The sequence below is a fragment of the Eublepharis macularius genome, chromosome 9 (assembly GCF_028583425.1).
Source record: "Eublepharis macularius isolate TG4126 chromosome 9, MPM_Emac_v1.0, whole genome shotgun sequence".
In the NCBI taxonomy this organism is placed as follows: domain Eukaryota; kingdom Metazoa; phylum Chordata; class Lepidosauria; order Squamata; family Eublepharidae; genus Eublepharis; species Eublepharis macularius.
In genome coordinates, this window is record NC_072798.1 from 104,023,403 (window position 1) to 104,166,791 (window position 143,389).

Sequence of the window (143,389 nt, forward strand, 5' to 3'; positions counted from 1 at the left end):
TGGTGTGCACAAGCTGTGGAGTAAGCCCTTTGTGCTCGACAGGACTTGCTTCCAATAAAGATGCCCACAAATCAGTCTTTGAAGGCATTCAACGCAGTGCAGTTATTGTGCCTTCAAAATGTGTCAAGTTATGCCAGTGTGCATCTGACCACATGGCAGCCTGGGCTCTAACTTACCAGAAAACTCTGCGCCCTGACTAAAGTGTATGTTCCAGAGCTGGCTTGGCAAAGGAGCGGCAGAATTTGAGACCTCTCAGCCATGACCAAAGCAACATATAAACCGAGACGGCTGCATTGCTTCCGGCTTCCCTGACTTCCTGCCTCGACAAAGAATGCAACCAAAAGAGACAATATCACAATAACAAGCATCAAAGCAACAAAAGAACTCATGAAATCTTACTAAGCGCAATCTTCAACAGCAGGAGTAAATCCAATCTATACAACAATGGCAGAAAATGTAATGGGAGTATCACAAACAATATTCTTAGGTGTTAATTCATATACAATTCCACAATCCTCTAAGTAAATTTCTAAGAATTAGTGCTTCATCTCCATGGACAATGGACAAACTAGCACTTTAATGAATGGATTTGTGCAATATGTTGCAAATAAGCCGTACGTATTGGATTTGGCCCGCATTAGCACTTTATCTATATATATATATAAGGACAAGTGTCCTGACTGACTCATCAATGCCCAGCCCAAACCCCTGGACCTAGAAACATGAAGTTTGGGGAGAACGTTCCTTTTGTGATGTAGAGGCTCACTAAGAAAGGATTTTAAGAAATTCGCCCCCTAAGGGGGTAAAAAGGGGTCAAATGTGTTTTCCCAAAGGGATACAGCTTTGTTGTGTGACTGGCAGGATGCTCCTCCCCCGCCCAGCCAACTGCCACTCTTCCCTGATTGGTCTAAGGGAGTCATTGAATGTGTCCCGAGGTAAAAAGCACCTTACAGTCTTCCCCTAAAAGTTCGCTAGGGTTGCCAATCTCCCTGTGGTGCAGAGTTGCCAACCTCCAGGTGGTGGAAATCAAATAAATGTAATTTATACATACAAGTAATAAATATGAACATTCATTAGTCCGTATTATTCATAAGCGAGCAAATAGATGGGAGCTGCAATAATGCTCCTGCTGGAAATAAGTGTTATTAAATACAACAGATAATAAAGGAAAATTCTTGAACAATAAATACCCAATGCACAATATGTACAATTTACATATTGCGCATTGGGTATTGTTCAAGAATTTTCCTTTATTATCTGTTGTATTTAATAACACTGCACATTTCATATCTGGAGAACTCTTTTGAGATATAAACTGCATTGTGATATTTTGATATACGTTGTGCATTATATATAGCCCCGGCCTCTTGCCACGTGCTGGCTGTTTTTTTGAGCCTCCAGGTGGTGGCTGGAGATCTCCCAGAATTACAACTGATCTCCAGGTGACAGAGATCAGTTCCCCTGGAGAAAATGGCTGCTTTGGATAGTGGGCTTTATGGTATTATACCATTCTGAGGCCCCTCCCCCCCAAACCCCACTCTATCCAGGCTCCACCCCCAAAATCTCTAGGAATTTCCCAACTTGGACCTGGCAATCCTACTGTGATGCCTGCCTTCTTGCACCCCCCCTCTCTCTGATGGTTCAGTTGTGGAACTCTGGGTTCTGAGGTAAAAATCGGGTCAAGAAACTGCAGACAGTTGAAGAAAGACAGTACAAGACTCCTGAATAGGGATTTTATATAAAAGTCAGTATGGCAACTGAGTTTTTAAATGTTCATGGGGAGATGGTGCACGACCATTTCAATGCGAACCTCTCACACGAACCTGTCCAAGTGCCCCCCACACCACCCCTCCCTCAGTCCAACTCCACCTCACACCTCTTGCAACCGTCACCTTTTGCAGCCCCCAAGAAGCCTCCTGGCAGACATCGTGCAGGATACGCCAATGCTAAAAGGGGGGGGGTGTTTTGAGGCACTGAGCATAACCCTCAAACATGTCAGGGGCTACAAGAGAGTGATGGGGGGGGGAGTCACCGGGCTGCTGGTTGGAGACTTCTGGCAGACTCTGCCAGTAGTCCCAAGGGGAACTCGAGCTGATGGGGTTATTGTGTGTGTTAAGGCATCTTATCTGTGGCTCCTCATCAGGAAACAATCACTAAGAAAGAACATGAGAGTCCACTTGAGAGACGAGGTGTCTGCTAGGGAATTCTCTGAACTCCTACTAAAAATAGGGAACAGAATATCCTGAGTTCAAGGGCAAGGTGACCATCCCTGCAGATTTGGGCACAGTAGTGACGACCCTAGCAGACCCAACAGCCACAGTATACCATGATATCATCACTATGACGGAGAAGTCCATGGACTGGCTGTGCCAGCATGCCATTCTGACCCCCAAGAATAACAAGGCTGCCATCATTAATGCAACACAACTCCCTTAAAGGGGCAGAAATGGAGTACAGATCAGGGGACTCAGTGGGGCAAATGGATGACATGGTCCACTACCCCGTGGAATTCCTCAACACACTCAACCCTCCTGGCTTCCCAGACCACAAGCTTCTCCTCAAAGTGGGGGCTCCAGTGATGCTGCTCTGGAACCTCAACCAACCCAAACTCTGCAATGGTACCAGATTGGATCCCCCGCCCTCACCCCCCACACCCTGTCCCCACTTACCTGGCCAACGGGGGGGTCGCACCCTCTGTGCACTCTCCCCTGCGGAGCTGTGCACACCCGTGGATCGGGCCCAATCCACAGCAAAATGGCCGCGGATCGAGCCTGTTTTGGCCCAGAGTGGGCCCATTTTGGCAGCACCCCCAAAACAGGCCCAATCCAGATCAAAACGGACATGGATTGGGCCCGTTTTGGCGCAGATCGGGTTCGTTTCGGGACGCTGTGGCGCGGAGGAGCGCTCCTGCGTGCCACAGCACCCCAAAACAGGCCCAATCTGCAGGCGCGTTTTGGGCCAATGTGGAGTGCAGGAGCATTCCTGCACTCCACAGTAGCCCCCAATGCGAGCCCCTGCGGAGCGTGGGCATGCTGGAGGGGGTGCGTGCTGCGGGATGACGTCACTTCCCGGAAGTGACGTCATCACACTTTGCGGGAGCGTGCACGCGCACCCCCCATTGCAACTGAAGTAAGTGCCAGCCCCCAATCCCCCGCTGGGAGATTGAGGGGGCCTGGCAACCCTACATACCACTCATACCACTGGAGAAAAAAATTGAATTCAAGAGACTGCAGTTCTCCCTAAGGCCTGCTTTGCTATGACAATCAACAAGTCCCAGGGGCAGAAACTGAAGGTGGCAGGAATTGACTTGAGGGAGGACTGCTTCTCACATGGGCAGTTCTACGTGGCCTGCTCCAGAGTGAGCTCACCCAGCAGCCTGGTGATCCTAACACCTGAGGGGAGAACCACCAATGTTGTCTACAAAGAGGTCCTTCAGTAGAAAAAAAACGGTTGTACATATTTTTCACTTTATTTATTGCACTACAATCTTTTCCTTTTAAAAATCTCTAAAATGACTGTTACATTTTGAATTTCACTTCATCAGTTTTCGGCATCAGCACACTTCTCTTTATTCAAATACTTTTGTGAAGCTCGGGTACTATGCTATTATACTACAAAACCAACTCAACCCTGCCCCCCCCAACCAAAAAATGATACATACCCATAAGTATTATAATTGGACTTAAAGTAGTTAAATACCACAGCAAAGCACAGGCATCAAGCTAGTTTATATATGTATAAAGACAACTGACTGACTCATCAATGCCCAGCCTGGATCAAGAAATGTGAAATTTGGGGAGAACGTTTCTTTTGTGATGTAGAGGCTCACTAAGCAGAAATTTTAAGAAATTTGCCCCCTAAGGGGGTAAAAAGGAGTCAAATGTGTTTTCCCATAGGGATACAACTTCCCTGTGTGGCTGGGAGGCTGCTCATCCCCCTCCCTCCCCCCTCAACCAACTGCCAACTCAGCCACTCTGCCCTGAAGTCATTTGCATATGCGGCCTTGATTGGTCATCATCCCAACATTCTAAACAGTACTCAGGACACATTCAACGACTCCAAGTCATTGAACATGTCCTGAGGTAAAAATACACCTCCTCTCCAGGGTCAGTATGGCAGCTGAGTTTTTAAATGTTCATGGGGAGATGGTGCACAACCTTTCTAGGGGTCATTTCAAAGCGAACCTCTCACATGAGCCTGCTGAAGGGCCCACCATACCACCCCTCCCTCAGTCCAACTCCACCTCACACTTCTTGCAGCCATCACCTCTTACTGCCCTGGCAGACATTGTGCAAGATATACTGATGCTAAAAGGAGGAAGCAACTTAGAGATATGGCAAAAAAAAAAATATGCACATCGTACTCCTGCCGTGCACTGAGCAGCAGTGGCCAAGTACCAGCAAGTCCCGAGGCATGGGAAAGGTGACCATCCATGCAGGCCTGGGTACAGTAGTGATGACCCTAGCAGACCTAACAGCCACGATATACCCTGATATTGTCACTATCATGAAGAAATCCATGGATGGGCTGTGCAAGTTCTTTTAGTACCCTTGGGTGCAATTCATCTGACCCTGAGGACTTAGTCCCATTTAAAGAAACTAGGTGTTTGCGTACTACTTCTGTGCTGATCCTAGGCTGTAATTTCCTTTCCCTATCATGTGTTCTGTTATTGCCATGTTGAGCTCCATGTCCCTCGCAGGAAAAGACTGGGGAAAAGTAGGAATTGAGCAGTTCTGCCCTCTCTTCATCACCTGTTACAATTTAACTTCCCTTTCCCTGCAATGGGCCTACCATGTCCTTGCTCTTTTTCTTACATTGAACATAAGCGAAGAACCCTTTTTTTGTTGTTTTTAGCATCTTTTGTTAGCCTAAGCTCATACTGAGCTTTAGCTTTTCTAACACTCTCTCTACAAGCATAAGTTATCTGTCTATATTTATCCTTGGTTATAAGGCCCTCCTTCCATTTAGGGTTGCCAGGCCCCCTCAATCTCCCAGCGGGGGATTGGGGGTTGGTGCCTACTTCAGTTGCAATGGGGGGTGCACACGCGCTCCCGCAAAGCATGATGACATCACTTCCGGGAAGTGATGTCATCCCGCAGCGCACCCCCCCCCCAGCATGCCCACGCTCTGCAGGGGCTCGCATTGGGGGCTGCTGTGGAGTGCAGGAACGCTCCTGCACTCCACATTGGCCCAAAACGCACCTGCGGATTGGGCCCATTTTGAGGCGCTGCGGAGCACAAGAGCGTTCCTGTGCTCCGCAGCGCCTCAAAACGGCCCGTTTTGGCTTGGAGTGGGCCCATTTTGGCTCGGAGTGAGCCCATTTTGGGATGCTGGGCCCGTTTTGGGGTGCCTGTGCTCCACAGCGCCTCAAAAGAGGCCCGATCCGGGGCGCATTTTGGGCCGCTGTCCCCAGCAGCCCCCAACGCAAGCCCCCGTAGAGCGTGGACACACGGGGGGGGGAGTGCGCGCTGCAGGATGACATCACTTCCCAGAAGTGACATCATCGCGCTTTGCGGGAGCGCTCTGCAGCACCTCAAAATGGGCTCAATCCACAGGCACACACAGCTCCGCAGGGGAGCGCGCACAGAGGGTGCGCGCCCCCCCTGCTGGCCAAGTAAGTGGGGGCGGGGTGTGGGGAGCGAGGGCAGGGGATCCTCCGCCCCCACCGGGGGTCTGGCACCCCTACTTCCATTTCCTAAATGAGTCTTTTTTATTTCTCAGTTCATTAGAAAGCTGTTCATGAAGCCACTTTGCTTCTTTAAGCTCCTCCCATTTTTCCTTTTCATAGGAATAGTTTGTGATTGTGCTTTCAATACTTTGCTTTTAAGAAACTCCCACCCCTCTTGAACTCCATTCTCCCTAAGTATTTCTGACCATGGGATTCTACCCAGCATAGCTTTCAGTTTGTTAAAGTTTGCTTTCCTGAAGTCCAACTTATATGTCTGACTATGTACAGCTTTTCCCTTCCCCAAGACTGTAAATTTCAAAGTTACCTGGTCACCACCACTACCCAGGGGGCCCGCCCACTACTTTCACTTTGTCAACTAGTTCTTCCCTGTTGGTGAGAATCAAGTCCAAGATAGGAGAACCCCTCGTTCCCCTCTCTACTTTCTGAAAAACGAAGTTGTCAGCAAAACAAGGCCAAATCCACATTGGGTTCATTCCGCTACCATGCTGTGCATCATCACATTCACCCTCCCAGTGCGTCTTCGTGGCGCAATCAGTTCTCCACACGCCACTGAGTAAAGCGTTATAGTGGGTGGTTCCCTCCTCTGTTGTCAGCATTGACGGTGCACGTCACTCCCCCCCCCTTTTTTAAAAAGTTAATTTTGCGCTATACCGATATTCCGACTTTTAAGAAATGGCAAGTTCCCCTCCCCTTCAACTTTGATTGGCCCATTTTTTGCTCGTCACAGACCACTTTCTAACAATTGGCTGGTTATTATGGCGGGCAAATTTGAAAATAATTTGTCATGTTAAAACATTCTCCAGAAACTCTGTTGCTCACAAAGTAGGTTTTCCGGTATACCGACCTTTCTTTATTGTACAAATGTGCCTAAAAAAAGGGGGGGGGGACAGATTTCCGCCATTATCACGTGGTACGGAAAGGAGGCGCAATTGTGGTGCGGTGATCGTGGGGAACACGCGGAATGGGAAAGCGTGTGAGTATCTGCTTGAACAGCACTGTGGTTGCGAAAAAGGTGCGGAAACGAAAAGGAAGTGTGGATTCGGCCCAAGTCAGGAACTTATTTGACCTTTTATTTTTAGCAGAGTTAGACTTCCCACAGATATCCGGATATTTGAAATCTCCCATCACCATTATGTCCTGTCTCTTTGTGAACTTGGTAATTTGTTCTAGGAGTTTCTCATCCAAGTCCTCTGCTTAGCTTGGTGTTCTATACCATAGTATCACTATGATTTCTTACTTCTTTTATTTTTATCCAGAGACTCTCAACTGAATTTCCATGCTCAGTTACATGTATTTCCTCACAAGTATATACATCCTTTACATATAATGCTACTCCTCCCTCCTCTTCCTCCTCCTCTCTGCTAATCCTGCCCAGATTTGCAGCTTCCCCAAAGTGTTGGGCTCTCTGCAGTTTGAAACAGATGATTGGACCTTTGGTAGGCAGGCAGACATTTGATCTGACCCAGCAGGGCATTTCTGAAATAATATTTACAAGCCAAATCCTCGCGCACCCTTGAAGGTAAATATTACATAGGAACTGGCTACTTATAAAAACAGGTGAGACTTAATGACTACAAGTTTGCTTATGGGAACAGACTAGCCCTTGGACTGACCAGGAAAGGTCCTGTAGGGCCACTGTCCTGGAGGGCCACCGAGCAACTGGAGTCAAGCAGCCCCTGTGGTGCTTGCTGGCCACACCACAGGGTCCATTCAGTTCATACCTGGGACGCCCAATGATGTCAACAGGCACAGGCAAGCCCACATCTGTTGTTGTGGTCACCACCCGGGTCTGAGCTGAACAGACTCTGTGGCACAGCCAGAACCACAAAGGCCACCTGGCCCAGCTTGTTCCTCTGCTGTTTCAACTTCCAAGTATGCTCTGGCATGCATACATTAAAATTGGACATTATATGCAGGAAATGGATCATAAGTTACAAAATATATGCATTTGTGTTTGTGGGGGGGAGTGGATTTCACAGTGATAATTAATAACCATTTAACCAGAGAAATAAGGTTTTTAGGAACCAAGTAGAGCTGCTCCCTAGGAAATTGAATGAGAATTGCCTAAGGGTGCGGTGTTATTTAAGCATAAAATGCTCAGTGCTGTGTGATTGTTTGAACAGCCTAAAACTTAAGGAGCTTCTAGTAGGTACCTCAAAACATTTTTGAAAAAGTGAAAACTTCTTGAAAGCCAAGTACTTATCTTAAAATCAAGTTACTTTGGACCTGGAATTCTGTTCCGAAGGATCACTGTAATGGTTTCCCGTCCTTCACGTCTCAAGCATCATTCCTCTTGCATACGGAGAACACTATTCAGTCAAGTGGTACTTTTGAGGGCTGAGGGGGGCAACTCCTTCGTATCATACTGATCTACTTCATAACGCCATTGAACAAAGAAAGGTGCAGTCGTCTAACGGGAAGGTTCGAGGCACTCAACAAAAACCAATCGGATGATTCAGTGCTGGGTGGGGGTGATTTTCCTCTGTGTTTGACCAATATCTATGAGTCTCTCTCAAGGTTAAATAGCAATCGAGGAGCTATTCTGCTGCTTGATCTCTCTGCCCTTCAGATGTTTAAGCAGTGATTAATCTCTTTTTGCTCATTTATGCCTTTTCTCTCTGACCTTTTCTAGTTGTTTGGAACTCTTTATTTCTCATATCCACCCTGCTGCTATACTTTCATTGCTTAAGAAACTTCTTTGCATCTTCAACCTTCCCCTTCTTAGAGCAGTCTCTGCATAGGCTGATCTGTAAGCTGTGATGTGATACTTTAAGAAAAGTATTTCATTATTTCTTTTGTTTCCCATTCGTAGCCTTGCAGTCTTGCTGTAGGCAGGAACTTGCTATTTTTTTATATACATATACAAAACCTAGCATAGGAACAAGAGAGATTCCCCAATCCATGACAAAACCAGAGAGAAATTGCCAGAGGGGCTATAGAACAGGTGGGCAACCCATGAGAGTTGCAATAGGCCATATAGCTTGTTGCTGAGAACTCTTGCAATGAATTCTGGAGTAGACATGGGCATGAACTGCATTACGAACCAAAAAAACCCACAAACCGCCTGATCATCTGTTCATGATCTAGCAGTTCGTGAGGGTCCATGGCCAACGAACCAGCATTCATTGGAAGCCCGGTTTGTTGCGTTCGCCCACGGTTCGTGAAGCCAGACAGTCAGGCACCATCAATCAATTCCCTTGGAAACGGAGCTGGGGGAATGCCTGAACTCTGTCTGCACTCCTTCTGTCGCCCTGAAAACCTGAATCGAAGCCCAGCTTACCTTGATCGGCAGGTTTTCCTTCCAACCATGGAGCTGCAAATTGGTTACAATTGGTTACATAGGAGAAGACACCCGGGGGGGAGGGGGAAGGGGGGTGTTCTGTAGCCACGGGCACTCCAATCTCATCCCTGCAAACCCTGATAGGCAGTTCTGATGGCCAACCCCTTGTACACTGGGCCAACATCAACTGGTGGCTTGAATTGTATCAAGTGGGAGTTTCCTGGGGGCCTCAGATTGGAGAGGGTATAACTCCAAGATCCCTATTGCAATCTTGACCAAACTTGGGTGCTGGCTGGAGAAGAGCCTGCGAAACATATGAGCTCTCTAAGTGCAACGGGGGCCGTTCCAACACCCACAAACCACGAACCGCGAACCAGTTCAGTAACGAGAAATGTTCATTACGGTTCATTTGTTTGGGTTCATTGGCAGCACCGAACCACGAACCACAGGTCCGTTAATTTTTTTTGGTTCGTGCTCATGTCTATTCTGGTGTACAAGGATGTTTGCCCTCGTTCTGCAAGATCGCTTAATACATAATAGTTACCTTGTACATTTAAAACACATTGGTAGATGGCAAAGATTCTAGTTTTTTAAAGTAATCCCATGCATGTGCAGATGCCACCCCCACTGTGGAATGCTAATACTGTTGTTGTTTTTTAAATGTCTGGGCCTGTTTTGAGATCAATACTCTTAAGGATATTTCCTTTTCTCAATTATTGCTGGAAATACTGAGAGGGTATGTCTTTACTTTTTGTCCTACTAAAACTGAGCAACACTACCTGTGCTGCTGTGCAATCCTAAACAGTTACACCCTTTTGAGCTCACTGACTTCAGTGAACTTAGAAGGATACGACTCATTTAAGGATTCAGGATTGCAGTAGCAGAACTGGCAGTATTGTCGAAGGCTTTCACGGCCGGAGAACGATGGTTGTTGTGGGTTTTCCGGGCTGTATTGCCGTGGTCTTGGCATTGTAGTTCCTGACGTTTCGCCAGCAGCTGTGGCTGGCATCTTCAGAGGTGTAGCACCAAAAGACAGAGATCTCTCAGTGTCGAACTGGCAGTCTTAATGAAAATAACAGTACCTCCCGGCCCCTGTGTTGTTATTGTTGGCATTTAAAGGGATCACAAACCAGGAAACAAAAGAACAAGATTCAAGTCCAATAGCAACTTAAAGACCAATAAGATTTCCAGGGTATAAGATTTCCAAGAGTCAACTTCCCTTCCTCCTATACAAAACAAATAGAATAGGAAACAAAAAGTAATTGTTGCTCCTTCTGCTTTTCAAGGCATTATCTCAAAGGGGCCTGGGGCTTGACAGGTAAACAAATGAATAAAGAGCTTTCATCTCCAGGCGGTGCTTTCACTCTGGCCAAAAAGGAAAAGAATGGCTGAGAAGCAGATCTATTATTCTTCTATTGTAGGTATATGGTCAGTCAGTCTTTCCTGACAGTGTCCGCCAATTAATTTCTGCCACGTTACCAGCAGCATGAGACAAGGCGATGAATAGGACCATGTGAAGCAACGCAGTGATAAATAAGGTTTTAATGCTCTCTTCTTCAAAACTCAAATATAAGGCACGACAGTAAAACAAGATCAACCAGAAAGTTGTAAGGATTTCCAAACTCCCGGCAGGAGGTGGCAACGGGTTTGCCAGCGTGAAAATTAAATCCCGTTTTGCACAATGTGCTTCCTCACAAGCCACGTGTAAATCTAGAATAAATATAAATGCATCATTTGAAATAGCCGATGTGCCAAACAGTAATATATAATTGCAAAATGTTGTCCCACCAAAACAAAAAATTCCCATCGGCAGGTCTTCCTTCCAACCGTGGAGCTGCAAATTAGTTACAATTGGTTACATGGGAGAAGACACCCGGGGGGAGGGAGGGGGAAGGGGGGTGTTCTGTAGCCACGGGCACTCCAATCTCATCCCTGCAAACCCTGATAGGCAGTTCTGATGGCCAACCCCTTGTACACTGGGCCAACGTCAACTGGTGGTTGAGAAGCAGATCTATTATTCTTCTATCGTAGGTATATGGTCAGTCAGTCTTTACTGACAGTGTTCACTAATTAATTTCTGCCACGTTACCAGCAGCAGCAGCAAGATCCCCAGTAAAATACTGTGGGACATGAATGACAGCTGACACACAGGCCATTTTCACACTGCTTACCAGCCACGGAACATTGCGCTGAGCCCCCGGAACGACAGCGACTATCCTGGCGCTGGTAACTGGCGAAATTGCGACATGAAGACGCTGTCGTTGCGGGAGCTCGACACGATGTTACATGGCGGTAAGAAGTGTGAAAATGGCCACTGACTGGTAAATGCAAGCATACTGTTGCTGAAGATGCCAAATGGTCTTTGTTATCTGACGTTTTGAATGGAAATTTTGACTGTGTACTCTTTGAGAAAGAATGGAATTTGAAACAGGATTAAATATGATCTAGACAACCCGTCAAAGGACAAATATCAACATTTCTGGAATGTGTCACAGCCACCTGGAGTTGTGTCTGCTGGAGTAAATATTTTCTGGACTCCTCCCCTTTTGGATATATAGTGCTTATGAACTTTATATATTTTGTATTCGTGTTGTGCTACGTTTGTATTTGCACTTTATAAGGGACGTTCAATAATATATTTAATAGGCACTTTAGCGCTAGCACTTTATATTTCAGGGTCTGCAGTATTGTAGCACTTGTATTAATTATTACTCTAACTGTGGGTCTGAGTTCTTATAAGGCTATTGTTGTGTATTGAGAAGCTCTACTGTGGATTTAAGTCGTTGTGAATTGTGATTAAATACCTTATGCTTGTACCTTGATTGACATAATAAGTCTTATTAGTAAGTTTACACGGGATTTTCTTTGCTCCTGAAAGTTTTTTACCATGTTACTCTCTGTGTGTGACTATGCTCAGTGGAAAGCAAAAAACCTCCAAGATCCCCAGCCAATCTGGCCTGGAGGAAAATTCTTTCCTGCCCCCAAATTGGTGATCAGTATTACCCTGAGCAGGGCTTTTTTTTCAGCGGGAACCCGGTGGAACGGAGTTCCGGAACCTCTTGGAAATGGTCACATGGCTGGTGGCCCCGCCCCCTGATCGCCAGACAGAGGGGAGTTGAGATTGCCCTCCATGCCGGCGAGCAGCGCGGAGGGCAATCTCAACTCCCCTCTGTCTGGAGATCAGGGGGCGGGGCCACCAGTCATGTGACCATTTTCTCCGAGGGCAACCCACTGAGTTCCGCCACCTCTTTCCCCAGAAAAAATGCCCTGACCCTGAGCATATAAGAAAGGGCCACGAGAGCCAAGCACTAGCAAATCCCTTCATGCCCTCCCTCTCCCAATATATGTACATTTGTACTGAGTCATAGAATTATCATTGCTGTCAAGTGGCCATTTAGCCTGTTCTTAAATACTTCCTGTAAGGAATATGCTCCATTAAGCCCCAGTACTCCTGTTAAAAGCCACTGAACTTTGGTTCAGGCTGTAAGTTGTTGCAGGGCTGGCTCCGGCCTCGCTAACAAAATGTGCTGGCTTGTTAATTTAGAACACCCGCAGGCCAGTGCGGTTCCCAAGCGATTCGGCCTTGAGAGATTGCCTCTCACAGTTCCTATCTTCACCCCACAATTTCACACAGCTAGCAATGCCAATTAAGCAAGTGAGACCTGATTGGTTGTTGGGTGATAGGGTGATGTTGGCCGGCCTGAAAAGATGGCTGTCTGGCTCATGCTTTTCTCCTTCTTCATCACGCCTTTACCATCAGGTGTGAGAGAAGATTGGTTCCATGCCTCTTGCCATCAATATGCCTCAAGTCCAGGGCTTTTTTTTAGCTGGAACGCAGTGGAATGGCGTTCCGGCACCTCTTGAAAATGGTCACATGGCTGGTGGCCCCGCCCCCTGATCTCCAGACAGAGGGGAGTTGAGATTGCCCTCCATGCTGCTGAGCGGCGCGGAGGGCAATCTAAACTCCCCTCTGTCTGGAGATCAGGGAGCGGGACCACCAGCCATGTGACCATTTTCACCGAGGGCAATTTAAACTTTTAAAAACTCCCCCCCCCCCGTTCCAGCTGACCCAAGGTGACGTCATTGGCTCTGGGAATGTGTGTGCACTTTGCACGCACACATGTGGTACCAGGGGCAGCACTTCCCGCCAAGAGTTGTCCCCTGTGCTGGCAACCCACTGAGTTCCACCACCTCTTTTCCCAGAAATAAAGCCCTGCTCAAGTCACATGTGTCAGATACGCCTCCAGCATATCTGTCATGTGTTATGGATTCGTTGCTCCAGTGTGTAGTGTACCTCTGAGAACATGCAGAGGGAAGCTGTTTTGATAACCGGTTGCTAGCTGCTTATCTTGCAGGTGTTTTGGTTATAATTTCCTGGCAGGCCTGAGAATGTGGCCTTATTTATTTATTTATTATTTATTTTATTCGATTTATACCCCGCCCTCCTCACAAATGGGCTCAGGGCGGCCTTGAAGTTCCAGCAGAGACTGCACCAACCTCCTAAGAGACTGAGCAGAGCTCATCCTTTCCCTCCTCCCCTCTCTCTCCCGGCTCCCTGGCTCAAAGCGCCAAAATCCTAACGGACTTTCTTTCCCACTGGGGGTCGTGGACTTTGTCCTATAATTAGCCTTGCTTTGCTACCTTGCGTCACTTCAGCCAATGATCCTGTCTGATACTGGTATTTCTCTTCAATAAAGTAACTTTGACTCATACACCCGAGTGATGCAGTGAAGTGCTTGTGGGGAAATACCTGGCAAGACCTGACAGCTTGGCTGGGAAATGGACTTGTCTGCTAAACCTAATGGTGAGAACCTGTCAGCTAAGAAGCCGTATCAGAGAATTGTAGGTAGCAAGCGTTGTTTTTAGACAGATAGCTGTTAGCTGGCAATAGAACGCTTTGTTTTCTTGTCTATTGCCTGAATTAAGAGTGCTTTATACTCAGCAGCGCTCTTTGTAATTTGTATCTGATAAAACTAAAATATATTTTACTCAAGCATGTGTCTGGACTGTCACTGGTTGCACGAGGGAACAACCTCAGGGAACACGGAGACTGGTAAGTCTCAATCAAACCAACAGGTACCTTCCCACTGCCTAAAGGGTCTGGCGTGGCTGTGGTTGAGCACCCAGAATAGGAGCTTGGAAATGCCTGTTGATATACTTCCAAGGAAGGAGCACCTGCCACCTCCCGAGGAAGTCTGTTCCACTGAGGAACCACACGGTCAGGAAGTTCTTCCTCATGTTTAGCCAGAAACTCTTTTGCTTTCATTTTAACCAGTTGTCTGACCCTCTGGAGCAACAGAAAACAACCCCACTGGGTAGTTTTAAGCAGCAGGGATAGCAGGGCAAAGGCTCTGGAAGGAGAGACAATCCGGCACGCCGGAGGTGGCCGAAGGCTGTGACAGAGTCCATCCCCTCCAGAGCAATCTTCGCTGGCTCTGCCTTGTCAAACTATGCTTCCCAGATAACATTGCATCTCCTGGCACTTGACGAAGATGTGCCCAGGCATCTCCTGTAGAGCCTCTCAAGACTCATCCACACATGCATGTACATTGCCTGTATCTCTACGCTTGACTTTACACCTGACGGCTCACAGCTGAGGTGATCAGGAACTTGGTAACTTAACTGTGACGGTCCATTCATACTTGCATCTGTGTAATTTGGGAGGTGGCATTCCTTAAAACATCCAGTTCATTCCCATGGGGGACTACGACTGGATCATTGAAGACCACCTAATTTGAGAATCGAATTATGTCTGGCATTTATAATACATACATCCAGGGCTTTTTTCTGGGAAAGGAGGTGGTGGAACTCAGTGGGTTGCCCTCGGAGAAAATGGTCACATGGCTGGTGGCCCCGCCCCCTGATCTCCAGACAGAGGGGAGTTGAGATTGCCCTACACGCCACTGAGCGGCGCGGAGGGCAATCTAAACTCCCCCCTGTCTGGAGATCAGGGGGCGGGGCCACCAGCCATGTGACCATTTTCAAGAGGTTCCAGAACTCCGTTCCACTGTGTTCCTGCTGAAAAAAGCCCTGTATACAACCAGAGCCAGATCCAGGCGCGTGGATGCCCGGGGCAAACCTTGCCTGGGCGCTCCACGTGCACACCCGGCACTGCGTGATGTGATGTCATCACACAAGGCGGGAGCCATGCGTGGCAAGCCGGCCTCTCCAGCACCCGGTGAGCCATGGAACTGGCAGCGGCGCAGGCGTGCGCTGGGGCGGCTGGCTGGTTTGCCGTGTGTGCAGGACCTCCCAGCCCTGCGCTCAGCCACCCCGCGCGGCAAGCCAGCTGCCCCAGCGCACGCCCTCGCTGCCGGCAGCTCCGCGGCTCACCAGGTGCTGGGGTGGCCGGCTTGCCACGTGGTCAGCTGAGCGCAGGGCTAGGAGGCCCTCTGTGCAGTTAGCGTGCCCCGCTGCCCTGTGCCGCCTGCGCAGCAAGCCGGCCGCCCCAGCACATGGTGAGCCGCGGAGCTGGCGGCAGCGAGGGCATGTGCTGTGGCAGCTGGCTTGCTGCACTGGTGGCTGAGCGCAGGGCTGGGAGGTCCTGCACGTGTGGCAAGCCAGCCAGCTGCCCCATCAGCGGGGCTGGCGAGGGTCTCCCAACCCTGCACTCAGCCTCCTGGGCGGCTGGCAGCCGCGCCCGGCACTCCCTCTTTGGCAGCGCCAGGGGCAAGCTACCCCCCCTGTCCCCCCCTCAGTCCAGCCCTGCATACATCTAACCACTCCTGTTGCGCATTCAGTGGCTTCTAAGTGAGAAGAGACAAGTGAGCAGAGGGACATCTAACAGTTCAGGCTGAAGAGTAACGCTCTGCTTTCCTCCTGACCCTCTGAGCTAAACGGGTGCTGCTCCCAGAAGTTTCCCCCTCCTGGCTTAGACCTGCAGTGTCCCCCTCCAAAGAGCTAGACCTGGCGCAGCGAAGAGCTAGAACCAGGCTCCCACGTGCAGTGTGGTGGTTCTACACTGGCTTTCACAAGTGGAGAGAAAGATTGATTGTGAGGAATATACCCAACCTTTTGCTAATGGTGGTTGGAAATATGAGGCTGATGCAAAACTGGTCATCGCCAAAGACTGGCATAAGCTGTCCACTGGTGTTTGTTTTGTGGCACCTGCAACAGGCCAAGGACACAGCCAGGATACAATGGTTGATGGACCACTGGTCTGTTCCGTAAGACTGTTAATGGGCGCATGAGGCTGTTTTATATGGAGTAGTCTACTGGCCCATCCAGTTTCATAGGTCTACTCTAACTTGAAGCCCCTGTTCAAAATGGAGAGCTTTCTCAACTCTTGCTATTGGAGATCTTTTTAACTGGAAATGCCAGGCAGTGGACCCAGACTATCTGCATGAAAGGTGCAGATTCTACCCTTTCCTCTGTTTTATGCCATCCATGAAGCATGAATAGCTGAATGGTGCAGGGAATCCATACACATCTTCTCTTGAAAAGAGTCCAAGGATCTTTTGGCAATGAATCTTCACGAACATCAAGGCCATTATTTATAAAGCGATCATTTCTTCAGAAGAGTCAATGGTACTCCTGGCACTGATTCTCTGTGAACATGGGGCTATAATTTGTAAAAGTGCTTTGTATCTGCATGTAAAACAGGTTTATATTTTATTTATTCTGAGGTTCACCATGTAGATATTTCCATACTCATCTGGCAGCATGTGATGTGGCTCAACAATAGCGCAAGAGGTGAAAGATGAAAGGCAAGGCTTGGCAATGGCAGAATGAATGGTGAAGCTCCTGCAGCTGAGAGCTTGCTTGCAGCTTCCATAAAAGAGGACAGGCCTTTATCTTGCTACCCAGTCATGCTCTCCGTGCTTCTTATTTTGCGTTGCCCAGAGACCCCTGCAGGCATTGTGAGGCACCACCTCTATGGCAGCCTGGCAGCAGAACTGTTTTGTTGTGGCAGCAGAACTGTTTTGTTGTGGTAGTTTCCATGCTCACCACACTGGGGAAACTGTTGCCCCCATTCCATTATTTTTGCAAAAATAGGTCACCTCTCTATTCATTGCTTTGAGCAATGAGAACACAGAAAACCACTGAATGTCTCAAGGCAGGAAAGGCAACTGGGAGGGCCGGATCCAGTGCATAAAGTCCGTCCCTGTGGCCCCAATGTTGCCCCCGATTCTAAGCCCCTCCCTAAAAGAAACCTCCCTCCTAAAAGGAGACACTAGGAACGGGCTCTATAATTCTTTCTGCTGCAATAAGATAAAACATTTCTAGAAATTTTGAGGCCATGGGAAAAAACGTTTTCCTGATTTTTTAAAGGAATTGTTGGGAAAAATTGAAACATACAATACCTCTTTGTCATATCTAAGCATTTTACTACTTTAAGGGCAGAAAATACATTCTGTATAACAGTGAATACATACAGTTGTTTATTTACTACAACTGCTTGGTATATTGATGAATTTTTTAAAGCATCAGTTCCAGAGTCATATTTAAGCAATAATTACAGATACAGCTGCTGTTAGAGATGAAACCGCAAGACGCATCCTAAAGTACTTAAGACTGCAGTCCTGGACACGTCTTCTCAGAATCCTACCTAGGTCTATTCTATGGGGCTTACTCCCAGGAAATTATTCTTGAGGTTGCACTGTAAATATTTCTTCCTTTGTGCCAGTTGGAGACATTGCAAAAAATAGCAGTTTAAAACAGAAAACATCAACAATGTCATACGGAAAGATTTTTTAAAAAAAAACCCTGGATTTAAACATAGTCTCTTCTCCCTTACAGCCAGCATTATTCAGAAATAATACAAAGCCCTACAATAGTTGTCTACCAAAGGTGTCAGTGGGGGTCTGTGTACATACCACAAGTATGCACAACTGCCTCCAACTCTATGCCTCCAGCCCCACAGATCATAATACGAAGGGATGAATGGCATCCAGACTAAACTGGCGGCTTCCTCCAGTTTCCCCTTCCTGCTGCAGATCCCCCTCATGTCATCTCTCCTGTTCCCCAGGAGCAGCATATAGTGGAGATCAGTGGGCTGCAGTGGAAGTGAGGAGGCAGGAAAGCCCTTCTGCTATTGGATCTACCCTGATGTCAGTCTGGATACTGATCAATAACACAAATCTGTTCCACAATGTGTCATTACACACAGCAAGGGGCGCCATAACTATGAACAAAATTAGCCACGTGAAATCCATATCGCCTATCACTTAAGCAATAAAAAAGTAGCTGTCAAATGCTACCATCTCAAGCTGCTTTCTCTATTGGAATCAATTATTGAATTATTAATAGCTTCTGATTCTGAACTTTGATTCCCCCCCTCCTGTAAACTTCAGAGTCCTGAAGACTTGCAGAGGTTCAAAAAAGCTTCTGTCCTTTCACATGCTGCAGAATAAGGCAGAATCTGAAGCACGAAAGAATATCTGACAGTGGGTAATGTCTATTATGTATAATTGTAGTTGCCCAATACTATAGATGATCTTACACAATTATTACATAATTATTAGTAAGCGTAGTGTTGAGGGTATAAAGAGCAGCTAAAACAAGACTGCCATAAAAAGCATTTCATTCCTCATACTAAGGAGATAACAGCTCATAAGAAGTTGTTTTCAATTTTTCCCAAAATTTACAATTTCTTTTCTACTAAAAAAAATGGAAAAAGTCCTCAGAAAAATCTGTCCCCATACCAGGCTGGAATTTTGGGGGTGTTTCCACGGACTATAAATTTATTCTTTCTCAGTTTCAGCAGCAAAAAGGGATTTAGCCAAGCCCTTCCCTTGTTCTGCTGCTCTTTCCAGGGCACAAGCTGAGTCACGGGGCATTGGAAGTGAGCAAAGGAGGGGCTTCCACTTCTGTCCCTCATAGAGAGACAAGTGGCTCCAAGATCTTTTTCTCTGGGTCTTGATCCAAAGAAGACAGGGGTCACTAACTGGAGGCAATGCTGTTGGCTCTTTAGTCCTTGTCAGTTGAAAATAGGATCCATTTTCAAATGCGTTTGTCCATGTGACTGTACCCAGGAAATGTATTTGCACGTGTTCTGGGCTGCCATTCCTTCTACCATGCCAGTGTCAGCAGAGTTGGGGGTGGAATTACTGATGTAGGCAGTGTTCACTTTATCCATTCACCCTATGTAATTCGAGCCTTGCTGTCCACAAACAATGCAAAACCAAATTATTTTTAAAAGGCTTTTTACTCAAATGGGAGGGCTGTATTGTAGGGATGGGGTCTCAGATGCTTCACTGATGAGTTAGGGACCATAGACCTCATCACTATATTGCCTTACATATTACCTGCTGCTTTAAAGGTACTCTTATGTACCACCTGTGCTTCATGTTGTCTAATGTCAGTCCTAGAATTGCTTATGCTCTGTTTCAGAATTTCTTCTACTCTGTATTGGATTCTTGCCAATGCTATGTCTTTTAAACTTGTATCTATTTACCCTATGGCATTGTTAATGGAAATGTCCTTGATACTGTATTGAAATGTACTTGATACTGACTGTACTAATCTCATACTGTGTAATCTGCCTTGAGTCTCAGTGAGAAAGGCAGACTATCTATAAATGACATAAATAAAATAATCAGAGCGGAAAGGCACTGAGCTACGGGAAAGGGGCAATCACTCCACCAGGCACGTAACTATGCAAGGTTCTGAAGAACTAAGTAGAATCCCACTCCTTCTCAGTCCTTCAGGTCTTCCTTGGCATTCATTCTTCAGAAACCATCTTTCTTTTTCTCTTTTGGGGAACAGGAAGGCAATGCTTAAACTGATAGTTTCAGAAAACCCATTTAATGTCTTAGAAGTCACAAAGAACATAAAAGTTTCTGATAATTTTTCACTACAAAAGAAAAAAGCAGGCAACAATAAAAATCAATAAGCATAAACTTTAACTTTATGGACTTCTTTGTCTGCACATTCTCTTTCCTTGTCATAATAATAGAAAGTATTGTCCCTTCGCTGAAGCTTCTTCACAAATCCTGTTTCCGGCCACCTTTCCACCTGCACTCAGAATGGCAAGAGAAAAGGCACTCAGATATTTCAAACAGCTGGCATGAATCTATCCGCAAAAAGGGATCACATCTATGTACAAATAAACCTCGATCTAACTAGATGATATACGCACATGTATCCATGGCTGGATTGGGGAGTTGTGCATACAAATGGGATTGTGCGTGATTCCCCAAATTTGAACCTACAGCAAGTGTGGTATGCATGGAACCATTTTTAAAAAGCCAGACACCCACCAATCACTTGTTTAAGGGGGAAATCCCCCCTTTCTCTGTCATGGCCAAACAGCTGATAAGCAACATTTCCAACTTCTCGATTAATGCCCCCTTTTTTTACTATCTGTTCCATCTTTTGCACACTTACATCTTCCCCAGATGAAACATTGCTACTCCTTTGCCCCTTCCGGTCTAAGAGATCCAGGGCATCACTGATTTTTCTTAAAATGTAAAGAGATACTGAGAAACCATTTAGTGAACTAAGCCTAATCTTCCACTGCACAATATTTTAGTGTTTCAGTCAGTCTTATGACTATCATCCAAAGGACTTGTGCGGGCTATTTATATCAAGTGGTAGATGACACTTTCTGTTTTTTTCAGGAGTTAAATTAGGGCATTCAGCAACTCAGATGAAAGACTAACAGTGCAATCCTAAGAAGTTATTCCAGTCTAAGCCTAGTGAAATCAATGCGTTTAGAGGGGAGTAACTCTGCTGAGGATAGCGCTACGGCTCTTGTATGATCTGCTGTGGACAGAATGCCCGTATAGACAAGACAGGCTGAGAGGACGTGTCCTTGAAATGGAAGGAAGGATGAAGCATTAGGAGATGTGCATAGACAAGTAGCCCAGACATGTAAGAACAGAGTAAGGAGAGCAAAAGCGAAGCGAAGGGGAGCTCACCACCTCCCTTAGGCAGCTGATTCCACCTTTGAACTACTCTGACCATGAAATTTTTTCCCCTAATATCCAGCTGGTACCTCAAAACAATCAAGAGACATGTTTGAAGGAAGAGGAAAGAAAGGGCAGACCTGGTGCTCATAGAAAATGGTGAAATTGCAAAAGGTCACAAAGGGAAGGTGCATCTGCCTAACTCCGTTTGTGCCTCTGTCTTCTGAAGGTGTAACCACTCAAAAGTAGCATGAATGCTGAAACTCAAGGCTGATAAAGAGTTGCATAGGGAATACCTATCTTCCTTACAAAGGAAAATGGAAGGTTTGGGAAACTACAAATCAGTCACCTATAAGACTAACAAAATTAGTGGTAGGGTATGAGATTTTATGAGCCACAGGTCACTTCTTTCATATACCTGAAGCATCTGAACAAGTGAGCTGTGGCTCACGTAAGCTCCTACCCTACCACTAATTTAGTCTTATTGGTGCTACTGGAGTCTTGCTCTTTTCCACTGCTACAGACAGACTAACATGGCTACCCATCTTGTACAAATCAGTCAGTCTGACTTTGATGCCAGGAAAAATGCCAAATTATAAAGCAGTTACTCTATAAGCATCTTAAAAACTTGAAAATGCAGTGGTTCGTAGAAGCTAGCATGGATTTGTCAGGGACTATTTCTGCCAGACTAATATTGTTTTTAACAGACTGTGGGAATGTTGTGGATGAAATATACCTTAATGTCAACAAGCCATTTGTCAACATCCTCCAGGGTATTTTGGTTAAATGAAGGCTAGATGGATTCGCAGCTGGCTGGAGAACCATATTTAGAAGAGTTCCTGAAGGGGGATCTCTAGAGGAGTGCTATAGGCTGGTATCCTTCAACATTATCGGGGACTTGGATGAAGCAGTGAAAGGAATCCTTATCAGATTTGCAGATGACACAAAACAGCGAGGAACTGAAAACACCATAGAGAACTAGAATAAAATTTAAAATGACCTGGATAGTTTAGAAAACTGGACTGAAAGCAAGAAAATGAAATCCAGTAGGGATAAATGCAATGTTCTGCACTTAGGCAAAATTAATCAAATGTATTGATATAACATAGAGAACACAAGGCTTGAAAGCAGAACACATGAAAAGGATCTCCAAATTTCAGTCACAAGCAGAACATGAATGAGTAGTGTAACGCTAATGTACGTTTAGGCTGCATGAAAAAAAGCATCGTGTCCAAGCCACAAGTAGTTCCACTCCACTCTGAACTAAACAGACCTTATCTGGAGCGCTGAATACAGCGCTGAGCTTTAAGAAAGTTTAAGATGAATTTGAACAGTTTCTGAGGAGGGCAATGAAGATGGTCGGGGAGCCCTACTAGGAAAGGTAAAAGAAACTGGATAAGTTTATCTTGGAGAAGCAAAGGTGGAGAGGAGACACGATCACACTCTTCAAATACTTGGAGGGCTGCCAGTCACATTAAAAGGAGGGCAAGACTACACCTAATGAACTTAAATTATGGGAGGGCAGATTTTGGTTGAACATTAGAAGACATTTCTAACCATACCAGCAGTTTGACAAGGGCATCAGTTATCTGAGTTAGGGCCACTAGGGTTAATACTTTGGTTTAAAAAACCCTCAAATTCTTGTAGCAGATGCTAAACGAATTTTCTCCCTATTGCATTTGAGATTTATTCCCTCAAGACCTTTTGTTAGTAATAATGTTGGAAATGTAAAAAGCATGAAGGTTCTTTTTATCATATGTGGTGGACGTGTGAGAAGGCTAAACTCTTTTGGTCTAGGATTTATGCAGAAATGTTATTAATTATGAAAAGTAAATTGTTGAAGAGCCCTGAACTGCTACTGTTAGGTCAATGTAAAGGACAGGAAACTGCTATTTTATATGACAGTGGCAGCAGGACTATTATATGCACAATACTGGAAGCAAGAAGAGATACCAGAAATAGAAGATTGGATTCAAAAACTGTTGTATATGGCGGAGATGGATAAAATGACAAGAAAGTTGAAAGAGCAAAATCCAAGTGAATTTTTAAATGACTGGGGAAAGTTTAAGGACTATTTGAAAAATAACTGGGATGTGAGAGGACAATTGTGCTCTTTGGACAACTACTAAAATGTATACAGATATCTATGAACTTTACCTTTAATATTAGGGACAAATGCTAGAATAGAGATAATTATAAGAAATAAAGAGGTAACAGTGCTGTTGGGGGTCTAAAAAGAAAAGGGGGAGGGGGAAGGGGTGGGGACATATATATACACAAAGGGGTAATTACAGTTATATTATGTAATAAGGAAATGTATGTTAACCTACTCAATAAAAATCTTTATTACAAAAGACCTTTTGTTAGTAATAAGTATTTGCACTCTCTTTCAGTGCCCTCATACTGTCATTTTATTTCTCCGGCCTGTTTTAATACACTACCAATTGTTGACCTTTACAGTCAGTTTTCCAACGATCCATGAGGTCTGAGGCGCCTGAAGCCCTAACACATTTTTTTCTTTTCATGTAAGTTTTATGATAGGTTAAGAACCCCTCTGATAAACCAGCCTGATAGCCAGAGGGGCACAGGAGTTAGATGGTTAGACTAGGCTCTGGGTCTCCCAGGTTTGGATCCTTGCTTTACCATGGATACTCAGAGGGTCACTTTGAGCCTGTTACGCACTCTCAGCCTAGCCTACCTCCCAGGGCTGTTGTGAGGAAAAAATGGAGGAAAGAAGCATGACGTAAACAGCTTTGGCTCCCCTTTGGGGAGAAAGGAGGAATATAAATGAAAATAAATAAATAAATTCCCCAACCATTCTCATTATTACTAATTACTCAACCTTTTGTCTGGAAATGAAAATCATATTTCTTTGGCTGCTGCCAAATCTATTTCAGCTGCTCTAAAAATCTGAGCAAATGCTATCAATTCAATGTTATGATAACTATGAAGTAAGTCTGTTGTTAATTTTGAATTATGACCTATGCTATTTTAAATATATCTATTTCTCCTAAATTTTGGCCTTAAAAAACTTATAACAATGACCCAGCAAACGCCCAGAATGACCCCCCAGCAAACTGACTGCAGTTTTTATTAGATCTTGTTTTAACCTGCTTCTCTTTGAAATATCTTCCTCAACTCTTCCTGTTGTGAATATAAGAGCATCTGACTCACAAAAGCTTATGGTGGAATAAATATTTCTAGTCTTTAAGATGCCACTGGACTCCTGTTTTATTACAAGGTCCAGTTGCCATCCAAGAATTTTTTTTTTTAATATGTGCATTTCCTGACAATCAGTCAAGGGTAGCAAAACCTCAGTTCGCTTGTGAACACACAACTATCAGCCATTCAATTTCCTAAGAGGCACAGAGAATCTGTTTGTCATGGATTAAGAATATAAAGAGCTGCTTCTGCACTTTGCTAATCATGGAGGCTTGGATTCAAACAGCTACTCTGGGTGTGCCCAGAGAGATTCCTGACTTGCTTCAAACAGTTGACTTCATTATGCAGTATCAAGACCTGTTTCAGCAGACTCAGAAATGGCTCCCAGTGCGGGGATAGGAAGAAACACAGATTCAAAGGCCCTCTGAGCACACGGAACTAATTGTACCGTTCTTTGACTTCTGACCCATGAATTTATGTATCAGGCATTTCTTCAGGATATGGAAAGATTTGCTCACCTAAGCAAAGTTTTAAATTATGAACAGTCAACTGGGGGCCTTTGGTATCTGGTTCTTGGTGGCCCTACCAAATTTTAATCCAAGTATGCTAGATCACTTTCCTGCAAAACAGAACAATGTGAGAGGGAGAGTTCACACATTTATTTATACCCTGCCCATATTGTTGCATGCCTCTTTGTGTTCCGTACGTCTGAGAAAGAGTAACTAGCACAAGGTTATGTAGTGAGTTTCAAACCAGAGTCTGGATCTGAACTAGGGCCTCTCTTGTCCTAGTCTAACTTCATCACTACATTTACCAATAAATGAGTTGAATTCTAGTTCCCCGCTTTCTTGTCAAATCTCCACTAGGTGCTGGGAGGACCATTTTCAAGCTTTATTTGCTACATCATCTGTTCATACAAGTATAGTCTAATTGATGTTCTCCCAAGAAATAGAGAAATGGCCTCCAGTTGCTGTTTCAGAAGTTAAATCTTTAATTTTCTAAATGAAATCCGGTAAAGCCCCAGATCGGACCTGGTGCTTCTGGAGTTATTTAAAGTAAATTCAACTGGTGGGCCAATATATTGGCTCCTATTTTTATGCAGATTATTGGGACAGGCATTATGCCTTCCTCTTGGCGACATGCAATAATTGTTCTATTTATAAAAAAGGTAATCCACAGCTCCAGGTAACTATCGCCTTCGAAGTCTGTTGCCAGTGGTGGGTAAACAGGGTTGCACTTATCTGTAACTGTTGTTCATCTTGTGGTCTTCTGTGCAGGCAAACACTGGGACTGCGCATGCACAGGGCAGCCACAGAAAAGACTTCCAGAGCTTCTAGAAGACGAGCGCCCCTCCTCCCTTTGGCGCTTTCCTTCCAAAATCATCACATGACCAGGAGGAGGGGTGCCATTTCCTCAGTTCTCTCCATGCCACTGCCAGAGACCCCCAGAAACTAAGGTTCCAGAGAGTTCACAGCAGGGCAGGAGGGAGGATGGGTTCCTGTACAGAAGACCACACAATGAACAACAGTTACAGGTAAGCGCAACCCTATTTTTATCATCGTGGCTTCTGTGCAATCCCACAGTGGGAGAGCAGCAAGCCCACTTACTGAAGGAGGTGGGTGTGAAGCTCTCACAGGAGGAGACTATGGAGGAGGACCACCTTCCCAGCAAATGCTCAGCATTTCATTGACATTAAGGTGCTTCTAAAAAAGTTAGGGGCTCTCTAAAAGTGTCCCACCCAAAATACAAGAAGGAATGCAGCAAAGGAAAAAAGTGCTGTGGTGGGGAGAGCCGTGCTAGTAAAGGGCATTGAGCAGTCATGGACTCAAGGGAGAGCGTGACAGCTTCCACCAACCCACAAAGGAAGGGTTGTGTGAGGATACTGCCGGGTCTCTCTCGGAGCCTGGATGACCAATACAACTGATAGTGTTGTGAGACACGAGGGCTGAAAGCCAATCCCTGGTACGGAATCCCAGCCAGGGCACTGGACACATTATCACTGGGAAACTCTAAGAATGGCAGGGGGGGGGACATAGGTTAATTTGTATATTAATGATAAAAGATCCTGTATTTCCAGAGAGTAATTCCATTTGCCTTATCTCGCTCATGTTAAATTGCCCTGCCTTCTGTGCACGGATGACACAGCCCTCCTTTCAAGATCTGTGGTAGGCTTGCATAAACTTATACGTTCGTTCTCGGAGTATTGCTCTAAAGAGGGCCTAACTATGAATGTTTTTAAGTCAAAGAAACATTCTTTTTTTTTAGCAAAAAGCAATGGATGAGGAAGTCTAAGTGGACAGTGGAAGGGCAGTCTAAGGAGCAAGTAGAGCAATTTAAGTACCTGGGAGTTATACTTCAAGCGAATCTTTCTTGGAAGGTACATTTGTATTCTGTTGTAAGATCAGCCACGTGTACTGGGAAGGCTATTTTGAGATTCTATTACTCCTCAGGAGGACAATATGTTCCTGCAGCAGTTAAAGCATTCATCTCTAATGCTTCTGGACAACTGCTGTAGGGGTATGGATCAGTGTGATTACAGATAATATTGATGGACCATTATTAAGGTTCCTTGACTATATCTTGGGAACTCCGAGATGTGTGTCAGGAATAGCTTTGAAAGCTGAGATTGGGGAGGTGTCTTATGAAACAAAAGCGTGGTGGAGAGCATTTAACTTAAAAAATAGGATTTTTAAATTAAACTTAGAACCAGGTCTTCTTGGATTAGTTATGCTGGATCATCACAGGAGTTATTCAGATAAATATTTGGAATACAAATTATCGTGTTTGACATCACCCATGAAATACAGAAAATGAGAGTCACAGTAAACTGAGTAAGTTAATCAAAAGACATGAGAGGGATCTTGATGATAACAGCAGGTTGGCTACACCTTGCAGAGTATGTTCTTCTCTCTCAGTTGGCATCCCTCTTCTGATAAAGAGGCCAAACTGCTTGTTTGCGTTGACTCTCCCAAAGTACAGAAGGGCATTTGTGCTTGTGTGTTTGAATGCCTTGCCATCGGTGGTGTTGTTGGGAAGGTTTTGTGGCATTCCATACTCTAATTGACTCTTGTGGATATGGTACTAACCAAATTGATACTATAGATCATATTCTTTTGGATTTCCAAATAAAAAGAAAAGCGGGCTAAAACATAAACAGCACAAAGGCTAAAGGTATTGCTTTACTGGCTGATTAGCAACAGAGAACAGCTCAGCATTGCCCAGAGATGGATATCACTATCATCTATGGGCACAGCAAAAGAGCCAGTAGTAGTTTTATTTATTTATTTATTTGCGGCATTTATGTCCCAGCTTACTCCTCAACAGAAAGTCCTCAAGGCACATGATGAGTCTTAGAATGGACTCTGTCAATAAATCTCATAGCCTTTAAGGAGGTACAAGAGTTGAGCTGATATTTTGGTAACGTGGTCCAAGTTGTTAGGTGAATCTATCTACTGCCCAAAAGAGTGACAGGAGAAAGAAAGGGAAGATTTGAATTGTATAAAGAGCAATGAGTGGCCTAAACAGGAAGGAAACAATGATAGTCAAGATGACAGGTAAATAGACTAAGAAGGTTCTTACCAAACCAGCAAACCATTCAACAAATATGAATGTATACAGAGTAGCTGTGCTGGTTGGGGCTGTATTCTAATATTAATTCTTTACCAGGACTCTAGAACCGTTTGGCATGGCATCCTTGGTCTCTTTCTTTAGCATAAAGTATGTTGGCTGCTAGGCATGCAAATGGCTTGAGAAGAATAAAACAGGGCTCCAGTAGCACCTTAGAGAGGAATCGAATTTATTCCAGCATAAGCTTACATGAGTCAGAGCTCACTCTGTCAGATGCTTGAAGTGCATATCCATAAGGAATTTATTTATCGGCTTTATGCATTTGATGACTCATGAAAGATTATGCCGGAATACATTTTATTAAATCTCTAAAGAGCCACTGGACTCCTGGCTTTATTTTGCTGCTACAGACTAACACAGTTCCCTTTCTGGAATTAATAGGACTGAGAAGAGAATGGGATTTGTGTAATGGCTGCTAGCTCCCGTCACAAAGGCAAAGAAGCTTCATAAAACATGTTTCCTGAGAGAGTTCCAGAAGAAGCAAGCATTTGGAAGTGCTTTCCCAAACACAATCTTATCACCTTCCTCTTCTCAGCACTCTGTTGTGTCTTACCTACCCACGTTGGCAAAACAGTTCCGCGGAAGAAGACGGGTTAACTCATATTTGTGCTGCAGCATTACAAGCAACTTTTAAAAACCTCTCGAGACTCTGCCACAGCTAGGTCACACTGGCAGAATTACCAAGACTTACTGCAGCAACGTGCTTCACTTGTTTGTACTCAATTTCATCCCTATAGCCAGCTTGCTGAAATCTGTACAGATTCTCAACTTCATCTGACCATGTTTTGGCACGACGTATGGATTTTGGCTTCATGTCCGCACTGGCTCCAGAGATGTCACTAGATAATTTACTACAGATAAATTGAAAAGCCATCAGTTATATCAACACAGGAATATTAAGTGGATCTTGATCTAAAAAATACTGGAACTAAATGTACAAACATGATCAACAGGTCAGGAGAGCCCCCCCCCCTCTCCTAGCTTTCCACAAATGATGCAAAACTGAATTATTCAAAAAGGCTTTGGTATTGTTGGGAGGGGATCTCAGATGCGTGGCTAATGAGTTTAGGACCATAGACTTCACCACTATGTTGCCTTATGTACTACCTGTTGTCTTAAATATGTGCTCCTATGAGCTACTTGTGCTTCATGTGGTCTAATGTCAGCCCTAGAATTGCTTATGTTCTGTTTCAACATTTCTTCAACTCTGTATGGATTCTTACTAACGTCTTTGTAAATTATGTTTATTTACCCTATGGCATTATTTATGGAAATGTCCTTGAAATTGACTGTACTAATCTCACACTGTATAATCCGCCTTAAGTCTCAGTGAGAAAGGCGGACTATAAATGACATTAAAAAATTCTGGTTGGTAAAACCACAAAAGTGTACACATTTAGAAAATAATACATCATGACTGCATCAACTACAAGAAACTTTTTGTAGCCAACATATCACAAATATGATGAAGTGGGACTAGTTTGACATAGCTCACAATTCTTTCTTTAGCAAGGAAGAACTGAGCCTCTATTGCCAAACAAATCATGGGAGGGAGAAAGACCGCGGAACACAGACTCAGAGCTCAGTTTCCTCTTCTTTATTGATTCTTCGGGCAGTGAAGAGGAGGAGGAGTCCCATAGTACAATTTCTTCAACCCTTGGGATTCTTTCAGTAGCAAAGTGGCAGTCCCTGTTCGTGGCTGAAAGAACTGCAGGGCAGAGAATTGGCTATGAGAGGGTGAGTTCTGAAGGTGTCATTTCCCTTCCCTTGGGACAGGGTTCATGCTTGAATGGGCTGTCAGATGCGCCCTGCTTATCTGCCATGTGTGCCTATGATTCCCTATACTGTATTTGGGGCCTCTGAGAATGTGTAAAGAACTATCTGTGTAGCTGCCTAACTGTGTAGCTGTGAATTGCTTATCTTGCAAGTGGCTGCTTTTGCTTTCTTGACTGGCATGGGGAAGTGTCCTTGAAGTGCCGGCAGGAGCCGTATCTCCCTGAGACATGGAATGAGCTCATCCTTGTCTTCCCCTCCCCCTACCCCATCCAACTGCCTAGGTCCTGCACGTCTAAATTCTAACGGTCTTTATCCCAAGGCAGGAATCTTGCCCTATACATTGCTTTTCCCCTTTATGTCACTTCTGCCAATGCTGCTGTCTGAGTGCACTGATACTGATGGATCTCTAATAAAGAAACTTTAACTGGACTCTGGAAGTGTCTTCAGTGAAGTAACTGGGGATCTTAACTGGCAGTGCCTGACATGGGCAAGGGCTGACACGTGCATCCTGCCCCCATTTGCTGCTCGCAGATCATTCTCCTCCATCGCTACATTTCTACAGACCCTCTCCTACTCTGCCCTCTCCCCTCCTTGCTTTCCACCATTACACAGACTATGACATTGAAAATACCCCTACTGCAAGAAATACATTTTTAAAATGCTATTGCCTACCCAAGTCCTTGGGATATGATGGATTACTATTTATATATATAGTGTATATCAACAAATAGGTGAGCAAAATTCTCATTGAAAAGGGAAATGGAAGTTCAACAACACTTTAATCTGAAGATCCTGAATGATGGCCACTTACTTGTCTTCAAGGCAAACTGTTTCTCTGCTGAAGGACATACCAGGCTCATCTGTCAGATGTGCTTCTTCAGAGGAGAAAGATGCACAAGGTACAGACTTAGTATCCATGAACCCAAATGGATTTTCCATAGGAACTCCTGCAAAGAGACATCATGAAATTAAAATTGCAGATATATTGCTAAGACATATTGCTAGAGCAATTTCACACATACCACTGAAGGTGCCTTTGAATATTTCTTGCTTTGTACATCTAAATGACTTTAATTCATCTCTGGAAATGCAAGAATCCAGTTTTAAATCAGAGAGTAAATGAAAAATGTTGTCCCTCCAGAATCTTCCTGGATCTTTTATTAATTGCAGCTACACTCTACGTTTGCTCCAGAGGCTGCAATGCTAGTAAAAGGCTGGCAAAAGGAAAAATGACAGAAAACGAAGAGATGAGTCCTCTTTGCCAAGAACAGAGCTCTCCAGCTGTTGTCAGGTCCTGAAAGGGATCCCAAAGTACTTCGCTGCATCACTCATGGTGTAGAAGTTAAAGTTACTTTATTGATGAGCATACCATTATCAAGTTAGCTGTACAGAGTTATTGGCTGGAATGAGGCTAGTAACTAAAGCTAAGGGAAGTATAGATCAAAACCCTACCCCCAATAGTGTAGGAAAGTCTGTTAGAATTTGAGCATGCAAAGTGTGAGAACACAGGGAGGAAAGCATAAACATTCCACAGTCTTTAAGTCTTTCAGACACTTGGTGCAGTCTCGGCTAGACTTCAAGGTCACTCTTCCCGGCCGGCTGGGGGCTGTTATTAAAACATTTGCAATGCAAGCAATTAAGTGTTCTCTCCCAGCTCAGGGAGATAACCTTTGTATACTCTCAGAGGATCAGAACATTATGCAGAAAGACAATCATGGCAGATACGCTGGGGTGTATCTGACAGCTGTTAGTTATGCTAATTGCTCTGGCCAAAGTAGAAGCAAAAAGATTTAACACCTCTCACACCTTGCTAAAATGCCATACCTAAAAGGACAGTCACAGGAACTGCCAAATGACTAGAAAGTCATTTCTTCCTCTTGAGGCAGGAAAACCAGAACGACCCCAAAGGGAGATGGGATCTCAAACCGGAGATTCTAAACCCAGAGATTTGAATTATTTAGCCTATCCTAATAAAACATCGTTTAGAATAAGTATGGAATATGGAATGAGAGGATTGTGGGCTTTCACCTTTTCTTTTATCCTTGCTCAACCTGATGCTTGAACAGACCACGTGTCCTCTTTTTATTTTTGTTTATTAAATGATCATATATTTTTAATGCTGGAAGCCTGATCTCAATAAACACACGACGCCTATTTGGTTTTGCTATCTAAAGAGCAGCCAAGGGGAGAGGCAGTGAACTCACCATCCCTTGAGTACAATAGCTCAATTATGATCGTTTGTAATTGGGATGTGAGATAGTTCATCCCTGTGTGGGAGTGAAGCAGGAGATGCAGCAACTAGGCAGATCCTTTGAAGGGCAAGGCAGATAAATAGTTCTAGATATGCAAATCCATTTAGCAGGACATTCTGTCATATTTGCTAGCGGCAGCGGTTACTTCCCAGTGATAAGTCTGGTACCTCCTGGGAGCAAAGGAAAGGGAGTGTGTTGCTCAGTGGAGATGCTGACCTCCTGGGACCCAAGTGGGGCGCTGCACGTCTCTCTGTATGTATGTGTAAGTCTAGCAGGCTGCTACTCTCTTGTTTAAGGTAGGAACGCCTCCAGACTCCTCCTTCTTGTCTCTATACCTCTTGGGAGATCTCTCTCTCTCTCTCTCTCTCTCTCTCTCTCTCCCTCTCTCCTCCTGGTCTTGAAGGAGGAGAATGTAACCCTCCATGCTCTGCCACGAAGGCCCTATCCACAGACTCACATCTCAGCCTCGCCACCTATCTCAGGCTGTGCTTTAGCTTTAGGGAATGCAACTCTTCAGATTAGGATCTTTCCATATAGGCATTGCCAGGGCTTTTTTTCAGGGGGAACGCGGGGGGACAGAGTTCCGGAACCTCTTGAAAATGGTCACATGGCTGGTGGCCCCGCCCCCTGATCTCCAGACAGAGGGGAGTTGAGATGGCCCTCTGCGCCGCTCCAGTGGTGCAGAGGGCCATCTCAACTCCCCTCTGTCAGGAGATCAGGGGATGGGGCCACCAGCCATGTGACCATTTTCTCCAAGGGCAACCCACTGAGTTCCACCACCTCTTTCCCCTGAAAAAAAAGCCCTGGGCATTGCTAACTATATATGAATTAACCAAATATTCCCAATAATCTCATTATGCAGCAACTGGAGAAAGAAACAGGAATAGGATGAGTTAAACAATACACGAGACAAACTACGGTGAGAGGGGAAGAAGCCCTGTTAGTCCGCTGCAGCAAAAATGACATAAAAAGAATCTTACAGTTTCTTAAAGATTCTTAAACAATATGTTTGCCGTTAGCATGTCACAAGACTCCTTTTTTCAAGCGTGTTCAGGCTCAAAATGACACATTTCATCTTAAATTTGCACTCAAGTCTTAACTTGCAAACGAAAAACAGGTCACAAATGTCATTAAAAACCTAACCAAATGGGAGCCTGTGCTTAAAAAAAAGGTTGATATCTGAGTTAATTTGATTTGCGCCTCAGCTTTCATGAGAAAACCACAGCCCTGTTAATCTGCAGGTACCTCAAGCAACATTTCATTTCAACTTAAGTAACCCTTTTGAATTTCATAGCTGGTGAGCCTCCAGACTCTTTTCTTTCATTTTCCTTTGAATTTGGAAGCCCTTTGCAGGTTGGTCCTACAACTGAGGGGCGTGTCCATGCCGGCACACATGCGCACATTGCTTAGGGAACTAAACCAGCAAAATACACGCGACGAATGAAGGATGCGAGTCCAGCAGCCCCTTCCCAGCGTCCGAGCTTTCTTCTTCAGAGAAAACTAAGACCCTGGAAAATCCTGCCGGTGGCTCAGGTGCCACTGAACTCGTCACATCTGGGTTTAAGAGCAAGATTTCAGCCCAGTGCACTTTAAAGACCAACAAGCTTTCCAGGGGATAAGCTTTGGAGGGTCAAGTTCCTTTGGTATCTGAAGAAGGGCGCTTTGACTCTCGAAAGCTGACACCTTGGAAAGCTTTCCATAGATCCAGAGGAGTTAGCTTATGATCGCAAAATAGTAAAGAGTCCAGTAGCACCTTTAAGACTAACCCACTTTATTGTAGCATTAGCTTTCGAGAGCCACAGCTTGATGCATCTGAGGAAGAGAGCGGTGGGTCTTGAAAGCTTACGCTACAAAAAAGTGGGTTAGTCTTAAAGGTGCTACTGGACTCTTTATTATCCTGGAAAGGCTGTTGGTCTTGAAAGGTGCCCCCGAGCTCGAATCCTGCTGCTCTACTGCAGACCCACACAGTCACCCGCCCGAAGCAAAACACGCGTCAAGCCGGCCAATAAACCTCTTTGCAAAACAGCCCCGCCAGCTCCACGTGTCAAGTCGGGCGAAGGGGCGGGGCCAAGGAGGCAACCAATCAAGGACGCTCGTATATTTTACCCTCCACGGCGCCCATGCAGGGCCGTGGATCCTGGGCGGATCTGCTCACCGCCGCTGTTCTCTGGGTAGCGGCCGCGCCTGCAGATCGCCCTCCGCCTGGATTGCTCAGCCCCGAGGAAGCGCCGCTCACCCTCACCGAGGCTCCTCCGCCCGCATCTCCCTCCTTCAAACTGCGGCTGGCGGCGGTTACGCGGCCGCCTAGCAACCCGCCTAGCAACCGCCCAGCGTCCTCCCTGCTGTCTCATGCCCTCTCACGGGAACCGCGGAGGGGAGGGGCCCCGCGTTAACGAGCCAATCAGCAGACGCCTCTGACAGGGCGAGGCCCGAAGTGGCCAAGCGCGAAGAAGCAATTTGCGTCCCCCGCCCCCCACCCGCGCGCCTGACTAAGATTGTTTACCTGGCGCGGGCCGGGTGGCTGTGAGGGGAAGGCCCGGGGCCACGTTTGGAGGTGGTGTTTATTATTTAGAAGTACGGTTTTATTTGTTTATTATTTAAAGGTAATTTTTATTCTCTATATCAGTAGTATTGATATGAAGTCTTCTTCTTTATATCAATATGATATATAATAACTATCATCCTTTACATCAACGCTGATTATCACGCATAAAGGCTCATCGATCCCTAGCGGGCCTTTCGGGCCCGGCCCGCCCCTCGTGACGTCATGCGCGGGGGCTCGAGCGCGCTTCGGGGATTGGGCCGGGCTCAGCCAATGAGAGGGGGGCGGGAAGAGCCGGGCGGAAGTGAGCGGCGCGCGGCCGCTGGGAGCGGCCCGGCGGCGCCATGAGCAGCTTCGGGGGCCGGATGCGGGAGTACCCGTCGCTCTCCATAGACCGCTTCGACCGAGACAACCTGCGCGCCCGCGCCTACTTCCTGTCGCACTGCCACAAGGGTGAGAGCCTCCCCTGCCCTTGCGCCACGTGGCCTTTGCTCCCCCCCCCCCGGGAAACGGCGGGGCAGGAGTCGGTGCTTGCCCCCCCCCCTCCCGGTGCATTTCTTCTGCATGCCACCAGCTGCCTGTGATGGTTGGCGGGTCCGCCAATACGTGAAGCTGCTTTATGGTGGCGGAGAATGCCTTCCAGTGATAGCTAACTATAATCTTTCCTTCTTTCTTGAATTAACCTTAAGAGAGTGTATTCATTCAACTATGCCTGGGGCTTGTATGTTATTCAGGAAGGATCGTTATTCTAGAGTATGTCTATACACAGGTGGAGGTGGTGGAGACTGCCCTCAAGTCATAGCTGACTAACGGCGACCCCTAGTGGGGTTTTCATGGCAAGAGAGTATTCGAGGAGGTTTGCCATTGCCTGCCTCTGCTAACCTGGTCTTCGTTAGAGGTGTCCCATCCAGTTACTAACCACGGAGGACCCTGCTTAGCTTCTGAGGTCTGATGAGATCAGGCTTACCTGGGCTTATCCAGATCAGGGCAAATAAAATAAATCCTGCCCTCAAGTGATAGCTGACTGATGGTGACCCCTGATGGGGTTTTCATCTCAAGAGACTAACAGCGGTGGTTTGCACTTGCCTGCCTCTGCAACCCTGGTCTTCATTGGAGGTCTCCCATCCAATTTCTAAATAAGGCCGACCCTACTTAGCTCCCAAGAGCTGATGAGATCAGGCACACCTGGGCTACCTAAGAGTGAGGCTGCTTTATACTGAGCCACTAATCTCAATAAGCTCAAGATTGTCTGCTTTGGTTGACCAGAGCCTGGGTGTCTTTCACACAAGCTTGGTTCTAGGTTCGGGGGGGGGGGTTTGGGCAGAGGCTGCTCTGCCCATGCCCACTACTAAGCTGTCCTTCTTGCCATCCTACTGAATTGCCACCAGCTGCCTGTGTGCCTTTTCTTGGCCCACTCACAAGCTTCCCACCATCTGTTGTCACAGCTGCCACATTGCCTGCACACCTGATGTTTCTGGCTAGGAGTGCCACTACCAGGGCCACCAGGAATGCTGATGCACCCCCACAGACAGAATGACCCCAGCTAGATTTGAGTCCTGTAGTACCTTAGAGACCAATAAGATGTTCAAGGTATAAACTTGAGAGACTCAAGACTTCCTTCTTCAGAAGGAAAGGGTGTCTGAAGAAGAGAGCTTTGACTTTCAAAAGCTTATTCCCTGAAAATATTGTTGGTCTCTAAGGTGCTACTGGATTCAAATCCTGCTGTTTTACTACAGACCACAGCTACCTACCTGGAACTAAGCAGCATATGCAGCTGGAAGCGGAGGTGACAATGCACTCACAAATAGGCAGAGGAGGAGTATGAATGCAGGCATCAGAGGAGATGCGTGAGGAGGGAGTCAGTGGCAGTGGGGCCCGCCACGAGCCCTGGCAGCTACCCCACCTTGCCATGTGCCAATGCCGGCTCTGCTTTCACATCATCCTGTTGGAGATGCTTGGAATTGAACCTGGGGCCTTCTACATGCTAAGAAGATACTTCACCACTGAGCCAGATCCCCTCCCAGTATGTTTTTTGGGATTTACAGCACTTTATGGTGTAGACATTGTCTTTATATGGGGAAAGTTGCTTTGTGGACAGGCAGATCTTGCCAGTGATTTTATGTAAATTAAAATGTTGTGCTCCACCCTGAGCCCGCTCGGCAGGGAGGGCGGACTAAAAATCAAATATAATAAATAAATAATAATTGGATCTGATAAACCTTTTACTTTTTTCAATTTAAAGGCTGATTTTTCTGCGTATCTAAATATATGCTCTGATTTGGGTCTCGGTCTACAGCTGATACTATGGAGGTGGTTAATGTATGCTGGAAAGGAGTTTCCCAGATCTCCTGTCCGTCAATCCTTTTATAATGGAAGGAGCTGTCGGTTGATAGATTCAGTCCTATAGATCCAGATCTCCACTCTGCCATGGAAACTTGCTGGATGGCCTGGCACCAGTTACGCCCACTCTGCCTAACCTAACTCACAGGGTTGTTGTGAGGATGAAATGGAGGAGATGTAAGCTGCTTTGAGTCCTTATTGGGGATAAACTTGGAGTTAAATGAAGCGACTGAATGCAAAACTGGTGCTTTACCACTAAGCAGCAGGCTCTCCCTAGAGAAACCATTTTATGCTGAATCAGGGCCTTGTGTCTCAGAATCAGTTCTGTCTTCTTTATCTGTCAGCAGCATTTGTTAGAAATGTTTCGCATCACCCCCTACTCAATATTTTTAACTGGAGGTGTTGGGAATTGAACCTGGGACCTTCTGCATGCAATATGGAATACTCCGCTGCTGAGCCTCAGCCCATCCCCTAAGGCAGCAGCCAGCAGGTGGCCCACTTTGCTCTTGCTGTGTCTTCATGCCCGGGGATGAAAATAGGCCTGCTGTCCATGGTAATCCTTTGCACAGAGTCACCAGTGTCCATTTTAACAGTGAAGGGGCGGCGGCTGCCTTGCCCTTTGTTGGAATCGCCTAGCCCAAGTGTCGCCTTGTTGATTTTTCGGAGGCAACCTAAAACTGGATTATTTTGGTATGGGTGTTGGTGGTCTATGTAAGTGGCTGAGCCCTTGTAGCAAATTCTGAGCCTGGTCTGATGTTGGTAGTTGAGTGATGTTGTTTTTATATAACACTGTAGCCCATCTTGAGTCTGTTAGGGTTTGTTACAATGTCATAATGCATTTAAGAACCCCTTTCCTAATTTGCAGCCTCAGCAAGGGACTTTTGTGCTATAGTGAGGGAAAGGGGTGAGAGTGCGTCTCCGAGGCTGCCTTAAACTGTGACTGGAAACAGCAGGATGAGTTCAGTTTACATCAGGGAGGGCTTCTTTTGGCTTTCGCACCACTGAGGCAAAATTGTTTAGAAGGTTCCTTCTGTTTGGGTATCTGTTAGTGTGGTCCTATGTAGTTTCTCCAGTTTAAGACCACTAATATCAAGTGCTGATTGTAATTATTTTGTATTTAGGATATAGTTTATTTGACATTGTAACTTGCCTTGAGTCTTGAAGAGAAAGGCAGGTTGTAATATAGTAAAGAAATATTGCTCAGTTCAAGCCTCGAAAACAATGCATAGCCTTCCTAATTTCAGGATGAAACTGCTCGGCATCGCCTTGATGATCATAATGTTGACTAGGAGTTCTGGGTAACTTAAAAACCTGCTTGTTCTACTAAGCATTGGTCCTTATGGGTTACTAAGTTCTCCAGTTAGCAAAGCAATAACTAGCTACACAAAGCCGCTCATGTATGTGTGCTGGTGTCTGCTTTTACTAAGTTCTTGTTGAGCCGCAAGATTTTAGGATGTTCAGAATATGATAGTTTTCTAATGAAGATTTTTTTCATTAAATGTTTTAGATCACATGAAAGGGCTCAGAGCTCCTGCACTGAAAAGAAGACTAGCATGCAGGTAATGACGGACTTCTGCCAACTGTTAGCAGACAGGAGTTACTAGCAGCTAATATAGTATGCATTAGAAACTACATTTTTTTCCTCCGTAAAGGTTATTTTTTTAAAAAAAACAGCCATTGTTATTGCTTTACTCTCCCCTCGCTCTTGAGGTTTTCCAACATTTGTTTAGTCATTAAAAATTGCCTTTTGGAGCAGATCCTTCTCCAAAATTGATAGTGCAACAACTTATTTAGCAGCCTATAACTTTGGTCAATATAAACTGAAATTTCTGCAGGCGTGACCTTTTGCCAGCAAAGGAGGGGACCTGCATCAGATTTGTTTGGAAGGAATTGCAGTGCAGAGTATATTCTTATAACGCTATGCATGTGATAGATTAACCCTATAACAATAAGATTAATAATAACATTTGATTTATTTACTGCCCTTCAGGACAACTTAATGCCCAATCAGAGTGGTTTACAAAGTATGTATTTATGATTATCCCCACGACAATCACCCTGTGAGGTGGGTGGGGCTGAGAGAGCTCTGAGAGAGCTGTGCCTGGCCCAAGGTCACCCAGCTGGCTTCAAGCGGAGGAGTGGGGAATCAAACCCAGCTCTTCAGATTAGAGTCCCGCGCTCTTAATCACTACACCAAACTGGCTCTCCCACACCAAACTGCATATTCATTTGTTCCTGGTTTTGCAATTGTGATGTTCACATAGAATAAAGATTTTTTTCATTAGGAACTCGGAGATATTTCTGGTTGTATGCATTGATTGGGAAGTAAGATGGTCATTACAGGTTCTGGTATGCTTAGTTGTTATGGGCTTTAGGGACCTGTCTAGGACATTATGAGACCGCATGTGTTGAGGAGGATGGGCAGATCCTGTGCTGAGTGAAGGAGCAAGAAGACCTGCCTAGACTTCCTTTTCTGCAGCATTCGGCGCTGTGTTACAGAATTATCCTGCTTGTTTGTTTTTACAAGAAGGCCCACCTTATATTCTGCGTGTGATACGGGAGCCAGCACCTTATGTAATGATCACAGCAGGTTCTCTGACCTGCCGTGCATTGCTTTGTGGTCTCGTAACCCGAATAGGTCTTAGTGGGCAAAAAATCCCCTTCAGTTATTCCTCCCAACTTGAAATTTCCTTTTAGATCTGCGGATTTTGCAGACAACAGACATTTACAAGGCATATTTCTCAGTGCAGTTCTATAGACAGCTTAAAAATTGGGAACTATAATAGTTTCTGCCTCCCTCTAAAGATAGCTCAGTTACCAGTGTGGTATGATGGTCAACGTACTGGACTAGGACTGGGGAGACTAGTGTTCAAATCCCCAGCCTGCCATAGAAGCTTTCTGGGTGACCCTGAGCCTGTTGCTCTCTCTCGGTCTAAACCGCCTTGCAGGATTATTGTGAGGATAAAATGGGGGAGGGGAGAATGTTGTGCTGTGCCCTGAACTCCTTGGGAGAAGGGCAGGAGGATAACACTGGGCTACTGATTATCGCAAGGCTAGCGCTAGAATCTGGAATCCAAATCATGAAAGATAGTTTTCCAGACCTAAATGGACTTTGGTGTGTCCAAAGGTAGGGGTTGGCATCTCCCCCTTGCAAATGGCTGTCCGTGTTTTCGGTTTTCAGGCTGTTCTCATTTCTTTTACTGTCTCCACAGCTTGAAAGTTTGCTTGTACTGTTCACCTGTGACGAGGGAATTGCTACTGACTAATCCAAAGTATAAGTTCTGGGAGAACCACATTGTAAGTTTACCTCTTCCTTTGATAATTCTAGCTGGTTTATTGGCTGCAGCGAACACTACCCGGTTCTCTTGAGGTGATGAAGAGTCACCTAATTGCTCAACTAGAAACTGAAGTTGTACTTCATGTCACCCATCAACTATGTTTTCAGAAAGTAAAATGAGCTGCAGAGAGAGTGCGTGTGATTCTGTTTTGGCTTTACTCTTGATTTTTCAAATTTTCTGCTACCATCCCCTATTGTATCTCTTTCACTGAATGTCCTAACTGTTCATTATTGAACTTTGCTCAGTGAATGTTGATTATACTGAATCTTTTCTTGTATTTAGTCTACTGTGTAATCCTCCTTGGATCTCGGTGAGAAAGGCAGACTATAAATAAATAATAATTTTTCAGGGACTGCCTTGTTTTGAACTCTTCAGCCTCCTGGTTATTCGCTCTTCCTGGATGCCAAAAGACACTGAATGGCCCTTAATGCAGAGGAACACGCCCAACCCTGCCCATCCCTGGCTTGTCTGTGTTTCATCTGCTGGTTGCTTGACATGAGCTCCAATAGTTTCTGTAGCGCTTTCTGGTGCAGCCTTGAGAACTGCAAGGAAAAGGGTTGTGATTGGAAGAGGAGACACCATGACACAAATTTGTCTTTCTGAATGAGACTGTGAGATCTGGTCCTGTGATCCTAGATTCATTCACTTTGTTATTTTCACTAAATCATTGGCTTCTCTTAGTTGCATGTTGATGTAGTTAAGCCCTAGTTCTTGCATGTCGGGTCATAAAATGAATTATCCCGTTGACTGTAAGTATGGGTTGTGTCTTTTTAATAACACACTTCAATTTTGTGTATTTCTTTCTGAGGCAGGTTTCCCTGGAGATTGAAACTCCCACTCAGATTTCTCTAGTTGAGGAAGCCTCTGGTGAGGTATCTATTATTTTGTTACTAATTTACTTCATTTATACCATACCTTTCCCCCCAGTGGGGACTCAAAGTGGCTTAAAACATTTTCCATTTCTCCATTTTATCCTCACAAGACAACCCTATGAGGTAGGATATGCCGAGAGTGTGTGAGTGGCCCAGGGTCCCCAGCATTCCTTCATGGCAGGGGGGGGATTCCAACCTGAGTCTCCTCAGTCTTAGTCTGATTCTCTAACTCTACGTCGCACTGGTTCTTAATAGCCTATTCTATTTGGCTTTTAATGTAGTGTCAAAATATTCCCCTTAATAGGTAGAAGTAATGAGAGCTTGTACTATAAAAACACCACTGCCGCCTCCGATATGGAAGCTCGCTGGCCAGTATTGCTTCTGTGTTTGGATGCTGCCTTCCCCTTCCCTTGTTTTAGCTCCACTTTGGGATCTTCAGTTTTCTCTTTTGCATTTTTGTGGCTAAGGAAAGGAATGAAAGAAAACTTCCTAGATGAGACAAAGAAGGAATATCTGCTTTCCTGTCTCTGCTTTGCAACGATTGCTAAATCCAAACTGACGATAGCGACTTTTGATCTAGCCACCTCTATCCCAGCGTTCCCGGGAGGAATTCAAGGCAGCGTACATTCCCCATTGTATCTTCACAGCCACTCTGTTAGGTAGGTTAGGCTGAGAGCGAGTGACTGATCTGAGATCAGCCAATAAGCTTCGTGGCCGAGTGGGAATTTAAACTTATCTCTCCCAAGTCCTAGTCCATAACTCTAACCACTATGGAATATGGCTGTCTGTGTGTCTTTGATATAATAAATGTGTTGGTGTTGTATGTTTTCTTTTGTCACCATCCAGAAAGAAGAAATAGTTGTGACGCTTCTGCCTGCTGGCCACTGCCCAGGATCAGTCATGTATGCTTCTTCCTTTTTTCCAAATAGTTAATAGCGAGTGCCATCAGTTGCAGTGTATATGACAAGTGTACGCTTAATGTAATGGTACGAGAACAGAGCCTGTTGCCAGCCCTTGCCCCAGCTGTGGCATCAGCGATTGCTGCTTGGGTGCACTGGATTTGCACACGGGTCCTGCTTCTTTAGCTGAGGCTGGGCTGCCTGCTTTTTTCCTCCTTTTTTTTCTTGGCCTTCATTTGCATTTTTACTGTGGTTTTGAGAACCATCATTATCTGGCTTGTATGCTTTGCAGCCCATCCTTCACAGGAGCTCACTGGGACGCGTCCTCAGCATTCGCATCCTCCTAGACCGCTTCAGTAAACCCGCAAGGTCATTTTGGCATCTAGGCCTGGCTCTGTGATTCCTCATCTGCCATGTTGAGCTTCAGAAGGGTAGATGGGAGTTGTAGTGTCCTTGAGGAAGCCAGAGGAAAAAGCTGAAATGCATCATTTGGGGTGTGGAGCCAGTGATTGAGTATTTCTCCCCCTCAATGCATTTTGGGTTAGCAACTTTATCCTTGCGTCCCCTAGCACGCAATTTAGCTGATTGCATTTGTGAGAGAATGAATTCCAACATTCTCCATCCCGATTTCCCTCAGTGGGGCATTCTCCCCACTCCAGATCCTTGGATCAACAGGGCTGAGGGCAGTTAGGAGGAATGGTCTGCTCCTCCTCCTCCTCCTGAGGGCTTGCCTAGTTGGGGCAGTGCAAGCGGATATTCTTGGTATGGGGCAGGGGAACAGGGCCTCGCTGCTGACTTTGCAGGGCCAGGCCTTGATGGCCGGGAGGACTTTGTGAAGGAGGGGGGAGTGCCCTCTTCCCGTCGAGAGTTCTCCCAGTTAGTCTGTCCGGATGCTGGTGGCTCTCTCTTGGATTGAGAATGCCCTGGACAAGTTTCTGAAACATTCAAGTCTGTGTTTCCATTGGCAGGTTTCTGTTTCAGGGTGGAAATGGAACCGTGCTGTACACGGGGGACTTCAGGCTTGCAAAAGGAGAAGCTGCCAGAATGGAACTTCTGCATTCGGGGAACAGGTAAGGGCCATAGACCTTTGTGGCGTGGCTTCATCATGCTATGAAATTCCATACGGACTTGATGGTAAGAGCTACTAACAGCCAGATCCTCAGAGCTCTGCACAGCTGTGGTCTTTGCACAGTAAGTTTCTGCCCACCAAGCCTTCTGAGGATGCCCTGTGAAGCTGCTTTATGCCACGTCAGTCTAGTACAGTGCTGCTGTCTGTGGCAGCACTGCCTCTCCCCACCCGGCTGATTAAAATCCTTTTTGCTGGAGATACCAGGGATGGAACTTAGTATGGTTTCTTCCCAAAAGTATGAAGACAGGCACGTTCCTGTACTCCCCTTATATTCTTACCTCTATTACTTCTTGCAGTCAGACTGTACACAGAATCTCACTAAATAAAAGCAATGCTTGCTTGAGTGATGACTTACCAGTAAATAGCTTCTGACGGAGGCGTTAGGGCTCGAGAAAGATCGCAGCACAGTACTGTATGGTTATGCAGTATAGGACGTTGCATGGGGGTCTAGAAGGCTTGTGGATAAGTCAGCCTTTGCTTTGACATTCGTGGAGTTGTTGGCTCCCAGCAGGTGTGGCAGGGTTGCTTGGCCTGCTTGCCAGTTCCCTGTTACTGCTGGGAAGCCCTGAACATAGGAGGCAACATCTGCTTGACGGCTAGCCACCCCATACCCTGTCCCGTGGCTCAGTAGTCTTCAGCCATTCCAGATTCAGGGCCTACTTAGCCGCAGGGATGTTGACATTGGTCATGTCACAGGAAGAAGGAGAGCCAGAGTTACAGTCTCACTGAGGCAGGACTGTGGGCAGCAGACTGAATGAGTAAGACAAGCCGAGCCCCAGGATGGACACTGTAGGGGAGAACCAGGCAATGGGGGCCAGATCCTCTCTGCCGCTGAGTGACCTCTTTGCAGTGCACAGATAAAAAGGAGCTGGAGCTGGAGCCCCCTTCCTTTCTGGTTGAGCACATTTGCAGCAAGTCCTTCCACAAGGTAGCACAAACAGGCAGCCCTAGAGCATCCCAGCTCCTGTTTCAAAGACCACAGTCGTAGTGCATCATGCAGATCCAGTGGCCCCTCTTGAGGGGCAGAATGCTTGGTTTTCAGGATGTTTTGCTGCACTTGCCACCTCCTGGCTGAAGGATAACAATCCAAACTGGGGAGCATGACCCAAACATGCTTGACAGTCTTGGCCAGGAGTCCCCACATTTTTCAGACTGTGGCCACCTTTGGAATTCTGACAGAGTGGTGGATGCGAGCCCAGAAAGGCTGCGACAGAAAGTGGAGCCAAACACACAGAAGAAGCCCAGGTGCAGGGGAGAAGAGGGGCAATTGAAAAAATATGCTGGGAAAGAGAATAAAACACACACTGCATGGCAGCTGCTGCCAAAACAATGTTATTTTAATCTCCATAGCCATTTGGATCTTCAGGGGCCAGTCAGAAGCCCTGCTGGGCCGGAACACACACACACCCCGCCCCCCGCCTGCCTTCTAAAAACACTAACAAAGATCCTAATCCCTGTAATTAACACAATACACAACTAACTTCCTTCCAATAATTTATTAATAGTTCTACTAAAGTGCAAACTTCTAAAAACACTTAGCAGGCCCCAGGAAGGTGTCGGTGAATGCCAGGGGACCCACGAGCACCACATTGGGTACCCCTGGTCTTGGCCGAAGAACTTGTCTGCGAATAGGCCTGGTGTGTCAGCAGCTGTGTTGCCTGACTACGGCAATTGCTCGGTGCTTGGCTTCCCTCCCCTGTCCTCCTCCCCTTCCTCAACTGTCCGTGATCTCCAGACCTTATTTGGTGGCTTGGATGAGTTCATCAACCAAATGGTGTCATCCAAAACATCTCTGGTTATTTCCAGTCCAGCTGAAACTGGGGAGGATGCATGGCTTGCCTCAGTCCCAGGGGATAGAAGTTGCCTACAGTGCACCCCCCCCCCCCACACACACACACACACCTGGGTTGGACACATGGAGTCTGTGACTCAGAACTGTGCAAATTCCAAAGCATTTATTTTTCTTGGAACCATAAAAGCAATTGGGGATGGGTGGGTTGGGGTGGGATGAAAGTGGACAAGAACCATTGCCTGGCATGCATGTTTCTTCTTATGGGATCGTGGCCACGACTCAGTATGAAGACTTTGAGCTTGCTCCTCTGTGAAAACAAAACCCATTTTGATACCTGTCAAAATCTTGACTTGCCTGCAGTTGATAGGGTATCAAACCAGTATCAAAATTCTCTCTTTCAGAGTGAAAGACATCCAGAGCGTGTATTTAGATACCACTTTCTGCGATCCCAAATTTTATCAGATACCAAGCAGGGTAAGTGGAAAAAGAGCAAAAATTCCCTGTCTCTAGCCTGTGAGAGTTTTGGCTGACATTTCTGACATCCATATTTTCAGGTTTTTGAAGGATTACAGAATTACGATGTCTTGGACTCTCAGACACTCTGCTTGCCTGCGGGACCAAAGGGGGGGGGGTATCCATGTTAGTCTGTTGCAGCGAAATAAGCAGAAGTCCAGTGTGGCCCTTTAAAGATCAACAAAATTTATTCCCGCTTAAGCTTTTGTGCATCAGAGCTCACTTTCCCTCTGATGCATGAAAGCTTATGCTGGAATTAGTTACATTGGCCTTTAAGGTTTCACTGGACTCCTGTTCAGTTTGCCCATACTGTAGTCTGACAGGTCAGGCTCGTTTTTTGGACTTGCTTGTAGGTTACTGTATATATAAAAAGTGTTCCTGGATAATAATATTGTAGTTCAGAACTGAGCGGTAGAACATGTATTTAGAAGGTCCCAGAATCATTCCCTAACATCTCCAGCTAAAAAGAGTCTCTTGAGAGATCAGGCTTCTGCCTGAAACCCTGGAGAACCAAAGTGGTGTAACGGTTAGAGTGCTGGACGAGCCTTTGGGAGACCCTGTGCCATGGAAGCTTGCTGGTGACCTTGGGCCCATCACACATCCTGCCGCCCGTGTTGGTTGATAGAATAAAATGGAGGAGGGGAGCCTGTTGTAAGCTGCTTCGGGTCCCCCAGTAGGAAGAAAAGCGGGGCATAAATGAGGCAAATAATACTCAGATAGGAGGGCTGTATTGTGGGGAGGGGATCTCCGAGGATTCCCTAATGAGTGAGCAACCATAGACCTCACCACTATGCTGTATTGGATTCTTACTAATGCCATGTCTTTGTGAACTTGTATCTATTTACCCTACGGCATTGTTTGTGGAAATGTTCCTGATGTTGACTGTACTAATCTCACACTGTATAATCTGCCTTGAGTCTCGGTGAGAAAGGCGGACTCTAAATGACATAAATAAAATGTCTGCAGCTCAGAGGCCATACGGAGCTAGAGAGACACGTGTGCTGATGCCAACGTTAGGAAGCTCCGTGTGCTTCTGATGCTTTATAAAGATTAGTTTGCTGATATTTTTGAAGCGGTTGCAGCTTAGAGAAAGGTGCAGATGCTGCAGAATTTGTGGCTGTATAAAAGAAAGCTCTGAAATTTGAATCAAAACAGGTGAACCAGCAGGGCCAGTTCTCTAGCGTCTTCAAGGGGGCAAACATGACTTGGATGCCCCTTATGCAGATTGGTAGATGACATCGTAGGTCCGCTGCAGGCAGGCTTACCCAGTTTGTACTGATAGTGGGGGATACCCTGCTGCTAGCAAGTCCTTCCTGCCTCCACTTGGCTGGCTGGTGGGGAAAAAACGGGGGGGAGCAGTGGGTAACATCCTGATGTGCTGACATCATTCCTCATGCACCCAGGGGTGACCTCATTTGTGGGTGCGCAGAGAGGGGTGTCAGTGTGTCACTGGTGATGTCATTATATCACTGGAGTGTCGTCGTCCTCCCCCCACCCCCTTGACACACTGGTAAGTCTCCCACTGCTTTCCGGCCTAGTCCTGACAACCCTAGCTGTGGGTTAAATTGATTCTACTGTGATCCAAGGTGCCTCTTGTTGCTTGATACTTGCCCGTGTTATTTTCACTCTTTTTCTCACCTCTGTCCCTCCCTGCCTCTCTTTCTAATAGGAAGAATGTATGAAGGGCATCTTAGAGCTGGTGCGAAGCTGGATCACTCAGAGTCCCTACCATGTGGTCTGGCTGAATTGCAAAGCAGCTTACGGATATGAATATTTATTCACAAACCTAAGTGAGGAGCTCGGTATCAGGGTAAGACCGCCTTTCAGCCACTTGTCCTTCTGAATGGGGCAGATCTGGCCGCATAAACCAGGGAAGACATGTCTGGTGGATTTGGAATAATAGCGTAAGAAGAGACGGGAAGAAGGGCAGCCTCTCACACACCGGAGGCGCAACTACATATTCACACACCTCCTCCAGATTCCTTCTTCCACAAGGTTTACACCTTCTTATTATATGTAGGAGCTTGGTAAGAGAGCTTCCTTTCTGCAAGTTAAGAGTTTTGGTTTTTTTCCATTGATATGCATCGTTTCACGGTTTCTGAAAAGATGTGCAATATAATTAAAACAGTAAGTTTAAAAAATCTAATGCTGCAATGACAGCAGATTGTATCATTGTGCTATATACAAGGAAGAGCTGCCGGAGAGCCAGTGTGGGGTCGTGGTTAGGGTGTCGCCCCCGGATCGTCCGCTCCACCCAGCCATGAAGTTCACGGGGTGACGTTGGTTCAGTTACTCTTTCTCAGCCTCAGCCTGACCAGCCTCAAAGGGTAGTTATGAGGATAAAATAGAGGCGAGTGATGTAAATCACTTTGGGTTCCCATTGGGAAGAGAGGCAGCATATAAATGGAGTTAAAATCAAACCGGGAAGGAACACGTGTGGAAAAGTGGCAAGTCATACTCGAGACTCCTAAAGTAACCCCAAAAATGTCATTACAAACAAGGCTGCTAACATTTAGCTATGTATGTATGTTATGTACTGTTAAGTTGCCTCCGACCTATGGTGACTCCATGAATGAAACGTCCTATTTTTAATAGACTTGCTCAGATCTTGCAAACTGGTGGACGTGGCTTCCTTTATTGAGTCCAGCCATCTTGTTTTAGGCCTTCCTCTTTTCCTACTGCCTTCCACTTTTCCTAGCATTATTGTCTTTTCCAGTGAGCTATTTATACCCTATATTTTTTCAGTTTTCACAAGTAGAACTGGTAGTTGTTCGGTACAAGCCTAACATCTTCTCCTGTGTTTTAATTTTTGGCTACTGGGTGCTCAATATTTGTCCAAATATTTTCCTGTCAATTCAGTGTCCTCTGGGGGGAAATTCCTTTAAATTAAACAGTCTAAAATAGCATTTATGACCGGCAATCTTTAAATTCCTAGGTACATGTAAACAGATTGGACATGTTTAAAAACATGCCTGAAATCTTGTACCACGTCACCTCAGATCGGCACACTCAGATCCACGCCTGTCGCCATCCACGGGTGCGTATGTGTTTGCTATCTGGAGCTTGCCTTGGGGGCTCCACCTCAAAATGCTTTCAACCAGAGTGCGGCTTCAGGGAAACAGGCTGCAGTTTGGTTTAAATGAATAATCTCTGGCTCTTAGACACAGCTCGCGGTTAGCAAAGTGGAAGCAGGTAGCTTTTAAAAGTCATTTCATATTTTTATTGTTGCTCCTGGTTGTTAGTTGCTTATCTAGAAATGATTCATAACAGATCTCATGAAAATAAAACCTTATCTCTGGTTAAATGAACTAAAACATGCTTAAAAAATGACATAGACAAAATAGCAAAAATCAAAACAAACCCATCATGAAAAGCCACCATCATGTGTTTTCATGGCAAGAGAGAGGCAAGGAGAAGCACATTTAAAATAAAAATGGGAAAGCCCTGGGCTGTTTGCTGTGGAGGAAGGAGAGACTTGGAGCAAAGAAGCCTCTGATGATCTCGAGGCGCAGAGAGAGACGATTCCTGAGACATGCAGGACTGGTGCTCTGGGAGGCTTTAGAGGTGCTGCCAACCAGCCTCGTGAATCAAGCCTGGAAGGAGAGGGGGTGCAGCCTGTGAACAATAGTGAGCACTCCGGGCCATGTTTGTTTCTAGCTTGGCAGAGGTATCACTAGTATTGGCATTTGACCACATTTAGGAGCTGTGAGGCTCCCTGAGTGAGGGCAGACCTATCACACACTCAGCCTAACCCTAACCCTTTCTGGGTTGTTTGTGAAAAGGGAGGGAGGGCGGGAAGGCGTGGGGGAAAACATAAGGGATAAGCAGACTGTGTTTGTAGGCACCCACTTGGCTGGAGGGAGAGGCGGAGACTTGAATCCACCCACAAGGGGAAGAGGGGGACGTTTTCTGCCCTCACTTGTTCGTTCCTGTCTCTCTCCTGCCCTCGCCTCTCTTCCAGGCAGTTACAGTTGGGATGTGCTGGTCTCCCAAGTCCACTTAAGAGATTGCAGCCTCTGCCTCGGGAGGTCTGTGATTAGGTCTGAGGGGCGGAAGAGCTGGTGGGGGCCAAATCCCGTGTATGGAAGGAGGGCAGACCTGCTTCCTGTCCTGTTCAGCAGGAACCAGGATCAGGGGTTTTTTAGGAGCTCTTAAATTTTCGCAATCTTGAATATTAGTGTGCTTTTGGAACAGTTTTTACTATTAATTTTGCTGTTGGATGGCACTCTTTCCCCCTTCGCCTGAGATCTCCCCCCTCCCCAGTAATTAACTAGCCAACAGTTGGTTAGATGGTCTTTAAGGAGCTACTGAACCCAGATCTTGCTCTTCTGACCAGCCAACGTTTCATCGTAAGTGTTTTTCAACAGAGTGAACATCAGTGTGCCGTGCCTTGCCACGCCTTGCAAGCAGAGACCAAAAATCCCCCTTTAACTGTCAGGAATAAAAAAAAGGCATCCTTTGGGGGCTCCCAAACATAACGTGCATCTGAGCCCACAGTTGCATCTCAGCGGAGCAGAGAAACTTGAGCACAGCTGAATGTTCACATAGGTATTCAAGCTACATTAAGTACAAGAGACAGTCGGGGCGGGGAGAGGGGCTGGTTCATTTTTGGCCCCAAGAGAGGAGGGCGGACGAAAACCTGCTCTTGTGTTGACAAGCCTGCAGGATCGGCAAACAGTTTTCCCGAGTCTGGCAAAGGACCTGCTTGTGCTTGAGCTGCCTCGGTGTTTCTCTGCCCCACAGGATGACGAATTGTTTCGAGGGAACAGGCTGCCCTGTGGGATGACTTCCAGAGATGGGAGATGGCTGCACATCATTAGTATCAAGCCATCGACAATGTGGTTTGGAGAAAGGACACGGAAAACCAACGTAATAGTCAGGTGAATTAACGCATGCTTGCTTTTGTTTCTATATTTTGTGTGTGTGTATAATATACTGTATTACAGTAATTCTGTGCAGCTGCATTAACATTACTTTGCCGATCCTCTGTATTGCTTGCTTAATCATCTTCACAACTGGTTACAGATAAACCAGTCTCGCAGAAAAATAACCACTTTCATGGATCAGGTTAAGGGCCCTTTTAGTCTCCCAAGAGTTTGCCAGACACATCTGGAAGGTCACAATGAAGCATGATAGGTGGGAGCGGGAAAGGGAGTTCTGACTCCTGGAGGCTCATGCCCTGAAAACCTTGTTGGTCTCTTAAGGGGCCAGCTACCCCTCGTTGTAGTCGTTCTTTAATCCAGCACTCAATTATTCTAGGTATGCTGCTTCTGAACATGGAGGTTCCATTTAGCAATTAATTGCTAATAGCCATCAAGAAATCTCTCCGCTGTGAATTTCCTCCTTCTTTCAAAGCCATTTAATGTGTTGCCTTTTTTGAGTGAATTCTAGGGTTCGTGTGGGAGGGTTCGTACTCCCAAAAAGTACTGAATATTTTCTAATTGTTTTAAAATGTATGATTTGCCATTTCTACTGATGTATTGGTAAGCAGCAGGAAAAAAATGGTGGTTTTTTCTGTTTAGGACTGGGGCGAGTTCATACAGAGCATGTTTTTCGTTTCACTCGTCTTACAGCGAGGTATGTTGTGTATCACTCAAAACAGCAAAGACAGTGATAGAGGGACACCCACAGGCAAAGGAGGAACGGGGCGGGGGGCTTCCTGGATATGTTGAAAACTACCAGCTTGTTGATTTAAACGTACCCAGAATAGCCTGAGGGCTGAACCCGTCCGCTGCCCTTCCCCAAGCTGGAATGTGGAGGTTAGTTGAATGTCTCTTCCTATCAAAGCATAGTTTTTACTATATATCTTTCCAGGGCTTTTTTTCTAGGAAAGGAGGTGGTGGAACTCAGTGGGTTGCCCTTGGAGAAAATGGTCACATGGCTGGTGGCCCTGCCCCCTGATCTCCAGACAGAGAAGAGTTTAGATTGCCCTCTGCGCCGCTGAGCGGCGCCGAGGGCAATCTCAGCTCCCCCCTGTTTGGAGACCAGGGGGTGGGGCCACCAGCCACGTGACCATTTTCAAGAGGTTCCAGAACTCCGTTCCACCGCGTTCCTGCTGAAAAAAAGCCCTGTATCTTTCAAGGAGCTCTATTTGTAGTAAACCCTCCTTTGTAAGTGAACAGTAGCAGCTTTTTAAAGGAGTGGGGGCGGTGTCTTAAGTATATCGCTCTGAACTGAACTTGGGAGTTCTGTTGCCAGCCAGGATTTTTCTCCTGACATGAGCCTGCGAAAGCAGGGAGGGCGGAATATAAATATAATAAATTAAATTAAATTAAATTAATGAGTTTGGCCTCCTCGGGGGCATCAGAGCTCCGTTTGCAGAGGTCCGTGCGCATGTTAGGTGATGGTGCTGTGGCTGAGAAGGGTGGGGAGTCATCAAAGATACGGCTGGGAGTTGCATCGCTGACCTCAGAGTCATGAAGTCACGGATTGTCCTCTTGGAACATCGTTCTCTGTGCTCCGTAAAGGGAAAAGCATCGCTTGACTCATGCGGCTTGTTGTGAACGCTGATTACATTAACTATCATTATAGCTAATAGTTAAATTATTGTGATGAACAATTAGCAACCCCTGCCCCTTTGTTTCTAGATCCAGGACTTTCTGAACTACATTCAGCCAATGAATGTTTATCCCAATGTAATTCCAGTAGGGGCAACAGAGGACAAGGTTTTAGAAATGTAAGTGTCTTTGTTTTTCCTTCTCTGGGCCCTGTTGATGCTTTTAATTGTAACGATGTATCTTGAAAAGTAACTCTGCATAAACAGTGTTCTCAGTTATGTACCCCAGTGCTGGCCACCAGCCATCAAATCAAGCCTACTTTTTTGAGGCATTGGTAGGGTCCAAGGATTCCTCTCTGCTGATTGGAATGAAGTCTCCAGTCCCAGCCCATTTTTGCTTTTAAGAAGTGGAAGCAGGTGCTGAAATGTGGCTCTGAGCAGCAAAGCAAAATGTTGTTGTTGTTACTCTTCTTAAAGTGCTGAATGTCAGACTATGGCGTTCCAGACACGAGAGTCTGCCTCACTCCCTTCTGCAGGAAGACAAGGTCCCTTGATTTCAGAAGGTTTTATTTTGAAAGACAGCATTCAGGCCCAGACGTCCATATTCCAGGATTTGAGACCCTGGCTGAACAAGGCATTGTTAGGAATGAGATACAGAACAGCAGTTGTTACATTTCACACTCTCAGAGCCCAGCCTCCCCCCAGAGTTCACACAGCAGGAGAGTTCTCTGTGGGAACACTAGCCAAGGTCGACTCGGCTCGAAGAAAAGATAAGACAGTGTCTTCTCCCATGGAAACGGCTCCTCGCAGGTGGGGCCTAGAGAGAAAAGAAGATTAAACAACTAAAGAATTAAACATGGCGTTACTCAGGTTGCTTCCTTTCAGGCAACATGCAGACAGACCCTGACATTGAAAAGGCTGCTTCCTCGTGGGAATGCCCATGTTTCTGTTGCCGCCTGGCGCCAGAAGACCGTGCTGTGATTTTTCAGTTTCTCTTGGGCAAAATACTTTCCTGCCTTCCGCTTTAAGAGCAGCAAAATAATTCTGGTTATTTGAGGAGGGCATTGTCTCCTTTCCATTGCACAACTTTGAACTTCCATAAGGTTGGCGTAAACAGAACAGGAGAAGGCAGAGCTGATTTTTGCTGAAAAGTCAGAATATAACCGCCAGGACCTCCTGCTTTATGAACCTGAAGAGCTATAAAACTCTGTGTTGCTTGCTCTTCTCAGCTTGAAGCCCTCCTGCAGATCACACTGCAAAAACCATGAGCTGAGCTACAAGCCACTCGGAGCGCTGAAGAGGTCCAGAGCACCGGACTTGGCAGACATGGGTAAGGAAACTCAGGGCTAGTGTGCACACCAGAGACTCGTGCTTCTGTTATGGCCACATTCTCTGTTTAACGTGCATGTGGGTGGTGTACAAGCAGTTTCTGCTCCTTTTCACAGTGGAAGCAGTTTCTGAAAAGGCCATCAGGGGAATGACTGCAAGAACAGTCTCAAGGTGGCCTTAAAGACAGCTAGCTAGGAGTCATGTGAAACAGAACCTCAACTCAAGTTTGTCTAGAACTGTCTTCAGTCGAGTTAAGGGTGGGAGACGGAAGCCTAGTTTGTAGGCGATGGTGCCATGCCATGTCTCTTCCACTCTGAGGAAACGAGCACATCTTGAGAGTTTTTTCACAGTTCTTTCTTAACCATGGGCAAGAATATTATAGGCAGTCCCCTCACCTGAAGCCCACAATGGGTGCAGTGCAGGGAGGGATTCGTTTGCACAGTTCTGGCACATGTATAGATTGGCGTGCACACTGATTAGCACAGCAACACAAACTTGGAATGCTACTCTAGCTCAGGACAGAATGCTAGTTCAGCACCACTTCTGTGGAGTGAGGCCACCCAAGTAGATATTTATAACAAGTCACTCATAGTGGGGGCTTTAATAAATAAATCCTACTATGTAAAAGGCTAACTGTGTTCCAGACAACTCACTTCCTACCCTGGTGTGCCCCCAGAGGGCGCTGCCGTGGAGGGAAACCCAGAAGAGGCAGCCCATCCCTTCGAGAGGGCACCACGGCAGGAAGCCGAGGCCGGTATGAGGCATGGAGCAGGTGGCAATGCCTGACCTTTGATTTCACCCAGCTGGTATCAGGGGTGAAGCAGGTGGCAATGCCCACGCTCCCATCTTGACCCAGCTAGGACCAGGCGTGGAGCAGGTGGCAATGGCCACTCCCTGCCATCACCCAGCTGGGATAATGCATGGAGCAGGTGGCAATGTCTGTCCCTTTTACTCAAATGGAATCAGGTGGAGAGTAGGAGGCAATGCCTGCCCCCCTTTCACCCAGCCAGGATCAGGAGCAGAGCAAATGGCAATGCCCTCCCCCTGCCTTCACTCAGCTGGGATCGGGCACGGAGCCAGAGGTAATATCCAACTTCTCTTCAGCCAGCTGGGATCAGCAGTGGAGCAGGTGGAAATGCCGCCCCCCCCCCCTTCATCCAGCCAGGATCAGATGCAGAGCAGGCAGCAATGCCCCCCCACTTGGCGCAATCAGGCACAGATCAGAGGCGATGCCCACCCACCCCCTCACTTGGACGGTATCAGGCAGCAATACCTGCCCCCCCCCCCTTCATGCAGACGGGATCAGGAGTGGAGCAGGAGGCAATGACCGCCCTGCACCTTCACCTGGCCGGGCTCAGTCACGAAGGAGGCGGCAATGCCCTCCTGCCCGCCCTCCCCTTTCTAGAGCCTGTTGTATTTTTTCCTACAACAGGCTGTTACTGGCATTTCATACTTTTACTACTTGGCCTAAACCAGCAACATTTGTATTTATGAGCCAACATTTTTTCATCTCTGAGTATTCACAAATTAGACTACTGAAGAAGGCCCCGTAGGCCGAGACACGTTTGGTCTCAGTGCATGTATGATCAGTGATGTGATTTGGTTCTTTTTTCTGTGTGACTCTGGAACTGGGTCTCTGGTTTTTAACTTAGTTGCAAGGGTTTTTTCACTTTTACACTGTGTAATAAATAATTATATTTCTTCTTTACTTTTTCTTGGCCACTCAACCTTTCTGGTTCCAACTTGTTCATCAGATTGGATCCCCCTCTTGTTTCTGTCCTACATGTATAGATTGGTACAAAGTTTCCTTGCCACCTTCTCTTAAATTCCTGGTGGGTTTTTTTTTGTGTTAGCAGATGAAGATGGTGCTGCTGCTGCTGAACTGTTTGATACAGAACCGATTCCTGTGAGACACAAGATTCCCAAACGGGAGCCAGCGATCATGCCATTGCTGAATCAGCCTTCTGAAAACTCTCAAAGAAACACTAACGAAACAAGAAGTTACAAGGCAACTTCTATGCCTACATCTTTCCAGGTGGATTTTGTAGAGTGTGAGGAATCCAATGGTGAAGAGGAGGAGGAGGAGGAGGAGGAGGAGGAACCTGGGAAAGAGAGAGCTCTACCTGAAGTTATTCTCCATGCTGCGGCTTCCATCACTGCACTGAAGGATCCGGGAGGCCATTTAGAGCCTGTTTGCGACCAAAGAGAGGCCCCGCCGCAGTCTAACAAGGAGCTACCAAAGTGGGATGCCTTCTTTAAGCGGACTACAGAGAATCTAGATGCCACTGAACATGAAGACTGCTGTCTGCCTACCACAGAGTCAGGCGAGCCCCAGTCCCCGTATCTGTTCAGTGAGGAGGAAGAATTTAGCGACTCGACTCACATCTCTTCCCAAACCTCTTCTCAGTCAACCCACATATCTGAACAAGGTAGTCAGGGTTGGGACAGCCAGCTGGACACCATTCTCGTCTCCTCCCAAGAGCAAAAGAAGCTTGATTTTAGCCCTCTGAAGAGAGCAGAACACAGAGCAATGTTCTATGCATCCTGTCTCCCTCCTGAGGAGAATAAAAGAGACACACAGAGTTGTAAGCCTTTGGACCATGGCACAACTTACGGAAAGCACTTTAATGTTGAATCCAAAACCAGAGCCCAGGAGGGGACTGCCGCAGGGCCCACCTTGAGAGACTTTGTGCAGCTTCAGTCAAGTCAGTGAGAGGAGCAGCTTGCCAGAGAAGCCAGCAGCACTCGATCCGGAGCCCCACACGGGCTCTCCGGAACCCCTTCTAGCCCTGATGCAAATGTCCCCAAACTGGACAAAATGCGTAACCTGTACAAGAAGCTGGCAAGAGGGGAAATGCTGCGCTGATTGGGGGGGGGGGGGCGGAGGAGAGGGCTGACCATTAACTCTAGTTTCTGACAGTAATGGACAAGTTTTTCTGAATTTCAGGATGGAGCCACCACAATAGCGAACCATGCTGAGTTTAAATTGGTACCTAGAAACATCTTGCTTGAACAGTCCAGATTTCTCTGCTGTGTATTTAAAGTTGCTCTGTAGATTTAGCATTCTGCCTTAATGTTGTTGCTTGTAGTTTCTCTTTCTGGGCTTCCACAGGCCAAAGCCAGAAGGCCAGGGCTATTAATTAACCCCCCAACATTGGTAAATAACTTCACAAATTTGCTGTCCCAGATTTATACTCTGCTATTGTGACTGAAGTCCCCCAAGCAATTTGCAACATGGTGAGAGGGCCGTTATAATCTAAGGATCTGGCAGAGCAGTAATTACTAGTTGTGGGGCAGCAGGGGGGTAGTAGGTTGAGAACAAGAGAAAAATAGGGCTGCTGCAGGTGGGGAGGTTAGTCCAGCTGATTGATGCAGGGCAGCTACAGAATGGCAGCTTTGGCTAGTCGACCTCCCTTTCCACCATCATCCCACATGACTGTATGTTAGGAAGAATCCTATTTTAACGGTTTGGAAGATAATTAGCCAGTGAGAGCTGGCTTTGAAGTAAGACTTCAAATTATGATTGTATGAAAAAATCTAGGCCAAGGACTGCCAGATCTCTGCCTTCTGAATCTCAAATCAATGGTAATTCATGCAGCTACTTATTGCTTCTCAAATCCAGATGCCACTGAGAAGCCTTGGCTGCATATTTAATCCCTTGTAGCAGCACAGAAGCCTAATGAAGTTATGAATATCTCTAATTTCTCCTAAAAAGGCTTTTGGCACAAATAGCATGGCGGGGCTGTGCTGGAGCTTGCAGGATTCCTAAGAAATGGATCACGGGGAACTGAAATGTTATAACTGCAGAAGAGACCCTTGACCAGCGCAGAGGAATGAATAAGCTCAGTGTGAAGGGCCTGGAGTAGCCCCCAACTGTAGCTAGGCCAGAGGAAGAGACTGCTGGCGGGGAGGGGAGGGGGCAGCAGAACGCAGCCCCAGAGTCAGCACCCCTGTGGGTTCTGTAGTGTCGTAGTGGTGTCAGAGAAACCTTTAAGGACTATCTAGGGGGGAAACATGCCCTCGGTTTAAGATGCTGGGGATGGTTTTCACCCGCGATGAGGTAAGCTGGACAACTTTGCTAGAGGCAACATGGGAGCTCAGTCATAATATTAAATAAACACCCAAACATTTTATTAATATTCACATACACAAGTGGTAACGGTGCACATTGTTAATGAAAGTAAAACCATCTGGATAATACCGAAAGTAGAAAAACTCTGATTCAGGATTCCCTGCCCTGTTTTTTATAAACTCTATGAAGTTTGTTTTGGTTCAAAGTAGAAATTTGAGCGGTGGGCTTCTATAGCCATGTGGCGCGCTCTCGGTCTTCCCACTTTCTACACACATGCCTGCAGACTTTCTTGTCAATGTTTTTTTTTAGTATTGTAAATACCATCTTTCAATTAAAACGCTTTCAGAATACTTGTGGGCAACAAAGAAAGCTTTTCAAAATATCCAAGTAAGGTTATGTTGCAACTTCCACTGTAACAGCTTCACATTTTCCAGTATCTTGATCGGTGCAGGTGACATGTAAGGAGCCATCCCTAAGTAAGAGAGAGGTTTTTATAATGGAAACAATCCAAAGCCTATGAAACCCCAATGACATCTTAGTGCATGAATAAGAGAGGTGATTAGAAACCCAGGCCCAAGCTATGGGCAAGGGCGCACCATGAGAAAGACTGAACGGGGGGTAGGGGCGGGGATGGGGGACGAGACTAAGACTTGAAAAATTAAGTTATGTCGAATACGTCCACCATTCTACCACTAACAAAGTACAGCACACCCACCCCTGCAAGCCCCCTTGGAAGTTTTACTTAGGGAAGCAAGCCCTGATTACTTGGCAGATGACCCAGATAAACCGACTTCCAGTAGATTATCTCAAAGCTGCTCTTCTTTCTGGGCAACCTTGGAAAACCCACCGCTTAGATCCAAAAGCGGTCTCTCTTTGGAAGAAGGACTTCTACCTAACAAGTGTGGACTGTTTCGCCTTCCCCCCTCCAATTCCAAATGCCGCCTTAAATGCTGTTCCTGGGATCCTGTCCAAGAGCGGCACTTGCGTGCGTGTGTGTGAGTACTACAGCAAGAAGTCAAAAGTAAGGAAACCACACTTGGCAGGTGGAAGTCCTTGTGATCCCAGAAATGCTGCACTGGATCCATGTGGACATACCTTCTGTGTGTCAGTGAAGTGGGATTTCAGTATTAAAGAAAACTACTGTGTTCCATGTTTAAACAAAATAGATTGCAAATTATATGAACTAAATTCAGTGCTAATTGAAGAATTATGCAGACATATGCGAACAGTTTTTTCCTTAATTCCTGAACTTCTCTAGAGTTTTCACAGCAACATGAAAATGTGTATCATTCCTAACACATAAAAAGAGAAAAACTAAAATTTCTGTGAGATATATGTTTTGTATGAATACTTTGGTTTCGTTGTACCTTTTCATCGTAAGAACAGTTAGTATGTCATGCAGGCCATCTTCTTTTACATCTAAATCCTGGAGTACAATCTGTGTAAACAATAAAGATATATTTGTGTTTAATCAGCATCTAGAACATGACCTGCTGTAGAAATTTGTTAGCAAATCAGATTCAAAATCACTTTGTTTTACCCACTTTACCCGGCATTTTCATGTGTATGAAAATGTACCCATATGGAATTCAGCCTCAACAAAATTCCAAAGTGATTTTTATGAAAGGAGTTTTAAAGAACAAAACTTGCTGTGAAATTCCATAATCCAGGGTTAGATAAATTCCCAGTAGCCTAAGCTGCACCAGTTCTTTCTACATTTATTACAGGGACAGAAAGGGGTTAAAAGGGGGAAAAATCAGTTAACATGTGCCTCACTCACAACACAGCCTCATGAGGAGACCTCATGGCATGGAAACCACTCCCTCCCACAGCACCAAGGCGATATGAAAAGAGACTGTAAGAGAGAGTCATCTACAGAAGCCCCTGTTCCACCCCCCCGCCCCCCCCATTTCTTGAGGCGTAATAACGGCACAGAGAAGAGGCTCAGCACAGAAAGAAAACACACTGCAGTGACTTCTATACTATGGAGAAGGCAAACATCTGTTTTTAAATACTGTCTATATGTATTGTGACCACAAGCTGCCCTGTGAACCCTCAAGAGCTGAGCATGGGATCTATTTTTAAACAAACGCCATGCAGTGTCTGCCTTTGGGAGCTTCGATAAGGATCATGCAGTAATGTATGGACAGCAAAGCCCCAAAGTTAAAGTTAATTATTTACTTCGAAACAGCCACCTCATTTTTCGCAGCAGTGAGATGTAACAATCCTTTCACAAGTCATTGCTTTGTTGTTTAAGCCTCTTAAAGGCAATATTCAATTAAAACTATCTGCAAATACTGTGGAGCTCCTACAAGAGTGATGATTTTAACAGGCAATGACTGTTAAACACGCAAAACAGTATCGTACTTTTCTACTGGTACTTGCTCACCTGTGCAAATTTGTCATCCTCTTTTATGGGGCTTTTTTCCAGAGACTCATAAAATTCTACAAAGATGGAGGAGTTGTTTCCTGGGGCTTGTAAAATATGTTGCCTTCGAGCTGGTAAAGGTGTTCCTGATGGTAATGCCACCATAAATTTATCTGCACCAGACTCGTCCACTGTCTAAGAAAATGAAAAATTTGCAGCCTCAGCACTTTGGAGGAAAAAAACACCAAATTTGAAGTAATTAGTTTATTCCAGAACAAAAAAAGAAAATTAGTGCTTTTACAAGTAACACAACTATCCTTAATTTTAAAAGAGAGACTAGATTGCATGGTTTAAAAAAAAAACTCATTTTTGCCCATCACTCTAAGTTAACATAAAAAGAAAGAAAAGTTGTACTAAGGATATGTTTATAGAATGGCAAATAAAGCCATACTACTTATCTGAAGGCCTATGAAAATTCCCAGTGTATCTAGATTCTAGAACCTAATGCAACCCGTACTTAGGCACCTTTCCTTGAACTCAAAACCTCTCTGAGATACTAAAAAAAATTAATGCTTTATCTAAACTTGGCATGAGAATACTGTAACTATCATATTAACAAAAAATCACTATATGAGTTTATTGTCAGTGCAATCTTGCGGAGTTCTGGAATTACAGTAGTTGCATAAGGCTGCACTGTTAGATAAACCTTCAACCGCTCATTTCAACTGAAGTCCTCATGACCTTTAAGCAAGATCTTAAAATTAAAAGGCCAAAAGATTGCTTAGTGATGACTAAGCTAAGAAAAAAAGCAGTCTTACTTTGACCAATATGTCTTTGGTGGAACATTCAACAGACAGGATCTCATTGTCTAAAGAGAGATTCTCTCTTCCTAACAGTATTCCAGCTTCTATTGCAGCCCCGATAGGAATGACTTCATCTGGAGGTATAGAGTTCAACAAGTCAACAGTGGGGAAGAGGTCTTTGATCAGCTGTTGCAGCTTAGGGATACGAGCAGATCCACCACAGAGAACCACCTAGAAAAGGGAAAATTAACAGAGCAACATTTAAGCGTACAAACTTAAATGTGTGGAGTAGGTTTTCAAACTAACTTAAAAAGCAACCTTTTTGAAACAGAACATTGTGTATATTAGTTATCTAAATTCTGCTGGGAGGCATTCTAAGCGCTTTTTAGCGAAGGTGCCAACTTAACATCCCAACGTAATAGGCAGGGCACAGAAATATCCCCCCGAGACTCAGCAGGCAATGAGAGCACTGCTCAGAATCACCCAATGGGAACAGTAAGCTGGGGGAAAGGTTAAGTTTGGGGCCGGGGGCAGATTAAGTTAGTCAGGAGCGAGATTTTAGAGAAATGAGTGTTTTCTTGAAACACATACTGTGCAAAAACTTACATCTCACTTCCTGGATAAGCGTTGATATTTATCTCAACTTGAAAGGTTTCACCTGTTACGGGTTGAGGTTTAGATGGGTTTATGCTCACGCCCTGATCCCATCTCCTCCTAATTTTCTTTTTTAATTTTCCTTTTTGAACCCTGGGGGTATTGTACCAGGAAGGAAAATTCCTATGGGGTGGTCCCCCAGGAAATCTGTCACAATTTAATGACACTGGGTTTATGAAGGTTTTTAAGTGATTTCTGAGGTAAAAATTCTTTTTAACGGAGTAAATCAGCAAGAGAGATACCTGGATGGGAAACTGTGTTTTTGTGTGCAGTGTTCTGTACCAGCTGGAGTCTCCAAGTCAACTTTTAGGGAGACCTATGTAGAATGCATTACAGTAGTCTAGACTCGATGTTAATGTGCCATGTATCCAGGGGGCCAGATCAGCCATGCCAAGGCAGGAGGCCATCTTTCAGGCTAAGCTGAGATGTGAGGGAAGAAATCCTGCATGGAATGGTGTCTAGACCCTAGAAAACTTGTCACACACATTCATGCACAAAGATTCGACATTTGGTGAACATATTTGTATAAAAATACACCTTTTAAAATATAAAATTAGCTAGACAAGATTGCACATTGAATACTGCCACTAATGGCTTGAAGCTTATCAAGAAAAAAAATGAACCTTTTTCTTAAAGCCACAACAGTGTCCCAAAGGCTGTTAGTATTGAAGGTTTACTAGTGTTTAAAATTACTAGACTACTTGTTTAGGCATAACTATATTTGCGATTTGTGACACACTGTAATGGCCTGGAAGAAAATATAAGCAAGAAGCTCTTCCAGGTTATTTAAAAACACAAGCTGAATTACTCGGAAAAAAATCTCACTCAACAGAGATGACCAGGCCAGCGGGGCTGCTCACAAGCTCACACACTTACAGGCAAACTAATCAGAATTAACATCTACAGTCTTCATGCCTGTGTGACTCGCATCATATAAGTAAGGAGATGGGCACTAGGCACCATCTTTCTTGGGACTATTCCAGTGCTTTAAGAACAAAAAAAATATTTCAAGATTACCTTGTGGATATCATCTGCTGCCAGTCCAACTTGATGCAAGAGTTTTTTTATAGCGTCTATGCATTTGTTAAACAATGCGGAACAAATCAGTTCAAATCTGGCCCTGTTTTTTTTTAAAAGGCGAAGAAACAAAAAGAAACAATTAAATCCATTCTCTTCTAGAGGAAAAAATTCACTGAGGAGCTCAGCTGTATATGTAATGTAGCTACTGCACCACAAGCGGAGGCCTGCGCCGCAGTATTTGGAGCAAGGCATGCAGAGCAGGTCTAAACAGCTCCAATAAAAGAAGCTAAATGGAAGAGCAATTTCTAGCCTTGGGCATTCCAAGTGTGTACAAGTGACCACACGTTTATTTCAAAAAGATCTGAGAGGGCAGAACTCTGTAAAGGCAGCTGCAAGTTTTCACATAAGCAATCTGATTCAAATTTGTAAAACTGATGAATAATTAAATGGTAGCATCCAGTAAATAGAAACTATGGTTCAGGAAGTGTGTTTAGGGTTACCACTTAAGGAATCGAGAGGCTCCCGCAAGGAAAGCCAAGAGATTCTGCCTTACCTGGAAACATTACAGTCGAAATCCATTCCATCATAGAGGGAGTCGACAAAGCAGTTTGCGCTTCCCAGCATGGACAGAGCGTGCTTTGCCACTTCAGCACTGTTCATCAGTTTCATCATGGCCCTGGAGTTCCCTCTCACGTCATATTTGTAAGTCCTAGGTTTTTATGAACGTTTCATTATCAATTGCAGGAAAAAAAATAACACTCAGAAATATATTAGTCACCATTAGCCTTAAAGGTTAGGCGCCTTGACAAAGTACAAAGCCCAGCGTTAAGCACACAGAGTTAAGCATCTCTTAACTCTTTCCATCACACTGGGAAAAAAACAGACGACCTTAAAAGCACATCCCTTCTGCTGGAACTTGCCCCTAACTATGCATTATAACCGTGTTCGATGCACACGTGACGGAGCAAACAGTACAGACTTTCAGCCTTACAAAGAAGGACATGTAAGCCACTGTTTGCTCCCAACTGCTTATGTAAGCGGCTTGAACGAAAGAAGCCTTTTTGCAAAGCTTCCTTCCCTGATTGCCTGGAGAGACCACTCTTACACAACACAGGCCAGTAGCTATTTACAAGTCTGGGATCTTTTTCAGGTTGATCAAGCGGAGTATAGATCCAGAGGAGTTAGCCGTGTTAGTCTGTAGTAGCAAAATCAAAAAGAGTCCAGTAGCACCTTTAAGACTAACCAATTTTATTGTAGCATAAGTTTTCGAGAATCAAGTTCTCTTCATCAGATGCATGATCCGAACTGGTCAAATACAGAAGAGGAGGGATGAGAGGGGAGAAAGAAGGTGACATATATCACAAGGAGACAGAATGCAATTAGCGTGGAGGCAGTCAAAACATTCCTTTGCTTGGAAATGTAAACATCTCCTTTTGGTGTGCAGTCAGTTTGCCGTATTCATTTTTAAGTATCCAGTTCCTATGTAGTATAAGCCTTCGATGACCACAGCTCTCCCTGCCAGCTGCATCTGACAAAGAGAACTGTGATCCCCGAAAGCCCACGCCAGGTGCCACTGAGCTCCCCCAGGCCCCATCTCTGTAAAGGAAATCTGTTACCTGTGGTAATGTGATAACCATTCATAGTCCCTATTCAGTCCCATCTTGACAGAGTCAAATTTGCATATGAATTCCAATTCAGCAGCCTCCCGTTGGATTTTGTTTTTGAAAGGTTTCTGTTAAACCACAGCGACCTTTAAGTCTTTGGTGGAATGTCCTGGTAGATTGAAGTGTTCTCCCACTGGTTTTTGGACGTTTCCATTTCTAATGTCAGATTTGTGTCCATTTATTCTTTTGCGTAGAGGTTGGCTGGTTTGTCCAATGTACAGAGCAGAAGGACATTGTTGGCACATGAGGGCATATATCAGATTGGAGGATGAGCACTATTGGCGATACCCGCGAGGACGACTAAAGAAGAGGTTAAAAGCGCCATTTTGGAGGTCCGTCGGGCTTCTTCAAAATATGCAACAAAGCGACAGTTGCCTCGTGAGATCATTATTGACTTTTCATTTAAAAAGATTCGGGACACCATCCTATATAACTCATACAATGCGGATTTGGACTTTTTGGGTTTGAAAGTCAAGATTTTGAAGGACGTTCCATTTCTAGTCCGGAAAAGGCGTTTTAAGTATAAAAAGTTTGCAGCTCTTCTGAGGGACCATGGAATAAAGTACAAATGGTTATTCCCGGAAGGAATATGGTTTAGATATAAAGATCAGGCCTATAAGATACTATCAGAAGATCAACTAAAGGATTTTGAGAATAAAAACCCGGAACTCTGCTGCACCGAGAATGAAGAAAAGGAGAAGCCGGAGGGGGGGGAGGAGGAGGAGAGCACCGCAATAGCGGTTGCACAGAGAGAATTGCGTCCGGGACCTAGAAGGGGGAGGAAAGTTTAATCAGAATTTGAAATGTTTATTCTCTGTATGATTAACCACTCCATCATTATCCTATGGAGCTATTTTTGTATTATGACAGTATGAAGGGAAAACATTGAAGTGTAGTGTTTAGTGTTTGTAGTTCATTCCCCCCCCTTTTCTTTTTCCATCCCCCTTTGTCCCTTCCCTCTCCCCTTTCCTTGTGATAGTCTTGTGTAGTGCTGTGTAGTGTTTTGTAGTTATGAAAAATAAAAAAATTTAAAAAAAAATTAAAAAAAAAAGATTGGAGGATGAGCAGCTGTAAGAGCCAGAGACAGTGTAGTTGATGCCATTGGGTCCTGTAATTGTATTCCCTGGGTAGATATAGGGGCAGAGCTGGCATCTGGGTCTGTTGCAGGGCCTGGTACCTGTGCTGGTGACTCTGCTGGCCGATTCATGATTGTACGTGAGAAGTCGTTTAAGATTGGGGGGCAGTCTGTAGGCAAGGAAAGGTCTTCCACCCAGGACTTCTGAGAGAGAGGTATCATTTTCCAGGATGGGTTGTAGCTCACTGATGATACGTTGGATGGGTTTGAGCTGGGAGCTATAGGTGACAACCAGTGGTGTTCTGTTGTTAGTTCCTTTAGGTTTGTCCTGGAGCAGACTGTTTCTGGGTACTAGTCTGGATACTTACAAATGAATACGGCAAACTGACTGCACACCAAAAGGAGATGTTTACATTTCCAAGCAAAGGAATGTTTTGACTGCCTCCACGCTAATTGCATTCTGTCTCCTTGTGATATATGTCACCTTCTTTCTCCCCTCTCATCCCTCCTCTTCTGTATTTGACCAGTTCGGATCATGCATCTGATGAAGAGAACTTGATTCTCGAAAGCTTATGCTACAATAAAATTGGTTAGTCTTAAAGGTGCTACTGGACTCTTTTTGATCAAGCGGAGTATATATTACACTTGCAAGAGCCAGTGTTGAAACAGATCCAAGTTCAAAATCTGACAGTCTGAAACTCATTAGATGACCTTCGACAGGCACACTTTCACAGGGCTGTTGTGAGAATAAAACTGAAAGGGGGAAAACCATGTATGCCACCACCCTGAGTTCCCTGGAGGAAGAGCAAGATGAAAAAGCAGTAACAATACAATCCTTCCCCCACCCACATTTAAGTTGATGAACACTTGTCTGTCTCAGCTGCAGTGACAATTATCCAGAGGAGTTAGCCATGTTAGCCTGTAGTTGCAAAATAAAGAGCCCAGTAGCACCTTTAAGACTTACCTTTATTGTAGCATAAGCTTTCGAGAACCTCAGATCTCTTTGTCAGATACATCTGATGATGCATCTGATGAAGACAGCTGTGGTTCTCGAAAGCTTATGCTACAATAAAGTTGGTTAGTCTTAAAGGTGCTATTGGACTCTTTACCATTTAGTGACAATTATGACTCTTGAAAATGAGATCACCATCTATCATTCAAAAAACTAATGCATAATTACAAACTTTGCTGACAATCTGAGAAATAGCAATGATTTCAGACGTTGGTTCAATTCCACGTGCGATTCGAAAGCCGGGAGTTCTTACCTCTGGAATTCGGAAGCCAGATGTTGTGCTAAGGCTTCTGTGAAACAGATCCCACCGATGCTGTCATCAGTGTTAGTGGAAAGAATGCGGTACAGCCCACTGTTGACTTCTATAACTGTGATAGAGAGGGACGTTCCTCCGAGTTTGTAAACTAAGACATTGCTTTGACAGACAAAAATTAAAAATCATGATTGGTGATGTTAATGGGGCACAGGCATAATAATGCTAAAGCCCTTGAAGGCAGATTTTCAAAATCAAGACAACAGTCTCTTAAAAACTCTTCATTTAAAATGCATATAACATAACTGGTTAAGACTCAAATTTCAGTTCATTGCCACTCAAATTTGGCTAGGAATTCAGATTTTAAAATTCTGAAACGTACATTTTGTAATTTTTTTACCAGTATTTTAGCCCATGAGCAGATCACACAGTCCTGAACTGATACTCAGCATATTGTTTTGCCTTGTTTATTCTCCCCACATTTATGAGTTCTCAGCTTTGCATTTCCACAGGCCAATTTTCTGTACACAGCGGCTGGACATAAGTGTGTGTGTGTGTGTGGGGGGGGAAACATGCCACACCTCCACTGAATACACCAGGGGTTGTAACAGGCTCTCTTGCCTGTGTCTGAACTAAGCTTCCACTACATCTTTTCTTTTGGATAGTGTTCAGAAATAAGTTCAAGACCTGCCAAGCAAAATTGTTCTTTGAACCGTTTGCTTATCAGTACATTTATTTGTAAAAGGTTCTTTATTGCTTTGCCGCTTCTAATCAAAGTACTCAGACGCCTGTTAGAGTTTACTTCTTTTATTGAAAATACTCTATTTTTAATGAAGCAAGTAGTTAAAAATATATGATTTATTAATATAAGTCCTACAAAAATAGAACACAGAAAGGCAATCAGAATTAAATTTGCTAACATTTCCTAACTGTTAAGTTTAAAATAATAAAAGTTCTTATGAAATGCATTAAGATTTTCATAGCCTACATTGCAAAGATAAGAATCTGACCTAATCTTCATGAGATCTCTTCCAATCAGAACTCTAACTCGTTATCTAGATTAGCATGTTTTATAGGTTATCACAGGCAAATATCTAAGATCTTTATCTAAGATAAGCAAACTATGATTGGTTTAATGCTTCGTTGAATATTCATAATTTCTATTGTATAACCTTTTAATTAGCCAAAAATGACGTTATAGCTAACTTGCAAAACAAAGCCATAAATCCATGAGAAATGACAGGAAGAGTTAAGATACGAGATCACTATTGCTCCAGTCTCCGATAAAGAAACATTAATCTAGATGGAGTCCACTATTTTTAATTAGCTGTCAAAAGATTAAAGCACCTGTTTTAGTTTACCTAACACTCTTAAAAAAATCCACGGACAGTTCATGAAAAGTTTAAAAGTTCACCTAGAATACAAGCCATTAGTCTATATTAGCTTAGTATTGATTAGTATAATGTGCTTTAATCTATATTATTACAACAGGGTCTTCTGTGACCCAGATTTCAAGCCTATTGCTGTGGAGACGAACAATTTATCAGGGAAGAGGGTGTCCAAGGTGTGGAACTTACGGCCCGGGGTTCTGAAACTACCCCGCCCCCCCTACCAGAGTGCTCTCTCACAGCCACTCCAGCAACCAGGCAGGCAGGACGCATTCTCCTTATCGGTGAGACCAAAAGCTCTCCCTTCCCCAAAGGCCAGGCTTTCCAATCTCGGGTTTGTTTCTGGGGTGTGCCCACACATACGACATGAGTTCCAAACTCCGCTTAGTAAAAGATAAGCTTATTAGTTAAAGAGTGTCTCCAAAAGCATGAAGCATTCTTACTCAGGCAACAGGCGTTAAAACAAGAGATCCTTATTGTTGCTACGTATTAAAACTGCCTATCTAAAAGGCGAGAGCCAGCTACCCAGGCACCTCTAAGTGGTTTCCACTGTGGCATACCTCACCCATCCGTCAGAATGCGAGCCCCCGCCCGTGCTTAGCTGATTCAGCACAAGGACATGCTGAGGAGGCAGAACACCGTGCAGCTCCCAGCTTCTCTCTAGCATACTGGCAGCATGACGAGGAACGACTGTGGGAGGACTAACCAAGGAACCGAGCAAGCTGAGCAGCCATCTTTACGGGCCTCAGTGAATCACCCAGCAACCCAAGAACCAATCAGGGCTAAGCTGTTAATTGGTATTTCAGCTGTGTGAATAGCAGGGAGTCGAGCATGGAGCATTCTGAGAAATGCCTCTCCAAGGTTGAATCTCTGGGGAACTTACGAGCCTGCACCACAGGCATTTCCAAACAGTTCCGAAAACATATTCCTGGACTACAATACTTACAATCCTGTACTGAAGTTCGGCCATTTTCTTCCAAAGACCTACTATCAAGTTAGCAACTTCCATACACAGACCATAGAAGAGTTTTGGACCCCAGATATGACTGAGATTTGCTGGAGCTGAGTGCGGGATAGTTGCAGTCTGACGTGTGCAAAGTTGTGAATTTTAAGGTGGTAACCCCCAAACTATTTATTCCAATGCAGCTTCAGAATGGCCTAAAGAACTGGGATAACACTACAGGCATAAAAGCAATCACCATCATAACCGACCACAATTCGATTTTTCTTCTTTGCAACATTTAGTCTACCACACTTCTCAATTCACTATGAAATTAAACGGCTCTAAGCTAGATCACTTTAGATAATCAACGTATTTTTAAATGCATTGTGTATCACATAAAGTAGTACTGGTGGCTCAGTACCTTTTTCCGTTGGGTGAATCTTGCCCAATCCCATACGCCAACAGAGCTGCAGACGGTTCATGGATTAGCCTTAGAACATTAAGGCCAGCTGCCATGGCGGCTTCCCTGAGATGGACAAAATTGTTAAGTGACCAACATTTCATTCCAAGTCAGCATCTTGTCTCCATACAGAACAGCAAAAAATGCTCAGTCTTGTGTTAGCACAGCTGAACCCGAACAAATCTTCCTTGATGTCATTATTATTTCCATCATACTGTTACACCAGTTCAAGACCTGCTTAAGCAGCCATATAGGTAAAAAAATATTAATTCATGCAACAGGATAACTAGATATGGCATAAAGTCACCATTTATTTTTATAAAGATGGAAATGAAGGCAGAACCATACTGACCCATCCTAAGAAACCCATTGTACCTAATATTTGAGAGAGCTGGAATCTGAATCTAGATCTCCCATACCCAAGTTAAATGCCCACTGGCTGATAGCTAAAATTCCTGCAAACCATCGCTCCATGCTATCTAATGTTAGTCCTAGAACTGATTATGTTTTGCTTCAATATCTCTACTATGTCTTGGATCCTTGCTAATGCTATGTCTTTAAACTTTTATATGTTTACCTTATGGCATTGTATTGAAATGTTCTTACTTGATACTGATGGTATTTACCTCATACTGTGTACATATTAAACCTCATACTGTGTATATACTGTGTAATCCGCCTTGAGCCTCAGTGAGAAAGGCGGACTATAAATGACATAAATAAAAATAAAAAATAAATACATTTAATCTCCGTCTCCAAGCCATCTTCTTACCCAAGAGCATTCTTCTGTTTCTCTCCAAAATCAAATGGCACCGTAATAACTGTGTCATTGACGTCGGAACCCAAAGCAGACTGAGCAGTTTCTAAACATCAAAAAAAGCCAAAAAACACAGTTCCGTAACAGCAGGGTCACATTAAAAAAACGACCTTTTCAAATCAGGAAAAACCAAGCACAGAATGTTAGTTATTTACCTTTCATTTTACTGAAGATTAATTTTGCAACTTCTTCAGGGGAAATAAATTTGCCATCTATTTCATAATGAAGTTTTCCGTTCTTTTCAATGACCTACAAATGAGCACAAACCATATACAGAGACGATTCTCTCAGGGCCCAAAATAAGATTTGATGATGGCAGCCACGTGTGTTTAGGCACGGCCTCATTCACAAGGAAAACAGGAGACCCCGGGGGGGGGCGGATCTTAAGTCTCTGCCCACCCCTGCGTTCAGTGCTTTTCTTTCCAGTCAAGCTCACTTCACTGGTATCACACCTAGGCTGGAAAATAGCACTTGGAGCAATGGAAAATATCTAGAGTTAGGTTGCAGGCAGGGCAATCCTATGCAGAGTTGACTTCAATGGGCTTAGACTGGAGTGACTCTGCGTAAGATTGCACAGAACATTATGCAGAGGATAGACAGGGACAACTTTTCCTCCTTCTCCTAAAACACTAGAACTCACGGGCATCCAATGAAGTTGATGAGCAGCAGATTCTGGATGGGCATAAGGAAATACGTCTGTACTCAATGACTGATTAAAATGCTGAACTCAGGGTCAGAGGATGCAGCGATGGCCGCAGGGACGGAGAGCTTTAAAAGGGGATTAGACAGATGCATGGAGGGGCAGGTCCACCAGCGGCTACTAGCCACGGTGACTAAAGGGAACCTCCACGTTCAGAGGCAGTCAACCTCTGAAGACCAGTGCCAGGACAGCCAGTGACCAGGGTTCTTTCCAAGGAAGCCTTAAGGAGAGTCTCTTTCCCCACCCCCCTTCCTGACCAGAACAGCCTCCATTCCCGGTTGTTGGCTCTCCAGAGTGACTGGAGAGACAGGATACTGGACTGGGGAGGCCCTGGTCTAACCCAGCACGGCACTTATTAAATTCTTAGGTCATGCCGAGGAAAGGGGAAGGCTTTGGCCCCTCCCCCATTTGGCCCCTCCCCCATTCCCATGCTCATTCCCATGCCAGAAATTATTCTCCCACCATTCTCGAGGAAGCTGCAGGTGTTTGGAACAGGCAGTCAAGGTCAGGATGCCAAAAGTATACAGAGGAGCCCTACAGACACCCATCAGTAGCTGCTTTTGGGAAAGGAAGCGAACGTTTTCTTTTCTGTTAGGCTTCTGGATATTAAAAGGGGCAGTTTGGGCTTTTTAAAAATTATTATTTTACTTTGTTTATACCCTTCTTTTCTCCCCAGTGGCAACCCAAAGTGGCTTACATCATTCTCCTCTTCTCCATTTTTTCCTGTCCCAACAACCCTCTGAGGTAGGTTAGGCTGAGAGCATGTGACTGGCCCCCCAATAAGCTTTCATGGCAGAGCAGGGATTCAAACCTGGGTTGCCCAGACCTAACCCATCACTACAGCCACTGCACCACACTGGCTCTCAATATACTGTATTGTTGTTCATGCAGTCATTTTAATGATTTCATCCTGGATGGTGTTTTGTGGCCTGATCACCCTACCTCAAGAAGAATGTATTTGCCTCAATAGTCTTCATGCATGTATGTGAAGAAGGAATATTAAGACTTACTGTGGGCAGTCCTTCTCATTGGCGGTTGGTCAATGTCCTGCAGAACGGAGTAATCCTCCTACTTGCTCCAGTTCCCCCCTACACTGGCTGAACTATGTTCAAAAAAATTCCTCTCACTTCAGAGGCTATTCAGCTAAGCAGTCTGACCTGCTCAGAGCAAGTGGGAGAGGTAATCAGTTTCAGCAGGAGACCGGCTTCCACTACTTTTACTAACACAAGCCATATGCACCTAAAAGTGGAAACAAACTGGCTTTTTGACCCATAAGTGTCTGAAACAAGTCTCACAACTGTAAAAACAAATGAGCTGTAATGCTTTACAAGAGAATGCCAAAAACACAAATCAAATCATCCTTTTTATGGGGAAAAGCTATAAAACAGACTCTTACTTACCGAACATTTACTTTCTGCGATGTACTTCTGAGCTTGCAAATCACCAGAGCTGTCAAAAGAAGGAGAATGGAAGTCTCAAAAGGAATCACGTTTTCATTTCACAGGCATCACGTTGCACGAAATCTCATTTTGGCCAAAATCCCACATCAAAGTTTTATTTACATACTAAGTCATAGGACTGGCTTTTGGTTTCTTACTTTAGAAAAATAGTCACACACACAAAATAAATCCCATTCCAGACAAACACACTGATGATTGCTCTCTTCTGTTCTATTTAGCGCTCTTGTTCAAATAGCAGCTTACTGACGATGAGACTTCATGAGAAAATACATTACTTAGACTTATTTCAGTGGCTCATTTTTAGTTATCTGTTTATTCCAATTGTTCCGCATACCTTCTCCCAAGAATTTGCTTCACTTTTACTACAGTATTTGAAAGGTTTCTCACTCTGTTTTGCTTTGCTGCCAAACCGACCACCTGCAAGGAGAATTCAATGACATCATCAAACACAGATGTATTGTCGTTTTCAACTTCAAGCTACATTAAAAAAACGGGAAAGTACCTCTTCATTTTCTGAATATGCAACAACAACAGGAGTAACTCTGTCACCAGCATCATTGGCAATAACATCCGCACGGCCATCCTGAAGAAAAAAATGATGAGTTTATTACCAGGATCAATGGAATAAGAATAAAACACAATCACATTTATTGCAGGTTTTTAAAAAGCATTTTCTGCATTGGTGAATTGTCTTGCTGACCATAGAGACTGGATTCTGTTCCTAGAATGGAAGCATACAGACAGGACCATGTGTTTTTAATTTACAAAGGAAAACAAAAAGCAAATTCTGAAGCTAAGCATACCTTCTACTTCAGCATAATCAAGACTGATAATTTTTAAAATCCCCATATCCTAAGAAAAATGCTCCTTCAGATTATTATAATCACCAGGGATTATAATTTTCTTTAAGCCTCACAAAAACTAAGCAACAAAAGTATAAAACCCCCAATACATTATACAGAAAGAATAAACTGAAATGACAAACAGATACAAACAATGCCAGGATAACATGGCTGCTCTTTGCAGACACACAAATTGTTAACAGATATTGTGGTCTCCAAGTCAGAAGATCCAGTAGTACATGCCCTATATTTGCTCTATTAAATTATCATTGAAATGGTGCTGATATAAAATATGCTTTGTATCAGGCGTACTACCTGTTTTCTCTATTTTAAGCAAAACATTTTATATGCAGTCTATAAAATAACAACCCACCCCAAACCATGATCATTCCAAAATTCTGCAGTCTTGAAAAAGCCTAGCAAAAGATGATCTTGCCATAATGAACACTTTCATTTGTTTATTAAATTTAAAAAAAGCAGTACACGTTTATTAAAATATGTATATTCCACTTTTCCTCAAAGTATCTATTTCAAGGCAGCTTACAAATCATGCTTAAAAACAAATACAATTTAAAAGCACCATTCTATCCCCCGTTTTATCCCCCGCAATAAACCCTCTCCCATCAAGAGAACTTGGGCATCTGTGTGCAAAGACTGAAAAAATTATCAACATCCCCCATCTCTTAAAAAGAGAAGTGACATATTTGCATTCTGATTTCATAAATTTGAAAGATACCAACGGTCATCATATCAACTTATATTCTGCCTTTCAGTTCCCAGTGGGGACCCAAAGCAGCTTGCACCCTTCTTTTCTGCATTTCATGCTCAAAACAACCCTGTGAAAATATTCTTTACAAAAGATTTTTATGGTTTGCAAAAAACTATACTCAGAACTTTCCTCCAAGAAGCACACAGGTGGCCAGAACACAAATTATCAAAAAGCAACAGTAAGGATGTGCAGTTGTTTTTTTTATAAGCAACATGAAATCAGTTCTGTTCATTTTTACAAAGCATCATTAAGTGAAAATCTTGAACTGGGCCCACATGTTCAACAGAATGTGGTAAGAGAATGGATTGTATCACATCAGACTACAGGGCAGGGGAGAGATCAGGAACAGGGCAAGACCGGAAAGCATGATCCTAAACAGAGTTACTCCAGTCTAAGCCCACTAAAATCAACAGCACTGTGAGTTTATTTATTTGACTTTTTGTCTACTCTTCCCCCACAAGCAGGCTCAGAGCAGAGCACAACATGACAGTAAAACACAAAGATAAAAACAATGGTAGCAAATACAATTATATGAAAACATCATAATACGGCGCACTCCAGTACATCCCCATTTTTCTAAGTATCAGGGCCTGTGGGGCAGGGTAACCATTCAGAAGAACTTTTTAACAGGTTAGATTATGTTATTGAGGGTAACAATCACTGCCTTTCTATCACAACATTTTTTAAAATAGACATTCTTGTTTTGACTACCTTTTTATCACCCACTGTAATGCTCGTCTGCAAAAGAAGGCAGGTTATTCAATGATTCATTCAAGCAATTTTAACATACTATTTTTCCCTACTCCCAGTATAAAAGGAAAACTCCCAGCAAGCAAAAAAATAGCACCTTAAGGAGAAAGGCTAGGCTGGGATTCTCCCTAATTGTATGCTTGCAGTGAGAGTGTTGTTATTCAGGGGTAGGGAAAGAGATTAACCTTTCCTCATAACAGGTCAGCTTTCCACTTGCAGAGAGTTTCAGGCACGATGCTTCAAGACCAACCAGATTTCCAGGGAAGGAGCTGCTGAGAGTCAAAGCTCTCTTCGTCAGAAACCACATCTCACACTTACCTGACTCTCAGAAGTTCAGATCCTCAAACTCTTTTAGGCCTTCAAGGTGGTGGAAAGAGCCCTCAAGTCAGAGTTGACTTATGGCGACCTCTGACTGGGTTTTCATGGCAAGGGACTAACAGAGGTTGTTATTGTGCTGGTTATGCACCACAATAAACATTTGACTGACTAACAGAGGTGGTCTGCCAATAGGGATGCCAGCCTCCAGGTGATAGCTGGGGATCTCCCAGAATTGCACCTTCCAGGCAACAGAGATCAGTTCCCCTGAAGAAAATGGCTGCTTTGACGGGTGAACTCTGTGGCATTATACCCCACTGAAGCCCCTCCCCTCACTCCACCCTTTTCAGGCTCCACCTCCAAAATCTCCCGGAATTTCCCAACCTGGACCTGGCAACCCAATCTGCCACTGCCTGCCTCTGCAACCCTGGAGGTTTCCCGTCCAATTACTAACCAAGGCCGACCCTGCTTAGCTCCTGATGGGATCTGGCTTTGCAGGTCAGGGCCTTCAAGGTGTTACTGGACTCGAATCCTGTTCTACTTAGAGTTTTACATACAAGAGGCCCCAAGGCTATGCTTTATCCTTGAGGCGCTAGCTTTCTGGTTGCAGAGACTCCTGAAAGCAGGCAGCCCAAAAGTCCAACCACTGAATCCACCCCGCCGCCTCCCGACTCGCCTTATAAACGGCGGCGCAGGCGCAGGTGCTCCCCAGGTGGACGCCGATCGCCGCCATGGCTCCCCGGTCTCCTCTTGGCCCGCGGAGCTTCCTTCGTTACCCACAATACACCGCAGAAGCCACGCGTTCCCCAGCAACGACCAATCAGCATCGACCCCGTCCTCCGCCTCCTCGAGCCAAAGGGGGGGGAAGACCAGAGGGATTCGACCAATCAAAACGGCGGAAGAGGCAGAGGACCCGCGCCCTGCAGCCGAGGCATTGTGGGAAAAGGGGCGTGGCGCGGCCTGGCTCTCCTGCGGGCGCCTTTCGCGGCAGTCCCGCCGGGCAGAGGCATGGCGCGGAGCTGGTGGCGGGTGGCGCTGGCCGCGCTGAGCCTGGCCGCCTGCGCCTTCCCGCCGGCCCGGGGCGCGGAGGCCCGGTGCGAAGGTGAGGGGCCCGTTTGCATCCCCGCGCCTGTGGTTGCCGCCGCCGCGCAGGGCCGCCTTACTAACCGAGGCCTGGCCGGGGGGGGGGGGCTCGCCTCACGCCTGCCCGCCGGCTTCGTTCCCGCGCGCAGCTTTGCCCGGCTGGCCTGTCTCGCTTTTGGAGTCGGGCTCCCGTGTGGGAAGAAGGGGAAAGCGAAGCGCCTCGGGGGGGAACTTGAGGCGAGAGGCTCGGCGAGGAAGAGGCGGCGGCGGCGGGCCGAGTGTTTCGGCCGCCCCCTTAAGACTAGGCCCGAGGGGCCCGCGAGGGGGCGTTAGCGTAAAGTCTCAGATTCCCAGCCGTTTCTAACCTCTTCATCATCTTAGTTGCCTCCTTCTGTGCTTTTACCAGTTTGGCACTCTCCTTTTTGAGATACGGCAACCAGAAGGCGCATAACATTCTATAGAAGCAACTGAATTATTATTAATAATAATAATCATGTCACGAATAATAATGTTAGATAATAATATTGTATAATATATTATTATAACATAATAGTAATTCAAGAACTTATGAATTATTATCTCAAAAAGGAGAGTGCCAAACTGGTAAAAGTACAGAAGGAGGCAACTAATAATAATAATAATGCTGTGTTCCACCCAGGGAGAAAATCCCTGTGTGAAATGATCTGTTTAGAGACCGAAAAGTAATATAAGCAGCCTTCCACCCCCCCACCCCCCTTTCCCGGTAATCATTTCAGTGCACATCCTGAATCCATCTAGTCAGGTCAAGCTCAGGACCATGGCTACCCCAACAACTATGTGACCAAATTAACCAAAGCCATGTAGAAATCAATACAGAACTTGATATGGATGAGGTTCAAAGTCATGGTTTATTTATATGAGATATGGCCCCTGAATATTCAAGCATCATTTTGCTGACACCAACTCCAGTGGCTGACTGGTGAGCTTGAGCCCAGGTGGGCCTCAGGCCATTTGGTGGAGGGGAGACCCACAGGCTGCTCTGAGTGGCAATGACTGAAGCAGGAGACCAGGCGGGGAGGCAAGATCAGCTCCCCGCCATGGCCTCTGGGTAGGTTGCCAGCTCCAGGTTTGGAAATTCGTGGAGATTTGAGAGGCGGAGCCTGGAGAGGGCAGAGTTTGGGGAAGGGACAGATCTTAGTAATAATAATATTTGATTTATATACTGCACTTCAGGACAACTTAACACCCACTCGGAGAGGTTTACCAAGTATGTTGTTGTTATCCCCTCAACAGGATATAACAATAACAACATTCTACTTCTATACTGCCCTTCAGGACAATTTAATGCCACTCTTTCGGTGAAATCCTAAGCAAAATTACTCCAGTCTAATCCCATTGGTTTCTGTGGGCTTAAATTGGAGCAACTCTTGTTTAGGATTTCACTGTCATAGTGAAATCAAAAAGAGTCCAGTAGCACCTTTAAGACTAACCAATTTTATTGTAGCATAAGCTTTCGAGAATCAAGTTCTCTTCGTCAGATGCATGATCCGAACTGGTCAAATACAGAAGAGGAGGGGAGAGAGGGGAGAAAGAAGGGGACATATATCACAAGGAGACAGAATGCAATTAGCGTGGAGGCAGTCAAAACATTCCTTTGCTTGGAAATGTAAACATCTCCTTTTGGTGTGCAGTCAGTTTGCCGTATTAGTTTGTAGCAGTGAAAGTATCCAATTCCTATGTAGTATAAGCCTTCGATGACCACAGCTCTCCCTGCCAGCTGCATCTGACAAAGAGAACTGTGGTCCCCGAAAGCCCACACCCGGCGTCACTGGGCTCCCCCAGACCACGCCTCTGTAAAGGGAATCTGTTACCTGTGATAATGTGATAACCATTCATAGTCTCTATTCAGTCCCAGCTTGACAGAGTCAAATTTGCATATGAATTCCAATTCAGCAGCCTCCCGTTGGATTTTGTTTTTGAAAGGTTTCTGTTGAACCACAGCGACCTTTAAGTCTTTGGTGGCATGTCCTGGTAGATTGAAGTGTTCTCCCACTGGTTTTTGGACGTTTCCATTTCTGATGTCAGATTTGTTAGCCTCCACGCTAATTGCATTCTGTCTCCTTGTGATATATGTCCCCTTCTTTCTCCCCTCTCTCCCCTCCTCTTCTGTATTTGACCAGTTCGGATCATGCATCTGACGAAGATAACTTGATTCTCGAAAGCTTATGCTACAATAAAATTGGTTAGTCTTAAAGGTGCTACTGGACTCTTTTTGATTTTGCTACTACAGACTAACACAGCTAACTCCTCTGGATCTACTGTCATAGTGGTTTACAAAGTATATTATTATTATCCTCTCGACAAGCACCCTGTGAGGTGAATGATAATGTTCACCCTCTGAGGCTGCCATTTTCTCCAGGGGAATTAATCTCTATGGCCTGGAGATCAGTTGTGATTCCGGGAGATCTCCAGCCACCACCTGGAGGCTGGCAACCCTACCAGGCAGGAGCCCAAATGAACCTCAGGCCAGTTGGTGGAGGGGAGGCCCGCAGGCTGCCCTGAGTGGCAATGGCTGAAGCTGGAGACCTCCTTCCCCCACCCTCTGGGCAGGGTTTGAGGAAGGGAGGGGCCTCAGCAGGGTGTAATAGTAATTCATTTCTTTATGGTCATTTGACCAAACATGTAACACAGCTGCACTAAAATGAAAAATGAAAGCATATAACCAATAAAACAATTTGGAATTAAGATCTAGTTATAGTAAATAAAATTTTCGAGACCTGAATATCACCAAACAATATCTGGCTACTTGATAGGTAATCTTGGCATTCTTAACAGACAGAAGGTAATCAAGTCTCGCTTTTAAAGAAAGACCAGAAATTTTACCTAATGTATGATAATCTCATCACACGCTTCCTTAGAATATTAATAATGATATTAATAATAATATTTGATTTATATGCCCCCCCTTCAGGACAACAACGCCACACTCAGAGCAGTTTATAAAGGGTGTTACTATCCTCAGGACAAGCACCCTGTGAGGTGAGTGATAATGTTCACCCTCTGAAGCTGCCATTTGCTCCAGGGGACTGATCCTGGTGGCCTGGAGATCAGTTGTAATTCCAGGAGATCTCCGGCCACCCCCTGGAGGCTGGCAACCCGACCTCTGTGCTCTCCAACTGGTGGGTCGCAAGGTGAGGCAGGGCGCTGGGCTGGTCTGATCCAGCAGGCTGCTTCTCTGTCCTGAATGGGGTGGGATCCTGATGGGTTTGCTCAGAGGGCGAGTTCATCTGGAACCTCTGGTTGGTTTGGGAATGGCCAGTCTCTTCTTTTGCTATCACAGAGCCCAGTTCCAGAATCCGGTTTCAAAAGAGCACAGAACACAACCTCTCAGGTTGTGTTCTGTGCTCTTTTAAAGCCAGATTCTGGAACTGGACTCTGCCCACAGCAAAAGAAGAGGCTAACCATCCCTAAACCAACCAGAGGTTCTGGGCCAAGGCAGCTGTGCCCTGTGTCTTTGCATTGATGAGCAAGAGAAGAGCCCCTCGTTGGCAAGAGAAGAGCCCCTCGTTGGCTGTTTCTCTATCCTGAAAACCTGAGGAGGGACGTTGAGGAAACCAAAATCTCTACAGGACCAGGGTAAATGGGCTGCTTTGTTGCAAGAGGCCTGTATGTCACCCCAGTTGGGAGTGTGTAGATGAACTGGGGGAACATCACTCTCTCAAAGCAGAGACCTAAGTTGGAGGGTGCGTTGCAGCTGACATGGGAGGCCACTCTTGTATGATGGGTCAACCCCTTCTTTCCAGTGACTACTTTAGTATCCTTTCAGAGTGAGGAGGCTTTGGGAGGTCATGGAAAGACTAGGGAATGCTGCGTAATAATAATTGCACTTACATACCGTTCTTCTAGATAGATTAGTGCCCCGCTCCGAGTGTTGAACAAGTTAATGTTGTTATAATCCCCACAATATAGCTGGGGAGCTGGGCTGAGAGGAATGGCTTACAGGAGGCCACCTGCTGAGCTTATGGCAATAGTGGGATTTGAACCAGCAGAGTGCTGATTCGCAGCTGAACCGCTTAACCATTGTTGACAAAACAGGAAAGTGTGCATCTTTTCCACAGGCCTACATCCCCTACTTCTTGCATGCTGCTTTTGCATGTGATGGGGGAGGGAGACATTATTTAACATACAGAATTTTTCACTTGGCTCCAATTTTGAAATTTTTCCTTTCATGCAGCTCTTAAAAGTCATAGAGGCTCTAATTTATTGGGTCTTAGGACATTCTTATGAACACTTCATTATCACTAGCTGTATGCTTTGAGTGAAGAGAACTATTTCTGTGGTGGAAACAAAGTAGTTTGCATTTCAGTATCACTACAGCACACCACAGTTAGCCATTGTTAGTTGTGGGTATGCACAAGAGATCCTGAGCTTGCTTCCTCAGAAAGAGTGCTGAAAGATCTGCCCTGGCTGCCCCTGTGTTTCCAGGCACAGTTCAAAGTGCTGGTCCTTCTCTTTATAGCCCTAAATGGCTTGGAGCCAGGGTACTTGAAGAACTGCCTACTTGCATATAGTCCATTCCACCAGTCGAAATCTGTCTCCCAAGTCCTGGTCTCTGCGCCCTTCAGAGGTGAGGCAGATGGCAACCAGAAGAAGGGACTTTTCAGTAGTGGCACCTTGCTTATAGAATGCCCTTCCCCTTGAGGCTTTACCACCTTTTAGGTGCCAGACCAAAATGTCTCTATAATTCACCCAGACTTTTAATTCAGTCTTTTAAACACCATTTTAGTAGGCTTTTAGTCTGACACACTTACTTTAAGCTGTTCAGTAGTCTCTGGTTTTATGCTATGGCTCAGTTTATAGTGATGGATATTAATACTGGATTTTAATTAATGTTTTTGTTTTTATTATGTTTTATTTTGTAAGCTGCCTCTGGCAGGTTTCCTTATTAAATAAATAAATAAATAAAAAGCTAATAAGTGATTGCAGCCAATGTTTAGAATTTACTAGGATGCCGCAGGTATATAGGGAAAAGTCTTAACATTGGTTCTGGAATAAAAGGAATACTCATGGCAAATCCTTTGACTAAAATACTCCCTTATCTCCTGTAGATGGCGTTAGAGTATCACAGAAACACCATATTACATCTTTTGTATAAATTAGAGACTGCTGTTTCATAGTTTTTGTTACAAGCGTTATTTTCACATTCAGTGTAGGCCCTCGTTCTTATTTTACTTAGTTTCTTCATTTATACACTGCCTTTTCCCCCCGGGGAGACCCAAAACATCATTTTCCATTTTATCGTCACAACAACTTTGTGAGGTAGCTTAGGTTGAAAATATGTGACTGGCTCAGGGGTACCCAGCAATCTTCAAAGGCACAGTGGGGATTTGAACCTCGATCTCCCAGACCCTAGCCCAGTGCTCTAACCACTACACCACACTGGCTCAGTTAAGCTGTGTATTCCTTTAAAGATAAATCTTGTCCTGAAGTACTTTCTGTCCCCAAAGCCTGCTTTAGCAAAATCAAGGAGTTACATAACACAGTAAAGATCAACACATTTAAGTATTCATCAGCTAGAATCCGTGTTGTTAGGGATACTTATAGGGACACATGGGAAAGTGCGTGGAGATTGATTTGCAAGTTGGGAATAAAAGGTGAACAGCTTCATTAAGAGATATCTGACATGAAGCTAACAGGATTTGTTTTCTAGGGGACAACAAGTCAACAGATGTAAATAATTCCAGGCACATACAATTTTAGCTGTTTGGTATTAAATTTCCATGACCTCAGAGGTGGGACAAATTACTTTTATAATAACAGTTCCAACCAATGTCTGTGTTGAAACCAGAACAAATGAATATCGTGTGGAAGAAAGTTGTGCAAACCAGAAAAATCTATCTAGTTTTACATTATCAAATACAGGTCGAACACAGGACGCCGTTGCAATAAGTAAATTGCTGCATTGCTTTCCAAAGAGGGTGGTTTTTGGGGGCAAAGTTGAGCTTTTACCACTGTGAAACGAAAATCATCTGCCCAAGGACAATTTTATTAGCCTAATAAAAATAAGCCCTTGATGCTGTTGGCCAAAACTGGTTTCTGGCATGAACCAGAACCAATCACAATTCTCCAGCTGAGCTATACAGACGACATTTGAATAAATACTGTGAAAAATACAACAGAATGGGGGGAAGTGTGCATATCAGATATTCTCATATACTCCTCTGAACAACTTTTTCTGTGTTCTACAATTTGGGAAACATGAGCATGTTGAATTATTTAACAATGTAAAATAATCACTTCAAGGAAACAACCTTTGCAAATGAATATTGTGTTTAATCACTGGAGATATTTAGGCCATGGAGTGTAATAATTTTATTGGACACACAATTATAAAGAGAAGCTGCTCTAGATCAGTTCTTCTGAAAACCCAGTTGTTTTGTGTTTGCCATACCCACTGCTAGAATAAGAGGTTGGCTGTATTATCAGGCACATACATTTGAAGACTTCTGCACTGGGGACTACTCCAGGCCATTCTCCATCCATGCCGACGGAGTACCTGCTTAAGGCCGCATAGTGAAGAGGGTGATGAGGCAGTGCAGGGGCTTAGCAGTACAGGAGGTGATTGGCAGCCCCTCCAGTGCCTAGCCTTGCTCTAGGGGTGTGACTTAAGTGCAGACCCCAGAGGCAACGCATGTACCGTTCTTGGGCCAACAGAATACCTAGAACTGGTCCAGACAAATTTTTATAAAGGAAGTCCCTCCTCTGACATTCTCCCTGCCTGCCTCATTGACCATACTCATTCTATGCCAAACTCTTCTGGCATGACGCATGCTTTTTTTACTTTCTGTTCAAGTGAGACTAGTATGCAGATCAATTCCCCAGATAACTCATTACTTCTGCTTTAAGTAAAGTACGGGGAGACTGACAAGCACATTTTTCTATATAATTAACTAATTCAGGTGGCCTTTTTGTGGCTCTGTTCTTGCTCCTGAGCAGCTACCCAACATAGACCTTTAGCAGATGAGGACTTGATGTTCCATGACTCCTCCGTTTGCCGTATAACGTGGTCTATAGAAGCACCTTTCTAATGTTTCACCTGACAGCAAAGTACATACGCATTTGTGAGCAAGGGAGTCATCGGAGGATTTGTTTCCACTGCAGTACTAAGAAACAAACGGGGGCATTGAAAGATGAATGTTACGCATCTTCCCCATTGCAAATTTTCAGTTCTGACTGCTTCCAGAGGCTTTGAGAAGTCAGTTTGTGGGCCAGGTTGTGCCCCCAAACTACCAGTTGACCATCACTGGATATTACGGCTGTAGTGCAGGACTATTCCAGAAGAAAAGGTAGTCATTCTTTGGGACACGCACTGCTTTGGATCCAGGCTGAACTGGCTATTTCTACTGATCTTACTGCAGACCCCTCGTCATTCCTCAGCATCCCCTGTCCTCTAGGGCTGCCTTGGGAAGAGAGGCAGGGAGGTTCCATTCCATTGATGGACCATTTAGTCTGGATCTCTTAAATTTACTAGTTGGTGACAAACAGAAATCTTCAATACACCATCTGGTTCTCTTATGGACTGCTTTGAACCAGTTACAATGATGGATATTGACAGGATCCTGGCATCTTTGAAGGCACCTGTGCACTTGCTCATCTTAGTTGTTAAAATCATGTAAGAACCACATAAATGAGCCCTTGAGGTCTTGAAGGACACGGTACTCCCCACTTTCGATGGGAGTTAATCTAGCCATTGCAGACTACGTTAAGAGCCTAGGGATTATACTGAGTCCTTCACTACGGCTAGAAAAGCAACTTAAGGCAGCTGCAAAAAATGCTTTCTACAAATTCAGTCTTGTCTGGAAGATGGCCCCCTATATCGACATGGCTGATATGGCTACCTGGATCTATGCCATGGCAACATCCGGACTTGTCTATTGTGATGCAATGTACATAGGTCTCCCCCTCTATGTTAATTCAGATACTCCAGTTGGTGCAGAATGATGCAGCTTGGTTATTATTGGGAGCTTGGAGGAGGATGAATATTACCCCCATCCTGCAATCACTTCATTGACTGCCTGTCAGTTACCAGGCTCCGTTCAAGGTATTGGCTACCACCTACAAAGCTCTTAATGGTCTTAGCCCATATCTACAGGACCACCTGTCTCTCTCTGCTCCATCGTGGCAGCTTTGCTCATCAGAACTTCGCTCATTTCCACATGGGCAAAATCAGCCGCTGCCCGTACACGGGCTTTCTCTGTGGTGGCCCCCACCTTATGGAACGGCCTGCCTGAGGAGGCCTGGAAAGCTCCCACTCGCCTGGCTTTCCACAAATGAAGCAAAACTGAATGATTTGAGAGGGCTTTTTACTCAGGAGGGCTATAAGAAAAGGAAGCCGTCTCAAAGAGATGTCATCAGTAGAAGGACAGGGAGTGACTATAGACTTTGTTACTATTACTGTATGATCCTCTAGTTCCTATGTTGTTTAATATGTCAGTCTTAGAATTGTTTATGTTATGTTCCAGAATTTCTTGAATTCTGTATTGGATTTCTCTCATTTATGTCATTTATAGTCTACCTTTCTCACTGAGACTCAAGGTGGATTACATAGTGTGAGGTTTGTCCAATCAATATCAAGGACATTAAAAAAAATGCCATAGGGTATATAAATGCAAATTCACAAAGACATAACATCCACAAATACCCAATACAGAGTTGAAGAAATGCTGAAACAGAGCAAAAACATTTCTAAGACTGTCATTAAACAACATAGGATCATACTTAAAGTGACAGTACATAAGGTAACAGATAGTACATAGTGATGAAGTCTGTGGTCCCTATCTCTTTAGTGAAGCATCTGTTTGAGACCACCTCCACACAGTAAAGCCCTCCTACCTCAGTAAAAAAAAGCCCTCTGGAATAATTCAGTTTTGCATCGTTTGCAGAAAGCCAGGAGAGGGGGGGGGCTTTCCTGACCTCCAGGTAGGCTGTTCCATAGGGTGGGGGCACCACAAAGAATGCACGTGTACCGCAGCTCTTAATTTTGCCCATATGCAGGGTGGCACATACAGGAGACCCTGTTCAGATGAGCAAAGCTACCACGGTGGAACATAGGAAGAGGGGTCCCGTAGTATGCTGGACCAAGGCCATGAAGAGCTTTGTATGTGATACCTTGAATTGAACCCAGTAACTGATAGCTGGCCAGTGGAATGACTGCAGAATGGGAATAATATTCACGCTCCTGCTCACTCCAGATAAATGCTATTGAAATCTCTTTAAAATTGTACTGACTCATGCTGTGTAATCAGTGAGAAAGGCAGACTATAAATAATGTAATTAAATAAAGAAGACACTATGCCTCCCTGGAAATGCAGCAATCTACTAATTCTTCAACAGGCCTGTTCCCAGATAAAATATGCATTTGCTACAAAGATGGCAAGCCAACTCTTAAAATTGATTTCTACTTTCTTTTTAAAAAATGTGTGTGTGATGTGTTAATATTTATGGAACACAAATGGAGTATTCTCTGCAGTCCACTTTGGATCTTATGTTTTATTCATACATTGTGTGAAAGTGTTTTAATGTTTTTGTTTTCCCCCCATTACAGTGTGTCAAGAATTTTTGGGCAGATTTTACAGTTCTTTAAAAGAAAAACATTCTGATTTCTCTGTGGCTTCTATAGAAAATGAACTAGTCAAAAGTTGTGCGGACACGAAAGGAAAAGAAAATCGCTTGGTATGATCACCTTTTTCTTTCATTAAAATTGTTTCAGTTAAGATGCCTCCAACTGGGAGAGCTTAGGCAGGAGTGGGCGGGGGTGTGTGTGTCATCTCTGGCACTTGCCACAAATACAAATCAGTGCCTGATCGAGGGGCTTTCCCTTCTTTCTGTAGTGCTATTATATTGGAGCTACGAGTGATGCTGCTACCAAGATCATCAGTGAAGTCAGCCGCCCAATGAGTGCTCATATACCTGTGCCTAAAATCTGTGAGAAGCTGAAGAAAATAGACCTTCAGATCTGTGAGCTCAAATTTGGTATGCAGAACTAAAGAACCAGCAGGCAGGCCTAACAATCCAGTGACATTCAGAGTTTGTTATTTTAAAGCCAATTTGAGTAGTGATTAAGAGCAGCAGGACTGTAATCTGGAGAACCGGGTTTGATTCCCCACTCCTCCACTTGAAGGGTGACCTTGGGTGAGTCACAGCTTCTAGGAGCTCTCTCGGCCCCACCCACCTCACAGGGTGATTGTTGTGTGGATGATGATAACATACTTTGTAAACCGCTCTGAGTGGGCGTTATGTTGTCCTGAAGAGCAGTGTATAAATCTAATGTTGCTGCTGCTGTTATTATTATGAACCAGGAACTCCATTGCTGGGTCATGCGTAGCTACCGCAGCACAGCTAGGGCAAACATACACAGCTACTGTGTTTGAGATAGCCTCTTTTGGCTTCCACCTGTGTTGGCCGCCTTCTCATTGATTGTTTAACACAAACCGTGCTACAGTTTTCCATACGTAGAACCATTGAGTTGGAAGGAACATGAGGGTCCTCTAGCCTAACCCCTGCACAAGTGCTGCTATCTCGTGGCATGGTGTAAGCAGAGGAGAAGGCAATCATGCCCCTCCATCTATCAAATGCAAACTGTAGGCTCATGCAGCCTCAATTTGCCTCAGAGCTGTGTGGAAGATTTAAGCCACTCGATTTGGATTCAAAACCAGCTGCTCTCAGTTACTAACATTTTAAAGTCAATCTTAGGTGTCCTTTTAAAAAAATATTTTCTTTGACTTTTCAGTCATTCAGGAAGTGTGTTCTGTGATATGCTGCCTCATGGATTTAGCCTGGCCTCAGAAACTAAACCTCTGGGGGGAAATCCTTTTTCTAAAGAAAATCACCCAATTACCCAAACTCACCAACTCCAAGATGAATACATTGCTAAAGTACTTTCTAGAGTACTAGAGTGATTAAGAATTAAGTTTTCAGTATATTCTTGTTTAGAATACTAAGTATTGTTCTGGTCACCCTTCTCAAAAGGAAAGAGTACAAAAAAGAATAGCTGATACGATCAAGAAATTGGGGTAGCTACCCTATATGGAAAGGCAGAAGCATATGGGTCAAGAAAGGACATGATAGAGGTCTGCAAAATGGCACATGGAGAGGAAAAAGCAGAGATAGAGCCGCCTTTTCCATAATATTAGAAGTCAGGATAACCCAATTGGATGGACAATGGATTCAGGGAGGGCAGGGGAAGTATTTTTTTCAAACGGCATAATTAACTTGTGGGACTCATTGCCACAAGATGTAGCAATGGCCACAAGCTTAGGCTTTAAAAAGAAGTAGATAGATTTGTGAAGGACTGAACTGTCCAAAGCTGTTCATTAAGGCAGCTAAACCTTCATACTGAGAGGCTGTAAACTAGGTGCACTGGGAACAAACAGTGAAGGACTACAATCCTGACATGCTGGTTTGTACAGGTTGTCCACTAGAGGAAGCAACGTAAGAGATAAACTACAAGAACCAAATTACACGAGGACGTGCACGTGAAGGGAGTTGCAATGTTAGCCAGGAAGCTGCATTTTAAAAGACAGACAGAAGGCTTTCCTCTCTCTACAGAACAGCAATGAATGATCACTCCTCAGAGGGTTTGTTTATTTCCTCTTTGCCTCCTAGAAGGGGAGGTGAAACTGACAGAGCCTTCAGTTGGCGAAGAAGAAATAAACCCTCTGAGGAGGGATCTTTGCAGCTCTCTAGAGAGAGGAAATTGACAAAGCTTTTCGATCAGTCTTAAAACTCTGCTTCCGGCTAACATTGTGACTCCCTTCACGTGCGCGTCCTCGTGTGATTTGTCTCTTGTAGTTGAGCTCTACGATGCGCTGGCTGGCCAGTAGGGAAAGCAGTCTCTTTGGATGAGTCCTGGGAGGTTGGTTTGGGGGGGGGGTTCAGGGGGAACAAAAATAAATGCAATCAGTAGAGCATGTTTCTCAGGCGACTTGTTTTTACAGAAAGAAACCTTGACTTAACATCGGTCAACCTGTCGAAGATGAGAGTGGCAGAGCTGAAGAAGATCCTGGATAGCTGGGGAGAAGTGTGCCAAGCCTGCTTTGAAAAAACAGACATCGTGAACCGGATTAGGGAACTGGCCCCCAAACACACAGCCCCGACTTCTAGAACTGAACTCTGATGACATTTGAATCGAGCAAAGCACATGCTTGCTTACTGCATTTTATGTGCTTATTTATTCCAGCGCTGTATTGGTGTCCAGAATGCAGTGGAAAGACTCCTGCGTGGGTGTCATCTGGATGGTCCATGAAAACAGATCATGGCAGATGCAGATTAAAGGGCTAGTGTGGAGCTAGCTTTAGAGGAAATTTGTCTCAGATAGTTACTTTAGAATGCTGACGCTAAAAAAATTCTAATATTTGTTATAACAACAACAATAATAATAGATACTAAAATGATTTCTAGGAGGTTTAGCAGCTTACGTAGCCCCGGATAGCCTGGTCTCATCCAAGGCTGGAAGCTAAGCAGAGTTGGCCATGGCTGGCACTTGGATAAGAGGCCAGTAAGGAAGACCAGAGTTGCTAAATGGAGGCAGGCAATGGGAACCATCTCTGCTCCTCTCCTCCCTCCCTCCCTCGCTTCCTTTCAGGTGGCCCTGTAACTTACTGGGGCAGTTCCCAGTGTGCTGCTGTTCTTCAGGGTCACAACTGGTAGCCAGAAGCAAGCTGAGCTGACTGTTAATGGGACTGGCAGCGCTGCAGCAGCTGCTTGGCTCTGGCATGGCTGCCACTTTCTAGGTTAGAGCCCGTTAGTCCCTGCGGTGCCCCCAGAGCTGCTTTGTGTAGTTTGGCTAGCTCCTGGGAAGCTTTAGCATCCTAGTTCACCCTTGTGGATTTCAAATTTCTCATCCCTTCTATTTTGATCCCCAAATCCCATTTTCATTTTGCTTCTTCCTTCTGCAAATCAAACCCATGGTACTTTACTTTGGGGTATTTTCATTTTCTTATATCTGGTGTTCCTCACCCAGTAAAATTATGTTCGCACTACTTTTTCTGGTTTTTTCCCCCCAGTGGAAGTCTCAAGGGTTTAGCAGATTCACTGTTGCACAAAGCAATTACAATACGTGCAAATTATAGCAAGTATAAGAACAATTGTCCAGGAAATTATTCTTGATGGAAAATTGGCCCGGCTCATAGCTGCTGTTCTTTCTTTCTTACATTTGTATCCTCTCCTCCCACCAATGCATACCAAGGTGGTATGCATTGGTTTTTAAACTAGATTTTAAACTGCTTTGGGTACAGGATTCTATCCTTCCGGTATAAACCTCCCTAGTCACCAAGATCTGCTTCAGGGGCCCATCTGTGGTGGGTTGGGGATAACTGGGGAGAGGGCTTTCTTACATAAAAAGTAAGAGCATTTAGGACAAGGCATGTTAAGTTTTACATACATTTGGTTGATCTCTTCCTGTTTTATATTTCAACTGGTAACAAAGCCCATTGTGGGGAAAAATACAATGGGCTCTAGAAAGGGGAGGGCGGGCAGGTGGACATTGTCTCCTCCTCCATAACTGATCCTGACCGGGTGAAAGCAGGGGGCAGACATTGCCTCCTGCTCCATGCCTGATTGTGGCCTGGTGAAGGGGGAGCGGGCATTGCCGCCTGCTCCGCTCCTGATCCTGGCTGGGTGAAGAGGGGTTGGACATTGCCTCCTGCTCCATGGCTGATCCTGGCTGGGTGAAGGCAGGGGGCGGGCATTGGCACCTGCTCCACTCCTGATCCCAGCCACTTGGATAGGGGGCAGGCATTGGCACCTGCTCTGCTCTCGATCCTAGCCAGGTGAAGGGGGGCGGGCATTGTCTCCTGCTCTGCACCTGATTCTGGCCGGGTGAAGGGGGGCAGGCATTGCTGCCTGCTCTGCATCTGATCCCGATGGGGTGAAGAGGGGGGTGGGAATTGCCTCCTGCTCCACATCAGATTCCGGCGGGTTGAAGAGGAAACAGGCATTGTCACCTGCTCCGCGCCTGATCCTGGGTGGGTGAAGGCGGGGCATGGGTATTGCCATCTGCTCCACACCTGATCCTGGCCTGGTGAAGGGGGGGGCATTGCTGCCTGCTCCACCCCTTATTCCAGCATGTTGATGGGGGAGTGGGCCTTGCCATCTGCTCTGCTCCTGATCCCGGCTGGGTGAAAGGGGAAGCAGGCATTGCTTCCTGCTATGTGCCTGATCCCAGCTAGGTGAAGGTGGGGATGGACATTGCCACCTGCTCTGCTCCTGATTCCAGCTGGGTGATGACGAGGGGCTGGTATCACCCCCTGCTTCACGCCTGATCCGAAGTGGGTGAAGGTGGGGGGCAAGCATCGCCTCCCGCTCCACGCGTGATACCAGGTTGGGGAAGCCGGGGGCAGGCATTGCCACCTTCTCTACGCCTGACCCCAGGTATGTGAAGGTGGGGTATGGCCATTGCCACCAGTTCCGCTCCTAATCCCAGCTGAGTGATGCTGGGTGGCAGGCATTGCCACCTGTTCTGCTCCTGATCCCAGCTGGGTGAAAGAATGGCTGGCATTGCCACATGCTCTGCATCTGATCCCAGCTGGGTGGAGGAGGGGTGGGCATTGCCACATGCTCCACTCCTCATCTCAGCTGGATGAAGTTGGGAATCAGGCATTGCCACCTGCTCCGCTCCTGGCATTGCCACCTGCTCTGCTGCTGACCTGAGCAGGGTGCAGGTGGGGGGAAGGCATTGCCACTTGCTCAATGCCTGACCCGGCCCCAGCTTCCTACCTCAGTGCCCTCTTGGAGAGACGGGCTGCCTCTTCTGGGCTTCCCTCCACAGGTGCACCAGGATAGGAAATGAGTTGTCTGGAACACGGTTAGCCTTTTATATAGTAGGATATGCCATGCAGAGAATATCTGCTCTTGAGCATACGTGTTTCGGATCAGGCTTAAAAACTGCTGTCTTGGTGTAAAGCTGGCATTCTTTTGATCCATTTGTTAGCTACTTGGAACAAGCTACGTTTGGAAAAGTGAGATAGAAAAAAACCCAAAAGAAATAGGGGCTGACTTTGGCCCCTGTAATACTATGGACAAACATGCCAACACTCTATAATTGGGATGTGGCCCATTGATCTGTCTCATTAATGGTAGCCTCTTCTTTCAGCCTACTGGATTAAGTACCAGGAGAGAACTGCAGGATCCAACCTGTTCAGAAAGCAGGTCCAGTTTTAAATCAGGGCAGAAAAGAAGTATCTTAAGACAATATTTGGATAGCAAGACAGTTTATCAGGTTCCACGTTTGGCTTAACAGCCAGTTAAGTACCCCTAGAAAGACTGCAATAGCTTGGAAGGCATTTCTGAAACAGACAGCACTCTGCTGCCAATGCCCTGCAGTAGTTCTGAGGAACTAGTCTCCTTTCCCACATGCCACTACAGTGGTTGGCAAGAGCCCAGAGCTGCTTTATGCCTCCTTGTGTCATGTGAGGAGAAGAGAACGTCCATTGTCCATGTACAGTGGAGCCGGTGGTTTAAAAAGGAAGCCATAAAACACGAGCTACTGTTAGCAGCAATTCAGCCATAAAGAGATGGTGTCAAGAGACACAGGCTCGGTTCAGTCTCCTGTACTGCGCTCATATCCTGGGTCATTGTAAGCTCTACGGTGTGAATGCACAGGCCCTATGGAGAGATGTGCACGGACTTTGTGGAATCTGGCACAGGGGAGAGTTTCTGTGCACAAAAGGCAATCAGCCTTCTTGGGAGATTATAATTTGTTGTGAATCCTGAGCAATGTCATCCGGATTACCAGCCTGAAGGCTGGTCCTCAAGAGGTAGGAAATTTCAGAGGTGGCGGTAATTGACAGGGTGAGATTCGGTGCAGGAGCACACTGGGTATGTCCAATGTTTTTGTCATCTCTCTTCATTGCAAACACACAAGCTGAGCATGGGGGAGCAGGCAGAGGCCTGAGCAGATGAAACATCATCAGAAACCACAAAGGAAAACACAGGGCCGGATCTACGGTTGCCAGCACCCAGGGCAACTGAAGACTGGCCAACCGCACGCGCGCACAGCGCATGCGCGCTCCCACTGCTGCGTGATGACGTCACTTCCATGACATCATACAGGGTGGCATGTGCCGCCCAGCAGCAAGCTGGCTGTCCCTGCGCACTGCGGAACTGGTGGCGGCAGTGTGAGTGGCTGGGAGGCCACCCATGCTATTCGCCTGCCCCGCACGATGGGGCGGCCGGCTTGCCCCGTGCCCCCTGTCCTGTGGGGCAGGCGAATGGTGCAGGCGGGCTCCCAGCCACCCACGCTGCCTTTCGCCTGCCCCGCAGGACAGGGGGTGCGTGGCAAGCGTGCCCCCTGTCCTGCTGCCTGTGTGCTTCCGGGGCTGGCAGCTGCACCCAGGGCCCCCCTTTGGCGGTTCCAGGGGCAAACTACCCCCCCTGCCCCCCATCAATCCGGCCCTGGGAAAACACTGCATGCCTCTTGGAGCTCTCTCAGACTGCTGCTTAAGCTAGTAAGGAGGTCATTCAGATAAATAAAGTGTGCCATTGAGTTGCAACTGACTCATGGCAACACCAAGCGCCAAACTATTTAGCTAATTTACTGATTCCCGAGCACAGAGTAGCTTTCACTCTGGCCCATCTCAGTGCTCTTCCATCTGCTTTATTAGAAGAGTGATATTGTGGTGTCTCGTTTCACAAGCGTTACTGAGGAAATCAAAACAGTTGAACATATATTGCTGCCCTTTTTATACGTCCTATCTTCCAAAAAATTCCAGGAAGATCGGAGGAATGGTACACATCCTTTCTTCTAGCTGACCTTGAGCCTGGAATCTTGGACACAGGTGCAAGATTCTGTGTAGCTGCCAGAGCCTACTGAGGTATAGTTCTGATTTAGTGAATTATAGTTCCTATTTTTATATTTTTATTGTGTATATATACATAATAAAAATATAAAAATAGGAACTATAATTCACTGAATCAGAACTATAGTAGGCTCTGGCAGCTGCCCCGTGGCGCAGAGCGGTAAGCGGCAGTACTGCAGCCCAAGCTTTGCTCATGACCTGAGTTTGTTCCTGGCAGAAGCCGGGTTCAGGTAGCCGGCTCAAGGGTGACTCAGCCTTCCATCCTTCTGAGGTTGGTAAAATGAGTACTCAGTTTCCTGGGGGTAAAGCGTAGATGACTGGGGAAGGCAATGGCAAACCACCCCATAAAAACTCTGCCAGGAAAACATTGTGAAGCCTAAATTCAACCACAAACGAGCTGTTTTGGGTTGGCTTAGAGACACCCAAAATGACCCCAGATATTCTCAAAATCCTGTAATGAAAATTTCTCTCCCAGAATTTTGGGACTGTTTGTTTTGGGGGAGGCCCAGGAGTGAGGATGCAGAGGCAGGCAATGGCAAACCATCTCTTGTTAGTCTCTTGCCTTGAAACCCCCTGTAAGGGAGTCCCCGTAAGTCAGCTATGACTTGATGGCGCTTTCCACCACCATCACCAGGAGTGAGGAGGGAGAAAGTGGAAACTGGCCTACCAAACAATTATTAATCTGTGTCTCTATCCCTTTAAATTTTAAAGGAACTGGAAGCCTCCCTAATGGCTGATGCCAACTAACAGCTGATAGATGGATAGAGGAGTAGCTAAGTCTACTGAGACTGGAAATAATGGAGGTCTTACTTCCTAAGAGCACTAGAGAGCGTTGCAGCATTATTTCCTATGGGTAGACCTGGCTTCTCTACAGCCCATAAGAAATAATAGCTCTATTATTTCTAATAGGAGATAGAGCTGACTTCTGTTGATCAACAGCTAATAGTGGTATCTGATAATGGAGGGTAGTCGGCTGGGCTGGCAGGTGGATCCTGGTTTCTTGCAGGGATTCCCTAGTTCACACGTTACAGCGAATGCATGTATATCCTGCCTGTATGTGCATGCATCTTTTAATGAAAGCCAACGCTCAATTCACTTCATGAATGAAACAGGACCAGTGTGCGGGGTTTGTATCACAGGCATTCACTGTCACATGAGAATCCCTCAATGTGCATACAAAGAACAATCAGGTTCCGCCTTTGACTTCGACCAAGACAGAACCTTCTTTAACTCTGTTTACTTTAAAATAGCTTTGGACAAGTCCAGGAAAGAACTACGCGTCTTGAGAAACTTGGTTTTAAAGTGATATTCCTCATATTTCTGCGTCCAGCAGCCGATTCCATGGGAATTTCCACGTGCACAAATTAGCAAAAGATGAATATGCTTGGCAACGGCTTTTTCCCACGTGAGGATTTTTTTTCCTCTCTGGGCACTAGGAAGCCCCTCAGTAAATGGCACATTCACCTGATGCGCCCACTCTGGGCCTGAATCATCCTGTTTTCCCTCCTTTGATGTGGACAAAAAAAGAACCCTCCTTTTCTCCAGAGTAAAGGGGGTGTGGCCAAGAGGCTGCAGGCACAGCATCAGTCCAGATGCTCTGCCTGTCACGGGGGAGGGGGGAGCAGGGCTGAGCTCCACTTTCAGTGGGAAAGGATCTGTGGTAGCAGAGCTAGGAAAGACTTAGGAGAGCTGCAGGACTTGAGTGCCCCAAGATGGGTCAACAGCAGGTTCACTTCCCACCCAGATGCCACAACTCAGAGTGTGAGGTGGGGGGACCCAGCCAAGCAGCCAGCTGTGTCTGGACAGGGGGCCGCAGGGCAATCACTCTCCTCCCCCATCCTCCAGTGAGCCCGCATGGCTCCGTTTTACAAAATTACAATACTAGAATTCCCGTGCATTCCCATGCATAGCTGTGTCTGTCACAGTTATGTCAGTTAGATAAACCCGCGGCCACTGTCTTGTGTCGCTTGACTTCTACAGCATGATGTGGACGGATAAAGGAAGGGGCATTCAGGGCCACCCTGGGCACCAAGATCACTGTTGTAGTGCTTCACCCAGTGACATGATGAAATCACTTTCAGCCATACGGGAAGTGACGTCACGTTGCTCGTAGCCACAATGTCACCTAGAAGGGCCCCATGGCAACCAATCTGTCTGTTTCTTACCCTGCTTAGTGGCAGCAGTGGTGCAGGCTGGGGCTGGGGGATCCCCTGCGCCCTGGGGGGGTTGGCAACCTTAAGTTGTTAACTGTACTTTTGCACAGGTGTGATGGGAGAAAACGGGGAGGGGGGCACTGGGGGTGGGAGATTCAACGGCAGTAGCAAGCAGAATGAAACCAGGGTGCAGACATTTCTTCTTGCCTGTTTCTCCTCCACTTGCTGCTGCCGCTGCCACAAAGAGCTCTCGGCTGTTGCCGCCACCCACACCATGCACCCATTTTTCTGCATGATTTCACCCAGTTTTCCCTGTAGCTTCTGCCCCATGTGGGTTTTGCCTGTGAGGGTCCCATGACTGCCAGCATTAGTTTTTCGATGGTCTAAAGGGGCTCCTCCCCTTTTCTCTTGCCAGCACAAATCCCATATCGAGTTCTTCTATCTCTCACTCCTAATGTCTGTTTCCAGTGACCCTACAACCTGATAAAATATGCACAACACACACATATCCTTACTTCCTGTCATTGACAGCACCTGTGCATGAAATAAAATCCCAAATGACTTGTCTATTGTTTTGGCCTGTCGTTGAGATTGCCTTCTGTCCTGCAAATGGCTCAAGATGCTTTCTGCATATGCTCCAGTGAGATCTGGTAGCTTCTGGCTCTCACACATACTTTCTTGGGGAGCAGTAAGAGCCAAACTGTTTAATTTATTAACACTATTTATAAAAACTACCTCTCAACACAGGTCTACAATGTGTTGTACAAAATCATAAAATACTAAAGTTTTAAAAAACAAATCCTGGACTTCGTATGTAAGAAACAAGTCTTGAGTTTTGCCACTGAAACTAACCCTGGGAGAAGCAGTCTTTCCTACGTTTTGGGGGGGAAATGATTCTTCTTTAAGGACTACTACAGTTTATCTGGATTCCTTTCTGCTCCCTCATGTTCAGTATACTTCTATGCAGGGATTTTTTTCTAGGAAAAGAGGTGGTGGAACTCAGTGGGGTTGCCCTTGGAGAAAATGGTCACATGGCTGGTGGCCCCGCCCCCTGATCTCCAGACAGAGGGGAGTTGAGATAGCTGAGCGGCGCGGAGGGCAATCTCAACTCCCCTCTGTCTGGAGCTCAGGGGGCGGGGCCACCGGCCATGTGACCATTTTCAAGAGGTTCCGGAACTCCGTTCCACCGCGTTCCAGCTGGAAAAAAGCCCTGCTTCTATGTGAATAAGTATATCATAAAACCCACCATCTGTCTCCATTATTCATTTTCAAAAATGATTCTGTACAATGTTATCTTTCGAGAGCTCAGGGAAATGAAGAAGAAAAAAACAATACCCATTCCCTCAAAGCAGAATATGATTAAGTTGCACTTTGTGAAGAATTAAAGGGCAGAAGCATTAAAAGATTTTTTAAAAAATTGTTAAAAGACCAGGAAGTGGCCATGTGAAAGCTGGTAGGTTTGGTTTTGGGCACCGATACAAGAATTCCAGCTTGTGACCTGTCGAGCTGAGCTGAAATCCAGCCACACCTGCAGACTTGCTATTTGATTTTGCAAAGATAATAAAATCTTAATAATGGAACTCCGTCAAATGAGACGAAAATCAACTCTAGGCAACATATTCTGCCAGTATATAAAGGACTGTAACAGCTGCTTGTTTGTTTCCGGGCTCAGTTCAAAGTTCTGTTCTTTACTGTAAAGCCCCAAACAGTCTGGGAAGGGGCAACCTAGACAAGCTGCTCCTATATGAACTTGCCTGACTTGTGAGACCATATTCTGAGGTCCTCTGCCATTACAAATGAGGTAGTGCCTTTTTACTCATCCAATCATTTGTAAATTGTTGGTTTTGGATTGCCTTTGGGGACCAGCCTGGGAACTGCTAAGACCAGACCTTTTGGTGATAACACTGCTTTATCATCATCATCATCATCATCATCATCGGAAAAGAGCAAGAATCCAGTAGCACCAATAAGACTAACAAACTTAGAGGTAGGGTATGAGCTTTCGTGAGCCACAGCTCACTTCTTCAGATATCTGATATCTGAAGAAATGAGCTGTGGTTCATGAAAGCTCATACCCTACCACTAATTTTGTTAGTCTTATCGGTGCTACTGGATTCTTGCTCTTTTCCACTTCTACAGACAGACTAACACAGCTACCCATCTTTAGTTTTATCACATTTTGGATGCTTTTATTTGTAAATTGCCACAATCTTTTTGCTGGAGAGCATAGTATATCACAGTACAGTAAATAAGGGAATAAATTTTGGTATTGACCTTAAAGTTTTCTCTTCTTTAACCATGCCCATTTAACATCTCTCTGACCCATCTGTGTCTAGTTCACTTCTTTACAGAAAGAGAACTTAATCAAATATTTCATAATAATGTATTTTCTCACAGAGCAAAATAAAAATTTCAACAAATAAGGCGTGACATGGGGAAGGCCAAGTCTCTGACTACCTTCGACCTCACCAAGGGGTACTAGCAGGTCCCTGCCTGCCCCAAGGACTGAGGGAAGATGGCCTTCACGACCCATCCGAAGCTATTCCAGTTTTAAGTGGTAGAATTTCCAGAGATTCCTTGAGAGGTATGTTGTCACTTCCGCTTCCCCCACCCCAGGAAGTGTCATAATGCTGTCATGCAATGGCATTTTTTCTTCATTTTTCTCCTAGAGTGATGGAGGGCTACAGGAGTTGGAAATGGGACTACTCTTTGCTCCCAGTGGGCGCCTGGCATCCCTACTATTAGAGATATTCATTACCTCAATCTCTGACATTTTGAGGTTGACTCTGCCTCCTGCAGCAGCCATTGCATGCCCCACAACCCTGTGTCAGAAGTCTGAGACATACCCGCAGTCTCAGAAATGCTGGGGGGGGTGTTTCACTGCTGTAACTGGGTTCCTGTTTTTTAAACTCTGATTGAGGTGTCACCAGGGCTTTTTTTCAGCAGGAACGCGGTGGAACGGAGTTCCGGAACCTCTTGAAAATGGTCACATGGCTGGTGGCCCCACCCCCCCGATCTCCAGATCTCTGTCTGGAGATCAGGGGGGCGGGGCCACCAGCCATGTGACCATTTTCTCCGAGGGCAACCCACTGAGTTCCACCACCTTTTTTTCCAGAAAAAAAGCCCTGGGTGTCACCATTAGCCGACTGACACCATGCCCGCCCTCAGGCCCCTCATCAAACCTAAGATAGTCAAGAAGAAGACCAAGAAGTTCATCCATCATCACTCCAATTGTTATGTCAATATCAAGCATAACTATCGAAAACCAAGAGGTATCGACAACAGAGTTCGTAGAAGGTTCAAGAGCCTAATCTTGATGCCCAGTATTGGGTAGGGTAGCAATAAGAAGATAAAGCACATGATGCCTTCAGGGTTAAAAAAGTTTCTTGTCCACAATGTCAAAGAACTGGAGATGCTGACGATGAGTAACAAGTCATTTTGTGCAGAGATTGCTCACCACGTTTCCTCCAAGAATCAGAAAGTAATTGTGGAGAGGGCCACTCAGCTTGCTGTCAAGGTTACCAAACCAAATGCAAGACTGCGCAAGGAGGAGGATGAGTAGTTGTTCTTCCACAACCATATTTAATAACTCTGATTGAAAAATCCTTTGCTTTGTTTGCACCTAATAGTGTACACCCATACATATTCTGTATGGGTGTGTGTGTGTGAGTGTGTGTATAGCTTCCTTTGAGACATCATCATTCATTTCTTTATTTTTAAAAATATTTTTATTATGAGCTATATGATTTTTCAAGCTTATTAAAATATAAATCATTATATATATATATATAATGATTTTATATATCATTATATATTTTTCACACTATAAAATGAATAAGAAAAAGAAAAAAAATCATTACATTCCTCTATTGAGAATCCTTGTCTATTGGTGTCAGTCATATCTTAGTTTAACTAAGTTAATAAAAGAAAACCATCTTCAAAAATCTGGTCTTCTCAGTTTTCTTCCCTCTTTGATTTGCACATATTCCATAATATATGATATAATGGTTAGGGTGTCAGACTAGGATCTGGGGTACCCAGGTTCAAATCTCTACTCTGTCATGGCAGCTTGTTGTGTGACCTCAGGCCAATCACACACCACTTAGTCTTAAAGGTGCTACTGGACTCTTTACTATAGAGGAGAAAGGCAGAGTATAAATGATATAACTGAAGACCTAATTGTATTATCACTCTGTCCCACTGCACTTTGAACATTAATTTCATTAAGGTATCAGTTCTAATTAGTATACCATATATTTTAGACAGCAAGGACTTTAAAGAATAATACTAGACCTGAACCCCGAGCCTGGATAGCCCATGTGAGCCTGATCTTGTCAGATCTCAGAAGCTAAGCAGGGTCAGCCTTAGTTAGTAATTGAATAGGAGACCACCAACAAAGATCAGGGTTGCAGAGGCAGGCAATGGCAAACCACCTCTGATAGTCTCTTGCCATGAAAACCACACCAGGGGTCGCCATAAGAACTCTGACTCCAGGGCACTCTCCACCACCACTAGAACCACAATTCTAGCAAAACCAAGGCATACTGAAATAATTCACTTTTCATTTTAAGATATTGAATAGTAAACCCTGGCCTCCTTGCATCACATGCAAGAATCTAATCATCCATGGGGCTTGTTTTCCAAACGGGGAAAACCTGATTATAAATAAAAGACATTAACATGGATCATCTTGGTCTCTAGTGTGTCATATATTTGTCCCAGGCTATCAAAATAAGCTATTGCTTTTAAAAAGGTCATTGTTTATATCCCTTGGAATAATCCCAAAGTAAACGTTCCAAAGGAATCTTTGATGAATTTTGCTCTATGAATCCCTGTGGGGTATCTTTATTCAGCAAAACACGTCACTGTTCATTTCTTTACTATAACTCTAGACCAGGACCATTTGCTGGAAAGAACGTGGTTTTGTCTATTGTTTATATCCCTTTATGACCCTGCAGGATAAAGTTACATTTTAATAGACTTTCCTCCATCAAGCTAATCTGCTACGATAGCAAACTGCAGTATCACATACCCGTTGAATATATTCTGTTGTAGTTTCTATCGTAGTAGCAATTTTTATGGCAAGCAAAATTATTATTTGCGCCTCCCCGTAACACATTTGTACAGTGTAATAGCCAAGATAGCCTGTTTATGGGAGGTCTATGATCTATTCCAATAGACTGATACAAAACTTGGCTGTGGACATATTTCCACAGTTCCACATGGTAAATTAATTCCCACAGCCCATTAGTTATTCTCTCTCTCTCTCTCTCTCTCTCTCTCTCACTCACTCACTCACTCACTCACTCACTCACTCACTCACTCACTCACACACACACACACACACACACACACACCAACACTGGTTCAAAGTGAGCCCAGTTAGTGCTCTTCCGTTCCATGAGACACCTTCACAAATTGATGTGTGTGTACTTCTATCTTCTGGAGAAAATCAGAAAATACCACTGTATGAAGAAGACATGAAGGTGCCTCATACCGAGATGCCTCACTTGTCTATCATCCAGGACTGACAGAGTGACAGGAGTGTCCCAAAGTCTCAGGCAGAGATTCTTTCCCATATCTGCTTCCTCAGGTCCTTTTAACTTGAAATGTCTGAGATTAGGGTCTGTCTGTTTAAACAGTGACCCCAAATGTGTTGCCTATGGGCATCATGAAAGAAGAAAGTGCCACCACGGGGACCCCGTCCATGGGGTGTTCTGGGCAGGAGATCAGGAGAGGTGGTTTGCCATTGCCATTTTACATAGCAACAGCCAACAGAAAGTCGTGAAGACCAGGGCTTTTTTTCAGCAGGAACGCAGTGGAACGGAGTTCCAGCACCTCTTGAAAATGGTCACATGGCCAGTGGCCCCGCCCCCTGATCTCCAGACAGAGGGGAGCTTAGGCTGCCCTCCGTGCCGCCGAGCAGCACAGAGGGTGATCTAAACTCCTCTCTGTCTGGAGATCAGGGGGCGGGGCCACTGGCCATGTGACCATTTTTGCTGAGGGCCAGTCAAACTTTTAAAAACTCCCCCCTTGTTCCAGCTGACCCGAAGTGATACCATTGTGCGGTCCTGAGTTCCACCACCTCTTTTCCCAGAAAAAAACCCTGTTCTTAGCCAAGTACTGACTGCAGCTGACCTTGTTTAGCTCCCAAGCTCAAATGAGCCTGGGCTAAGCCAAGCCATTTTTCAGGTAACCACTTCTTTCTTCCTCTGAACTGCTCTTCCCCAAATCAAAGAGCCAGTCACTGGAGAGGCTTCTGATGACCCCAAGAGACAGCACTTTTGTTCTCACTGCTGTGTCACCTTGCCTTAATTTGACCATGTAGAAGTTCTTGAAAGATTGCTCCACACTGTAAGTCCAGCACTCGTTGCCGCCACCTGGCTGTCTAAGATGATGGCAGTTTTACAGCAAACTCGCCATTTGGGACCAGTGACAGCACTTTTGTGTTTGTTGACATAAATGTTCCTGAGGGAGGTCCAAGCCTAGAACCCCCAGCTTTGGACCCTGTTAAGGTTCCTGGGCTGTTTAGATTTTACAGAAGGGAAAAGACCACCAGAAGCTTTTCACTCCGCTGTGAGGGTTAAGCTAAGCCTGGTGGAATACTCTCCTCTGTTATTTGAGTCCTGAGACATCTTAAAAACCAACAAGACTTTCAGGGTGTTTGTCTTTAAGGTGTCACAGGACCCGAGTGTTGCTATTCTGCTGCAGACTAACATGGCTACCCAACTGATACTATCCTCTTTGAGGTGTTGGATCTTCTCCAAGTCTGGACATCTTCTGGAGAACGCTTTGAAAATTCCAGTCCAATAAAGAAATTTAAGCTGCTTTCCTAACTACATACAAAAGAACCCCATGAAGTAAGATCATTCGGGAACAGAAGCTTCTAAGAGAAAAGTAGCAATAGCAGACTATAATTGATTTACATGTGGCTTATGACAAAGCACATTGTGCGAAATGGGGCCTAATTTCCAAGCCAGCAAACCCGTTGCCACCTCCAGCCGGGAGTTTGGGAATTCTTCACAACTCCTCGGTTGATTTTGGCTTATTATGTGCCTTACAATTGTGTTCTGGAAGCAAGAAAATTGATCTTGGCTTTTCGTTGTGCCTTATATTTGAGTTTTGATAGCAAGAAAATTAAACTCTTTTGTACGTGGTCCTGTTCTTCGGCTTCGTTTCATTTTGTTTGGGTTCCCCCCCCCCCTTCTTGGATTTGCTTTCCTAACTACAGCAAAGAAACAAACCACAACAAAGATCCTTCAATCAGCAATCTTTCACTTCTGAAATAAAGTAAGACAAATTGCTAACAGGGATGGAACAGGATAACTGGCAGATGGTCGGTTTGCTGATTGAATAGCAAACTGTGTGGTGGGTATCAGGACGAGGCTTGGCTTGGCTTTGTTACCTGCCAAAGCTGACCTTTAATAAGGCAAGGCAACACTTCTGCACATTCGTGAATTGAAGCAGTTTCATCAAATTAAATCCAGCCTATAGATCTGTGCAGGGGATGTGAATGAAACCCCCCCTTGCTTTGCCTTCAGAAAGTTGGCATCTGCAGAGGTCTGTTGTAAATTAAGTCCTTCCTTCTTAAATGAGGTCTGTGAAATTTAATCATGAATGGTGACTAAAGCCATTTTTGCCTCTCTGCAATTTAGAAGAATAACTTTCAAGGGAAAAGCCCCAGGAAGTAACACCTTGGAACTGACCTGCACATAAAGAGTTTGTTTGAAAGCACAGCTGTTACACCAGCTCTGATTCCCACATCTGCCTCACATCAGATTCTCTTCTCATTTACATGAATAGAACTCAGCTGTGCCCTGTGTGTGTGCGTGTATAGATACACCTGCACAGACATGCACACAACACACACATTTTGCGCACAGGTATCAGCCTGTACTTGACCAACCATTTGGCATGCCAAATTTCTTACCTTGCTAACAAGCTTGCTTCCCTGTTTTATTTGGTGGCATTTATGAACAATGGACTATTAATTTTTTTGGTGGATCACAATCAATTTTAATTATGTTCTGTTTCAGCATTTCTTCAACTCCATATTGTATTCTCGCTAATGCTACATCTTTGTAAACTGGTGTTTATTTACCCTACGGCATTGTTTATGAAATTGTCCTTGATACTGACTGTACTACTCTCACACTGTGTAATCTTCCTTGAGTCTCAATGTCATGTATGCCTGTACCCCTCCATCCATGTCATTGTTCTGGGGGATGCTAATTGTCAACACTGTGGGTTGATTTCATATTACAAAGGTTTTGTTTCTCTTCTTCCCTGCCTGAGAACGCAGCTGTGTAATCTGTGTATTTCTTTGAAGCTCACCAAAATGACCTTGGGGTGTCTGAAATGTTACCGTTCCGTTCTGTCTTGTCTAACTGATGTATACACTCCAGCAAAAGTTCCCAAGACTTCTTCCCGCTCAGAACTGGTGGGTTAGGGAGGAGGGAAATGTTTGAGTATTTAGACATGTACTTTCCTCAAGCCTCTATTCCTTTCAAGGAAGTTGTACTGCTTAGAAGCATTCTAGCTTCTGAGGAAACTATGGACCTGTATATGGAAATGATCTGATTTCTGAATAAAAGCCATTTTGACCAAGAACCTGTGTCTTGATGCAATGGTCCAGAGATCTGTCTGCTGTATCCTGTCATCCATAGCCTGACACTCAGTGAGGAAGGCAGACCATAAATGACATAAATAAATAAATAAAATAAATAAATAAAGATAAGTTTATTCTTACAGTAGTACAAAGGGCAGTTTCAGTTATATGGTAGCCCTCTGGTTCTTTCAGGCCGTAGAACCAAGAATGAAGAATGAGTCACTCTACACAAGATGCCTCAGCAGTTTTTGTCAAGTGTAGGGAGATGCAATGTTAGCCAGGAAGTATAGTTTAAAAAGACAGAACCAGTGGAGATTGCTCCTCAGAGGGTTTGTTAATTTCATCTTCGCCTCCCCAAAGCCTCTTTCAATTTCTCCTCTCCAGTTTAAAACGGTGTGGGATCGCAACCAGAGGGCAGCGAGGAATGGAAATGGGCTGGAGCTGCCTTCTGCAGCTGGGCTTGGACCTGGAAAGGTTATAATGGGCTGAAGTTTCCTTTCTGGCATTTCACAGCCCCTTCACACAGCTCCAGTGCATAGCAAAGCCTTTGCCCTGCTGCTGGCTCTGTTTTTTAAAGCTAACTTTCCTGGCTACCGTTGCATCTCCCAACACGTGTTCTTCACATGTCTCGTGTAGAGAGTAGACATGGGCACGAACCGCATTACGACCCAGAAAACCCCACGAACTGCCCAATCTTCTGTTCGCGATCTGGCGGTTCATGAGTGTCCATGGCCAACAAACCAGCGCTCGTTAGAGGCGCAGTTCAGTGCGTTCTTCCGCGGTTTGTGAAGCCAGACAGTCAGGAACCATCAATCAATTCCCTTGGAAACAGAGCCGGGGGAATGCCTGAACTCTGTCTGCACTCCTTCTGTTGCCCTGGAGACCCAAATGGAAGCCCAGCTTACCTTGATCGACAGGTCTTCCTTCCAGCCACGGAGCTGCAAAGAGGTTACAAGTTGGGAGAAGACACCCTGGGGAGGGAGGGGGGAGGGGGTGTTCTGTAGCCATGGGCACTCTAATCTCATACCTGCAAACCCTGATAGGCAGATCTGACAGCCAACCACAGACCTCCTGCATTGCTCAATGGGACCCCAGCTTATAAAAAGCAGTGGGCTCCCAGGCTGGGTTTCACTTTCAGTGAGCAGTGGAGTGTGACAGAGCTGTTGCTTGCTACTTGCTAGCCTTTGGGGAGAGAGACAGAGAGAGTTTAATTGGAGCTTGGATCCCTATTGCAATCTTGACCAAACTTGGGTAATGGCTGGAGGAGAGCTTGTTAAACACTCCCTGGGAATATGGGCTCTCTAATTCCAACGGGGGCTGTTCTGACGCCCACGAACCATGAACCTTGAACCGGTTCAGCAACGGGAAAAGTTCATTGTGGTTCGCTGGTTCGGGTTCGTCGTCGGCACCGAACCACAAACCACCGGTTTGTTAAATTTTTTCAGTTCGTGCCCATGTCTAGTAGAGAGACTCATAGTTTCCTCTTATTTCCCAAAGGATGTTTTAATAGAATTTAACGAGGCTAAATATTGTATACAGAGATCAGCAGCTGTAGAGGATTTATCTCACTGTCTGTAGATTACTGGGATAATTCGGATTTTCCATTTACAGAATAGGGAGCCACGATTTCCATGGATCTCCCATTCCTGCTCTGAATGCCCACTTGGTTCCCTCTGTTGTTCTTGAGGGTCTGATAACTCCTAAGGACAAGATTTCAGGGGGCTGGGGGGGGGGGCTGCAGCAGGAGATGGGAGTCAGAAAGTCCCATGCTGCACACTCTGTAGATGTTTGGATATACCCCGATGGGATTGTTTGGATTACTGGGTAGTATCCAATGAAGCATGGCTGGATCCTAGTTGTCAGAAAGGAGCTCCTTCCCACTCCAGCCAGCCAAATTCTGTTCTTGTGGGCCGAGGGACCCTCACACACAACGTGGGGCCTGCAGTGGGAAGCAGCATATACTCCCCCCCATTTTCTACAGGTGGAAAACATGACAGGGAAGCCAGAGGAACAGAAAGAGCACATTTTTAATCTCCCCCATTAGCTCCCATCACAGATTGGTCTTGCTAACCTCATGGAAGCCCACTATTATTTTAAACGACACCCCTCTCTATCTGTGCATCCAGGGAATGGAAACCTGGCAAGAAAATAACCTGAATTAAGGTGAATAAGGGAGAGGTGGGTGAATCCATAAAAAGAAATGCGCAGCGCATTATTCATAGTCTCTGCGGCACACAGAAACAAGGGTTGCAAAGGCAGAACTCTTACATGTGCAGAAAGCCACAGAGGAGCCAGGAGGTACTTTTGATATATCTGAGCATGTAGAGCTATGCTGACCTAATCTTCTCCCTCGGGACAGAAGTTTAAAACCAGACTCCCTTCTTCAATAATAGATGGCCCAGCTGGGGTTTGGAGAATACATTCTTGATCTTCATTAGTGACAGACAAAGTTTTTTCAGTGTGGGGCCTTTGGTCACAAACATCCGAGTTGTGTAACTAGAGACACGCTATTGTCACGATGTCACTGACACACGAACTGACGCTATTATGATGGACAGATCAGGCTACACTATCTTTATTGCCGCTTCAGCAAAGTAACTTGAGGATACGGCAGCTCTATGGACTTAGCACTACCTCACCAGAAAGCATCCCCTTGGCTGTAGACTGTAATTGTAGCTTGTTGTGGAGTTCGCTCTCTTATGGGACCTTTTTGTTCACTCACTGACAGTTTTGGTGAAAGGTGTGGATCCACCGCAAAACCTTTTTCTTCCACCGGTGCCTTTTCTGCCCAGAAGGAGATGGAGGGCATCTGCTGCCTGCTTCTAACGGGAGGGAAATGATTCTCCAGCCGTTAAGCGATGGACTCTTCTGGACTTCAGAGAATGGGAGAGAAGTCGCTGTAAGAAGACCATCCATTTCCCCCTTTAAGATGTGAGAGCTCCCCAATAAGAACGCCAGACTTGAATGTGGGATGAAAAGCATCGGTGTTCGCGTCTTCATGATGCATCCCTTTCCTTGTTCAGCCCTCCTTTCCTGTTTTGGAAGCGTGAGAGAAAATGCTCCTTTTGACCAGCCTGAACTGAACTGCCTAGCTGCCCCTGAAGGGCAAAAGGCTGAGAGGAGCCCCACAACATGTGGGCAGCCATCTGCAAAAGCCATGGACCCACAATGTCCCCAGGAAGAGGGCGAAGAAGAAATTTTTCCAGGAGAAAAGAGCCGAACCACTGCAGACAGCAAGGCAAGCAATCATATTGCTACCCAGTCTCCATCTGCAACTGCTGATTCATCTGCATTTCCTAATGAAGTCACAGTTCAGACGTATATTCCCAGACCATCCATCATTGGCATGCCAAAGGTGAGTGCGGGCACAGGTTATTACGGGCACAGAAAAGAGAAGTGACTAATAATAAGCCAACAAGTGCAGCCCAAAAGAAGAAATCTGTGGCTCTTAATGACCGGACTGCGTTTGAGGCAAGACTAATAGTAGGTTTTTTTAAAACAGCAGAATATGATGGTTGCTTTTCTGGATTACTAAAGGAAAACTAAGGGGACAGATGCAAATAAAACCAGGCTTCTTGACTGACTGACTGACTGACTGACTGACTGACTGACTGACTGACTGACTGACTGACTGATTGATTGATTGATTTTCCAAATTGATGGTGTATAGAAAGAAGCGTAGTGAAGCTTATGAATCAATAAGAAAAATGCAGTCAGTGGCATAGAATTAGAGATGGGCATGAACAAAAAAAACCTGAGCATGATGTTCGTTGTTCGTTGCCATCCACGAACAGGGACTCATGAACAACCATTAACATGGCCCTGTTCACAAACACGTTCGTGGTTGGCTGTTTTTGGGGGCCAGCAGGCTCTCCTCCAGCCATCATCCAAGTTTGGTCAAGATCCCTACTGCACCACTCCCAGAAACCTGACCTGAGCAGGCACCAGGAAAGGTACCAATAATAAATAATAGCTTGGCCCCAGAGCCTCGCAGCAGCCATAGGACTTGAAGGGGTAGATCCCTACCACACCACTCCCAGAAACCCTACCTGAGTAGGCAGCAGGAAAGGTACCAATAATAAATAATAGCTTGGTCCAGAGTCTGATAGCAGCCCTGGAACTTGAAGGGGTAGATCCCTATCCCACCACACACAAAGAAAATTCAAGCTCCAGTGCACTCTCCCTGTCTCTCTCTCAAAATGCCAACAGCAACTCTCTCCCTCACCAAAGCCAGAGCTGGGAGCCCCCCTCCCCCCTGGTCTTTGTTCCCTTGTAACAAATTTGGAGCTCCACACTTGGAAGGAAGACCTGCCTATCAAGCTAAATTGGGCTTAGATTGGGGTTTCCAGGGCAACAGCAGGAGTTCAGACAGAGTTCAGACAATCCCTGCCTAAGTTGCCAAGGGAATTGATTGCAGGTGCCCGACTGTCTGGCTTGATGAACAGCAACGAACAGCAATGAAGGAGGCCTCACAAACAGCTTGTTTGCAAACAGCAGATTGGGCTGTTCATGGCTTTTTTTTGTTCGTATTGCTGTTCGTGCCCATCTCTACATAGAATAGCCTACAAAGCACAGCGATCAGATCTGGAAACTAAAATAGACTGCCTCCGCAGACATAAATAAATGGTACACAAATCAAGGGTGGAATGAGACCTGAAAACAAGCTGAGCCAAGCGGCCACATAGTGCTAGAAGCCCCCTGGGGTCTGCTTGTCTCAGGCATAAGCCCCGGTGATGATGACCATTGGTGTGGGCTCACTAAGCCCTTGAACCGTATGGGCTCCGTGGCGCTGCCAGCAAGCACTGGGCGGGGGGTGGGGGGGCACTTGGCGCCATATGCTCCTGGCTGCCACGACTCCTCCAAGGCGGCAGCTGACCAGGAACGTTCCAGTGAGTTAGAGGGGACAGTTCTTCCCGGTGCAAATATTTTCTAAACAAGAAGAGGTTGCGCTTTTACATAGTGATAGATAGAAGATACTTTTTACAGAGTGACACTGGCAAAAAAAGACACTTTGCCCCAGGAAGCCTCCTCTCTAAATTTTTTTTAACAGAAGGGAAGCTACAGAGGGAAGGCATAGGTGTGAGGTCAAACAAGAGGGCAAGGATGTAGAGATTAATATGTTCGAATGTAGTTACCGCTACTATTTTCAAACTATGAGAGAAACTGCATAACAAATCTCGTTATATGTGAAAATGATTTTAGTGCTAACAATGTGGTGGCCGCTCCACTCCAGGGATCCTCTCTCCATCAGGCTGCTCCGACCTCCCCCATTCGTGAGTCTGTCAGCTTTAATATTTTTCTAAGGGCCAAGCTACAAGTGACGAATGACACTTGAATGGCAAGTGAACAGATTCACGTGTATTCCTCCCTGTTAACTTGTGCTCTACTTGCGCTCCACTTGATTGTGGAGCACAAGTGGAGCACAAGTGAACAGGGAGGAATACATGTGAGTCTGTTCACTTGCCGTTCAAGTGCCATTTGTCATTTGTAGCTTGGCCCTAAGTCGCTGCTCACTCCATATTTCATCTAAACAGGAATAAAATTCAAATTTGAAAGGATAATGAACTAATTAACTAAACCTTCCAGGGACATGTTCTCAAATATTTAGGAACATAATGGAGATAAATGAAATCAGGACTTGCCCAATTATTCTGGTGTAGCTAAATTACTATCTGAGTCCATCTGTTATAGATGGAATCCAGTCTGAATTTTGTGCAAATTGTAACATAAGAAAGCAAAATGTAATTTGAAGATTCCTTCCCTCCCATTCCAGATACATAAATTCCAATTAGTCTTGTTACAAATTACATTTTTTACTCTGAATAACTGGTCACAAATCTATTGTTTCAGCCTATGCTTGTTTGGATAAAAATAATTAAGGATACATATGGTTTTTTAATATTTTAATATAGATTTTATCATGGTAGATTAATCATATTTGAGAGAAATGCAGTTTGGTACCAGAAGTCACAATCCAACATTTTAAATTTTATTTTTCTACTAATAATATTAACATTATTATGAAACAAAATTATTTATATAAGTCCCATTTTTGGAACACTATCCACTTTTGGGGATGGATACAGAAGATAATTTACAAAGTAATAGTTTATTATGGCTTGTATACAACAGTTATCTGAAATAGCCTCCCAAGTGGAAAAGAGATCTGTTATTATCACACATCGATACCTGATCAAAAATTCTAGGAAATAGAAGAGTACTACAATTTATGTATATATAAAACAGCTTATCGTGTGGTTAGTTGACTACCCTCATATGTTTTATCATATTTATGTACTGTTTTATTTTTTTTATCATGTCTCCACTCTGAAAAGCTTGGGGCAGAACACACGCATCTTCTTCCTCCTGTTTTAGTCTTACAACAACCTTGAAAGAGAGCTTCAGCTGAGAAATAGTGACCAGCCAGCAAATTTTCTTTAATAAGCACCAGGGCTTTTTTTCAGCGGGAACGTGGTGGAACGGAGTTCCGGAACCTCTTGAAAATGGTCACATGGCTGGTGGCCCCGCCCCCTGATCTCCAGACAGGGGGGAATTGAGACTGCCCTCCGCGCCGCCCAGCGGTGTGGAGGGCAATCTAAACCCCCCTCTGTCTGGAGATCAGGGGGCGGGGCCACCAGCCATGTGACCATTTTCTCCGAGGGCAACCCACTGAGTTCCACCACCTCTTTCCCCAGAAAAAAAGCCCTGATAAGCACACTCCAGCTGCAACCCTAAGAACGTTTTCCAGGGAATAAGCCCCATTTAATAAAAGGAATCTTACTTCTGAGTAGACATGCTTAGGACTGCTCTCTGAACCTTTATTTTTACATGGCAGATCAGGTCAGGGAGCTAGAGAAGGGAGTAAGATTTTAAAAGTACTCTGTATTGATAATTCTGTTTTATTTGAACAGAACCATGTAGCAGAGTCCTTGTTCTCCTTTTCAGGTGCATTGCTCCATCAGGAATACTGATAATCTGGTGGTGGTTCTTTAACCAAGCTTTTATCTCTAGCCTTTCTATGTAAAGATAAAGAGCTTCTTTTTAAAATATAAAAGATTCTGGTTTTAAAAAGGGTCAAATGATATTATTACCCTTCACCCATCCCCATTTGAAAGTGCCACAAACTCTCTCTACCCCATCTTTTGACTTTTCAAGATCACTAATTTTCATGCTTTCATTTCTGTGATTCTGAAAAAAAAATTATTTTAGCAACCGTGGGTTAAATCTAGAGATGAGAATGAACCAAAACACGAACTAAAGTTGATCACGAACCGGGGTGTAATGGTGGGGAGAACCCCCCACCCTAAAGGTGGGAGGCCGACATGGCACCACCCCCTTCAGCCACCGAATGCCTGGCAAAACAGCTCTGTCTTACAGGCCTGACGGAACGATAATATGTCCCGCTGGGCCTGGGTCTCCATTGACAGAGCGTTCCACCAGGCTGGGGCCAGGATCGAAAAGGCCCTGGCCCCGGTTGAAGTGAGGTGGGCTTCATTAGGGCTGAGGACCACCAGTAAACATTTATTCGCTGATCGAAGCAGTCTCCAGGGAACATACAGGGAGAGGCTGTCCCAAAGATATGCCGGTCCCAACCCATTCAGGGCTTTAAAGGTAAGAACCAACACCTTGAACCTGATTCGGAATTCAACCGGAAGCCGGTGCAGCTGGCGCAGGACAGGTGTGATATGTGACTGGTAGGATATACCAGTCAGGACCCGTGCCGCCGCATTCTGGACCAGTTGTAGTTTCCAGATCAGGCCCAGGGGTAGCCCAGCGTAGAGTGAGTTACAGTAATCTAGCCTGGAGGTGACCGTTGCATGGGTCACTGTAGCCAGGTCCTGGGGCGTCAGGTAGGGGGCAAGTTGCCTGATCTGACGAAGATGGAAAAATGCAGACTTGGCAACCACCATGACTTGGGCCTCCATCGACAGGGAGGCATCCAGGAGCACGTCCAGACTCTCCCTGCCCTGTCCCATCCAGGGCAGGGAGCTGGATCCCAACATCTGGCAGCCCCCGTCCCAGCTGCAGGACCTCCGTCTTCACTGGGTTCAATTTCAGCCTGCTCTGTTTCAACCATGCTGTCACAGCCTCCAGAGCTCTGGCCAGATTGTCTGGCCAGCCGTCCATCAACAGGAAAAGCTGGGTGTCATCCGCGTATTGATGACAGCCCAGCCCAACCCTCCGCACCAACTGGGCGAGGGGGCGCATGTAGATGTTAAATAACATTGGGGAGAGTGAAATTTGTTCTCATTTGTTCTCACAATGAAATTTGTTTTCATGGTGAGAAAATCACTGTTCTTTTCCCCTCCCTCATTTGTTTATTTGAAGTCATGCCTTGAAATCTGGTAGCCCGGCCTTGTGGAGAAGAGCGGACACAGCTCTGGCCTGTCTTTAAAATAATGGCGTTTTTGCTCGGTATAGGATGCAATTTCAGCCTCTGCCTCGTGTTCTCCCAGGCCGTGTACAGCAGCTGTGCACCGTACCCTGTTGAAGCATAGATTTTCAGCAAGGGAGGGCCTGATTCATATAAGGACCCAGAGGCCAGGGGGCTTATGCCTTCCCGAAATCACCCCAGGGAACTGTTATTGAACTCATCAAGGAAACTGATGTAAAGCCTATTATTACTATTTCTGGTTGGGGGGAAAGGTAGGGGTAGGAGCTTGATGCCCTCTTTCCCCATGTATTTAAGAATCAAACTAGAAGTTATGGGTAACATGATTCAAGATGTGGGTGCCCATCCTGAATTGCTGTCACACACAATAGCATTCATAAAGTGGTTTGAACGGCTGAGAGTGCCCTCAAGTCATAGGTGACATATGGTGACCCCTGGCAGGGTTTTCATGGCAGGAGACTGAGAGCGGGACCACAAGTGACACCTGACACAGGTTGGACACTTGCCAGCTTCCCTCAAGTTTTGATGGGAAATGTAGGCAGCTTGGCGGAATGTTGGACAAGTGACAGTTGAAAAGTCCACTGGACAGCAGTCGGAGAGCCAAGCTGCGAGACCAGGATGCCTACATTTCCCATCAAAACTTGAGGGAAGCTGACAAGTGTCCAACCTGTGCCTTTTGTCACTTGTGGTTCCGCTCTAAGAGAGATGGTTTGCCATTGCCTGCCTCTGCAACCCTGGCCTTCGCTGGAGGTCTCCCATCCAATTACTAACCAAGGCTGACCCTGTTTAGCTTCTGAGATCTGATGAGATCAGGCTCACTTGGGCTACCCAGGTCAGGGCATGAAGTGGTGGGGAGGGCAATGCGCACGCGCTAGCGTTTGGACGCCTTGTCTCCACTCTCCCGAGGACATCCAAGTTAACAGCTTTAAAAGAATGTAAACTGCTGATTGAAACTGCTGAAACTGATTTATGAGACGTCTGGCACAACAAGAAGAAGCTTGGTGAAAAGAATAGGTGAGAGGATAACAGAACTTGTTTAGTTTTAAAAGGGAAGGGAGGACGAGCCGAGACAGATAACATGGCGGCTACTGTGAAAGGCTTATCAGAACAACTGGCACAATTTCAAGCACTAATGCTTGACTCCCAGACCAAAATACAAACTTCTTTAACTGAGCTAACAGCAGAAATGAGAAATTTGGGCTCAGAGGTTAAATTGGTGGCAGGCATTGCATCGGAAGCCAAGGCTCTTGCGCAACAGAACAAAGTGGAGATTGACTCATTGAAAAAACAATACGTAGACTTATCCGACCGTAATAGGAGGGGGAACATTATTTTCTTTGGTATTTCTGAAGAAGTTAAAGCATGTGATTTAGAGCGGACCCTGGTGGGATGGTTATCACAACAGGAGCTGGAAATAGAAGAAGAAGATATTGAACGTGCCCACAGACTCCAAACAAGAAGAATGGGGGGGGAACCGCGCCCGGTGATAATGAAGCTTGTGAGGGAGAAGTTACAGCAGAGGATATTCAAAACACTCAAGAAAAATAAAGAGCTGACATTTAAAGGCAGAAGGGTTTATGTGAAGGAAGATTTTTGCAAAGAAACGCTTTATCAAAGGACTCAAATGAAACCTTTTGCACAGAAACTTAACCAAAGCAACATTAAATTCAGCTGGGCGTACCCAGCATCCCTGGTTATTTACCAAGAGGGGAGGAGGCTTTGTGCGAGGAACCCTGAAGAGGCACGGGACCTATTAGAAACTTTGGGAGTAAATGTGAGGAATACTGAGTCAATCCCGATGGATGAAACGCATCAACCTCGGCCACAGCAACCGGACTCTGAGGAAGGTCCATCTAACCGTCAGGACAAGAGGCCAAGACTGTCTCGAGACTGAGACATATTAAGGGAAGTATACAAACAAAATTAAAATAGTATTAAAATGGTTATTAATATAACTCGGGGAGTGGAGGGTGCGCTTACCCCAGATGTGTAGAGAAGGGATGAGTACTCATCCCCAGCTCATGGCTCTACACAAGGGAAGGGGAGGGGGAGGGAGGGGGAAGGGAAGGGAAGTTGGGTATACAAAGGGGAACATCAAACTAAATATCGGGCCAGGGGAACAAAGGGAAGGTAAATCTGAGTTTGAAAATGGATAAAACGCTACAGGTGCTGACACTGAACGTCAATGGTCTGGGTTCGGATTTAAAAAGGTATAAACTTCTTAGATTCCTTAAACAACAGAATATAGATATAGCATGGCTCCAGGAAACACATAAATCAAAGAAAGATAAAAGACCTTTATTCAGAGACCCTAATTGGGGGATCTTGGCAGAGGCACGTGGATCATCAAAATCAAGAGGTGTGGCAATTCTGGCTCACAAGAGGAATGATATAAGAGTAATAGAAGTGATAAGAGATGCTGAAGGGAGGTTCATAATGGTTAAATGCCTGGTTGAAAATAGATTAACAACATTGATAAACATATATGCTCCAAATATGGGACAGAAAACCTTTTTATTAAAGGTATTAAAAAAAGCGCGTAGCTTCTCTGAAGGAGAGGTAATTTTGGCAGGAGATTTAAATAAGGATTTTAATAAAGATAACATAATTAATTGGAAACAATGGGATTTGACTGAAGTACACAAAGTTCTTAACCTAGTGCCCAAACCCACATATTTTTCAAGTAGACATAAAACCACCTCATGTTTAGACTATGTACTTATAAATAGAATGAGTACCTGGGAGGTAAAAAGAGTAACCACCCATCCAACATGGATTTCAGACCACGCCCCGGTAAGTGTAGAAATAATACTAATGCATAAACAAGTTAGAAGACCATGGAGATACAACAACATGATTATGGCTAGGGAGGAGGACAAGCGATATATTACGGATCAAATAAAGCTATACTTCAAAGAGAACAGAGGAACAGTGGAGACAAATACACTATGGGATGCGGCTAAGGCGGTAATTAGAGGGCAATGTATTATGAAAGAAAAGGAGATAAGGAAAAAATGGCATGCCGATAGGGAAGGGAAACTACAGGAATTAAGTAAGTTGCAAGAGGACCAAATAAAGAAATTTTGCCCCAATAGACATAAATTAATTAGGGAACTGCGGAAAAAACTGGATGTTCTTGACTCCATGGCATTATGGAAAAAGCAGGTTATGGTAAAAAACGAATACCAGAGAAATACACTTAATTCAGCCAAGAGATTAGCAAATTACCTGAGAAGGGAAAAGGAGAGACAAAGGGTGAGGAGTATTAAGATAAATAAAAAGGTGACACAGAATCCAGAGGAGATAAAAGGAGCATTTGAGAAATTTTATAAAAGTTTATATGAGGAAAAAGAGGTGAAGGAATTTGAGGAAGAGATAGGGACAGTGTTAACGGAAACTGAACGAAGGAGGCTTGAGGAGGATGTAAAGTGTCAAGAGATTGAGCAGGCGATAGGTAGCTTAAAGATAGGTAGATCTCCAGGGTTAGATGGTTTTTCAGCTGAATTTTATAGGGAAATGAAAGAGGTATTGATCCCTGAATTACAAGAAGTATTTAATAATATACTAAAAGGAGGAAAGGCCCCGGATACCTGGAGGAAAGCAGAAATAACGGTGATTTTGAAACCTAAGAGAGACCCCCAAGAAGTGGGTTCATATAGACCGATTAGCCTGCTGAATCAGGATTATAAACTCTTTGCCAAAATATTGGCAAATAGACTTAAGAATATTATTCAGAAAGTGATAAAAGAGGATCAATACGGTTTTATGGAGGGTAGAAACATTGCACACCCAATAAGAAATTTAATCAATGTCTTGTGTCATAGTAAATTTAGGAAACTGGCTTTATTAAAATTAGATGTTTATAAAGCTTTTGATACACTGTCATATCAATTTTTATGGACAGTTATGGCCAAATATGGAATTAGTCAATCAATTATACAAGTATTCCAGGAAATATATAGAGAAGGCACAGCGGTAGTTAGACTCAATGGGGAACATACCTCACAATTCTCAATTCAGAGAGGAGTTAGGCAAGGATGTCCGCTTTCCCCGTTCCTCTTCATAATGGCTATAGAACAACTAGCTCAACGCATTAGGAACTCTGGGAGGATAGAGGGATGTCAAATAGGCAAGGAAGAAATTAAATTAAACTTATTTGCAGATGACCTGATCATAGTTATATCTAATCCGAAAGAGGGAGTCAAAGAGACAAAAATTATATTAGAAGACTTTGAGTTAAACTCAGGATTAAAAGTTAATATGGCAAAATCAGAGATAATGTATATTAATGTGAGGATGGAAGAAAGGAAAGCGATACATAAATGGACAGGAATAGGTTTAGGGGTCAAGAAATTCAGATATTTAGGGATAGATATAGTTAAAAATGTTAATAAGATGGTAGAGAGGAATTATAATCGGACGTGGAACACAATATTGAAAGAAATGAGGAGGTGGGGCAAGAAGAGATTAAGCATAACAGCTAGGATTAATATAGTGAAAATGTTCTGGACCCCAAAGTTATTATATTTGTTTCAAACGATACCTTTAGAAATCAATAGACAAAAAATTAACAGTTGGAATGCGAGAATAAAAGAATGGGTCTTTGGCAGTAAAAAAAGTAGGGTTTCTAGATATTTCATATATGCTCATAGATCTGACATGGGATGGGGTGTCCCAGAACTGGGAAATTATTATGAAGCATTTCAAATAAAAACATTAATGGAAATAGGGGAGAGAAGTGAACAAAAATGGGTTAGAATCGAGAATGAGGCAAATAAAGGGGTTGGAAGATTTGGAGTATTTACAGGAGGAAAGTTTAAATACAGTATGTTAGAACCGGGACCGAGAAAAACAGCATTAATAATTTGGAGGAAATGGCAACCGAAATGGTTAAAGGGAGTATCTAAACAAGTATTATTAGAAGCATTGGATGAGGAGGAGGAAGATGAGAAGTGGTGGAGATTACTTAAACAGAAAGGGTACACTAGATTGCAAGATATACTATGTGGGCAGTCACTTAAACCATTACAAACATTACATGATGAAATAGGAAGGCAATATTGGTTGAAGCTAATAGGTTTACATAATAGACTTAAAAAGATAATCGAAAATAGGACTCTGACGGCGGGGGAACCAATGGAGGAGTTATTAAAGGTGATGATAAACACAAAAAGAGGATTAGCAGGCAAGATATATAGAAGGATGATGTCTGATAAAGATCGGACAAGAACCCTCCTTCAGGGGAAGTGGAGCGTAGAAATTAGTCTAGCGGATAGAAGGGTTGACAGAATTATAAAAGGTATACAGGAGATAAAAGTGCATAAATTCAGAGAGCTGGAATTGAAATTCTACACGAAGTGGTATAGAACCCCGGCTATATTAGCTAATATGTTCTCAAGACTAAGTTCAAACTGTTGGCACTGCAGAAATGGGAAAGGATGGTACTCCCATATGTGGTGGGAGTGTGCAGAAGTTAAAGCTTTTTGGGAGAAGGTAACAGAGCAACTTTATAAGTTCTTCGCAATAAGACCAAAGATAGACCCAGAATTGATGCTAGGTAGTACTTTAGGTCATAAAGATATCAGAAAAGAAGGACAGGACTTATTTAAAGCAATGGTGCTAGCCGGTAAAGCAGTAATAGCATTTGGTTGGAAAGACAAAACTAAGTGGACGGAACTAAACTGGCAGGATTATTTATTTGAATACATTCAATCAGACATTATAGCCATAATTAATCAGGATGAGTCATGGGAATTAAGAATAGGAAAGATTAAGGAAAAATGGCATTTATATTTAAAATGGGTCATGGAGGGTCAACAACGGGACGTTCGGTGGAAGCTCCTAAGCTTGTGCCCCTGGCTAGAAAGGATGAGTAGCTAAAGGGAGGGCGGGAGGGATAAGGGTATGGGGGGGGGGAAAAAGAAAGAAAAAGAAAAGGAAAAAAATAAAAAAAAGAAAAAAAAACCTAACAAAAGGAGGTGCTAGAATATCCACCTCTTTTTTTCGTTGTATTTTGCACTGAACATACAGCCTAGTGAAGATTTCTAGAGGACTCAAAAGCTTACTCACAATTTTGTGATATTTGGTTTGTGTTAATAAAAGTGACCATCATTTCATTGTATGGGACTTTAACAAAAAGAGTAAATGATATCAGGTGAAGTTCTTCACTGTTAGGAAATGGCTGAATATTTTAAGTGACTTCTGTTTTAGAAGAACTGCTTCATTTAGATCTGTAATTCAAAATTGTTTTTTTTTAATTACTTTATAGCAAACATGGGTAAAGGGATCCTCCATCCAGAGTGAAAAAAATTCAGTGCCAATGACTGGCATGCTACTCAGCAAGATGGAAAGAGCATGCTTTTATCTGGCTGGCTGGCTGCAAGGAAAGAGAAAACCTGAGGAGGAAGAGGAGAATTCACCCAACTTTGTGACATGTTGCATGTAGTATTTCACTTATAGTGTATGGCCTATGGGCTGTTAAATTTGAATAAACTGAAACTAAACTGCAAAAAAAAAAAAAAAAAAAAAAAAAAAAAAAAGGGCATGAAGTGGTTTTACTCACCTAAAAAAGCACTCTGAGGCTCCATTGGGCTCCAGGGTTCTGTAAAGGGGAAGGAGGCACTCCCAGCTTCCCTACCACACAGTTTTCCCCAGCAGAAACAGCTGCGAGGAGGGCTGTTTGTCCCTTTCTCTGGCTCCGCAACACAGGAGCAAACACTTCTGCTGGCAGAAACAGCCCAGGAGGGAAGCTAGAAGCTCCTCCCCCCCTCACAGCCCTCTGGAGTCCAACGTTGCCGCTGGGCCCTGTTTAGGTGAGTAAAACCTCTTTGTACTTGTCATTCCATGAGACAGCAGGTCAGGTTGGGCACCTGTGTCTCAGCTTACATCTCTTGTAACGTTCCTGATGAGTTATTGCACCACTCTGTCTTCAAGTCCCATTGTGTGCATGCTCTAATGTGTGATGTGATGTAAGTTAAGCCCTTCTGAGTGGGATCCACAGGTACACAAGTGTCTGATAAAAACTAACCTTCCATCTCTGGAAGATGCCTGGCCTTGCAAAGATCCAACTTCCTTCATCAGAAACAACGTTGCCATGGCCCCTTCAGCAAGATGTCTGAGATAGGTTTACTTCTTTTAAAAACCTTTTGAAAAAAGGTTTCATTTTAGTTTACTGAGATAGGTTTGCATGACTAAGATAGATTTGCTTGATTTTAAAACCTTTTCAAAAAGGTTTTAATTTAGTTTACTTTAATGCCCATTTTTTCATGTAGATAATAAGAGGCATTCCATCACATGTGGCAACGAAGCGGACTTCCGGTTTGGGATCCATGGAGGTCTAACGCAGTTCTAAGTGTAGAGCTGACCGGGCTGCCATTTCAGCGGCCGGCGGGGCAATATAAGCCACGCGGCCAACTTTTCTCAGGCGGAGAACAGGCATAGAACGCTCAAGTACCTCAGGGCGCGTTGATCTCGGGCGAGGGGGGGTCCTACGCAACGGACTCTCTCCCGACCCTGGAGGTCCCACCCTAAGACAGGTCGGCTAAAATCTCTGCGGCAGTTCTGGAGCCAGTGCGGCTGGCATAAGACCTACATGCCCAAGCTTCAACAGGGGGAAAGAAGGTGAAAGAGAACTTGAGATTGAAGCAGTGATTACAACCCAGAAAGATGTTTGAAAAGGTAAAGATCACTATCTCTTGAATTGGGATGGATTACTTAAAGTAACGAAGTTTTAAAGTGAACTTTTAAACTGCAACAGACAGACTATAAGGAGGGGAAGACTCGGCAAGAAATAGATTAGAAAAAGGACTAAGTTAAACGAAGTTATCGAAGAAATTGGACAATTGTTTTTCATACCTGTGGTTGCAAAGAGATAGCAGGCTGTGAGAAAATTTCTACCATCGTGAGAGCTGCAGTGGAGAGTCGGGAAACAGGAAGTGCGTAACAGTGATAGAGCTGCTGGAGAGAGACGGTCTTTACCGGAGGACAGGAAGAAGGGAATCGCCATTTTTGAAAAGGGAAGGGCTCTGACTTCAACAGGACAGGAAGTAAGCCATATTGGATTACAAAAACCATAGAAAAACCATAGAGAAAAGACGCCCGACATTTTGGACTTTTTAAACGTCTCCTTTTTTTTCTAAAAACCGGGACATTTAAATTAATTTAAAAGGACATTAAGCCGAACGCCACGGAGTTAAGGAAACGAGCAGACTCGTGGGAGCGAGGTAAATCAAGCCCCACGATGTCGAAGAAAGAGTGGCAAACAGCTATAGAGAATTTGGACAAAAAATTCATAGAAATGTTAAAGGAATTGAAGGAGACAAAACAGGAGCTGGTGAAAGAAGTTAAAGAGGTTAAAGAGACAGTAAAAAATGAACTGGCAGAAGTGAAGAAGGGAATGGAAACAATACAAAACGACTTGCAGGCAGCGCAACAAAAAGTTAATGTAGTGGAGAAGGCGGTGGAGAACCTTACAGATACGCAACGAACGGATATGAGAGTGATGAGGGGAAGGATGGCAGTTGCGGAGAGCAAGTATATGGAGAAACAGCTGAGGTTTCGAGGCTTGCCGGAAGTAGAGGGAAAGACAGCACAAGAACAGGTTACAGAAGTGTTAGCTGAATACCTGGGAAAGGAGGAGGAGGAGGTTGTGGCTATCCTTGATGTGGTGTACCGTATAAATTCTAGATTTGCGACCCAGAGGAGACTACCAAGAGATGTGATTGTGCAATTTACGACAAGAAATTCAAGAGAAATGATAGTGAGTAAGCAATTTCAGGATCCATTAGAAGTTGATGGCAAGACGATTATCATCATGAAGGAGTTACCCAGATCGGTGTTGCTGGATCAGAAAAAATATAAAGCTTTAGTCCAGAATCTGAAGGACATGAAAATAAGGTACAGATGGGAATTACCGGAAGGGATATCCTTTGAATTTGGAGGAGTGAAAAAGCGCATCAGATCTGAATTTGAGATGGAAAAATTTATGAGGGACAATGAAAAGGACTTACCAACAACAAGGCTATGAATATGGAGTGCAAAGTTATATCTTGGAATGTAAATGGACTTAATTCACCTAACAAGAGAAAAAGTATTTTCCACTGGTTAGTAAAACAGAAATGTGACATTGTGTGTTTGCAAGAGACCTATATTAGAAAACAGGATGTAAAATATCTTAAATTGAGCAAATTGGGCAATGATTTTGTAGCGGCCTCGAGAAAGAAAAAAAGGGGAGTGGTATTATATATAAAAAAGGAGCTACAGCCAAAGTTAGTGATTAGAGATGTGGAAGCTAGATTCTTAGCAGTGGAATGTACATGGAACTTAAAGAAAGTGTTGGTGATCGGAATTTATGCACCCAATGGAGCAAAGGAAAGCTTTTTCGAGGATTTGAGGAAGCAACTAGATGAACTTTCCTACGACCAGATAATTCTTGCAGGAGACTTCAATGGAGTTACAAACTTGGAGCAGGATAAAAAATCAGTAACTGCACAAAAGAAAAGAGGACTATTACCAAAGACTTTTTTTGTATTAATGCAACAGGAAACCTTGGAAGATGTATGGAGAATGCAGAATCCTAAAGGTAGACAATATATGTTTTTCTCCGCAAGACATTCCACTCTGTCACGAATTGATATGATCTGGGCCTCAAAGGACTTAGTGCTATGGACTAAGGAGGTGGAAATAATGCCTATAGTAGGCTCAGACCACAATCCAATTATGTGGAAGTTCAGAAAAAGAACCAGGAGAAAAGGATGGAGAATAAATGAGGACTTGTTACAAGAGGGAGAAAATATGGAGATGTTGAGAAGAGAAACTAAGTTCTTCATACAACATAACATGAATCAAGAAGTAACAACCAACAAGGTATGGGATACCTATAAAGCAGTAATTAGAGGCATACTAATGGATTTAAATGGAAGAGCAAGGAAAAAAAGAGAGGAAAAGAGACAGGAGATTATGGACAAAATAAAAGCCAAAGAAATACAATTGAAGAAAAGACCAGGGAAAAAGAAAATTTATCAGGATATTAAAATCCTTCAAGAGCAGTTGACGGCAATGAATAACAAAGAATTGGAATGGAACCTTAAAAGAATGAATCAAAAGTCGTTTGAAGGTGCAAACAAACCTGGGAAATATCTGGCCTGGCAATTGAAGAAGAGGAAAGAGAAAAAGACAATAAATAAAATATGTGAGGACACTAAAGTACATCTGGAACAGACTGCTATTAGTAGAGCCTTTTACAAATTCTACGCTAAACTGTATAATAAAAAAGAAGTGAATAAAGATTCAATAGTGACATATTTGGGAAAAATGAAGCTCCCAGTAATCTCGGAAGATTGGAGAGACAAATTGAACAGTGAAGTAACAGAGGAAGAGATAAGGAAGGCAATACAGTCAGCAAATTTGGGGAAAGCGCCAGGACCTGATGGACTTACAGCTAAATTTTATAAGGTAATGATTAATGAACTGGCACCATTTCTAAAAGAAGTGATCAATGGTGTTTTGAGAGATCAAAGAATTCCAGACACTTGGAATGAAGCTAATATATCATTGATCCCTAAAGAAGGACAGGACTTGACCAATGTTAAAAACTATAGACCTATTTCCCTACTTAACAATGACTATAAGATCTTCGCGAAGATCTTGGCAGAGAGAGTAAAGGGATGGCTAGCCGAAGTTATTGGGGAAGAGCAAGCTGGCTTTTTACCGAATAGACAAATCAGAGACAATTTAAGGACAGTTATAAATGCTATTGAATATTATGACAGGCGTTGTGATAAGGAGGTTGGCTTCTTCTTTGTGGATGTTGAGAAAGCATTTGACAATTTGAACTGGGACTTTATGTTTGCCACCATGGAACAGCTACAAATGGGGGAAAGATTCATAAGAGCAGTGAAAGAAATTTATAGAGACCAGAGTGCAGCAATTGTGGTGAATGACGAGCTGACTAAAAAATTGACTATTAGCAAAGGTACAAGACAAGGTTGCCCGTTGTCTCCATTGTTGTTCATATTAGTCTTGGAAATTCTGATGATAAAGATTCGAGAGGATAATGCGATCCGTGGAATAAAAATAAAAGACTTTTCCTATAAGGTCAGAGCATTTGCAGATGACATAATGTTAATTGTAGAAGATCCAATTGAAAACATGCCTAAGGTAATAGAAAAAATTAAAGAGTTTGGAGATCTGGCAGGTTTTTATGTAAACAAAAAGAAATCAAAGATACTATGTAAAAATATGACTAAACAAAAACAACAGTTATTAACGGAAATTACAGACTGTGAAGTAACAAGTAAGGTGAAATATTTGGGAATTGAACTGACTGCAAAAAATATAGACCTATTCAAGAATAACTATGAGAAATTATGGACTCAAATAGAGAGAGACCTGATTAAATGGAATAGATTGAATTTGTCATGGTTGGGAAGAATTGCAGTAGTTAAGATGAATGTGTTGCCAAGAGTGATGTTTTTGTTACAGACAATACCAATTATCCGGGACTCTAAACAATTTGAAAAATGGCAGAGGAAAATATCAGATTTTGTTTGGGCAGGCAGGAAGCCTAGGGTGAAAATGAAAGTATTACAGGATGCAAAAGAGAGAGGTGGAATGCAACTGCCCAATCTAAGACTTTACTATGATGCAATTTTCCTGGTATGGTTGAAAGATTGGATGACGTTGAAAAATCGCAAACTGCTGGCCTTAGAGGGATATAAAAAATTATTTGGATGGCATGCATACTTATGGTATGACAAAGTAAAAGCAGACTCTATGTTTTTGCACCATTACATTCGGAGAAGCCTCTTCACAATTTGGAAGAAGTACAAAGATTACCTACAAGAAGGAATTCCCTCCTGGGTGGTTCCATATGAAGTAATAGATCCGAGAACGGTCGATAATGAACAACAGCGCTTAACGTATAAGGAGATAACGCGAACAGAATTTTCCAAAATAAGAATAAAGACGCAACAAGAGTTGTCTCCAAGTTATGACTGGTTTCAATATAGACAAGTTAGAGATCTTTACTACTCGGACTGTGTGAAGGGAGGGGTAAGAATGGAGAACTCAGACTTAGAGAAAGTAATTTTACAAGAAGATAAAAAGGAAATCTCTAAGATTTACAAGGTGTTGTTAAAATGGTACACGGAAGACGAAGCAGTTAAAGTGCAAATGGTGAAGTGGGCTATAAACTTTAATAAAGAAATAACAATGGAGGCGTGGGAATACCTGTGGAAAAATACATTGAAGATCACGACTTGCACCAATATTAAAGAGAATCTCTACAAAATGATTTATCGTTGGTATTTGACACCAAAGAAAATTGCGCTAGAGAATACAAATTTGTCAAACAAATGTTGGAAATGTAAAAAGCATGAAGGGTCCTTGTATCATATGTGGTGGACTTGTGAAGTAGCTAGACAGTACTGGGGGGAAATAACAGAAGCAATAAGTGAGATTCTACAATTTCAAGTTAATAAGAACCCAGAACTCCTGCTACTGAACTTGGGGATGGAAGATATGCCAGTGCAATACAGGACATTGTTATTTTACATGACAGCAGCAGCTAGGCTTTTGTATGCGCAGAAGTGGAAAGTACAAGAAGTGCCACCTATTGAGGATTGGATTTATAAATTGCTGTACATGGCGGAGATGGATAAAATGACAAGAAAATTGAAAGACCTTGATCCAGGACAGTTTAACACGGATTGGGAGAAGCTGAAACAATATTTGGTGAAAAAATGGGAGGTGGGAGGAGAACTGTGGCAGTTTGAAAATTACTGAAATGCAGTAAAAGTAGAGGGAGGCGACTTTACCGGGGGAGGAGAGTTAAATGAAAATTTCTAAGCAATTATTCTATTTGACTACTATATATAGTATCAATTAATAGAAGTGCTACCATTTTATTATTATAAGAACTATAAGGACAGAAATTAATTAATCTCTTTGCTGGTAGATAACTGTACAATGGAGAATTAATATACACTAGCATACAGAATGTGGGTCTAATTGATATACTTATGCTAAATGCGTATATGAATTGTTTATCTTTGCTAGATAGTTTTATAATGAAGAATCTAGATAATTAAGATAGATATGTAAAAGGAAGCAAAGAGTAATATACAGAGTATAAGTCAAAATTGATTGATTTATAATGAATGTATGCAATGTTTATAGAAGTATTTGAAGTTATGTATAAGGAGGGACAAATTGTTTGTCCCATACTGAAGAGGGTAGAAAGAGTAAGATAAGGTACAGGTTATCAAAACGGTTATTGTTATTGAAGAAGATACATTATGAGTGTATTATTTAGTTGATAAATTAAATGGGAAGGGAATGGAGATAGCACTATGTTATTGTAGATAAGCTTAGAAGAGTTTGAAGGTATATTTTAATAAATAAAATAAGTTCGAAATGAGTAGGGGGAGAATAGACAAGGGGTTGGAAAACTGTTGGAAGTCAACAAAAGGGGGGGAAAGGGTTAGGGTTAGAATTGGAATATTTATGGGAATGTGATTGTAACAGATATTTAATGTTTCTAATCCAATAAAAATTTTTACAAAAAAAAAACATGTGGCTACGAAGCCAGTGAATCTAAAATATACCGTTTCTTGTCTGGGAAAGGAATTGGCTGGCACAAGAGAACAGCGGCAGCACTGGTTGTGCAGGCTAGGTTCAGAAACTCACAACATATTCTCCAGGCCATCAAGGGGTTAACAGGAAGCTGAGAAAGAGACAAGCTTGTGAGAGAATGAGCCAGTGGAGCGGACACTCGGAGTTTGAATCTGGGCAGGGCTTTTTTTCTGGGAAAAGAAGTGGTGAAACTCAGTGGGTTGCCCTCGGAGAAAATGGTCACATGGCTGGTGGCCCCGCCTCCTGATCTCCAGACAGAGGGGAGTTGAGATTGCCCTCCGCGCCGCTGAGTGGCGTGGAGGGCAATCTCAACTCCCCTCTGTCTGGAGATCAGGGGGCGGCGCCACCAGCCATGTGACCATTTTCAAGAGGTTCCGGAACTCCGTTCCACTGCGTTCCTGCTGAAAAAAAGCCCTGCATCTGGGCAATATTTATATATTAAAAGCCACCTCACATGATTTTAATTCTAACACGACTACAGTAACTGGAGGGAAAATAAACTTACATTGCTTGTAAGTGTGTCTATTGGGACCTGAAGAAGAAGACGGGATCTACAAGTTTTTTACTTTCACCATGACTCTAACATGATAAAAGAATACACCCAGGCTGGGGCTGAGCATCTTGATTCCCAGCCAGGGAGAGGTCATCACCAGTAGCAGGGATCAGGTTTAGCCTCCATTCCACCCCTTGGCCATTTAACCGAATAGTTAGTTACTCCATGGGGAGCATTGGGGTGATGGTAAAATAGATGCTCCACCTTGATTTGGGGTGGCCAGGACGGAGAATCCTCCCACTATCTATAACCAACTCATCATAATCACGGGCATTTTGCTAGTAAATAACAAACCAGAACACCTCTCCCATAAGTAATTGCAAGAAAGTTTACTGAACCACTTAAAACTTCCCAAGCTTTTAATTACTAAGCAGTGATTTCTGGTGATAAAAGAAATAAAATTATTTCCTGGCCAACATAGAAACTTGAAAGGGCAGGGACTTCATTAAAAAGTACTTCTTATTCTTTTCTGGGGGCAGGGGGTGATAGAATAATTCTGAAAGTGTTTTCTGACAGACAGATATGGAGTCATTGTAACATGCTCTTTCTCTCTCTTTCTAAAGCCATCTTTATGAAATGCGAAACCTTTGAAAAGAAGCCTCAATTTGCATTTCATCACTAGTGCTAAACTCAATACAGGTGTATTGCAAAGGTCATCAAAACGTCATGCCGAACATTCCCCCTCCCTCCACAGGCACCACAGGCACCCTGCGATGTATATATGGGGACTCGTAGATCGAATACACACATCTCACTGAAAGGCAAACCACACCTGGCAGTCATTCACACAAGCAAGGGCTGATAGCCAGAAAGTCCTATGGTTTCCATAGCTTGGCAACAGGGCTTTTTTTTCTGGGAAAAGAGGTGGTGGAACTCAGTGGGTTGCCATCAGAGAAAATGGTCACATGGCTGGTGGCCCCGCCCCCTGAGCTCCAGACAGAGGGGAGTTCAGATGAGCGGCGCAGAGGGCAATCTAAACTCCCCTCTGTCTGGAGCTCAGGGGGCGGGGCCACCAGCCATGTGACCATTTTCAAGAGGTTCCAGAACTCCGTTCCACCGTGTTCCAGCTGGAAAAAAAGCCCTGCTCGGCAATGACTATAGATCAGAATTTACATTTTATAACCTCTCCCAGTTGTTAGAAAGTAGAGGAAGAAGTTGAAGTAAATTCTGAGGAGGGAGATGGCATTAAAAGCCAAATCCTAAAGCGGGCCATGCCGGTGCACTGATGATGTAGACAGTACAGCCAGTTGGTATTCAGGGTGCCTCAAATTCCACTTCGAATGCATTTGACAACAACTGAATGGCTGTGCTCAAAAGCAGTGATCAGATGTAACGTGAATGATCACCTGGTCCAGTTGGTTTGTGTCAAATATTGATGGTGGACATGAAGCCTTTGCAACATGTGGTTAGGCACAAGAATATGTTTTATTTATTTATGCTCTATATAGTCAATCTCACTGAGACAGGGAGTCCAGGTGGATTACACAGCACAAGTCAATGCAATCAACAGGAAGGGTCATTCAACAAACAAAGCATTAAGGTGTGGGGCCTAGGCCTCTGGCATTGTGCAAATCCCTTTCCAGAAACGTCAACCCTTCCATTTTTCTCATGCTGACTTCTTGCAGGAAGCAATAAAAGTGAACAAGTGTCTCTGAATCAACAGATCCCGTTTTTTAACATATTTCCAACATCTAATTCGTCACATAAATATTAAAACAAATCAGAAGGGAGTTCCATAGGGTTGCCAGCCTCCAGGTAGTGGCTGGAGATCTCCTGGAATTACAACTGGTCTCCAGGCCACAGAGATCAGTTCACCTGGAGAAAATGGCTACTTTGGAGGGTGGACTCTATGGAATTATGCCATGCCAAGGTCCTTTCTCTCCCCAAACCCCACTTTCTCCAGGTTTCACCTCCCAGATCTCCAGGAAATTCCCAACTTGGAGCTGGCAACCCTAGAGTTCCAAGATCCCAGTATAGCTGATTTAAGGCTCAACTTCCTCCCCTCTTCCTCTTGCACCCATCAATAGGCACAGGAACTCTGCTTTAGAACACCGGGGCCTTACAGAAATGTGATATCCCTCACTGATTTATAAAACCACCAAAGAATAATGAGTAAATAACAAGAGCATATTTTTCTCAAATTGAGGGTGCTCATGTACACTGCCCCCCATGGGGGGAATCATGAAATATTGCATAGAGAAAAGGGAAGAAATAAACGAACCGTAACTTTTCAGTCGCTAATGTCTGGCCATCAGATAGCAATAGAAAAGAGCAAGAGTCCAGTAGCTCCTATAGGACTAACAAATTTTGAGGTAGGGTAGGAGCTTTCGTGAGTCACAGCTCACTTCTTCAGATACCTTGTGATTATGTTGGTGGGAAAGGAGAATGAGACCAATGCGCATGAATGCATCTCCCCACCAAAACCATACCCTACCACCAATTGTGTAGGTCTTACGGGTGCTACTGGACTCTTGCTCTTTTTTACTGCTACAGATAGACTAACACGGCTACCCATCTTGATCTATGGCTATCAGATAGCCTTTGCACCAAAGGGAAACGTTCTGTGGCAGAAGTTTAGAGAAATCTTAGATGGGGAGGTAAATGGATTGCGAGGGCAAGTTAGGAGAGAATTACCCCATTGCCGTAAATTATTTCTTTCCCCCATGCCTTATTTCTTTCATCTTCATGCCATAGCCAGTTTCATAGCGAGCTGAATGTGTGGATGGAAATCCCCAATGATAAATAAAGTCCTATGAAAAGAGCCCACATTTCTTCAGCACCACAGCACCCTTCCTACTCCCAAAGAAATGTTCTTTAGATAAAAAAAAGAATCTCCTTGCATCCCTTTTTCTGTTATTAATCACCCATACTCCGGTATATAATTTGCTATTATGTCCCTGAGTGAAAGAAAGTTTGTTGTGCTGTAGTCCCTTAAATGAATGAGACTCGAGTTAATCATTAGGGGTGTGCATAATGGAAAAAATGAGCAGAAATTACATAGAACTAGCTGGTTTGGCTCATTAAAGCAGCTTCTAGAATGCTGAACCAACACTGGGGAACTAAATTGAAACAAGTCATTCCCACTAAAAAGTTTGGGTGTTTTGTTTTGTTTCATACATTCCAGCAGCAGGCAGGCACTGGGCACAGAACAGCAACTTATTTTCCTGAACAGCTCCAATTGAGAGCCCAAGGAAACAGGGACCAGGGCCATATTAACCCATGGTCGGGCCCTTAGGCTTTCAGGTATTTTGCACCCCTTCCGAAACTTTAATCTTTCACCCCCCTACAGCTGTCAGACTAACCCTGGTACGGGAGGTACTAGACTGCAGTATATAGCCCCATAGCCATTTTGAGGGTCTCCTGAAGAATTCTATTCACAATTTTAAAATATTTTTATTGCACAAGTAGAACTCTTCAGGAAAGCACATTTTGTTATATATAACAATTTATCATTGTTAAATACTATAATATTTTGAAATGAATGTTTTTATTATTTATTAAAAATACATAGTTTAGGGATAATTGTTTTAATATAGGAGACCAGGGCTTTTCTTCAGCAGGAACGTGGTGGAACGGAGTTCCGGAACCTCTTGAAAATGGTCACATGACTGGTGGCCCCGCCCCCTGATCTCCAGACAGAGGGGAGTTGAGATTGGCAATCTCAACTCCCCTCTGTCTGGAGATCAGGGGGCGGGGCCACCAGCCATGTGACCATTTTCTCCAAGGGCAACCCACTGAGTTCCACCACCTCTTTCCTCAGAAAAAAAGCCCTGTAGGAGACAATTTGTTTCACTTCAATATGGAAGCAGTTAATTATCTTATTAATAGAGGTTATATAAAAGAATCAATTAATTGTAATTTATGTGAGGGTGTTAGAAGCTAAAATGACAAAACTAAGGCTATCGTACTTTGGTCACATCATGAGAAGGCAAAATTCTCTGGCAAAGTCACTAATGCTAAGAAAAGTAGAAGGCAGTAGGAAAAGAGGAAGACCTAAAACGAGATGGCTGGACTCAATAAAAGAAGCCACGTCCTCCATTTTGCAGGATCTGAGCAAGTCTGTTAATGATAGGATGTTTTGGAGGTCCTTCATTCATAGGGTCGCCATAGGTCGGAGGTGACTTGATGACACATAACACACATACACGTGTGGAGGTGTAAAAATTGACAGGCCCCTAGTCCCTGCGGGGCCTAGGTTTCAACCTAGTCAGCCGTACGGATAATATGGCCCTGAGTCGGACTTTTTGTTATTAAGCAATTTTGTTGGCAGGAAGGGAGAATGAGACCAATGCACATGAATGCATCTCTCCACCTGTGGGGGGGGGGGTGTGGATTGAGGAGGAGAGGAACCAGACAGTCCACCCTCCAAAGCATCCATTGTCTCCACGGGAAGCGAACTCTCAAATTTGTAGAAAGGTCTGTCTTGTCTGTTCACAACTCAAGTATCTGGATTTAAGCTCTGGAAACATTGAAAATTAGATTTTTTTTTAATTCTCTGAGAACTCCAGGCCCCACCTGGAGACCGGCAACCCCAAAACACCAGGCCACATTGCAAAAGTCGTGTTTGAGCTGGGCCCATGTGCCTCTTTAAGCAGGTTTGCTGTCAATAAATGGCTGGGGAATTGGACCTTGGACCCAGCTGGTGTTTATGGACAGTTGTAGAGGTGTAAGTAGTGGGACATTGGGCAGCAAACTATGAAGCACAGCGTTGATTGGGTGTGAAGCCACATGTGGAAGAATGCTCAAGGCCTTGCTGGAATTCACAGTCTGCAACGCTCGCCTAGTTCATGTTTGTATTTGGAAAATTGAGTCTTCTTGGCCAGAATGATACAGATGTGGTCCCAGCCAACAAACACAACTATAAGCTTTTGACTTTGTGTTTAAAATAGCTATACAATTTCACTGTAACTATCATGGGAAAAATAAAATTATACTTTCTGTTGATTCATCTAGTACCACCTTGAATTTAACCTAACATTTACTTTAGAGACTTTCGCAGTGTTTTTAACCTGGCAGTTGCGGGTTCCTGTCCAGTACTAATGACTGAAATAGCAATGCTATATAGCCATCCTTCAAAAAAAGAACTAGCTGACTGCAAATGTCTAGAAAGTCACTGAATACGTGGAAGTATTTCATTCATTCATTCATTCATTCATTCATTCATTCATTCATTCATTCATTCATTCATTCAACTTCTACCCCGCCCTTCCCCCAAGTGGGCTCAGGGCGGCTACCAACAAATATACTGTTAAAATACAATAAAAACCTATTAACACTTTAACTCATTAAAATTCAGGCGCCATCAGACAGATTGGCTACTGCAAGATCATCATAAGCCCCGGCACCACCATGATATAACTCAAGGGCAGCCGCAAACAGAGGGTGTGGCGGTCAGAAGGGGGACAAAAAGCTGGCCCCTAGACAAAGGCCCTGTGGAACATCTCCGTCTTGCAGGCCCTGCGGAACTGTAAAAGGTCCTGCAGGGCCCGGATCTCCATTGGAAGAGTGCTCCACCAGACCGGGGCCAGGGCAGAAAAAGCCCTAGTTGAAGCCAGCCGAATGTCCCTTGGGCCGGGGACCACCAGAAGCTGCTTATCCACAGAGCGCAAGACCCTGCGGGGGACATAATGGGAGAGGTGGTCCCGTAGATATGCAGGCCCCAGTCCATGGAGGGCTTTAAATACTAAGACCAGTACCTTGAACTGGATCTGGAACTCAACCAGGAGCCAGTGCAGCTGGCACAACACAGGGCGGATATGTGCCCTAAATGGCATCCCCGTAAGGACGCATGCCGCTGCATTCTGGATCGGCTGGAACTTCCAGGTCAAGCTCACAGGGAGCCCAGCGTAGAGTGAATTGCAGTGGTCTAGTCTAGAGGTGACCGTTGCATGGATTGCTGAAGCTAGGTCCTGGGGTGAGAGATAGGTGCCAATTGTCTGACCTGCCGGAGATGAAAGAATGCAGATCTGGCAACGGCTGCAACCTGGGCCTCCATAGAAAGTGTGGCATCCAGGACCACACCCAGGCTCCTCACCATCGACGAAGGCTGTAGCTGCGCTCCACTGAGGGCCAGGAGCCGGATTCCCAGTTCCCTCGCCCCACGACCCAGATACAGAACCTCCATCTTCTGGGGATTCAACTTCAGGCAACTCTGACACGACCATTCTGCCACGGCATCCAGACACCGGGCCAAAGAGTCCGGGGCAACATCTAACTGGCCGTCCATCAACAGATAGAGCTGGGTGTTATCAGCATACTGGTGACAACCCAGCCCAAAGTTACGGACCACCTGGGCAAGGGGGCGCATATAGATGTTAAATAATATTGGGGAAAGAAACGCCCCCTGAGGGACGCCGCACACCAAATAATGGTGGGAGGACATCTGTTCCCCAAGCGCCACCCTCTGACCCCAACCATGGACAAAGGCGCTCAGCCCTTGCAAGGCTGTCCCACAGATCCCCACAGCAGTGAGGCGGTGAGTCAGAAGATGGTGGTCGACTGTGTCAAACGCTGCAGTAAGATCCCAAAGTATCAGCAGCGCCGACCCGCCCTGCTCCAGGTGTCGTTGCAAATCATCCGTTAGGGCAACCAGAGCTGTCTCCATACCATGGCCAGGCCTGAAGCTGGACTGGAATGGGTCCAGGGTAGAGGAATCATCTAGGAAAACCACCTAGAAGTACCGGCCGAATCCACACAGCTCAAGTTTGCCGCTATTTTCCTGCCATTTATGCGATTCTCAGAGGGTTGTTCACATACTCTCACCTCAATCCCACCATTCTTTCGCATCTGTTGCGCTGCACCTCAGACGGGTTTGTCATGCTTTCCAACGCTTCTCTTGTGCCGTTCTCACCATGGATGTGAACAAATAGAAGTGGTTCCCAAAGAGACCGCCCCCTCTTAACCACCCCCACTTCCTTGTTTCTTGCCTTTCCAGAACACTCTGCCTCTTTGCCAAGCAATTCCCATGGTCCCAACTCTGTCCGAGGAATGCCCGCACCCCCGTCCTGTTTATTTTTTTCCAAAGGGTGCCTTCTTAGTGCTATTGTGCAATCCTGTTTCAATTCCCAAGCAGTTTGGGACGTAGCATTGTAAAAAGCCCGTGGAGGCATCATGGAGGGGGGGGGCACCATTTTTATTACAGTGAATAATGCTTTACTGCCGAAGGACAGCCTAGGTAATTTCCAATAAGCGGACTGTGGCTGCAGAGGTTGACTCTTTCCAGGTTTTTTTTTAAAAAAAATAAATTATTGGTATAGCGAAAAATCGCTATCCTATAAATATAGTTGAGCAGTAACACAGTAGTCTCTGGCAATTGGCCATGTGAACACCTGTGTCCCACCAGTGTCCGCAATCTTTTCCAGTGACCCGTTGAGCTCTCCTGGGGCTCTCTGACCAACAGAAAATGCCGCTTCGGTCTCGCATGGCCTGAGCGTGCGATGCAGCGTGGTGTTTTCTATGAATCAAACGTATTTGCAATACAGCAGAAAATCGATATAGTGGAAATATCTCATTAATTTTTTTAAAAAAGTCATGTCGTCATCGGCAACGGCGGACCTAGACCTGCCCCTTATCCCGCTTTTTTCCCAGGGATGTGAACGAAGCATAACGTGACGCTGACTCAGCAAGAAAGGGAATGTGAACACAGCCTGGGGCATTGTGGGATAGAATCCAGCGCAATAAATGCACAGGAAAACCGGAAGGCAGGGAAGTGTGGAGTTGGCCACCTCCTAGGCTGGGTGTCCCCAATGTGGTGATGGTGCCTGCCAACCCTGTTTCCTGGTGCCTATCTTGTGTTTTTAGAAAGTAGGCAGGCCAGTTGGAGCTTTTGCCCAGTAGGGCTTCTGATTGACCCCTGGAGATGGGATTGACTTTGCAGGTTTAAGAAAGGGTTCCTTTGGCACAAAATCTTCACTGTGTGCTGAAAAGTAAGCTGTGTGTGTGTGTGTGTGTCATGTCTGAGCTTCATCCATGCCAATGCTAATACTGGTTTATGCTGTATCTTGATGTCCTATTACCAGTGCCATAAATGTTTCTTCTGTTCAATTTTTTCACAGAATGACTGCAGGTGTTTATCTAACAAACTGTAGAAACTTTCAGTCCTCATGATGACCTCGTGTTGGACTCACTCCTGTTCATTACTATGTCTTGCTTTCCAGTGACTCAACTTGATAGTTACAAATATGCGAGATGTTCTCACACAAAGTGCCCGCCAAAATCATGTTTGTTGTTGGGAGGAGGAAGGAGCAAATGTGTGTGTTAGAGGAAGGGTTTTTCCACAACTTCCCATTCCTGTCAATTTCTTGCTCTTACTGTTTAGATGCTTACCTTGCTTCTGAGTAAGCCTGTGGACATATATATGGAAATATATCCTGTCATCCATAGCCTGACGCTGTGCAAGAAAATATTTTTAAATGACATGTTCATTTTAAAAGGCACCCTGCTATACAGAATTTCTGCCTATAATTTTGAAGAGTTACTATTAAAGTTATGTATGGCCTCACTCCAAGACATTTTGTGGTTTGTTCCACTTCTTGTGGTGGCCATTTTGAGGTTGGCTCCTCCTGCTGCAGCTGTCGTTTTGTGGTTGCACCTACCGCCTGATGTCAGAATTCCAGTAACGCCCACACTTTAGAAAGCTTGGGGACCCCAATCCCTTCACTAACTAACATTCCTGTTGATGTTTTTCAGATGTGGAGCCATCCTATTTATGCTGAAATTAAATGGATATTGATTTTATGGTATATTTTCCTATACATACCGTTGCTGACGGTCATTTCGTCAGCAAGGTCTTAGCTGACTATGACTCAAATATGTGTGAGTTACCTACAAATAAGCTCACAGTTCTGAGGAATTCCTTTCTTTTAAATGATGTGTGCGCAAGTTGCAGGAGACACCAATCTTAACAGAGGCAGTGTGTGAGAGAAGAAATACCCCTTTTAAAAGGGCATACCCAGTTTTGTAACTACTTGTCATGAAAATAATTAATATTAAAAATATGCTACCAATGAATTAGGGACATCTTTTAAAGTCATCAGTTTTTAAAAATAAGCTATTGAGCTAGTGAACTGCTACTGATCTAGTAAACAATTAACTGAACATAGCAGTCTTGTATATATATATTCTTTTTCTTTATTTATTTAGAAAGGAAAAACAACCAGTAAAAATATTTGTAGACTTTTCTTTTTACATTTGTTCAGGCTCCTTTTTTTCTCTGTCTGTCTATGAGCTGTCTGTGCTTCTTTCACTTTCCCATCTCTCTGTTTTTCCAGTTCTTTTCCTTCTCTCCACCAATATGTCTGTCAGACCAGATCTGAGTCCAGAAATGGATTCTCTCTCCCACCCATTATCCAAGGAGGGCTCCTGACTTCATGTCTGTCTCCCAGGGATATTTCTTCACAAGTAGATGGTAAATGAAGGGAGACCCCTGTTCTGAGCCTGAGGGGACAACAGTTCATCAAGGACACTCCTTTAGACCACCCTCGGCCTCAGTCCAGAGATTTGTCCTGCCCAGTTCCAGAGCTACTCATTCTATTGGAAATTTAAAGACTAAAATGAGAGTAGATGTTTGGCCTCTCATCCCCCCAGTGCAAAGAGGGGTTTTACAGCTTTCCCAAATATCATTCCGGATGGAAAGAAAGGGAAACCATGCCATGCAGTCTGCTCCTAAGCATAAACACTTGGCTGTCTCCTCCTGCTCCCTCCAAGGGCCTCTGTCAAGGTGCTGGCTGCATCTGCCATACCCATACCTGGGGGGTTGGGGCTGGAGGTTAGGATGTTATGACTGCCTGTTGCAGCTGTGGTTCTTTACTCTCCCAGGATGTGAATTCTTCTTGCTCCAACCGCTGGAAAAGAGCCCACATAACCTTGAACCATAACCTTGAACTACCTGTGCAGGTAGTTTCCAGCAGGATTAGCCATCCTCTAGGAAGGGGTGGGGGGAATGTTAGCCCGCAAATGATGTATTTGGATGTGCCTCTTCCCTGACAATGAACCCAGTAAGATTATGAACTAGCAACTTTTCAATAAAGCTCTTACTAACAAACAGTGGAGTCGTTTGAAAGTTACTTGGCAGTTCCTTACAGCCCCCGAGAAGCAACCTAAAGTATCAAGCAGAAAGTCATGATAAAGCCAAGCAGGATGTGGGCACAGTGAGTTCAAGCTATTTCGTCACCCCAAGCAAAGTACAATTTTGACCTCTCTACTAGACATGGGCACGATCCCAAGAAAAATTCCAATCTAGCCGTTCGTGGATCTGGGCTGCCGCCGAACACAGGTTCCCGGTTCTAACTGATTAAGTCTCGTTTCTGGTCCGTAATCGGGAATCCGGGAGGCCAGCTCCCAGAGCAACCGTAGTCAGGCTGTTGCGTGCGTGCGCGCGCGCTCTTGAGTTGCCCCTGCCCACACAGGAAGCCAGCTGTCCCGGTGCGCTGTGGAGCTGGCAGCAGCGCGTGTGGCTCGGAGGCTGCCCGTGCCATTCACCTGCCCCGTAAGACGAGGGGTGAGTGGCTTGTCCGCACACCCCTTGTCCTGGGGAAAGGCAAACGGCGCAGGCGCAGGCAGCCTCCCAGCCTCCCGAACTGCCTTTTGCCTTTCCCCAGGACAAGGGGCGGCTGGCTTGCCCACACGCCCCTTGTCCTGGGGAAAGGTGAACAGCGCAGGCAGCCTCCCACCCTCCCGTGCTGCCTTTTGCCTTTCCTTTGTGCCCACCCCCTTCCCTTCCCCCTCCCTCCCCTGGGTTGCTGCTCCGTGGTTGGAAGGAAGCCTGCTAATCAAGGAAAGCTGGGCTTCCATTCGTGTTTCGAGGGCAACAGAAGGAGGGCAAACACAGCTCATTTCCTGACTTCATTGCCCCGGGAATTAATTACTAGTGCAAGAGTGTCTGCAATTCTGAACAGAAACTGACCCATCCCGTCAAGTCCCGAACTAGCAAACTCCCGACGGTTGGATCGGTTGCCATGGACAGAACCGATTAGCTCAGTCACGATGGCGAAAACGCCAAAATCGGGGGGGGGGGGTTGAAATCGTAATTCAGATTGTGCCCATCTCTAGTTAGGAACATGCTAGACTGACAGGTCAAGATTATGTTTTCTTTTAGGTTACGTAACATAAACTATCCAAAAGACCAGGGCTTTTTTTCAGCGGGAACGCAGTGGAACGGAATTCCGGAACCTCTTGAAAATGGTCACATGGCTGGTGGCCCCGCCCCCTGATCTCCAGACAGAGGGGAGTTGAGAATGCCCTACGTGCCGCCCAGCGGCGCGTAGGGCAATCTCAACTCCCCTCTGTCTGGAGATTAGGGGGCGGGGCCACCAGACATGTGACCATTTTCTCCGAGGGCAACCCACTGAGTTCCACCACCTCTTTTCCCAGAAAAAAAGCCCTGCGAACGACTCCGTGGTTATCTCTACATTGCTAAGGAAGAACATACCCAAGACTGAGAACAGGGCAGGAAGGAAACATCTGTAGCCTTCATTTGTTCCCAGAGTGCAAACTGATGGCACACAGCAAGGGCTTCGTGTTATTACAACCAAAATACAGGATGGACTGAGGGGTGATGATGAGTACACAGGGAGAAGAGTTCTTTAGTCAGTTTAGACCACAAAAGTCACATGCAGAAAAAAATAGAGCACCCCAAAATTTTCTAACACAAACATTTTTTAAAAACTGCAACAGAAAACTTAACCACTAGGCATGAAAATTAACTTGTTTTCTGAAATGAGTTAATTTTTATACCTTGTGCTTCGGTTTTCTTTTGCAGTGTTTTTAAAGGTTGTCTTTAAGAGTCAGAAAAAAGTTTCCAGTATCCAGTTCCTCTTGGATATAAACAAAACAGACTGCTTTTGGATCTCCATGTTTTTAGCAGGACTTTCCATCATTTTTTCTCTTTTTTTTTTTGCCAAAGTTGTAAAAACAAGTTCTCCGTCACAGTTCTATGTGGCAGGGGAAAAAAACAGACATTATTGATTTATTTTCTACCCTACAGCTTATGTAACCTCTCTTTGTATGGGTTCTAAGGGGCTAAACTTGCAAGACAAATGTAAATTAAGAAAATCCTTTAAATCAAAACAATTTCAAGAGTCAGACAAATACAACTAAACTTTTTTTTTTTACAACCAAAGCCATAGGTGCAACAAGGAACAGAAATTTGCAAGCAATAATGTCTTTGCATTAAGCCGAGTAACTGGCTGTTGCTTGGATCCACTTCAAGGTGAGCCAAGTCCAACTTCCAAGTCCGCCAAGGGCCAGAGTCTCTTGCTACAATCCCCTTGGCTTCCGTCTTCAGCTTGGGACATACAGCCCTGCAATAACAACATGATTTCATAATAATACCAAACCAAATTTATTTTCCGTCCTTCTCCACTCATTAGTTTTCACATACAATGTCTTTCCAGTAACCTTATTCAAGGTGATAAGAGCTCATAAAATGCTATCAGGCTCGCCTGCAACCAGCCTTCTCCTTGCCTGCTCCACTCCAGACACCAACTCTGCCCTCCTGGGATTTTTTTTTTTAAAAAGGGCTGGCACAGTAATGCCACAAACAACGCCATTGGTGAGGCAGAACCAGCATTCTTCAGTCCTGATTTATAAACTGACAAGACATCACCATTACAGGGTAGAGGTGCAGAGCGTACGTGGCCAAACCCGATTGCATTCGTTTCAGCTTGACTTCGTTGATAACGAGCAGCAGGGCTTTTTTTCTGGGAAAAGAGGCGGTGGAACTCAGTGGGTTGCCCTCGAAGAAAATGGTCACATGGCTGGTGGCCCCGCCCCCTGATCTCCAGACAGAGGGGAGTTGAGATTGCCCTACGCGCCGCTTTTCAAGAGGTTCCGGAACTCCGTTCCCTCACATTCCCCCTGAAAAAAAGCCCTGACGAGCAGTAAGTGTGGTGCGCAGAATGGCTCCCCATCCATCAAGTGGGTAATCAGGCATTTATTCACCTCAACCCAGACAAGAGGACATGGCTGGGTGTGGCCCATCACATTCGCCACCAGGGTCCAGCAGTGCACTCGGGTGGCAGCTGGGACGAGTTGGGTGTGGACCATCGAGATGGCGCTCCCTGAGTCCAATAGTGCCTGTAGGCTCTGCTGGTTTACTCTTACTGTGGCACACAGGCTCTGCGCCCCCTTGCAAGCTGAGGCAGCTGGCAGGTTGAATTCCCAAGCGAAGGCGCACTTGGCCAGTGCAGCCGCTCGGGGCACCTAGTCTCGCACCCGCTGCTCTACCTCCTATAGCAATTCCGCCTGGGTGGCTTAGTAGGTGGCCACCAGCCCCCTCCAGATCTTATCCAGGTGCTCCTCCAGCCACAGTCCGAATTCCGCCTGGCCTGTGACGCTGGGGTACATTGCCTCAACTGGCATCCACAGCTGAGCGACCTTCCCCGTACGGGCCACCAATTTGTCAGTGCTTGCCGTCGCTGCCGCTGGGCGGGGCGTCAGCCTGGCCTGCCCTGATGTCAGAGGGGTGCCAGGGATGCCGCAGGACCCTGCTCTGTGGAAGGAGGGGCGGTATACCTCACCCAGACTCTGTCTCAGTCCACTCGCTGGCCTGCTCAACCTGGTCTGCTCACCCTCTGCGATTTCCGCCATTCCTTCCTCCAAGAACTCTCCTCCAAGCCTCTGCTCTCACACTGCTCTACTCCAACTCGACACCATTGCTCCTCCTCAAACCCACCACCTCAGAGCTCTTCCCAGCCAACCTTTATAGGGCTTCCTTTCACTGCCCTGCCCTCCTTGCAGGCCCTGCCTGCCAGGCCACACCCCTCCTTGGCCTCCCAGCATTGGCCTGGGCTGTCTCAAGCTGCTGCAGCTGGGGTAGCTGGCTGGGCTGCCTGGGTCAGCAACAGCTGTGTCTTGTCGGCTGGCCGCCAGGCCTCTCTGGCTGAGCTGATTGCTGAAGGCAGGCCCAGCTGTGGCCCCTTGGCTGACTGCCCAGCTCTTCCCACAGAGTGCCTCCAGCAGCTCCACCTGGAGGGGCTTGGCTTTTAGCATCTCCTGAGCCAGGTTACTGTCCTCTAGCTGGGGCGTGGTTCTGGGCTGTTGTGGCTGCTTCTCCTCCTTGGCTGGTAAGAGCTCTGTTTGGGCCGCTACTGGGCCCCTATTCCCCCTGCCTTTGCCCTTTCCCTCTGGTCTGTTTAGCCCCCTATCCTCCCCCTGGAGGGTGGGACTAGCTGGTCTCTCCCTGCCCCTTCCAGCCCTCTGAGGCTTCGGCCTTCTGACCCTTCCCCCTGGTGTAGGCAGGTTCTGGCCCTCCCGGCTGCCTCCCCTTGCTTCCTCCCGGCAAGGCCGGGGGCTGAGGCTCAGACCCCGGACACTAGGGTTGCCATTCCTTCACCGGTGGTGGGGGATCCCCCACTTGCACCCTCCCCCCCGCTCCCGCTTACCTGGCCAGCAGGGGAGGCATGATCTGGGCTGATTCAGGCCCGATCTGGGCCAATTCGGGCCCCCACAGCAGCCCATTCCAGGCTGGTTCAGGCCCAATTTGGGCCCTATTTGGCCCCCTCTGCAGAGCGCAGGAGTGCTTCCGGGGTGGCCGTGGCCTGTTCCTGTGCAATGACATCACTTCCCAAAGCAAGTAGTGCCAGAGCCCCCACCTCCCACTGGGAGGACAGGGGGACCTGGCAACCCTATGGGAATATGAGGCCATGGAGCCCAACCTGCAAAGCTGTCATTTTCTCCCTGGGAACTGATCTTTGTTGTCTGGTGATCAGTTGTAATTCTGGTTCATTTCCAGGCCCCACTTAGAGGTTGGCAGCCCTAGAATAGAGGAATTCCTTAAAATCACCATTCTGAGAACCAACAATCCCGTCCATCCATAAAAACCCATACAATCCAATCCAAATCACATGCAACCCCATGCAATCTCATTAAAATCCCATGCAATTCCATGCCAACCAAATCCCTCGTAATCCCATCCATCCATAAACCCTGCCAAACCCAAATTCATTGTTCTGAATGTTGATCAGATCTTTCTGAACATAAAGTAAGGTTTTCCTCTATTTTTAATGCAGAGGAAAAATCCTATTGTTCAGATACCATAAGTGTCAGAAATAGTTCTTGAACTAAAAATAAATGCCATGTAATGGCTTTTATTAGAACCCACAAAAATAACCAATAACGTCTGCCGAAGAGAAGCCAGCTGTGTTGACTAGCCCACAAGAATGATGTAGCCACGGGACACCTCTGCCTCCTTCAAAATATGTGTATGGGGGGGGGACGACGACATCAGATTCTTGCTTTCTCATATTCTCTCCCCCTAATACTTTCCCCCCAGAAATGTACTTGAGATTTGTTAAATTCTCCTCAGTATTCAGGGCTAGTTTTAGCTTTCATTGACTGCCAAGTATTTGCAATTGCTAACGCTCTTACAGAGGCTGAAGGGGAAATTGCTCTGCAGGGAGGAACGGGGGAAATTTCCAAAGTTCTCAAGCAAGAGAAGTTTGTGAGTAGAGTTTAGCTGCCAAAAAAGAGTCAGTCTTCTGAACTTTCAAAATTAGAATCGGAATTCTTTTGCCCCTGATCTCAAATACAGCTCTCTCTGGATAATCTTATTTTATCCACTTAACTATTGGATCAATATTGGTAGACCGTCAAGTAAGAGAATTGTGTTTTAGCTTGCCTTTGGTTTAACTAATACCTAAAAACGTTTCCTAAGAGGCCAATAATGTAAACAAAATGCCTGTTCAATGACTTTTGACAGCTGATGGATACCCCCGCCCCTGCACAGATAGGTCTTTAACTGTGCAAGCCTATGGTGAGTTACTCCAGTCTAAGCCCACTGAAGTCAACGGGCAACACCTCTGTTGGAACAAAGCCAGGAAGAAAAGGAGGAAGTCAGGAGGAGGAAATCCTGAGAATAGCAATTTACATATCAAAGGACAGTCAGAGCAGTAAACAGTAAACAGAGTGCCCTGACCTCTCTAGCCTTCTAACTCTTTGGTTTGCCTCTTCTGAAACCTGAGGAAAGGGGCAGCGCTGAATCCTCCTCTTCCAACGAGAGAGAGTTGTGTGTCATCAATATGCTGATAACAACTTACTTCAGATGATCTTTCCCAGCAACTTTATACAGATATTAAAAAAAACTCAAGAGTATGATTGACCCCTTTGGCTCTCCATAAATTAATAGCCATGGGGCCAAACAATAGTCCCTGAAATAGGGTTGCTAGCCCAGCGCTGGCAACCCCAGAAGACACAATGTGTGGGCAATGAACGTCATTTCCAGGTTCCCACTGGAAAGGACATTATGACATTAGTGCAACACCGATCCTTGCCCCGCCAGGATGCTCCTGCTGCCCCCTCTGGTGCCCGTCTTCCAGGAAAGAATGAAGCCAGTGGAGCACAGGATCTCCAAGACCCACCCCTGCCAGGTGGAGCAAAGGGCTGTGGAGAGTTCCAGAAGGGACATACCCCTCCTATCGGTTAACTGGTGTAGATCATCTAACAAGGTGACCAGGGGAGATTCTGTGCTATATCCTGAATCCTGATAGTCAGTTTCATTCAGGAATGCCAAAAGTTATTCATCCACCATCTTCTGTAAAATCTCCAGAAAGGAGAGATTGGACTCTGGTCTACAGTTAGTCAAATCCTTTCTATCTAATGGCGGTCTACTTCTAATCTCCTGAGCAACACTATACCTTCTTGTAGTGAACTATCAGTTGGGCTCCAGCCACCATTTCATTCTCCCTTCTCTTCAGCAAATCTCACAACAAGCCATGAGGGGCATGGATCCAGTGGAGAAATGGTAGGCCTCACCTCTCCAAGTATCTGTTTACATCCACAGGCTGAATTAACGGAATGGCAGTTGAAGAGGGAAGGCAGCCCCACAAAGTTTTGATTTCCCACTTTCTTTGCCAGCATTTATTATCCTGGGGTGAGGAGCCAGGAATGGCAAATGGGATTTCCCTCATGCAGCCTTTTCTACAGGTGATGAGAACAGAGTAGTGTTTCCAACTCCAGGTTGGGACATTCCTGGAGATTTGGGGGGTGGCACCTGGGGAGGTTCCATATGAACCTGACACGTAGATTCCTCAGGAAGACTCACTGCAACTGTTTTTTTTAAAAAAATATTTTTATTAACAGCTGCAACTGTTTTTAACGTGGTGTCTATGTTGGATTGGATGCAGGCAATTTTATCTGCTCAGCAAACTGGTCTCAATGAGCCACAGAGGTTTCCCATATTTTTTCTCAGAGGCCGGAATGTAATAGGCCTGAACAGCATGGACAGATGGCTCTTCATGAGTGTGATGGTGACAGAGAGGGACTGTTTCTTCATTACCATCTTCTAGATGACTCTGGTTAGGCCTGATTCAGATATAGGCATGCACTTAACAAGTTCTGAGTGTCTAGTTAGCTTTCTTATATCAAATCATTTAACTCCTGGCAAGAGGTAAAGGTAAAGGTAGTCCCCTGTGCAAGCACTGAGTCATTACTGACCCATGGGGGGATATCGTATCACGACATTTTCTTGGCAGACTTTTTACGAGGTGGTTTGCCATTGCCTTCCCCAGTCATCTACACTTTACCCCCAGGAAACTGGGTACTCATTTTACCAACCTCGGAAGGATGGAAGGCTGAGTCAACCTTCAGCCGGCTACCTGAACCCGGCTTCTGCCAGGATCGAACTCAGGTCGTGAGCAGAGCTTGGGCTGCAGTACTGCAGCTTACCGCTCTGAGCCATGGGGCTCCCTCCTAGCAAGAGGTACACCCCAGATAATGTCTTAGATTCATTTCTGGGTATTGTTCACAAGTAATACAATTATAGAATCTCTACGTCCCTTCTAAGCCTTTATTATTACAACTTAATTTCCTAACAAGAGCTCTCCATCCTGCTTCAAAGGGGTGCACATTCTTGACCAACTTACTATCTTATAACTTCAAACACCATAT

General features: G+C 45.0%; 4 protein-coding genes and 1 pseudogene across 7 annotated transcripts; 3 read left to right on the forward strand and 2 right to left on the reverse strand.

Annotated features, from left to right (window-relative positions):
• Positions 1–19,753: 19,753 nt before the first annotated feature.
• Positions 19,754–33,956, reverse strand: MEIG1 (meiosis/spermiogenesis associated 1). 4 transcript variants are annotated; one of them, XM_054989213.1, is made up of 4 exons: positions 33,791–33,956; positions 30,195–30,330; positions 28,299–28,458; positions 19,754–19,925 (listed from the first exon to the last, which is right to left on the reverse strand). In XM_054989213.1, the coding sequence occupies exons 2-4, from the start codon at positions 30,320–30,322 to the stop codon at positions 19,797–19,799; spliced, it is 417 nt and encodes a 138-aa protein (XP_054845188.1). In that variant the 5' UTR covers positions 30,323–30,330; positions 33,791–33,956; the 3' UTR covers positions 19,754–19,796. The 4 variants fall into 4 exon arrangements, with proteins under 4 accessions (XP_054845188.1, XP_054845189.1, XP_054845191.1 ...); XM_054989214.1 differs by having other exon boundaries at positions 33,872–33,945; XM_054989216.1 differs by having other exon boundaries at positions 33,878–33,910.
• A 565-nt stretch (positions 33,957–34,521) lies between these two features.
• Positions 34,522–55,750, forward strand: DCLRE1C (DNA cross-link repair 1C). Its single transcript, XM_054988777.1, has 14 exons — positions 34,522–34,630; positions 38,025–38,076; positions 39,730–39,814; positions 40,668–40,727; positions 41,574–41,629; positions 42,595–42,696; positions 44,949–45,021; positions 46,730–46,870; positions 47,996–48,097; positions 49,804–49,940; positions 50,583–50,637; positions 51,648–51,736; positions 52,786–52,886; positions 54,742–55,750. The coding sequence occupies exons 1-14, from the start codon at positions 34,522–34,524 to the stop codon at positions 55,596–55,598; spliced, it is 2,019 nt and encodes a 672-aa protein (XP_054844752.1). The 3' UTR covers positions 55,599–55,750.
• A 1,249-nt stretch (positions 55,751–56,999) lies between these two features.
• HSPA14 (heat shock protein family A (Hsp70) member 14) lies at positions 57,000–75,005 on the reverse strand. The gene is made up of 14 exons (XM_054988778.1): positions 74,927–75,005; positions 72,077–72,157; positions 71,909–71,991; positions 71,515–71,563; positions 69,570–69,663; positions 69,370–69,460; positions 68,559–68,663; positions 65,807–65,968; positions 62,356–62,511; positions 61,800–61,902; positions 60,144–60,359; positions 59,347–59,520; positions 58,325–58,395; positions 57,000–57,429 (listed from the first exon to the last, which is right to left on the reverse strand). Exons 1-14 carry the CDS (start codon positions 74,981–74,983, stop codon positions 57,351–57,353), a joined length of 1,521 nt encoding a protein of 506 aa, XP_054844753.1. The 5' UTR covers positions 74,984–75,005; the 3' UTR covers positions 57,000–57,350.
• A 200-nt stretch (positions 75,006–75,205) lies between these two features.
• On the forward strand, positions 75,206–87,674 carry CDNF (cerebral dopamine neurotrophic factor). The gene is made up of 4 exons (XM_054988837.1): positions 75,206–75,352; positions 84,917–85,044; positions 85,203–85,344; positions 87,309–87,674. Exons 1-4 carry the CDS (start codon positions 75,259–75,261, stop codon positions 87,485–87,487), a joined length of 543 nt encoding a protein of 180 aa, XP_054844812.1. The 5' UTR covers positions 75,206–75,258; the 3' UTR covers positions 87,488–87,674.
• Positions 87,675–97,475: 9,801 nt separating this feature from the next.
• On the forward strand, positions 97,476–97,883 carry LOC129336224 (60S ribosomal protein L32-like; annotated as a pseudogene).
• Positions 97,884–143,389: the final 45,506 nt, after the last annotated feature.

Excerpts from the sequence above, each read along its gene's own strand:
- MEIG1 (XM_054989212.1), bottom strand. Across the intron at positions 28,459-30,194 it reads ACAGTTTGCCTTGAAGACAA|TAAATTATCTAGTGACATCT; the intron begins GTAAGTGGCCAT and ends ATTTATCTGTAG. Across the intron at positions 19,926-28,298 it reads AAGTGAAGCACGTTGCTGCA|GTGGAAAGGTGGCCGGAAAC; the intron begins GTAAGTCTTGGT and ends TTCTGAGTGCAG.
- DCLRE1C (XM_054988777.1), top strand. The coding sequence starts at position 34,522 with ATGAGCAGCTTCGGGGGCCGGATGCGGGAGTACCCGTCGCTCTCCATA. Across the intron at positions 40,728-41,573 it reads TTGAGGAAGCCTCTGGTGAG|AAAGAAGAAATAGTTGTGAC; the intron begins GTATCTATTATT and ends GTCACCATCCAG. Across the intron at positions 50,638-51,647 it reads TTCACTCGTCTTACAGCGAG|ATCCAGGACTTTCTGAACTA; the intron begins GTATGTTGTGTA and ends CTTTGTTTCTAG.
- HSPA14 (XM_054988778.1), bottom strand. The coding sequence starts at position 74,983 with ATGGCGGCGATCGGCGTCCACCTGGGGAGCACCTGCGCCTGCGCCGCC. Across the intron at positions 71,564-71,908 it reads AAGCAAATTCTTGGGAGAAG|CTCTGGTGATTTGCAAGCTC; the intron begins GTATGCGGAACA and ends TTCTTTTGACAG. Across the intron at positions 57,430-58,324 it reads ACTGTTCTTACGATGAAAAG|GGATGGCTCCTTACATGTCA; the intron begins GTACAACGAAAC and ends TCTCTTACTTAG.
- CDNF (XM_054988837.1), top strand. The coding sequence starts at position 75,259 with ATGGCGCGGAGCTGGTGGCGGGTGGCGCTGGCCGCGCTGAGCCTGGCC. Across the intron at positions 75,353-84,916 it reads CGCGGAGGCCCGGTGCGAAG|TGTGTCAAGAATTTTTGGGC; the intron begins GTGAGGGGCCCG and ends CCCCCATTACAG. Across the intron at positions 85,045-85,202 it reads AAGGAAAAGAAAATCGCTTG|TGCTATTATATTGGAGCTAC; the intron begins GTATGATCACCT and ends TTCTTTCTGTAG.